This window comes from Abramis brama (genome assembly GCF_963993115.1).
Source record: "Abramis brama genome assembly, chromosome: 3".
In the NCBI taxonomy this organism is placed as follows: domain Eukaryota; kingdom Metazoa; phylum Chordata; class Actinopteri; order Cypriniformes; family Leuciscidae; genus Abramis; species Abramis brama.
The window spans coordinates 5,817,221-5,961,399 of NC_139965.1; the positions used below are offsets into that span (position 1 = coordinate 5,817,221).

At 40.4% G+C, this 144,179-nt stretch overlaps 6 protein-coding genes across 8 annotated transcripts in view; 1 reads left to right on the forward strand and 5 right to left on the reverse strand.

The window, feature by feature from the left end:
- Positions 1–15,825: 15,825 nt before the first annotated feature.
- On the reverse strand, positions 15,826–55,404 carry LOC311079154 (uncharacterized protein). Of its 2 annotated transcripts, XM_084108357.1 has the most exons (5): positions 55,299–55,404; positions 44,268–44,355; positions 42,377–43,992; positions 22,297–22,355; positions 19,151–21,761 (listed from the first exon to the last, which is right to left on the reverse strand). In XM_084108357.1, the coding sequence occupies exons 1-5, from the start codon at positions 55,387–55,389 to the stop codon at positions 21,618–21,620; spliced, it is 1,998 nt and encodes a 665-aa protein (XP_083964483.1). In that variant the 5' UTR covers positions 55,390–55,404; the 3' UTR covers positions 19,151–21,617. The 2 variants fall into 2 exon arrangements, with proteins under 2 accessions (XP_083964482.1, XP_083964483.1); XM_084108356.1 differs by lacking the exons at positions 19,151–21,761; positions 22,297–22,355 and adding an exon at positions 15,826–17,091.
- An 8,906-nt stretch (positions 55,405–64,310) lies between these two features.
- Positions 64,311–72,561, reverse strand: LOC311079196 (uncharacterized protein). The gene is made up of 4 exons (XM_084108410.1): positions 72,333–72,561; positions 67,537–67,564; positions 65,195–65,663; positions 64,311–65,124 (listed from the first exon to the last, which is right to left on the reverse strand). The coding sequence occupies exons 1-3, from the start codon at positions 72,346–72,348 to the stop codon at positions 65,306–65,308; spliced, it is 402 nt and encodes a 133-aa protein (XP_083964536.1). The 5' UTR covers positions 72,349–72,561; the 3' UTR covers positions 64,311–65,124; positions 65,195–65,305.
- A 14,955-nt stretch (positions 72,562–87,516) lies between these two features.
- On the reverse strand, positions 87,517–101,978 carry LOC311079168 (serine/threonine-protein kinase Nek1-like). 2 transcript variants are annotated; one of them, XM_084108378.1, is made up of 7 exons: positions 101,793–101,978; positions 100,038–100,121; positions 99,887–99,954; positions 99,716–99,802; positions 91,655–91,709; positions 90,872–91,089; positions 87,517–87,891 (listed from the first exon to the last, which is right to left on the reverse strand). In XM_084108378.1, exons 1-7 carry the CDS (start codon positions 101,826–101,828, stop codon positions 87,807–87,809), a joined length of 633 nt encoding a protein of 210 aa, XP_083964504.1. In that variant the 5' UTR covers positions 101,829–101,978; the 3' UTR covers positions 87,517–87,806. The 2 variants fall into 2 exon arrangements, with proteins under 2 accessions (XP_083964504.1, XP_083964503.1); XM_084108377.1 differs by lacking the exon at positions 87,517–87,891 and having other exon boundaries at positions 89,329–91,089; positions 101,793–101,977.
- LOC311079188 (zinc finger and SCAN domain-containing protein 20-like) lies at positions 91,731–96,224 on the forward strand (the record flags this gene model as incomplete). Its single annotated transcript, XM_084108401.1, has 2 exons — positions 91,731–95,643; positions 96,022–96,224. The coding sequence occupies exons 1-2, from the start codon at positions 95,235–95,237 to the stop codon at positions 96,222–96,224; spliced, it is 612 nt and encodes a 203-aa protein (XP_083964527.1). The 5' UTR covers positions 91,731–95,234.
- On the reverse strand, positions 96,280–99,685 carry LOC311079169 (uncharacterized protein). The gene is made up of 2 exons (XM_084108379.1): positions 98,231–99,685; positions 96,280–98,059 (listed from the first exon to the last, which is right to left on the reverse strand). Exons 1-2 carry the CDS (start codon positions 98,366–98,368, stop codon positions 96,959–96,961), a joined length of 1,239 nt encoding a protein of 412 aa, XP_083964505.1. The 5' UTR covers positions 98,369–99,685; the 3' UTR covers positions 96,280–96,958.
- A 28,713-nt stretch (positions 101,979–130,691) lies between the features above and the next one.
- LOC311079181 (uncharacterized protein) overlaps positions 130,692–144,179 on the reverse strand; it is a 15,960-nt gene continuing 2,472 nt past the window's right edge. The window contains exons 2-3 of the mRNA XM_084108394.1: positions 138,922–139,018; positions 130,692–131,670 (exon numbers count right to left, since the gene is read on the reverse strand). Coding sequence (XP_083964520.1) covers positions 130,799–131,670; positions 138,922–139,018 — 969 coding nt within the window. The 3' untranslated portion in view covers positions 130,692–130,798. The remainder of the gene's footprint in view (positions 131,671–138,921; positions 139,019–144,179) is intronic.

Genomic DNA, 144,179 nt, shown 5'->3' on the forward strand with positions numbered 1-144,179 from the left:
TTGGACGCCATGATAGATATATATTAAGCTGTATTGTTTCCGTGACAGACAACAATAAATATGACAGACAGTTTGACATAGAGCACTTGCTGAGGCACAGAAGCTAGCACGGTGCTTAACCAGATGTGCTTTTATCCTTTCCTGGTCATGACGTCACCCGCCCGTGACATTCACTCTCACCATGAGACTAGTTGACAGATGTGCTTCAGACACAAACACGCAGGGGCGTTCCCAAAGCGTCATTGACGCATCGCGTGTTCCCTCGAAAGGGAACTCTTTAACCCTGTAATGAGGGAAATTCTTTGTTTTCTGTTTCAGAATGGGAGGTATTTCAAGCCTGAGAAAGCAGGGTAAGTCAAGCCTGTTTTTGAAAGACAGGTAACTTATACTCAAAGTTTTTACAGCATTTTACAGTAACATACTGTAAAGTAGATCACAGTAAAGAACTAGCAACAATGTTGTCAGTATTTTAACATTCATTTGCAGGTCAAAGTTTTACAGTGTGGGCAGTGATTAATGTAAACACAGATATCGGATACTAGTCATGCTTAAATCTAAGTTAAAGACGCATCTCTTTAGCCAAGTATTTATATAATGCATCTCGTAACCTTGTACTCCATTACATTAGATCAAATGCACATGCATATTCTTGCTTAATGTTATGAACAGTAGTTACGCTAATTATTTTCTCTGTTTTATCTCGGGATGCCCATCCTGAGGTAACTAGACAGTATGTCAGCTCCAATTTGGATCCAGCCTCTTATGAAGACTTCAGATGACTAACTCCTGTGGAGAGACGGCGCCACCTCCTGTGAAGACTTCAGATGATGCAAACTCTGAATCAACATGCACCAATGCTACAATTTTCTATATATCCTATGTTAACATATGTTAACATGTACACTCACCTAAAGGATTATTAGGAACACCATACTAATACTGTGTTTGACCCCCTTTCGCCTTCAGAACTGCCTTAATTCTACGTGGCATTGATTCAACAAGTTGCTGAAAGCATTCTTTAGAAATGTTGGCCCATATTGATAGGATAGCATCTTGCAGTTGATGGAGATTTGTGGGATGCACATCCAGGGCACGAAGCTCCCGTTCCACCACATCCCAAAGATGCTTTATTGGGTTGAGATCTGGTGACTGTGGGGGCCATTTTAGTACAGTGAACTCATTGTCATGTTCAAGAAACCAATTTGAAATGATTCGAGCTTTGTGACATGGTGCATTATCCTGCTGGAAGTAGCCATCAGAGGATGGGTACATGGTGGTCATAAAGGGATAGACATGGTCAGAAACAATGCTCAGGTAGGCTGTGGCATTTAAACGATGCCCAATTGGCACTAAGGGGCCTAAAGTGTGCCAAGAAAACATCCCCCACACCATTACACCACCACCACCACCAGCCTGCACAGTGGTAACAAGGCATGATGGATCCATGTTCTCATTCTGTTTACGCCAAATTCTGACTCTACCATCGGAATGTCTCAACAGAAATCGAGACTCATCAGACCAGGCAACATTTTTCCAGTCTTCAACTGTCCAATTTTGGTGAGCTTGTGCAAATTGTAGCCTCTTTTTCCTATTTGTAGTGGAGATGAGTGGTACCCAGTGGGGTCTTCTGCTGTTGTAGCCCATCCGCCTCAAGGTTGTGCGTGTTGTGGCTTTACAAATGCTTTGCTGCATACCTCGGCTGTAACGAGTGGTTATTTCAGTCAAAGTTGCTCTTCTATCAGCTTGAATCAGTCGGCCCATTCTCCTCTGACCTCTAGCATCAACAAGGCATTTTCGCCCACAGGACTGCTGCATACTGGATGTTTTTCCCTTTTCACACCATTCTTTGTAAACCCTAGAAATGGTTGTGTGTGAAAATCCCAGTAACTGAGCAGATTGTGAAATACTCAGACCGGCCCGTCTGGCACCAACAACCATGCCACGCTCAAAATTGCTTAAATCACCTTTCTTTCCCATTCTGACATTCAGTTTGGAGTTCAGGAGATTGTCTTGACCAGGACCACACCGCTAAATGCATTGAAGCAACTGCCATGTGATTGGTTGATTAGATAATTTCATTAATGAGAAATTCCTAATTTCCTAATAATCCTTTAGGTGAGTGTATATATATATATATATATATATATATATATATATATATATATATATAACAGTAGAAAACAAAACTCTAAATTAAACTGTTCCTGAAACTTCAAAGTGCTTATAGCTTGCGCTATGCACTCCAATAATCATCAGCTCACTCCTGAACGATCACAGAGCCCAGCGTCCCGTTCACCTTCTACTCTTTTGATCGTTTTGTCTCCCTTTAAATTATTTCTTTCACCTGGTCTAATTTGTATGCCAATTATTAATCCTTGCACACTTACCGATCATGCCTCACACAATTCTTCCCCAGGTCTTATTGTCCCCTTACCACATTTACACATTATGGATGGCAAAAATCGCAAGAAAAGCTTGACATGTACTGACTAGTACATAATTTAAGCGTATTCTCTTTGTTAGGATGTTGATATAGCAACTGTTCAAGTGTCAAGTAAGTTTCATTCATAATGTTTATCCTTAAATCTGATATACAATTTCATAGTTTTGTCCCTCATAACCAGTAGTATGAGAAGCCTAAGCAAGCTTAATTGCTATTTGCTAGTTTGACATGACAGAAGAAAACGGAAAGGTTTTGTGTAGGTTGTCAATATTTGTATCATTCATCAGCTTGAAAGAAAAAAAAAATAGTTCCAAAAGTGATTCCAATGATTGTTCTTCTGTTTTAGCTGTGATGTAAGGTATGTTGGACATCGGCTGCGGCTGGATATAACCGATCGGAGAGTTTGCCACGTTCATGAGCTGAGATGTGAAGCCGGACACTTTCTGCTTCTTGTAGTGACGCTCGCGCTGTGTTTTGTTGTGAACTTAGAATCGAAAGACCAGGAGACTTTCTTCAGCAGGTTTCTTTATTGAGAACACGAGCCGTCGGCAGCTGCAGTCACCAAGCCTGACGTGAATGTTCTCTCACAGTTTATATACATTTAGGGGCAGGAACCGAAAAAGACAGGTTTAGGAACCGGTTTTAGACTGAGAGCATTGCCCACCCTAATCCACTCAGCATATCTATTCAAACACTGAGACCCGAGTACAGGACTGGCTGGACTTTCTTGCTAAAACACAAACTCCAAGAGTTTCAGTCAAACAGGACTGACCAGAGTCTTTTGCTAGAAAACTCGGATAATCATAATTTATACCTAACCTTAACATGCTAAATTCAATGTAAACCTAAATTAAACATTTTAATAAATCTGGATTCCCACATTTGCCCCTTTGAGAGTCTTAAAAAAAACTCTCACAAAATACAAATTTATACACTTAAAAGTTAATTCTTGTAACTTGTGTAAGTTACAGGCACATAGCAAGTTCAATCTTGTAACTTGTGTAAGTTACAGGCACAAAGCAAGTTCAATCTTGTAACTTGTGTAAGTTACAGGCACAAAGCATGATCTGTGTTGTTCATCTGTAATTGCATGTTGACACAGAAACAAACATGCAATTAGGGACCGTGAAGTTCTTACGGGTAATATTCTTTTATGGTTGGACCAGTCATTTTCTCGTGCGAGGCGTGAGTCATTTGTTGAATGAAACACTTGATACTGTGGAAGCATACGTAGAACGCCAGTAGGAGAAATAACAGCAGCATTGCTATTTCTTTAATCCACAGCCAGGGTTTACCTATCAAGTTTCCGAACCATGAAGAATTGTCTTCAGTCATCTGGTGTAATTTTGTTGAAAGATCAAGAATGTCTTGTTGGATTTTGTTCAAATTCTCTGTTGGATCCATTAACTTGGTGCAGCACTCAGGTACACCATACGATGGGATTAATGCTCCAAGAGTTCTTGACCACCACGTTTGAACACAAGTGAGTCCTGGAATGCAGCCATCTTTGTTGATAGAAGGAGCTGAATTTTGTAGCTGTGGAGAGCTTGGGGTGGAGTATGTATTTTCTCTGATAGCTGGTAGAACATAAACCAGGGTGCACCTGCCGTTGAATTGGCTGGGTAGGATGCTGTAGACAGAGATAGGGTGTGCAACCCATGGGATTCCGGCTCCTACTGAAGGTGCATGTGGCATGCAAACGTTCTTTCCAGCAAACAAGGACATATTCATCAGCTCTAAGAAGATGTTGTTTCTGGGGTCCACACTTTGTGCGATGTCCATGATGGTTAGTAGTAGTACGACAATCTTGATCATGATGAGGGATGACTGAAGTTCCCGTAGGTGAGTCTGCGTTGTGTATTTTTTTTCCTTCTGTGTTGGTTGTAGTCTCTGCAGTTGTAGGTCAGTGCATATGGTTAAAAACAAACAAACAAAGAACAACTGCAACAGACCAGTATTCATTGTAAAAACTACAAACATTAGGGTTGTATCCTCTGTTCAATCTGTATCTGCTAATTGTGGTTCCTTCTTTCCCTATTTCTTAATTCATGAGACACCTAAAAGGAACAGTGAGGTGAGGATGGACTATGGTTGGGAAGGGCCTATAAGGGAATCTTCACCACAGGGTTGGCCCCCGAAAGCCTGTTGCTTCCAGTTCTTCCTGGGCTCCTCACTGGTCCATATGTCCTATCCTATCCCTGTAGGGGGAGGAACCACTTTGCAATGTGACACATGAGTCCAGGTTTTCCTTCCCTGGCACAACACTGCAGCTGCTGTAATCAACATAACTTGATGTGGTCCTTGCCACTTAGGCTCTAATGGTTTGTTTTTGAATGACTTTATCATGACCCATTGACCTGGGACGATTGTGTGTCCACCTTCTGGTGGAGTCTGCCAACAAGACTCAACTCTCTCTTTGGCACTCTGTACTGCCTTTGTGAGGTTTTCACAGTAAGCGATCAGGGCATCTGAGGCAATGTGTACATCAGCATTTCTAAGATCAATCACACCTGGCATCTGCATTGGGCGTCCTGTAATAATCTCATGAGGGCTCAGTCCTACTGATCTGTTAGGTGACGCTCTCATACTACACAGTACAGCTGGCAATGCTTCAACCCATGATACTCCTTCCTGATGCATTTTGCTTAGCCTGGTTTTGATTGTTCTGTTTGCCCTTTCAACCTGTCCTGATGCTTGTGGCCTGTAAGGGCAGTGCAGATTCCACTTAATCTTCAACATTTTAGACACTTCTTTAACTACCTGTCCTGTGAAGTGCGTAACCTGATCTGAGTCAATGCAATCTGGTAATCCCCATCTGGGAATGAAATCAGTGACAAGACATTTAGCAGTATGTGCAGCTGTAGCACGCCCTGTTGGATAAGTTCCTATCCATCTTGAGAACTTGTCTATTACTACCAAAACGTCAGTTTTTCCCTTACAACGAGGCAACGATATGTAATCAACTTGCAAATGACGAAATGGTCCTGGTGGAGCTGGGGTATGTGCTGCTGGTGTAATGGCTGCTGGTACATCATTATTTTTCTGACATGTAACACACCTTTTGGCTGTTTCTGTGGCTACATTTCTGAATTTTGGATTCCACCATTGATTTGAGAACCTGTGATTCATCGTTGCTGGACCACTGTGACCCAAATTGTGTATTTGTTGAGCCAAATATGGCAGCAGTGATTCGGGAGCAACATACTTCCCCCCTTTGGTCCAGCAGCCAGATGAATCAACGGTGGCTCCTTTGTCTAACCATGTCCATGCTTCATATAGAGGAACATCTTTGTACAAATCAATGATAGATTCAGGAGGCAGAATTGTCTTCTGTGCTGTACTACCTGAACACACTTGTACAGTTACATAGAAACAAGCCTGTTTAGCTGCTACATCTGCAAGAGCATTACCTTTAGCTTCTGTAGTGTTAGTTGTGAGATGTGCTTTCACTTTGATCACCGCTAATTTCTTTGGAAGTTTCATGGCAAACATAAGATCTTTCACTAATTCAGCATGCTTAATGGGGGATCCAGCAGAAGTTAGAAACTGTCTGCTTTGCCAAATGACGCCAAAATCATGAATAACCCCAAAAGCATATCTGGAATCTGTGTAGATATTTGCAACTGATCCTGAAGCTAGTGTGCATGCTCTAGTTAAAGCTACCAGTTCTGCAGCCTGAGCTGAAAAATTATCTGGAAGACGACCTGAAGCTACCACCTCAGTGGTGGACGTTACTGCATAACCTGCTCGTCTGTTCCCTTCAATTACTTGAGCTGAACCATCAACAAAACAACTCAAATTCTGAATTTTCTATGGGAGTTTCTGCTATTTCACTTGTCGCTGCGTATGTAAGCGTAACACAATCATGAGTCATTTCGCCTTCATCCTCTAACACAACTTCAGTCATTGCAGACATCATACATGATGAGGGGTTCGTGACTGGTGCACGCTGTAAAACAATGTTCGGGGCTGTGAGAGTAGTTAACCAATTTCCCCAACGAGAGGAAGTGACAGAAGTGACTTTTGCTTGATTCATTAGTGCGGATACTGCGTGAGGGCATTTTACATTTACCGTCTGACCTAACACCATTACTGATGAAGCCTGAAGCGCTAGATGAACTGCCTGTACTGCTCTGAGGCATGGTCCCATACCTTGAGCTACTATGTCAAGTTTACCAGAATAGTAATGAATTGGACGTAAACTGCCCCCATGATCTTGCATTAGACATGCAGTCATAAAGCCCAAGTGTTCATGGACATAAAGCACAAAGGGTCTATTAGATTGGGCAATTCCTAATGCTGGTGCTTGACATAGTGCTCTCTTCAAATCATTGAATGCTTTGAGGTGAAGCTCTTCCATACAAACAATATCTGAATCTTTACCATGGCCTTTCAACAAGTCATAGAGAGGCTGAGCAATCGAGGCATATTCTTCAATCCACGGTCTACAGTAACCTGCTGTTCCTAAAAATGAGCGTAGTGTTTTAATGGTAGTAGGCGGAGGTATGGCTTTGACTGAAGCCGCTCGATCCTGTGTAATGGATCTATTTCCTGCACCAATTGTTTGACCCAGAAATGTGACTTGCTTTTTAGCAATTTGAGCTTTGTGAAAGCTGCATTTGTGTCCTTTTTTATGCAAATAGTCCAACAATGCTGCCAATTCAGTTTGATGTACCTCGTGATCTGGTGAGGCAATCAAAATATCATCGACATATTGGATCATAGTGGACTGTTTTACTGGACATTCTGGGTCACACAAATCACGTCTGACAGCCTGATGGTATATGGTCGGGGAGTTTTGAAATCCCTGGGCCAATCGGGTCCACTGATATTGTTCATGGTCAACTGTGAAAGCTAACCATGGCTGGCTGTCAGAGTGCAATGGTACAGAAAAGAATCCATTAGACATATCAATTACTGAAAAAATCTTACACTCTAATGGTAAGCCATTACAAATTGTAGATGGATCTGCCACTAGCGGGGTGATTTTATCAATGTTTTTATTGGCTACTCTGTAGTCTATGGTGAGTCTCCATGTCCCATTGGATTTCTTGATGGACCATATGGGTGAGTTACAGGGCCTGTTGGTTTTAACTAGCACTCCTTGCGTCAGCAGCTTTTCTACAACAGGTTTGATTCCCTGTATGGCTTCCTTACTGATCGGATACTGTTTGGTAACCGGGGGTGGAGTTCCTGTCAATTTGACTGGTTCTACACCTGTCAATAAACCACAATCATCCTTGTCATTAGCCCAAATTGGATGATTCAGTAAGAAAGCATACTCTGGAGGGATTGCATTATTGGTAGAAATGTGTGCTGAGGAAATTTTAATGCTAGCAGATTCTGAGGACATGTCTAAAGTTAGATGTACTTGTCTCAGAAGATCCATGCCTAAAATTGCACCTGTATTCAATGGAGCACATAACAAATTTGTTGTCAGAGTTTTTGGGCCAAATTGTACCTCTATGGGCGGGGTTTCATACAAAACAGAATCTTCACCTATTACGCCAGTTAAAGAAAGTTTGGTTTTCTTGTACGGGATGTCTAAACCTTTAGCCAATTTTGTAGGAATTATCGTAATCTCTGCACCTGTATCAAGGAAAAAGTCAATCTCTTTTTCTTTTATGCTACCTTTCACAAAAATTATTTTGTCATTATGATGGATTACAGGGGAAAGGTAGCTACTCACAGCCCCAACAATTAGTTTTTTTCCTGTTCTTTTTGTGCTCTTAGAAGAGCCTGCGCGAGCTGTCCTAAAGTTTCAGTGGACATTGGCTGAACTACATCAGGGTTGTAGGCAGGTTGAGAAGGAGCAGAATTATGCATTCTATTTCTTTTATTATCTTGCAACTTCTTCCTACAATGTTTCTCCCAATGTCCTAATTTTCCACAGTAGTGGCATTTGTCTTCTTTTTTAGACCACTGGTTTTCTTGTTTTGCTGTGCTAAATGTAGCTGCTGCTATTCTCACTTGGGTTTTAACCTCAGCATCTCTTTCCCATGTAGCTAACCTGTCTAGGTTACTTCTGAGAGTTCCGTTAGCCCACGTAACATGTAGGAATGGCAAGGCTGATCTGTACTCAGCTATAAGACCATCTGCCCAAATTCGGATTAGAGCTCCTCTATCATCTAGTACACTTTCAGAATCCTCCACTATTCCACTGTACGTGGCAGCTGCTGACTGTTCGCTTAGACTGTTCTGTAGATTTTGCTAAAACAAATTCTCTATGACAACAAATAATGCCCTTCATATGGTTTTTGCGGATGCTTGCTCCAAGCACCTTTTTACACTCATCTACTGACCAAGTTTTGTCTGGGTGAATTTCATATTTCTGAGTTAGTTCCTGTCTTTTTCAACTTTTTCAGTGACTATTAGGTCCATTTGTTCTCTTAACATATTTTTGAATTCATTTTCTGACCACGATGGAGTCGCAAAGCCACATTTTTCCGTTGTGGGGATCAGTCTGGCATTTTTTCTAAACATTTCTATGAGTTTTCTTTGTTACCACACAATAAAAATAAAAAAAAACTAAAACTTCTCTAGGGTACACTTGTTAACACATCAGCTATTGTTAACTTTCCAAATGACCAACACTTCACACTTAACCTCCCTGCCTACAAAAAAACAGAGGATAAACCAAAATATTAGCAATTTACGCTAAAATCTTCAAATCTTCAGGTTCAACCGAAATAACTAGCACGTAAAGCTAATTCTTCTCTGCCTATTGCAAAGGGTACACAATATTAACCTGTAATGTTAATCTTCCCTGACGGGCAGAGGGTATCTTTCATCTCTAAAAAAAACTTTTTTTAGAGGATAACTTAGTTAACAAAACGCCTCGGTTACGACTGTAACCTCGGTTCCCTGAAGAGGGAACGAGCGTTGCGTCGAGTTTGACGCTATGGGAACGCTTTGCGTGATGACGTCTTGAAGCACATGTAAAATCAGTCCAATGGTGTGGCGGAACGTCAGAGGCGGGTGACGTCACGTACCAGGAAGCTATAAAAGCCGGCCCGAAACAGAAAACGAAAGCTTCGTAAAGTCTGAAGTCGTGTTGACAGACATGAAGGAGATATGGCAAGGTGACGCAACGCTCGTTCCCTCTTCAGGGAACCGAGGTTACAGTCGTAACCGAGGCGTTCCCTTTCAAGGGAACTCGCGTTGCGTCGAGTTTGACGCTATGGGAACGTCTATACCAACGCCTCCATAGCTACAAATGTCTGTCCTGTGTGAAATCTGGTGAGCAGCACTAGGAAGACAAAACATGAGACCCTGGAGCAGAGTCTAGATCCAGAGAGTAGAACCTGACGAAAGTGTGCGGTGAGGACCAGCCTGCCGCATCACAAACGTCCTGTAACGAAACTCCTGATATAAGGGCCTTAGAGGCCGCCATACTCCTCGTAGAGTGCGACCGGACAGCCAAAGGAGAAGGCTGTCCAGCCGCCTCATAAGCAAGTGAGATAGTCTCAACCACCCACTGCTCATCCTTTGCTTAGACACTGGACCTCCCTTGTTAGGGGAGCAAATGTCACTTTTACGCCACAGGGCAGCTCTGTGGACATACGCGTCTAACGCCCGAACAGGGCAAAGCAAATTATTCGCCTCCTGGTCCGATTTCGAAAGGGAGGAGGACCTCCAAGTGCCACGAGGGAAACGAGATACCAAAGGGGTCTTTCCCCACAGACATTCCACCCAAAGGACTGTGGTAAGCACCTACGGCCGCCACATAAACCTTTAAAGTGGACGGGGTCAGACCTGCAGTGAACCGCTCTTGCAGGAACTCCAGAACTGTACCAATTGGGCAGTTGACTGGATCCAACCGACGGTCACTACACAAAGAGGTGAATACTCTCCAGTTCAGGGCATAAAGTTTCCTCGTGGAGGGAGCTCTGGACTGTAGAATGGTCTCAACAACCTCAGTTGAGAGACCTGACTCTATGAGCTGGGCCCCCTCAGAGGCCAAGCCCACAGGTTCCACAGTTCTGGTCGGGGGTGAAAAATCGAGCCCCCTGCTTGGGACAGAAGGTCCCTCCTGACGGGTAGCTCCAGAGGAGGCCCGTCGAGGAGGGACACAAGATCGGGAAACCATACTCTGCCCGGCCAGCGCGGGGCTATAAGAAGCAGGCAAACCCGGTCCCTGCGAACTCTTTCCAGAACTCCCGGGAGCAGAGCAACTGGGGGAAAGGCGTACAGACGTAGCCTCGGCCACGTCTGTACCATAGCATCCAGTCCCAGAGGAGCTGGATGCGTGAGGGAGAACCAAAGTGGACAGTGAGACGTCTCTCGAGACGCAAACAGATCCACTTAAAATTTCCATATCAGCTCCACCACCTCGGGGGTGGAGCCACCATTCCCCGGGCCTCGGCCCCTGTCTCGTCAGAGTGTCTGCTCCTATATTCTGGACCCCGGGGATGTAGGCTGCCTTGAGTGACAGCAACTTCCCCTGGGACCACAAGAGGATATGGCGTGCCAGCGCAGACCCCCTTGATATAGGCGACTACCGACGTGTTGTCCGTATGTACTACACATGGTGTCCCCTGAGACCTGTGATAAAGCTCCTCAGAGCCCGGAAGACAGCTAACATCTCTAGGCTATAGAATGCCAGGAACGATGATGGTCTTCCCACAGACCTTGAGATGAGCGACCCTCAGGATCGCTCCCCAACCCGTGAGGGAAGCATCCGTCGTTAGCAGTTTGCGACGACAAGGAGCTCCCAGCACTGGGCCCTGGGACAGGAACCAAGGTTTCTTCCACATAACCAAGGCACGTAGGCATCACCGCGTGACCTTGATTGTGCGAAATGGGTTGCCCCTCGGGGAAAAACCCTCTGGTCCTGAGCCACCACTGCAGGGGCCTCATGTGCAGCAGTCCAAAAGGTATCCCGTTGGAAGCTGCTGCCATGAGACCCAACAGTCTCTGGAACTGTTTGACAGTGAGTAGCTGGCCTAGCTTTACACTTCTCACAGCTGCCAGGATTGAAGCGTGGCGATGACAGGCGCGCCTGCATCGACACTGAATCCCAAACCACGCCTAAAAAAGTGGTCCTCTAAAATAGAGAAGCACACTCTTCTTGGCGTTCAGCCGTAACCCCAACTCTTTCATATGGGCGAGAACAACATCTCGATGTTGAACCGCCATCTAATGCGACTGAGCTAAAATCAACCAATCGTCGATGTAGTTCGTGATGCGAATACCCCGGAGGCGCAGAGGCGCCAGAGCTGCATCCACGCATTTGGTGAAAGTGCGGGGTGATAAAGCCAGGCCGAATGGAAGAACTCGATATTGGTATGCTTTGCCCCCGAAAGCAAACCTCAGGAACTTCCAATGACACGGACGGATGGAAATATGCGTCCTTGAGGTCTATCGTGACAAACCAGTCCTCGGACTAATCTGTGGCACGATTGTCTCAATGTTAACATTTTGAACTTGAGCTGCATGACAACTCGAAGACCTAAAATGGGACGCAATCCCCCGTCCTACTTTGGAACTATGAAGTACCGGCTGTAAAACCCGGTTTCCCTGTTGGAGGGAGGTACATATTCTATGGCCCCTTTCTCTAACAGAGTGTTTACTTCCTGTTCCATAACCAGAACCTGCTCGGGGCCCACCATTGTGGGCAGGACCCCCATAAACCGCGGTGGGCGTTACTAGAATTGTATCTAATACCCTTTTTCCACGGTCTGCAGGACCCAACGAGAAACATTTGACAGTAGCTTCCACGCTGTCAAAGATTCTACTAGAGGTACCAGTCTCTCGAGACTGGTTTCTGGATTTTGTTGCTGTTGAGTAGGGAACGACCAAACAGACTGCTGGCAGGGAACGACCAAACAGACTGCTCTAGCACCCTCCTCAGAGGGGGCGGGCATCCCGAGGCCACTACGTTTCCGGGTGGACCTTGAGATATGTGCTCGCCGGAGACCGCTGCGCCCTGTAACACCGGAGGCGGCAGGGTTGGCAGAACGGTCCCCTGAGGGCACCGAAGAGAGACGGCACCGTATTTTTCTCCTGCTGTTGAGCAGTCGGTTCGTCGCCCTGTAATGGCGCACCGGCAGGGAACGACCAAACAGACTGCTCTAGCACCCTCCTCAGAGGGGGCGGGCATCCCGAGGCCACTACGTTTCCGGGTGGACCTTGAGATATGTGCTCGCCGGAGACCGCTGCGCCCTGTAACGCCGGAGGCGGCAGGGTTGGCAGAACGGTCCCCTGAGGGCACCGAAGAGAGACGGGCACCGTGAAAAGAGGTGTTAACCGCTCTGCTTCGGGGGGACTACCCTCATTTGTCCTGAGCCCTCAGACATCAGGACTTTTTCCCAGCAGCCTTCTTGGCGGTAATAACGGTCCGCAGATCCGTTTTACCCCTCGAAGACTGCTGGGTTTGAGAGCGCCCTCCGTGTCCCCGAGATTTTTGTGGGGGAGCACGGGAGGAAACGCTCTGTTTCTGAGTGGCGCGGTGCTCAGCGCTCTTTTTAGAGGAGTGAGGCTGCTCCCGCTCAGCAGCCTCATAGAAAGAACGGCGGGGGAGAAGTTTCTGAAGTGCAGCTGCCTGTTTTGAAGCTTCTTGTGACTTCGCTACAGCACTATTAACTGCGTCTCCAAATAACCCTTGCGTGGATACTGGTGCATCTAAAAGAACATGTTTTTCTTTGTCCTTTATGTCACTTAAGTTGAGCCACAGATGCCTCTCAGTGGCCACCAGGGCTGCCATAGAGCGGCCGATGGATTTAGCCGTCTCCTTGGTGGCCCTGAGAGACAAATCCGTGGCTCTACGCAGTTCAGACACCGTATCAGCACTAATACCCCCGCCCTCCTAAAAATCACCCAATAACTCAGCCTGGTAAGCCTGCATTATGGACATTGTATGTAAACACGCTGCAGCTTGACCGGCGGCGGCATAAGCTTTATGAACCAGGGAAGAAGTAACTTTTACTGGCTTGGATGGAAGTGCAGGAGCCTTCAGAGAAGATGTCGTTGCTGGAGAGAGATAGCTCGCGAGCGTCTCTTCCACCTTCGGCATCTCCCCATAACCATGCTCTTTATAATTGTGAATGGATGAATAGTGTGATGTTTGTGCAGTATACACTCGATATGACACTGGTTTCGCCCACGATCTCGACACCTCGGTGTGGAGATCGGGGAAAAACGGCAGGCTCCTGCGCTGGGGCTGCGCACGAGATGGCAGGAAGCGTTCGTCGAGCTTACTTTTCGAACGAACGTCCTGCCTATCTTCTGGCCACTCAATAGACAGTCTGTCAACAGCTCTAGTAATGACATCGAGCAGTTCCTCAAACGCATGAGACTGAGGTGGCGAATCCTCAGACTCAGCTACAATACTCACAACATCCAACTCCTCAGAGCTGGATAGTTGCAGTACTGGTACCTCTATCGGGGGGGAAGAAACCGCAGCGCGTGCTTCCACACCCTGATAAGAGGCACTGGATCTATCAGACGGATGCTGAGATAAGGCAGAGCCCGTCTCAACATCCACTGATAAATCCATCTGTGAACCCCAGGTCTGAGATCGACGCCGTGCCTCGGCAGCGGCGGGACCCGAGCCCTGGGGAGCGTGGTCGGGATTGAACCGAGCCAAGCGGGATCGGAGCGTACGCAATGGAAGCGCACAGCAATGCACACAGTCACCACCCTCGAGTGCTGACTGGGCATGCTCCTCTCCCAAACAAACAACACAAAGAGTGTGTGTGTCACCTCCCGTTAAATAACGCGGGCAGGGATGGACACACACTCTAAACTGCTGCTCGCTCGCCATACTGAATATATATATATATGATATAGACAGACAACACCAAATATACAGACAGATTTCACACAGAGCGCAACTGAAGACTCAGAAAGCTTTCGTTTTCTGTTTCGGGCCGGCTTTTATAGCTTCCTGGTACGTGACGTCACCCGCCTCTGACGTTCCGCCACACCATTGGACTGATTTTACATGTGCTTCAAGACGTCATCACGCAAAGCGTTCCCATAGCGTCAAACTAGACGCAACTCGAGTTCCCTTGAAAGGGAACCCTGCAGCTGTCTGTTAACTCTTCTCTGAACGGCGCAGAGGAAAAACACATATACTGGTCTGTAGCAGTTCTTTGAATGGAGTGAAACTCACCAACCCTTGGTTGTAAAGGAAGATTCTGGAACTCAGTCAGGCTTTGAGATCTTTGAGCTTGAAGTTTCAATCTGGAGGAAGCTGGAAAGATTCAGTCTGGTAATCTTTGTTTAGCTGGAAGTTTCGCTCTGGATTCCAAAAGATGCAGTCTGGAAAGCAGATATTTTGTTGAGCTTGCTGTTTCAATCTGGATTCAGGTCTTTGAGCTTGAAGTTCTTTGAGTTTCCTTTTTCTCCATCCGGGTTCACGGCACCAAGTTGTTGTGAACTTAGAATCGAAAGACCAGGAGACTTGGTTGTTTCTTCAGCAGGTTTCTTTATTGAGAACACGAGCCGTCGGCAGCTGCAGTCACCAAGCCTGACGTGAATGTTCTCTCACAGTTTATATACATTTAGGGGCAGGAACCGAAAAAGACAGGTTTAGGAACCGGTTTTAGACTGAGAGCATTGCCCACCCTAATCCACTCAGCATATCTATTCAAACACTGAGACCCGAGTACAGGACTGGCTGGACTTTCTTGCTAAAACACAAACTCCAAGAGTTTCAGTCAAACAGGACTGACCAGAGTCTTTTGCTAGAAAACTCGGATAATCATAATTTATACCTAACCTTAACATGCTAAATTCAATGTAAACCTAAATTAAACATTTTAATAAATCTGGATTCCCACAGTTTGCATATTTTACCACAGCTGAATTGAAATAAATTGAATAATGCTATATTTGTCAAATACACAGACACTTCAGATACTTTTCTATTTAATAAGTAATGCAGCCTACACTGTAGTACTGCTTAAAGGGACGGTTCGGAGTCAAATCAACCTATAGGGTCCTTTGCACCATGACCTCGACCCATGTAGTTCCCCTGAACACCCAAGAAAATTACAATTAAATATAGAAGAATTAATATTTGATCACTGACACTGATCAGAAGATCATAAATGTCAGTGTAACTGCTTTAATTATTTTTTTCATATTACTATATTTAATTAATATGAAGGATTGAACTGTTCTGCGTGGGATTTAATAAATAAAATACAGGACTGTAAACAACTGGAGAACATGAATTACTTGTTTTCAAAAATGTGGTTTAATATAACTAAGTTACTTTAAGGGTCAAATCAAATAGAAATAGCACATTAAAGTTACAAGTTACAACTATATGATTTAACCACTTTTTGTCCCTTTTCAGGTCTGGTATAAAGACCGTTTCTCATGTGGCCGAAATTTTCACCCAATAGAGAAAAGTAATGAAAATAGAAAATAAGAAGAGGGAACAATGCTTGCTTTATGAAATATAATTTTGAACACATTATTACAGAATCAGTTTCTAGAGATAATTTTAAAGTGATTACACAAAGTATGAATCTACTGTATATGAATATTTGTGTATTGGTATTATAAGGTTATTTGAAAACAACATATATTGAATATATATATTTCCCCTGAACACCCAAACACCAGCCCACAAAATACAATGAGGCCTGAATGTAAAGCAACTGATACATGATCGACACATTTAGAAGTAATCAAAGGAGTTGTGCATTACATGTGCAATCTGTCTTGACATTACAGAGGAGATTCCTTGGTCTCCACTTTGATATCAGTGTAAGTGACGCCTTTGTATGTGCCCTTGGTTCCATACGTAAACACACTGCCGTTCTTGCAGGTCATCTTCACTGTGCCAGTGTAAGGCAGGTCAAAAGTGGCTCTGCCAATAGTGACTGAAACATCCATCTTCTTCCCTGGTGGCACATCTACATCTGTAGACAGAGTTTCGGTTCTCTCATCTGTGTTCTCCTGACCGTAAGTGCTTTCAAGTCCAATGGTGACACTGTATCCTGCAGTAACTTCAGCAACCCCTGGAATCCCAGCCTTCACTTCCATACTAAATGTTGCAGATAAACTTGCACTCACAGACCATGAAGATGTGTTAGTTATTTTCTTTGAGCTTTCAACTTTTTGTTTTTGAGTGGCGGAGGAGTTGTTCCTGAAACTGAGGGATTTGATTTCTTCTACTGTCACCTTTGGTATCAGTTGGTGGAGAGTGGGATAGTGGACATCGGTGAGAACTGTTGATTCAACTGCTTTGAGAAACATGAATCCCATGCAGTCAATGTTAGAACCACCTCTTCCTACAACTCCCAAACAATATCCAGACCCGACATCAATGGGATACTCTGTTTTTAAACTCCGGCTTGTCACCTTTGCGAAGAATTCTCTCCCCAGACTGGTATTGAATTTGATGGCTCCAAGACGTGTTCCTGCTCTGTTCTCCCACAGGGACAGTGAGGTGAAACACTCACCAGGTGTGAATTTGTACTCTTGATACGGTCCAGAACCTACTCCAAATGTTTCAACTCTCCCGTCTGAAAGCCAGACTCTGACAGCCTTCACCTGTGATCCTCCCACCCAGACTCCAATCTTCTCTAAACTGGCACCGTTGTTCTGACCAGTAAATGAGAATTCATTACCTCCTCGTCCACCAATTAGCTCAAGATTCATTGTGTCAGACATCTTGGAATTAAATTGATCTGAAAATAATTTCAGATCAGAATTAACATCAGCTTTACACTGTTTCACAACCCTGTTTCTGAAGACACAACAACAGTACAAGCTGGATTTCTTTCTTAATTGACCCATTCATTTCGGGTCTTGGAGTATCTACTAATAAGCTGAATTGAATCAGGTGTGTCTGAATAGGCAAACATGCTAAATGTGCAGTTCTGGCAATCCTCTGGGAATAGGGTTGGAAAACATTAGCCGCTTTTCCACTGTCAGACCAAACGGATCTAAGAGTGGTAAGGAATGGTTAATGTTATATTTCCACTACAGCTTGGTTCGGCACGGCACGATTAATAACCATTCTCGGCTCGGAAGTCTCAGCACCGTTGGCTAACCATGCATGTTGTGGCATCAGCACTCAGGATTGGTCACTTGTCTGTTGTCTGGCTCTCTGTAGCTGGTCAAGTGCGCTATTTGAGTTAAGTAAACACAAGTTACTAACAGAAATATCCAATCATCCTCTGTAACGCAGTGACTTAATTTGTATCTCATACGTCTGTTAACTCATGTCTTATAAAGGCAATGACTGACACATTTAAATACATTCCAAAGAGTGCTGGTATCAATCCCACATGGAAATGAAACCATATCCATACCGGCTGGGCCGGATTGGCACGGAATGGAACAATTAAGCACAAGAACAGTTTGGCCGATGGTGGAAAAGCGGCTATTGTTGTGTATTCCTGTGGTAGTTGCATGCTACACAATCTCCTTGCACAGAATATCTATAACACGAGTCCATGCTTTCATTTGGTGTGCTCTTTATAGGGAGAAATCACCTTTTACATACATCTGATACACAATATCCAGTTCAATTTCATTTTCTTGATTTTTTTTTATCAATAGTAAGTGGCATTATTAGGCTAATAGTATTCTTCTTATTATTATGCTTTTGCTTGCTAAACTTTAGTTTGAGAATTGTCTTGTCTTTGTGTGTGCGCACGGTTTCGAGCACTGGTCGAGCCATGCGCTCTTCTGTCTATGTGAGTTTTCTTGTGTGCGAGACGTGGTGTTCAGATCCCAGCACTTCGGTCTATTTTGGTTTATGTTTTGTGTCGGAATTCGTGAGCGTCTTTACATCGGCCACATGCTTTCATGTTATGTTTTGCCTTGTGCTCTGTTGCACACAGCTTGTTTTTCATCGGCTGCGTGCTTTCTTATCATATGTTACGTGAACATGCAGCTTATGAGTGTTCTCGTTAGCCTCGTGTCGCAAACCTCTGTCTTGTTTTCCCCCTTGTGGTAGTTTTTGTTTGTGTTTAGTTTTATTTCTATTGTTATTAAAAAAGCCCATCTACTTCATATTGCTTCATCGCCTCTTCCCTTCATTCAAACTCTGACGCCGGTTTCACACTGCAAGCGTTAGCAGAGCGTAAGCAGCACATATTTTTTTTTCGGTGCCCATGTTAACAGATTAGAGCAGGAGCAGAGCAGGAGCACAGGGATTAAAGTGAAAACAATTATTCTGACTGAATTTTTTTTTTAGGCCAAGTCATATTCCTTTAGCTTTTTAAATGGTCGAGACCAATAGTGTTTTAAGGGGAGACGTTTTAAACCGCTTTAATATTGCCAGTTTGCGTATTTTAAAAGCTATTTTAATCTATGAAAACCAGGCAGGGAGCATGTATACTGTAGAGCACGAACGGCAGCATTGTGACTAGATTCTGGTTGATGGCGAGCTAGCACTTTTTTGCCATTATTGCCATATTGAAGTCTGTGGCTGCACTGTTAGACATTTTATCGTATTTTTGCGGTAACTTACTGGCAGCACTATTGCCAGTAAGTTACCGTAAGTTCCCCTTTACAGTAGCTTGCTGTAAATGTGTTTTACGGTATGATGCCCTTACTGCAATTTAACTTTACAGTAAGATGCCCTTACCACAATTTCATTTTACAGTAAGATGCCCTTACCGCAATTTCATTTTACAGTATTATGCCCATTTTACACTATTTTATTATTTATATTTTACATGAATGCTATTGAATTTAATAAATTCCAAAAAAGCGACTTGAGTCCATGTACATCAGCATATTCTTTATTCACTCTCACAATCAATTACATCCATTTTATTTATTTATTGTGATGCAACATTAGGCAAGGCAGTTTTATTTATATAGCACGTGATACACTTTGGCAATTAAAAGTGCTTTACACAGTAAGGAATTAAAATAATCACAAAATAAAAGCAAGGAAAATTAAAGTGCCCCTATTATGGATTTTTGAAAATGACCTTTCACGTAGAGTGTAACAGCTCTAAGGCCTCATTTACAAGTGAAATGTAACCCAATTCTGATTTTTTGCTCATGTGACACAAATCGGATGTGTTCTATGACAGTGTAAACAGGAAAAAAAACACACACATGCATTCAGATATTTCGAGATCGGTTTCAGGCCTCATTCATATGTGGAAATAAATAAGATATAAATCGGATATGTGCCAATGCGACTGTCATGTAAACAGGCTGATCGGATTTTCTGAGGCATTAGGTTACTTCTCCTAATTCTCCGACAAGAGCAACCCCGATGCGCATCCGCAAAGGGACGGATGGCCTGTCGAAACGTTGTGTCGTCGTAGGAGAGGAATGTGGACAAACATTGACACAACATGTTGGCTTGCTCATCCTAAAATTTCGGACCCACTGCTTCTCGTTAAAGCTCACCACAATATGCTCCCACCAGTCCTGAGATCTCTCTCACACACAATAACTGAAGCATATGCACAGGCTGCAATGATGGCACTTTTCATCCTCCTCCGCCTCATAATCATGGTGATGTTTGGCGAACTTTGCATACATCGCAGAGCTAGCATCAAGCATATTTCATGTTTGTCCATCTGTGTAAGATAATTTAACCCTTTGAGCATGCGCAATGTTTCAGATAGTATGGCAATTGTAAACACATGAATCGGATATGAGTCACAATTGAAAGAACGTGTAAACGGACGGTCAAAAAAAAATCGAATATAGCCAACAAATCAGAATTGGGCATCAAGGTCTGCAGTGTAAACAAGGCCTCTGAGGCCTAATCATTTTTAAAACGAGTCATAAGCCATTTAGTTGTGACGTCAAGACGAAACATTAGCATATCGCCGACACCAGGGAAAACTTGAAACCCTTCAAACACTACAGCTGATCCCTGTGGATGCTGGATAGCATCATGTTGAGAAGATGGTGTGCTCTACAATGTGAAGGTAAAGCCAGTTTTATTTTCACTGCCCAAGGATGAGCATGTGAAGAATCAGTGGTTAAAGTTCATCTTTACCATGATATCATAGCAGTAGAATCCTAAACTTTTGCTGTGTTCCCTTTATTTCACTGACGACAGCTTCTCAAATCTCGGAGTTCAATGCAGGATTCGCAAACTGCTTGCTCTTGGAAGATGGAGTTCAAAATACTTAGTTTTGAGTTTTATATTGCATAGGTCTCCTGCTAACTGGCTAACTCACATTATCACTGTCTTACCTATGCTAATCAGTTTGTGGGCCACGATTATCTATAACTGTGTCCATTAATGCAGTGTATCACTGAGAAACGTCCTGCTTGAGTCGTCCTTGTGATGGAGGTTCGGGTTGAATAACTAGTTCTTCCAGTGTTTCATTATTGGACTCGCGTTCGGATTGATATGGTAAAATCGACGTCATTGTTCATTACTGTGTTTAGTTTACGGTGTAGGAAGCCTCAGGACAGCTGATGCTGTTATGGCAATGGGTGTTTTTGTTTAAGACGTGCGCTGTACGCAGTAAACCAATCACAACAGACTGAGCTGTCTGGCCAGTAGCATGTGGAAAGAAGTGATTTAGAGAGATTGATTCATCTGACGAGCCGTTTAAGAATCTTTGAAAAAATGTGGTGATGTGCAAATGTATATTATGAGAAAATTCAACAGTTTTTTTTTTGTTTGTTTTTTTACCTTTGATGCACGTAAACCTGTTGTAGGTAAGTGTTGTAGTAAATAGCATAATAGGGGCACTTTAAAACAGTTATAAAAACTATTTAAAAAGATGTACAGTACAGTTGTAAAATGAATTAAAAGAGTAAAAAGATAATACATAGATAAACTTCTCATCTGGCAATACACCGGTGTATCATAGTTTTCACAAGTCCCAGTTTTACTCTGAGATTTTCCCATGGTGATTACACTGTGTCTGTGGTGTTCTTGCGGCACGCCTAAGAAATCAACGTATCCAAAAAAAAAAACAAAAAAAAAAAAAACGATTCTCTAAAATCGTCCATGAGAAGCTCTAGGACTGACTCACGGGGTAACCTTGGGTTCACTGCCCCATCAGTCCGCACCCCAAAGATTTGTCCGGAAGCTCTAGGAATGGAATCGATTCAGTCCGCACCCCACAGAACCTCGAGTTTAATTACACGTCAAAATCACTACTTCACCACAGACAGAGGTCATCAGCATGGTTTCATCTCTCAATTTCCCCAATTAAGTAATTTATGTTTGTCTCTTACCCAATTCGCAGTGGCATTTGAGTTCAGTTTAGAATCAAAAGGAGGGTGCAAAAAGAGAACTGAATTCATAACAAATCAAAGCAGGGATCATGAAAATACGCAAAAAAAGCATGAAGCATGAAAAAGCATCCCAGTTGGTCTTGACTGGCCTCCATACGGTAAACCACTGATGGCTGATCTGAAAAAAAAAAAAACAGAGAAAATGTGTGAGAAATGGTCATGAGTTTATTTAATCTAAATTTCTTCATAGACAGACGAGGAATCAACTTGTGCAACAGCAGTTATTACCAGTCGAGTTAGTTTAAATAGTATAGCTTTATTGGCCTTGTTAGGGATATGCAATATTAATTGCCTGAATGTACAATTACGTTAAAGGTACACTGAGTAACTTTATGACCCTTCAAACTTAAATCTGAAATAGAAAGCTTTTGTAACATTAGGTCAATTTAATGCATCCTTGCCGAATTAAAGTATTAATTTCATTCAACAACCAAAAAAAATACTAACTGAACAGTAGTGCTTTCTATTTCAGATAAATGCTGTTCTTTTGAACTTTCTATTCAAAGAATCCTGAAAAAGAAGTGTACAACTGAAAATAATCAGAAATGTTTCTTGATTCACACAAGTGCTCCTAAAAAAAGTTATGCTGCAAGTTCTGCATTACAATATGTTAATCACATAATGCATCTGATAGTTAGTCAAAACATACTTACAAAGCCAAAGATGCTCAGTGCTGAGGCTCTTAAAAGAGCCTTTGGGCTGTAGTTAGCTCCTGTTGACACAGGGAAAAGAGAGAAATAGAAGAAACATTATTTTTCAGCAATGATTATTGGCAAATGACTAGCCTATATGTTATGAACATGATAAATGACAGATCTAGGATGACTGCTAGATTGATCAATTACACAATCAGATGACAGTTTTACCAATAATTGGCATATAATTAAAAACATATATATTTTGCAATGAATATTTTTCAGTTAGTCTGCCTTTACATTGTTTAAATGCCTTACTATTTTAACATGTCATATTCGGTCCTGTGCAGAGTGAATCCAGCATTTATACGTAGCCGTCACATCTCTTACATCGTGTCTACTAACTTACACTTTGTTAATGAGAGTTTTCGCGAGCCTGCATAATTCGGCACTGAAATAAAAACGCCTCGGTTACGACTGTAACCTCGGTTCCCTGAAGAGGGAACGAGCGTTGCGTCGAGAATGACGCTATGGGGAACGCTTTGCGTGATGACGTCTTGAAGCACATGTAAAATCAGTCCAATGGTGTAGCGGGACGTCAGAGGCGGGTGACGTCACGTACCAGGAAGCTATAAAAGCCGGCCCGAAACAGAAAACGAAAGCTTCGTAAAAGTCTGAAGTCGAGCTGACAGGCATGAAGGAGATATGGCAAGGCGACGCAACGCTCGTTCCCTCTTCAGGGAACCGAGGTTACAGTCGTAACCGAGGCGTTCCCTTTCAAGGGAACTCCCGTTGCGTCGAGAATGACGCTATGGGGAACGTCTATACCAACGCCTCCATAGCTACAAATGTCTGTCCTGTGTGTAATCTAATAGAGCAGCACTAGGATGACAAAACATGAGACCCTGGAGCAGAGTCTAGATCCAAAGAGTAAAACCTGACGAAAGTGTGCGGTGAGGACCAGCCTGCCGCATCACAGACATCCTGTAGAGAAACTCCTGAAATAAGGGCCTTAGAGGCCGCCATACTCCTTGTAGAGTGCGACCGGACAGCCAAAGGAGAAGGCTGCCCAGCCGCCTCATAAGCAAGTGAGATAGCCTCGACCACCCACTTGCTCATCCTCTGCTTAGATACTGGACCTCCTTTGTTAGGGGACCCAAAGCACACAAATAATTGATCACTTTTTCGCCACAGGGCAGCTCTGTGGACATATGCGTCTAACGCCCGCACAGGGCAAAGCAAATTATTAGCCTCCTGGTCCGCATTTTGAAAGGGAGGAGGACAGAAGGCCTGCAGAACAATAGGTCTGACCACATTAGTGGGGACCTTGGGGATATAGCCCGGTCTCGGATGAAGAAATGCTTTGATCATACCCGGAGCAAACTCCAAGCATGACGGAGCAACCGACAACGCTTGGAGATCCCCAATTCTCTTGAGAGAGGAAATAGCAAGAAGGAAAAGAGCTTTCAGCGTTAAAAACTTCTCAGGAACCTCCTCAATAGGCTCAAAGGGGGCCAGGGACAAGCCTTGTAATGCAATGGACAAGTCCCATGGTGGCACCCTAGAGCGAACTGCAGGCCTCAGCCTCCAAGTGCCACGAAGGAAACGAGATATCAAAGGGTCTTTCCCCACAGACATTCCACCCAAAGGAATGTGGTAAGCACCTAAGGCCGCCACATAAACCTTTAAAGTGGACGGGGTCAGACCTGCAGTGAACCGGTCCTGCAGGAACTCCAGCACTGTACCAATTGGGCAGTTAACTGGGTCCAACCGACGGTCACTACACCAAGAAGTGAAGACTCTCCACTTCAGGGCATAAAGTTTCCTCGTGGAGGGAGCTCTGGACTGTAGAATGGTCTCAACAACCTCAGTTGAGAGACCTGACTCTATGAGCTGGGCCCCCTCAGAGGCCAAGCCCACAGGTTCCACAGTTCTGGGCGGGGGTGAAATATTGAGCCCCCTGCCTGGGACAGAAGGTCTCTCCTGACGGGTAACTCCAGAGGATGCCCGTCGAGGAGGGAGACCAGATCGGGAAACCATACTCTGCCCGGCCAGCGCGGGGCTATAAGAAGCAGGCAAACCCGGTCCCTGCGAACTCTCTCCAGAACTCCCGGGAGCAGAGCAACTGGGGGAAAGGCGTACAGACGTAGCCTCGGCCACGTCTGAACCATAGCATCCAGTCCCAGAGGAGCTGGATGCGTGAGGGAGAACCAAAGTGGACAGTGAGACGTCTCTCGAGACGCAAACAGATCCACTTGTGCTTGGCCGAACTCCCTCCATATCAGCTCCACCACCTCGGGGTGGAGCCTCCATTCCCCGGGCCTCGGCCCCTGCCTCGACAGAGTGTCTGCTCCTATATTCTGGACCCCGGGGATGTAAGCTGCCCTGAGTGACAGTAACTTCCCCTGGGACCACAAGAGGATATGGCGTGCCAAGTTGGATAACGGGCGCGAGCGCAAACCCCCTTGGTGGTTGATATAGGCGACTACCGACGTGTTGTCCGTGTGTACTAACACATGGTGTCCCCTGAGATCTGTGATAAAGCTCCTCAGAGCCCGGAAGACAGCTAACATCTCTAGGCGATTGATATGCCAGGAACGATGATGGTCTTCCCACAGACCTTGAGATGAGCGACCCTCCAGGATCGCTCCCCAACCCGTGAGGGAAGCATCCGTCGTTAGCAGTTTGCGACGACAAGGAGCTCCCAACACTGGGCCCTGGGACAGGAACCAAGGTTTCTTCCACATAACCAGGGCACGTAAGCATCGCCGCGTGACCCTGATTGTGCGAAATGGGTTGCCCCTCGGGGAAAACCCCCTGGTCCTGAGCCACCACTGCAGGGGCCTCATGTGCAGTAGTCCAAAAGGTATCACGTTGGAAGCTGCTGCCATGAGACCCAACAGTCTCTGGAACTGTTTGACAGTGAGTAGCTGGCCTAGCTTTACACCTTTCACAGCTGCAAGGATGGACTCTATACGTGGCGGTGACAGGCGCGCCTGCATCGACACTGAGTCCCAAACCACGCCTAAAAAAGTGGTCCTCTGGAGTGGAGAAAGCACACTCTTCTTGGCGTTCAGCCGTAACCCCAACTCTTTCATGTGGGCGAGAACAACATCTCGATGTTGAACCGCCAACTGATGCGAATGAGCTAAAATCAACCAATCGTCGATGTAGTTCATGATGCGAATACCCTGGAGGCGCAGCGGCGCCAGAGCTGCATCCATGCATTTGGTGAAAGTGCGGGGTGATAAAGCTAGGCCGAATGGAAGAACCCGATATTGGTATGCTTTGCCCCCGAAAGCAAACCTCAGGAACTTCCAATGACACGGACGGATGGAAATATGGAAATATGCGTCCTTGAGGTCTATCGTGACAAACCAGTCCTCGGACCTGATCTGTGGCACGATCTGTCTCAATGTTAACATTTTGAACTTGAGCTGCATGACTGACTCGTTCAGAACTCGAAGATCTAAAATGGGACGCAATCCCCCGTCCTTCTTTGGAACTATGAAGTACCGGCTGTAAAACCCGGCTTCCCTGTCGGAGGGAGGTACATATTCTATGGCCCCTTTCTCTAACAGAGTGTTTACTTCCTGTTCCATAACCAGAACCTGCTCGGGGCCCACCACTGTGGGCAGGACCCCCATAAACCGAGGTGGGCGTTTCTTGAATTGTATCTGATACCCTTTTTCTACGGTCTGCAGGACCCAACGAGAAACATTTGACAGTAGCTTCCACGCTGTCAAAGATTCTACTAGAGGTACCAGCCTCTCGAGACTGGTTTCTGGATTTTGTTGTTGTCGAGTAGTCAATTCGTCGCCCTGTAACGGCGCACCGGCAGGGAACGACCGAACAGACTGCTCTAACACCCTCCTCGGAGGGGGCGGGCATCCCGAGGCCACTACGTTTCCGGGTGGTCCTTGAGATATGTGCTCGCCGGAGACCGCTGCGCCCTGTAACACCTGAGGCGGCAGGGTTGGCAGAACGGTCCCCTGAGGGTACCGAAGAGAGACGGGCACCGTAAAAAGAGGTGTTAACCGCTCTGCTTCGGGGGGGACTACCCTCATTAGTCCTGAGCCCTCGGACGTCAGGATTTCTTCCCAGCAGCCTTCTTGGCAGTAATAACGGTCCGCAGATCCGCTCTACCCCTCGAAGACTGCTGGGTTTGAGCGCGCCCTCCGTGTCCCCGAGATTTTTGTGGGGGAGCACGGGAGGACACACTCTGCTTTTGAGTGGCACGATGATCAGCGCTCTTTTTAGAGGAGTGAGGCTGCTCCCGCTCAGCAGCCTCAATGAAAGAACGGCGGGGGAGAAGTTTCTGGAGTGCAGCAGCCTGTTTTGAAGCTTCTTGCGATTTAGCTACCGCACTGTTCACTGCATCTCCAAATAGCCCAACAGTAGAAACCGGCGCATCTAAAAGAACATGTTTTTCTCTATCTTTGATGTCACTCAGATTGAGCCACAGATGCCTCTCAGTGGCCACCAGGGCTGCCATAGACCGCCCGACTGATTTAGCGGTCTCCTTGGTGGCCCTGAGAGACAAATCTGTGGCTCTACGCAGTTCAGCTACTGTGTCAGGACCAATACCCCCGCCCTCCTCTAAATCACCCAGTAATTCTGCCTGATAAGCCTGCATAAGGGACATCGTATGCAGACACGCTGCAGCTTGACCAGCGGCTGCATATGATTTATGAATCAGGGAAGATGTAAACTTTACTGGTTTAGTGGGGAGTGTAGGAGTCTTCAAGGAAGATGCCGTTGCTGGAGAGAGATAGTTCGCCAACGTCTCCTCCACCTTCGGCATCTCCCCATAACCATGCTCTTTATATTTATAGATGGAAGAGTAATGGGATGTTTGTGGTGTGTATACTCTGTATGACATTGGTTTTCCCCACGATCTCGACACCTCGGTGTGGAGATCGGGGAAAAACGGAAGACTCCTGCGCTGAGGCTGTGCACGAGATGGCAGGAAGCGTTCGTCGAGTTTGCTTTTCGAACGAACGTCCTGCCTATCCTCTGGCCACTCAATAGAAAGTCTGTCAACTGCTCTAGTAACTACATCAAGCAGCTCTTCAAATGCATGAGACTGAGGTGGCGAATCCTCAGACTCAGCTTCAATACTTACAACATCCAACTCCTCAGAGCTGGATAGTTGTAGTATTGGTGCCTCTATCGGGGGGGAAGAAACCGCAGCGCGTGCTTCCACACCCTGATGAGAGGCACTGGATCTGTCAGTAAGAGGCTGAGATAAGGCAGAGCCCGTCTCAACATCCACTGACAGATCCATTTGCGAACCCCAGGTCTGAGATCGCCGCCGAGCCTCAGCCGCGGCGGGACCCGAGCCCTGGGGAACGTGGTCGGGATTGAACCGAGCCAACCGGGATCGGAGCGTCCGCAATGGAAGCGCACAGCAATGCACACAGTCACCACCCTCGAGTGCTGACTGGGCATGCTCCTCTCCCAAACAAACAACACAAAGAGTGTGTGTGTCACCTCCCGTTAAATAACGCGGGCAGGGATGGACACACACTCGATACTGCTGCTTGCTCGCCATATCTGAATAAATATATATATATATAGACAGACAACACCAAATAACAAGGACAGATTTCAACACAGAGCGCGACTGAAGACTCAGAAAGCTTTCGTTTTCTGTTTCGGGCCGGCTTTTATAGCTTCCTGGTACGTGACGTCACCCGCCTCTGACGTCCCGCTACACCATTGGACTGATTTTACATGTGCTTCAAGACGTCATCACGCAAAGCGTTCCCCATAGCGTCATTCTCGACGCAACGGGAGTTCCCTTGAAAGGGAACTCATGCGTTCTCCAGAGCTCGAAAACAAATAAGCACAAATAATGCACTGGAGCGTTTGGTTTGGCAAATCTGTTTCGCCAATATATTATAACAGTATCAATCGAGGCTTGCGTTTGAGGGTGCAACTGAGAATCATGAGCCAAAGATCACTGTGGCTGAGCTCCAGAGATGCAGTCGGGAGATGGGAGAAAGTTGTAGTAAGTCAACCATCACTGCAGCAATCCACCAGTCGGGCCTTTATGGCAGAGTGGCCCGACGGAAGCCTCTCCTCAGTGCAAGACACATGAAAGCCCGCATGAAGAACTCCAAGATGGTAATAAATAAGATTCTCTGGTCTGATGAGACCAAGATAGAACTTTTTGGCCTTAATTCTAAGCGGTATGTGTGGAGAAAACCAGGCACTGCTCATAACCTGTCCAATACAGTCTCAGCAGTGAAGCATGGTGGTGGCAGCATCATGCTGTGGGGGTGTTTTTCAGCTGCAGGGACAGGACGACTGGTTGCAATCGAGGGAAAGATGAATGCGGCCAAGTACAGGGATATCCTGGACGAAAACCTTCTCCAGAGTGCTCTGGACCTCAGACAGGGCCGAAGGTTCACCTTCCAACAAGACAATGACCCTAAGCACACAGCTAAAATAACGAAGGAGTGACTTCACAACAACTCCGTGACTGTTCTTGAATGGCCCAGCCAGAGCCCTGACTTAAACCCAATTGAGCATCTCTGGACAGACCTGAAAATGGCTGTCCACCAACCTTTACCATCCAACCTGACAGAACTGGAGAGGCTCTGCAAGGAGGAATGACAGAGGATACCCAAATCCAGGTGTGAAAAACTTGTTGCATCTTTCCCAAAAAGACCCATGGCTGTATTAGATCAAAAGGGTGCTTCTACTAAATACTGAGCAAAGGGTCTGAATACTTAGGACCATGTGATATTTCAGTTTTTCTTTTTTAATAAATGTGCAAAAATGTCAACAATTCTGTGTTTTTCTGTCAATATGGGGTGCTGTGTGTACAATAATGAGGAAAAAAATGAACTTAAATGATTTTAGCAAATGGCTGCAATATAACAAAGAGTATATATATATATATATATATATATATATATATATATATATATATATACAGTATATCCAAAATAAAAGTTTGTGTCTACATGATATGTGTGTGTGCTGTGTATAATTATTTTGTATATATAAATACACACACATATGCATGTATATATTTAAGAAATATTTGCATATATTATACTGTATATATTTATATATAATTTATATTATATATAAATTTAAATATTTTAAATCTAAATAATTTTTTTTAAAATAAATACATGCAAGTGTGTGTATTTATATATACAAAATAATTATACACAGCACACACACATATATCATGTAGACACAAACTTTTATTTTGGATGCGATTAATCGTGATTAATCTTTTCCCAGCCCTAATATACATATATATATATATATATATATATATATATATATATATATATATATATATATATATATATATATATATATATTGGCATAAGAATTTCGTGCTGATACCATGCTGACAATCATAAACAAAAGCACGTGGTGTCACAGACGGCGTGGTCGAGTACACCTGAAAATATAATTATGGACGACACTCATCTCATTGTGGAGGTTGAGAAACGTTTAGTTATTTATGAACCACGAAATATGCTTTATAAAGACTCACAGTCAAAGGAAAAGGCTTGGGATGAAGTGCCAATGGTGAGTAATTTAAAAGTGTTTTTTTAAGTGTATTATAGCACACATTTAGTAGGCACAGCTATGGTCTGTATGATTTTGTTGAATTTTCGAGAAACTGTGCTGTTTGTTATTACACACATTAATGAATTATCTTTTAGATAGTTCAACAATGTAAATGAAAAATCTTTCTCCAAGAAACAACAAATTGATTAAATGTAAGCATTTATTTACAATTTGCACACAGTAAGCACACATAAATAAGAGAAGAGCAAGTCGCTGCTTGGGTTCAATGGACTGCCTGTAGTTTGTTGTTTGCCTTGTTAGTTGGCCTCCAATCAGGGAAAGAATGTGATCCATTTGCTCTGAATTCATCCTGAAGTAGTTTAGGTGCCGGTCAGTTATAGTGCACGGACACATACACAATTATATCTCACAATTATCCTTCTAGTTAATTTATAGCATCAAATAAACATTAGAAGAATTGTTGTTTCAACAACGGAAATTCAACCTTTTTTAAGTTTACTTAATATTAAGTTTATGAAAATTATTATTATTCGTATGCTATTCGTTTTATATAATTTGTTCTGCAGAAAAAAAACTAAAAAAAAACTATCCTGTTAATTCAGAATAGCAGAGATAGCCCATCCAATTTAATAATAATAATAATAATAATATAATCAAGTAGCCTAGCCTAGGCCCATTATATTTTGGTTTGCAGGCTAATAAAAGTTAATCAGAAAAACAAAAGGTAGTTTTTACATTTTTTTTAAAAAAATTACAAAAAGTAATTTTACCCGTTTCTGAATATTAATTAAAATATTGCACATAATAAATAGGCCTAATAAAAAAGCACAAACATGACCAATGTAATTAAAATTAAAATTTCATTATATCACAAACGTATGAAGAAATTGCATTGCTTTGAATAGGCTATCTCATGCACGGGTTCGGAGTTTACAATGTTGGAAGCTCAGGTACAGTAGGCTATATCAGCTCTGTTACAGTAGGCTATATCAGCTCCGTTACAGTAGGCTATATCCGCTCCGTTACAGTAGGCTATATCAGCTCCGTTTACACAGTAGGCTATATCAGCTCCGTTACAGTAGGCTATATCAGCTCCGTCACAGTAGGCTATATCAGCTCCGTTATAGTAGGCTATATTAGCTCTGTTACAGTAGGCTATATCAGCTCTGTTACAGTAGGCTATATCATCTCCGTTACAGTAGGCTATATCATCTCCGTTATAGTAGGCTATATCAGCTCTGTTACAGTAGGCTATATCATCTCCGTTACAGTAGGCCATATTAGCTCCGTTACAGTAGGCTATATCATCTCCGTTACAGTAGGCTATATCAGATCCGTTATAGTAGGCTATATTAGCTCCATTACAGTAGGCTATATCAGCTCTGTTACAGTAGGCTATATCATCTCCGTTACAGTAGGCTATATCATCTCCATTATAGTAGGCTATATTAGCTCCGTTACAGTAGGCTATATCAGCCCCGTTACAGTAGGCTATATTAGCTCCGTTACAGTAGGCTATATTAGCTCCGTTACAGTAGGCTATATCATCTCCGTTACAGTAGGCTATATCATCTCCATTATAGTAGGCTATATTAGCTCCGATACAGTAGGCTATATCAGCTCCGTTACAGTAGGCTATATCATCTCCGTTACAGTAGGCCATATTAGCTCCATTACAGTAGGCTATATCATCTCCGTTATAGTAGGCTATATTAGCTCCGTTACAGTAGGCTATATCATCTCCGTTATAGTAGGCTATATTAGCTCCGTTACAGTAGGCTATATTAGCTCCGTTACAGTAGGCTATATCAGCTCTGTTACAGTAGGCTATATCATTTCCGTTACAGTAGGCTATATCATCTCCGTTATAGTAGGCTATATTAGCTCTGTTACAGTAGGCTATATCATCTCTGTTACAGTTGGCTATATCAGCTCCGTTACAGTAGGCTATATCCGCTCCATTACACAGTAGGCTATATCAGCTCCGTTACAGTAGGCTATATCCGCTCCCTTACAGTAGGCTATATCAGCTCCGTTACAGTAGGCTATATCAGCTCCGTTACAGTAGGTTATATCAGCTCTGTTACAGTAGGCTATATCTGCTCCGTTACACAGTAGGCTATATCAGCTCCGTTACAGTAGGCTATATTAGCTCCGTTACAGTAGGCTATATCAGCTCCGTTACACAGTAGGCTATATCAGCTCCGTTACAGTAGGCTATATCATCTCCGTTACAGTAGGCTATATCAGCTCTGTTACAGTAGGCTATATCCGCTCCGTTACAGTAGGCTATATCATCTCCGTTATAGTAGGCTATATTAGCTCCGTTACAGTAGGCTATATCAGCTCCGTTACAATAGGCTATATTAGCTCCGTTACATTAGGATATATCCGCTCTGTTACACAGTAGGCTATATATATCATCTCCGTTACAGTAGGCTATATTAGCTCCATTACAGTAGGCTATATCAGCTCCGTTACAGTAGACTATATCAGCTCCGTTACAGTAGGCTATATCCGCTCCGTTAAAGTAGGCTATATCATCTCCGTTACAGTAGGCTATATTAGCTCCGTTACAGTAGGCTATATCCGCTCCATTACAGTAGGCTATATTAGCTCCGTTACAGTAGGCTATATCAGCTCCGTTACAGTAGGCTATATCAGCTCCATTACAGTAGGCTATATTAGCTCCGTTACAGTAGGCTATATCTGCTCCGTTACAGTAGGCTATATCAGCTCCGTTACAGTAGGCTATATCATCTCCGTTATAGTAGGCTATATTAGCTCCGTTACAGTAGGCTATATCTGCTCCGTTACAGTAGGCTATATCAGCTCCGTTACAGTAGGCTATATTAGCTCCGTTACAGTAGGCTATATTAGCTCCGTTACAGTAGGCTATGTTACAGTAGGCTATATCAGCTCCGTTACAGTAGGCTATATCAGCTCCGTTACAGTAGGCTATATCTGCTCCGTTACAGTAGGCTATATCATCTCCGTTATAGTAGGCCATATTAGCTCCGTTATAGTAGGCTATATATAGGGGGGTGGGGGATCAGGGGAAATCTGTTGATTGTCGATGTCGAGTGCCAAATAAGAGATGGACAAGAAAGGTCAAAGCCATCAGGTGCCCAATTTAGAAATGAGCGAAAGATAAAGGTATGCAACTATGTTTTCTCTGTATGATTACGGTATCCATGTCATGAATGAAGCGGCAATATGTGGGTATAACTCTTATTTGTTAGCCTTTTTGCTATGATTCTTGCTTTGCTTAACAATAATTCGGTTTTAACTCAAATACGAGATCTAATTTCACCATAATATTGTGCTTTGCAACAAAACTGTTACAAGTTCAGTTATTACACTGCAAAAAATGCTTTTCTTACTTAGTATTTTTGTCTTGTTTCCAGTCCAAATATCAAACATTTCTTAAATAGAGATTACTAAAGTAGAGATTACTAAAGTAGTGGGACGAAGGGGGTCTCGCCCATGGTGTAATTCAATGTAGAACCGCCACTGATTGTACAGCATATGATATTGGTGGAGGGTGGTGGGGGCCCACATCAATATTTTTTCAGGGGGCCTCGAATACTCTAGCTACGGCCCTGCTCAAAATTCTTAATTATTTAGTTGTCTCAATTCCTATAGTCTGTGGGCCAGTAAACATATACTAATCTCTGACTGAAACACCATGCTTACCTCATCTTGAATATATCATATAAGATTTTAACATTAAAATATCATAATCATCATCATCATAATTCAAATAATTCAACAATATATTCAAAACAATGTTAAAACATAACAATATATATATAACAAAAATATATACATTTTATAACATTTTCATGAATTTCTCAATGATATTCTCATGCAGGGTTTCTAAATAAGTGCTTATATTTTTGGCTCAAGGGACTTAACTTCAGTAGGTAGGCTAAGTAGCGCAATTTCATAAATATGAAATAACAAATAACTGATTTTGAATTTATAGTCAGTGCAGGTTTTTAAACCTGTCAAAAGCCTTTCCTTTCAGACACACTTGCTCTCTGCAGGGGTTTTCACACTGCATTGTCTAGAATGCACAGAAGAGGCAGCACGGTGGCTCTTCAGCCAGGTCCTTGTATACTTTCTTTCTTTTTGCAGGGTTTGATGGCCATTTACTCTAATCAAGGATGCTGAGGTCCTTGATGATCTCATTTTCGAAACACAAGCATTGCTCAAGATTGTTCACAAGGCTTTGTAAGAACTGTCCTGGATTGATAGACTTGAGCTTTGTATTTCTTTTCAAGGCTATAGATCGATACACCCCACTCTCTTTTGCTTTTAAAGCCTCACAATATTTCTCACCTGGACTCTCTTTAAATGAATGTATCACTCTGATTGTGCATTTCAGCAGATGCTCTGCTCTGAGGAGAGTTATAGAACGAGCCTGAAACTCCTGTGACAGGACACTTAGTTCATGGAGTTTGTCATACATGAGCCCAAGGTCACAAATAAATTCAGGACTTTGAACACGGTCCAATAAACCTCTGTACATTTGCTTCTCTGAGTTGGACCTCCTCTCAAGTGCTGTACAAGGGCTCCCAGTGATGTCCAAACAGCATGAACAGTCCGAAAGCTACTGGCCACCCAGCGTACATCCAAGACTCTGCCAATGCGAAGAAGTTGTGAGCCTACTTCAGCTGCTGCATCTTTGAGTTCACGCTCATTTTTGTTTGACATACTATACTGAGAATATAGCTTGTGCATAAAAGCTTTAAAGTGATTGACCGAGTTTACCTCATCAGTTGCATCTGACACAGCTAGTTCAAGTCTATGGTTCATACAGTGCCATGCAAAAAGCTTTGGGAATCTCAAGGTCAACCTGGTTGCTTCTCATGATTTTTTTCCTAACATGATGCTGGCGCCATCAGTCACAAATGCTACCCAGTTTTCAAGAAGCCATTATTCTGTAAAGCCAGCATTAGTTAAACAAGTGAGTAAACCCTCTACTATGCCATCTGCTCTCTGATTGTCCAGTTCATCAAGCTCAAGGAATATGAATTCAGGGTTTTCTTCTTCTTGGACTGATGCTTTAACTGAAACTGTCATGACAGCTTTGTGACTTAAAGAAGAGGCCTCGTCAATTAGGACAGCTAACTTACTCGATGATGCTATTATGCTACTGATGATTTTGCTCTGCATCTCATTGGCAACATGTTTAATTATTTGTGTTGCACTGTAACGTGAACGAAGTATTGAGCCCATCTTTATACCATTCAATTCCTGCAGCTCAATGAGGCTCTCGTGGTCAGAAAAGGGTCTGTTCTTTTTGGCCAAATGGTAGGCTGTTCGAAACACAGCTTCGGATTCCTTCATGTAGGACTCAAGTCATAGCCTCCACTGCATTCTCAATGACTGCTTCTTTCTGTTGTTCTCTCATCTTCACAACTTGATTGTGCGCCTTAAACAAAGCATGTTTCCTCACCTTATTTCTCAAGACTGACAGACTTGTCTCTCTACTTCCCTGGCCAGATGCTTGAATTTCAAAGTTCATCCATTCTTTAGAGAGAGATACACCTTGCTCCTTGAAAATCCCAATGGAGTTCACACTGCTACAGACCAGGCACCCTGTGAAGCATACACAATGTAACTACTGTATTCATATTTGTATGTGTGTAGTGTCCATTTCTCCCACATACATGCTGTCACATTCACCGTCTGTCATCGTCCTGTCTGCACTACAGTTCCCAGAATCCTCCTTGTTTCCACACCTGAACTCACTCCCTTCATTACCCGCCTGTTCGTCATCATCATCATCTGCATCACCTGTCTTGTGTTCATCTGTCTGTGTATTTAAGTTCCTTCTGTTCACTCATCACTTGTCGGTCAATGTTGAATGTTAGGTTTTCATTGTTCTGAGCACACGCTCCCTTTTGTTTGTATTTGCTTAATATTGAGAATTAAAACCTTGGAATTCATAATCTTCGTGTTCGTCTCCTACTTCATCCACCCAGAAGCCTGACAGATTGACCGACCAAAAAGATGAGCTGGGAGCTCGCTGGACAGATCGCGGCTTTGGCTCGGGATAGCCGCGATCTGTTCCAATTCACCTGGGGGTTTGTTCCTCTTGCTGCCTCCTGCTCGCTGGATGACGAGACGATCAAGGCGTGTTACCGGCTTGGGGCCAAGGAGGTCGACCCGAGGGAGCTTCCAGATCTCTCCGGTCAGGACTGGAGAGAGGCACTCTCCTGTTGTCTGGAGAGCTTCCTCCCGTGGCACGCCATGTCACCGTCTGCACTTCACGCCAGTCCAGCCGAGCCCGCACTTCACGCCAGTCCAGCCGAGCCTGCACTTCACGCCAGATCTGCCGAGACCAAGGCAGTAAGCGTCGTGCCCGCCGCGCCTGTGACTGACAGCGATCTTCCTCCTCTCATCGGCCTGCCAGAGCCCTCTTCGCCGCTGGTCCCGTCCAGCACAGAGCCCTCTTCACCGCTGGTCCCGTCCAGCCCAGAGCCTTCGCCGCTGGTCCCGTCCAGCCCAGAGCCCTCTTCACCGCTGGTCCCGTCCAGCCCAGAGCCTTCACCGCTGGTCCCGTCCAGCCCAGAGCCCTCTTCACCGCTGGTCCCGTCCAGCCCAGAGCCCTCTTCACCGCTGGTCCCGTCCAGCCCAGAGCCCTCTTCACAGCTGGTCCCGTCCAGCTCAGAGCCCTCTTCACTGCTGGTCCCGTCCAGCACAGAGCCCTCTTCGCCGCTGGTCCAGTCCAGCACAGAGCCCTCTTCGCCGCTGGTTTCGCCCAGCTCAGAGCCCTCTTCGCCGCTGGTTTCGCCCAGCTCAGAGCCCTCTTCGCCGCTGGTCCTGCCCAGCTCAGAGCCCTCTTCGCCGCTGGTCCTGCCCAGCTCAGAGCCCTCTTCGCCGCTGGTCCCGCCCAGCTCAGAGCCCTCTTCGCCGCTGGTTCCGCCCAGCTCAGAGCCCTCTTCGCCGCTGGTCCTGCCCAGCTCAGAGACTTCTTCGCCGCTGGTCCTGCCCAGCTCAGAGCCCTCTTCGCCGCTGGTCCTGCCCAGCTCAGAGCCTTCTTCGCCGCTGGTCCTGCCCAGCTCAGAGCCTTCTTCGCCGCTGGTCCTGCCCAGCTCAGAGCCTTCTTCGCCGCTGGTCCTGTCCAGCTCAGAGCCTTCTTCGCCGCTGGTCCTGTCCAGCTCAGAGCCCTCCTCATCGCTGGATCTGCCCAGCACAAAGCCCTCATCGCTGGATCTGCCCAGCACAAAGTCCTCATCGCTGGATCTGCCCAGCACAAAGCCCTCATCGCTGGATCTGCCCAGCACAAAGCCCTCATCGCTGGATCTGCCCAGCACAAAGCCCTCATCGTTGGATCTGCCCAGTACCGAGCCCTCGTCGCTGGATCTGCCCAGCACCGAGCCCTCTTCGCTGGATCTGCCCAGCACCGGGCCCTCTTCGCTGGATCTGCCCAGCACCGAGCCCTCGTCGCTGGATCTGCCCAGCACCGAGCCCTCGTCGCTGCCCAGCACCGAACCCTCTCTGGTACCCGGGACTTTTCCCAAGTATTTTTTGGGGGGGGGCCATAGGGCTCCGTCCTGGCCACTCGAGGGGCCATGGCCACCTGAGGGGTCCTCACCACCATGGCCACCGGAAGGGTCTTCACCGCCGTGGCCACCTGAAGGGTCTTCTCCGCCATGGCCACCTGAAGGGTCTTCTCCGCCATGGCCACCTGAAGGGTCTTCTCCGCCATGGCCACCTGAAGGGTCTTCTCCGTCATGGCCACCTGAAGGGTCTTCACCGCCGTGGCCACCTGAAGGGTCTTCTCCGCCATGGCCACCTGAAGGGTCTTCTCCGCCATGGCCACCTGAAGGGTCTTCACCGCCGTGGCCACCTGAAGGGTCTTCTCCGCCTTGGCCACCCGAAGGGTCCGGACCGCCATGGCCACCTGAAGGGTCCTCACTGCCGTGGTCGCCTGAGGGGACATCACCGCCCTGGCCACCCGAAGGGTCCTCTCCGCCGTGGCCACCCGAAGGGTCCTCACCGCCGTGGCCGCCCGAGGGGTCGTCTCCGTCCTGACCACACCCACAGTCTGCTCCGCCCTGGAGGCTTCCTGCCTTGTCTCCCTTGCCTTGTCTTCCCCGTCAGCCTCCAGGGCGCCCACCCTCCCACCCCTTTGGTCTTTCTACGGCGCGAGGACGCGCCTACCGGGAGGGGGGAGTAATGTCACATTCACCGTCTGTCATCGTCCTGTCTGCACTACAGTTCCCAGAATCCTCCTTGTTTCCACACCTGAACTCACTCCCTTCATTACCCGCCTGTTCGTCATCATCATCATCTGCATCACCTGTCTTGTGTTCATCTGTCTGTGTATTTAAGTTCCTTCTGTTCACTCATCACTTGTCGGTCAATGTTGAATGTTAGGTTTTCATTGTTCTGAGCACACGCTCCCTTTTGTTTGTATTTGCTTAATATTGAGAATTAAAACCTTGGAATTCATAATCTTCGTGTTCGTCTCCTACTTCATCCACCCAGAAGCCTGACACATGCAAGCACACAATTGTATATTTCTCTGTGTTCACTGTATTAGAAGCTGTCAAAACTAACAATCTACCTAAACTTAAATCTTACCCAATTTTTTGTTTTTGTATCCTAACCAAGGGCAGTCATTATTGGTATCTACATACAATTACTATAACATGATCATTACTAAATCGAGCTCATTGCCATGATAATTTCAAACAGCAGAGGTAGCTGTAAAAATGATGAAAGCATTCAAGTAATGCATATTATACTGAAAGCAGGTGCTCTTGTGGTGTGGGATGCATTTTCTTGGGCCAGACACACATTTAAAAAAAATAACATCTTAAGTGTTCAACTTCATCTTTCACTCTTAATGAAAATCCCCCTTCCACCAACAAGTGGTCACAAAATGGTTTAATTGTGTCACAAACTGTGACAATAGCATGCTTTTACATTCAGCAGTGGCATAACTGGGGTCCCTAAACATTTAACAGTCAGTTGCACGCAATGTGAAGAATTCTGAATTGGCATATTTTTGAGTCAACCAGAGTTTACAAACAACGCGAAATCAAAATTTATTTGACACTGAATTATCAATTCAAGAGATTTGTTCAAAAACACTGAATCATTTAGTAATCAAACAAGTGACGTTTTTTATGATTGAGTCATTGAATCATTCATTAAAATGTAAAATGTTCAAATTGAATTTAAAGGATAATTCCGGTATTTAGCACTTTGAGTCTCTTTTCTGGTTTGTTTTGGATGAACTAGAGTGGTGGACACAGAAATGTTGACAATGGGTCCTGTCTCGACTTTTTGACTCGTTTATAATCGCCTTTGACCGCTTCAAAGTGGCTGTCTACGGGCATGCACAAACATGTCCTTAAAACAACCCTTAACGTTCGTTTTCAAAACGGTGCAACTCACCGAGTGGTTAGTGGTGTTCGTTGATGTTCCAAAACAAGTAGCGTAGCGAAATACAGTTTATGTCGTGTTTTATTTGGCGTTTTGTAAAATCCCATTGATTTCTGTTGGAGGACTCATTGCTCGTTGATATTACTGCGCTTCAGACTCAAATATCGAGCGGAAGTTTATACGCGGTTGTGAGGTATCTGAAAAAATATTTCAGCAAATAACACGGATTGAAATCCTACATTGCGCCGATATATTTGTTTTTGATCATCAATGAACACCACTAACCACTCGGTCGTGATTATCAACTTATGCAGAATTGTGCAGCTACTCCAACTGACTGTGTCTCCTATGACACGCACTGTTTTACACAGTGGTGGGCAAATGGTCATTTCGAGCCCTGACTAATGTTAGGCTATTAACAAAATGTACAAGGTCCTACTATTAAAAAATGCTCACCTTGGTTGACGTCTTCATTCGAAGTTGAAGTTGTAGTTGAAAAGGCAGCATCTCTGTCACTGTCGGAATCATCTCTGACTGGGGTGGGGAACGGAGCGGGCGCGGGCGTGGGCGCTGTCGCTTGGCTATCGTTAGCTGAGCTGCTGGCTAACAGCACCGATGTAGCATTGTTGCGAGGTCGTTTGTTCTGAAAACAAATTTTTGTTTGTGTAGTTCGCTTCATCTTTCTAATTAATTCTTTAATTAAATATTCTAAAGGCCATATTTAAAAATTGCATTGAGCATTGCCAAAATTCCAGGCAGCGAATCAGGCAGTGATTGACAGTGCTCTGATCTAATCTGGTGTTGGGCATTGTCAGATTGACGGTACCGCCTAGCCCAATAGCGCGCGTGGGGGTGGGGGAATCAAGGGATCACTGCATCACTGTGACTCTTTACTGGGTGTTTTTTATTCACATGAGATTGGATTAGCTAACGTTACTAAATGATGCGTATCAGAGGGGATTTAGAAGTAGGCCTACGCAATGCCTACTGAAAAAGAAGTGTGTATACGCCGTATACCTGCGTATACCCTGCACTACACCACTGGGCAATAGGCAGGTTTTTTGTGTTAATTAGTGTTGCTTTCGTCAACGAAAATTATGACTAAATATCGTCGTCAACGAACCTTTATCACGTGACGAAAACGAGACGAGACGCAACGTAAATGCTGGTCATGTGACGATAACTATAATTATATACATAATGCAATATTGTTGACGAATAAAAACGAGACTAAATGTGTTTCACAAAATAAAAACTACGCTAAAATGTCTCTTCATTTTCATTGACCAAAACGAGACGAGACGAAATTTTATGACGTTATTTCGTCTCGTTTAGTGGCATTATTATTATTTTGCAGTATTTCTGTTTCCCGTGGCTCACTTCAGGGGCTGCATCAGGTTGCACTGTGCAGACGTGAACGACAGTTAGCATGAACGACAACAAACAAAGTTAAGTCTGACGCCTGTTTCACACACACTCCGTGTGCTGTGTGTATGCGGTGCAGGAGCAGCACGCGCTATAGTGCTTTCACATGTGCTGCGTTTGCAGTGCGTAACTGAGCCACGGCTTTACCACAAACACATTCTCACTATTTTTATTTCAAATCCAGAAGTTATCAGCTACTTTTATTTAAAAAAAAAAAAAAAAAAGAAGTTTTGTCAGCATTGCTGTTGCTCTTTGTACACATATTCTCTTTAATAGATGTAATTCACTTTTAAGCACAATTTAAACAACGTATTATTCAATGCACTACTTCTATATAGATTCATAAGCAAGTGGTAAAATATTTAGCCATGTAGTTATATTAAAATCACAAACATTTTAAATTAAAACTTAAAATTTACAAAAACGGCCAACTCTCATGCCTTTTCTTTTGCATTTAAATTTTAATCCAATAAATCTTGGATGTCACAAAGAACTTGTTTTTCAACCTCCACGAATGAGACGAGTGTTACTTTTCTGTTCACTATTTTTGCTATTTTTCCATAGTGGTACACTATATTGACTGGGTTAAATAGAATTGCATTACTTAAAAGACACTAAAATACAATTTTCATTGACTAAAACTAGACTAAATGTCATCAAGTTTTCGTCGACTAAAACTCGACGAAAATAGTCATGGATAATTCTGACTAAAATAAGACTAAAATGCTCAGACTTTTAGTCGACTGAAACTTGACTAGACTAAAAAGAATATGAACGTGACTAAAACTAATAAAAAATAAAATGACAGCTTGACACAAAGACTAGACTAAAACTAAAATTAAAACAGGCCGCCAAAAACAACACTAGTGTTCATTTCTATTGCATTACGATTGAAAGCAGTATCAATAATGTCAAAAATATGAATGTATTCATTCTGCCATCACATCTGAGTGGAAACGCTTTTTTGTTTCAAAAAATTAATAATACAATAATAATTGTGTTTATTCTTGTTAGAAGATTTTTTTTTTTACTGATTATGAACACAAATTAATCAAGACAAACCAAATTAATTGTAGGCTAATTGTATTAATTATACCATTGATGAAAACAAGCTGATTCCAAGGTATTTTAGGTCTACAATTCTAACATAATTTTTGATGAAAAATCGAAAGTAAGGTTAATGTAAGCAGCTTCTTGCAATAATCTCCTAAATGCGTAATAAAACCTAAGTGCAAACATTACCGCTTTAATGACTGTCCTTTATTTTTCAGTGCATTTGTTTGACAATATATGACTATTACTGTTCAGGGGTGTTCAGGGATCTGAATATTGGATATGGGGCGCTGGCCCAAAAAAGGTTGAGAACCACTGTCTTAGATGCTGATTCCAGATGCGTTCTGAAACTGTAGACTACTGACAGCAAACAAAGCCAAGTATTTGAATGTTTGAGCAGAAAGCTGATGCAATAGCAACCAGTCAGCTGTGCTAAATGGATAACGGTAAAGAAAGACTAAACATAACAGTGCCAACTTAAATTGTTATAATATATATATAAAAGTAATTTTCAATATATTCATTATTTTCATATATTCAATCATTTCATCATCAAACTCAACAGACCCTCTTTTTATTTTCTGTAATGAAACAACATCTGTTCTGCTTTTTCATCTTGTATTTTCATATTTGTTGTATTATTTTTTACCTGTGAAACGATCCATTAAACCCCACACATGATCTAAAGCCCGCTTGTTTTTCCTTTCTTCTCCAGCTTTCTTCAGATCCTCCAGCTTCTTCATCCATTCATCTTTTTCCTCCTCCTTCAGTCTGGGAATCAGGAAATCCAGATGTCGAAGAGTGAAAGCGCTGTCTGCTTTTAATGCGATCTTACACAGACTCATGATGGCCATATAAGCTTCATACAACAGTTTGGACTTTTCTTCTTTATTCTTCTCCAGATCGATCTTCAGTTGTTCTTCTATTTTATTCTTAGACTCTTCAATTTCTTTCTTACAAATTTCATATTTTTCTTTATCAAAGTCAGCTTCATTCTGGTCACCAGTGTGTTCATACTCCTGTTTGAGCTCAGCAAATGTCATAATGACTTCTTTTGTCTTCGTCACATATTTTTTGTCCTCTTTGACATGTTTGCTGTGATGACACTTTCCTGAACACACAGTGCAGTGATTGTTTCTCATGACTGAACACTCTGAGAGATTACTGGAAGAGACCCACCAGCACTTCTCATGACAGTTTTCCTCACAGTCGGAGCAGCAGGTTGCCTTACTGTTCCACAACCATTCATTTACAATGGGGACTTTTTCTTTGAAAACTCTCTTGACTGTAAACTCTAAGTTTTCACATTTCTCAATCTTGTCTCTGTTCTGTCTGAGGGCTTCCTGAATCTGAGTCAATTCATTAATTTTTGACTTCTCATCTATTCGGTCCTTCAGATTAGAGACACAGGCCTCAAGTCGTCCTCGCTCTTTCAGAACATGTAAAGTCATCTCAACACTTTTTCTGTTCTTTTCTTCCAGGAGTTTGAAGAACCGATTTATGCTTCTCTTTCCCATTCCCCAGGCTGATCTGTAGGTATGATCATACTGCTTGTCTCTTTTCTGTTTCTGTCGGTTGTTGAATAAGAAGTGAACAGGTTTATTGTCTTCGTCTCTTCTGCAGGGTATTTCTGCTGTGTTAATGGCATTGAGAGCATCTTTTGGAGGTCCTCCAGCTGAATGTGTGAGTAGAAACACTATGTTGTTCTCCATATCTCTACCAAACAGAGACAGAACTGAGTGAAATATGTAAAGCTCTTTTCCAGAGAGACGATTCTGAGACGCCTTCATCACAAAACACACTGCATCAATATAATGAATCCCATCATCCTCATCTGAAAATAATCTGGTCAGATACTCAGCAATCTCTCTGTCTTTCTCGTCTCCTTCAGTGTCTCCGTATCCTGGAGTGTTAATGATGGTCAGAGATGTTGGGTTTTCTTCAGCAAACGCCTCATAAACAGTGATCTCAGACGTCTGGGATTGTGACTGATCTTGATGTTCATCTTCTTCTGTGATTTGATAAAACTCTTGATCCTCAAACTTCACTCCCAGTAAGTAGTTGATCATGGTGTTGATCATGGTGGTTTTCCCAGAGCCGGTTTCTCCCACCATCAGTATGACTTTGTTCTGCTTGTTTCTGTCTCTTCTTCCATATGTCCACTGTCTGACCTTTCTGTCAGTCCCATCAAAACATTTTCTTTCTGTGTTCAGACGATAAAGTGCTGGAGGACCTGGATTCAATAGTGTGGCATCATGACGTGATCTACAAAAGAGAGAATTGATTTAGCATCAACATATTATTTAAATCAGCTATTTATCAGTATAATGCCTGGTTTGCAGTGACAGGATGACAGATGTTTATAACTAATATGGGGGTGTTTTTTTCTTCTTCTTCGAGTCTGAGCGATTCTTGAAGCCACACTACTTCAGTATACTTTTCTCTTTTACTTTTTAAGTTTGGACCAATCTTTTTTCAAATGTATGAAATTAACATGGTAAGAATGAAAACTGTTATGCTACATGTATTATGACACTTACCTGTTGAAATGTACATGTTGCTCTTTGGTCTGGTCAGACTCTGTGCTTCTCTTCTTTTGGTATTTGTTCGGCATAGTAGCAGATGAATCTGTAAGATATACTCCATTTTTTAATGCGTGCTTCAAAATAAAGGAAATATGACTTAAACAAACTGGTAACCCTCAGTATTAATCTTCAGTCTGTAAATTGTGTTGTGCTCCAGACATGAATGAATCCTCAGATCATGTGGTTGTTGAGATTCTGCGTGTTTTCTAAGGTCTTCTCCACATTCTTTCCACCAATCCAGTTCATCGCAAACTCGATTCTACAGTGCTGATTTCCTGCACAATGCGAGGCTACAACAAATGCTAACCCCTAAACCTACCCTACTCCTGACCCTACCCTTAACCAGTGAAATAGACTGCATGGATGTTAATAAGACGTTGTGCGATATATATATATATATATATATATATATATATATATATATATATTATTATTATTATTATTATTATTATTATTATTATTTATATATATATATATATATATATATATATATATATATTTCTTTTTTCTTTTTTTTTTGATCAAGGACAATGCACAAAAAACTTTAGTCTAAAAAAGAAGAGATGTTATGTGCCAGGTTATAGCAGAATATGCTAATTTCCACCCGCAGTCCCTGGACAGGTTGATGTTATACTTACAAAACTTCATAAAATATACACAGAATAATACATAATACAAGCATTCAGAAGCAACTTCACTCACATCATAAAAACACTCTCCACTTCAGGAATCTATCACTCATTCACTCACAGTTTACATTGTTCATGTCACAGTCATTCAGTGCGTACAGGTTTGCTTTGATAATAACCACTGTTTGGTCAGGCGTGTAAAAGTACTATAGTTTGTGCATGAAATAATTTCATTTGGAAGAGTATTCCAAAGGCTCGCTGCTTCCTAAGAGAACGATTGTTGACCATATGTGGTTCTGTGTCTTGGAACGCTGCACTCTCCTCTGACTGTCGACCGTGTGACTCAAGAAATTCTCTCCGAATTTAGTGTGACAAATTTTCTCAAAGGGGGAGCAGCGATGTTATGGATAATTTCAAATAGAGCAGACATTTGATTATATTTAATGAGGTTTTCAAAACTCAAAATGTTATATTTACTTTATACTTTACAGTGATGGTACTGGCGAGGCTTTTTATCATGAATTTTTATGGCCCTTTTATATAATGATTCAAGTAATTTTAACGATGTTTTACACGCCTGAGACTAACTAGACATGCAATACAGAAGATGTGGAACAATCATAGTATTGAGGTATGTATTTGAGGCTTCCGTAGTTAATGAATTTCTAACATTTTTATAGTTCATCAAATTAAATTTCAATTTATTACCAAGTTTTTTTTTTATGTGACTTTTAAAACCAAGGTTCGAATCAAGTATTAGACCTAAATATTTTGCTTCATTTACATTTTTTATTATTTGTCCATTTACTTGAATTTCTTGAGTTTGTTGTAATTTACGTTTATTTGAAAAAACAACAACACTGAGACAGTTTTAGCAACGTTTAAGGTCAGGCAGGATGTCTGCAACCATTCTGCAACTTTTTGCATCTCTTTTGATAATTTGTCAGCAACCTCCAGCTCGTTTTCCCCAAAAGTGAAGATCACCGTATCATCAGCGTACATGATTACGTCAATGTCAGAACACACTCTAGGGAGGTAGAAGACAACATAACATAACATAAGATCATGACAGCCCTGTTCACAAGATTTTTTCTCCAGGATGTCTGCCCACTTTGTTTGTTTTAAATCTTTTTCAACCAGTTGTAAATCTTTATTTGGAATGAATGTGATAGACATTTTAATATTCATTGGATTTTCGTTCTTACACCTAGTTTTTTTTAATCAATTTTCTAGCTACTAAGGTTAAATTGTGATCAGACATACCCATGATTAAATTGTAAGTTTTAATTATTCTCTCGGGTTTATTTGTCAATATTAAATCTATTAAAGTTTGAGAAGATCTTGTTATACGAGTTGGTTTACTTAATAGTTGTGTCATTTGGAAAGGTTTTATTTCTTTAAGTTTGTTTCTACATGATTTCTCAAACCAATTTAAATTAAAGTCACCTAAAATAATGACTTCTTTTCCATCAAATTAGTAAATAATAAGTAAATTACCAAGAGAAATAAAGAAATCATTAGTAGCTTTAGGAGGTTGATAAATTGCTAATACACAGAAAGTCATTTGAGGAGATAAAGTGATAGTAGTCCCCACACACTACAAGTTACAATCACTGATGTCCAGTTGTTTACTTTGGATGTGATCATTTACGTAAATCAGCACACCTCCGCCTTTATCCTTGTTTCTGTCGCGTCTATAGGCTACAAGGTGTATCCCGACACTTTCACTATATAGGAGGGGGTAGTAGGAGTTAACCAAGTTTCCATTAAGCAAAGATAATCAAGATTTGAGTCCGTCAATAAATGTTCGATCTGCTCAGTCTTTGAAACAATGCTGCGGATGTTTAAGTGTCCTCCGAAAATGCCCTTCGGCTTTATTTTCGGGTTCCAAAGCATGCTCGCGTGATTCACAGTCTGAAACAGTTTCATTTGCTGCTGTTTAAGTGAGGCGGCAGAATTTGCAGTTGCTGCTGGCTTAGCGTGGATCACTGATGTGAATATTTTCTCAGTAATGAACTTAGGACCAGAGTTTGTCAGGGGGTTACCTTGTTTTCCCACGCTAGAACCTTGGATATGGGTCAGCAGCGCTTCCACCCCATGAATGGGAACAGCTGATTGTAGAGCGTCCACACGATCTTGATAATCCACAGGCCCGGGGTTTAGATGAATATCCTCACATACGTAGAAACAGAACCGTGCAGAGAAGGACAGAATATCCTCGAGTCCGTCTTTCTGGCACCATCCCTCTGGAGCAGTTCCGCTCGCGCAGCGCGCTGCGAGTACATGCTTGCCCGTCATTTAAAACGTTTGAGTATACAGTATGGTGTATTGGCACCATGAAGCAAGTGGCATTGGCACAACTATGTCTGCGAACGCCGTGACCTGCAACAGGGTATGGCGTTCGGGTTCACTAGTTCCCCACAGTTGTGTCAGTAGGTGAAACAACACATACAGAGTTATAATGAGTTTTATAAGATGTATAAGATTTATAAGATTCACCAGAGATGTAATGAGTTCTCTGTTTTAGTGTGTTTGATGCGTGAGTTCCAAGATGCAGAAATTCCATTTGCAAAGAAATCATCTGGCAGTCTCCCAATTTGTTTTAGGAAAGGTGCAGCAGCACCTGTCGAGCGACTGCCTTCCTGCGCCATTTTGTCCTTCTTCCTAAGATGAGATCGCAAAGCTGAGTTTGGTCACTAGGAACGTACTACAACCATGGCTGTAGCTATGAGGTCACAGAGGTCTGGACCTCAGTACTTTTCCAAGGTATAAAATAAAGGTTGTGAAATAATTGCCTAATATAGTATTAACTCGAATTTAGTGCTGCAAGGATACTGCACAGCATCAAGATAATTTGTTAAAGGGGTGGTATAATGCCCCTTTTTACAATATGTAAAATAAGTCTCTGTTGTCCCCAGTGTGTGTATGTGTGTGAAGTTTTAGCTCAAAATACCCCACAGATAATTTTTTACAGAATGTTATAATTGTCCTTTTTTTGAGGGTCAGTAAAAATGTGTCGTTTTGTGTGTCCCTTTAAATGCAAATGAGCTGCTGCTCCCAGCACAGAGGGCAGAGCTACAAGAGCTTGTGTGTGTGTGTGTGTGTGTGTGTGTGTGTGTGTGTGTGTGTGTGTGTTATCAGCGCCAGTTACCTCACACAGACACGCACTAAAATGTCAGAAACTGTTCTGCCTTTTATGTTTAAACAGTCAGACAAAGATGGAGAGACTTAAGAAGTGACAACGTGTAGAAGCCACAGAACTTTCTGAATGGTTAGTTGAAGAAATTATAATGTGGAGTTAACTATCTTCAAGTCATTGATTAGCATATTCTTCATGATAATCTATCTATAATCTATAATCTTCATGAAATCGCTTGTGTGGGAACTGTTGTAAGATGCCTACAGAGTGGCATGCTATTGCGTTTGTTTTACGTAGGCTACTGTATTGCATGTGAAAAGACAGATGGACAGCTTGAGCAGACTCACAAATGTGCTCGACTACAACAGCTCTTCCTATTCTCAACATGGACTGCGTCTTCCTGGGGGCGATAAATGATACATTTATGCAGCTGATGTGTAGTTATCTTCTAGTCATTGATTAGCATATCCTGTCTTGATAATCTATAAATCGTGTTCCGGGGGCGGGGTTTATGTAAATTTTAGGGTTGGTGATGTCACTAACCCAGGAGGAATGTCGTGTAGTCCCATCAGCCGTTTGTTTTAGTCCTTAAAAAACAAGTTCTTTAAAATCAAATATCTCCCTTTGCTTTGAAGTTTGAGTGTTGTAACTTTGCAGATGTTGTTTATGTTCAAACAGCAACATTACACACGATATCATAGTCAACCACCCCTTTAATGGTCATAAAGTGTGAGATAAGATGCAAGTAGCTAAACTAAACATTTTATAATTGATCTTTTTTTTTTTAATAATTGATTTCATAGTTGATTTCATAATTTATATGTTTTAAGATAGAAATGTTAAACGACCAACAAAAATAATTAGGCAAACAAATAAACTTTTGATTAATTTCACCATTTTGAATTGAAAATAGGCCTATATAATTTGCGTTACATCCATCTATGTAATAATTTTAGTGACTGTCAATGTGAGAGAGCAAGAAATCTAAACCAAGTCATTGTTACAAAAGTCATAGTGGGTATAGGATTAATAATGTATACATATTGTGGTGGATAAATTTAATAAACTTAGTTAGCTTTCCTGGTAGCCTTCAGTAAATTGACTTGATTCATAAAACACATAAATATAAGTTGATCCTATATGTTTACTTTCTACTCTGACAATGCTCAGCTTTAGGAGGGGAAGAGAGGGCAAGATAAAGAGACTGAGAGAAAAAGAAAGACTGATGGAGATGAGGAGAGAGCAGGTGTTGACTAATAATCCTAATAAAAAAAAACTTTTGGTGAGTTAGCCTACAGGTTTTTTTTTAGTTTTTTTTATGTTTTCAAACATGTTGTACTGTACAAGTGAGATATTGGCAGAAGCTCATCTAGTAAGTCAGTCTGCCTACTAGGCATTTACTATAACCTTGTAAATATCGTTCACTGTAATTAATTATTGGACTTTATATTTTTAGCACTGTAGTTTGCATGCAGTCCCTTTAGCACCCTAGGCGAATATGCAGCGAATATCAAACCTAAAACTAACTTTACTGCACTCTCGGAGTGGTTGCTTTCACTACAAATGCAAAGTCAAATGCTGTTGGCCCTCCATAGAAATATAATCTGTGGTGAAATATGGGACTGGAGCCCCGCTTATTTTCACGTTACAGGTGGCTGGGAACATTCTCAAATCAGTCATTAGGCCCGTTACAAGCGCGCGCCAGTCATGCCACACACTATCCCTGCAGTCACTGCGAAGCGTGCGCCGCCACAGATAGTCACTGCTCAAAATCCAATAACACAAAATCACAGCTCCCTGTCTAACTCAGGCTGCTGGAGATTTTATTATTGTCAACAGGCCCACTGCACTGCGCGCGCCTCTACAAACAAACGCCGTTCTCACGGCGACCCACATAAAGCACAAAAAGAGTATGTTTCACAATCACAACAGACAGGTTCATGGTCCCCCTTCACTAGGCGGCCCCCTCCCAGTTGTTACACTGACTTTCCCCCAGGCAAAAGCCTGTACAGTCAGTCCAACACTCAGTATGTGTACAAATCACAATGTAAGGGTATCAGGTCCCCCTGTGTTAGGCGGCCCATCCCAAACTGTGTGTCAAACCCTAGCCACACGGGCGCTGGCCTGGCAAGCCACCCCCGATGTGTCGAGTTGGGTCATAAACACAATAAAGCGAGGCTACTCGCTCCAATTCGCTCGCAGACCCCCAAGTTTCTGGCGGTTGTCGAGACTTTGGTAAGAAGCAATGTGGGTCACGTGCTTCACGCCGAAATACAGAATCTGTTAGCAAAAGGGGCGACAGAGCTAGTCCCCCCTGAGCTAAAAAACTCAGGTTTCTACAGCCGCTATTTTCTAGTCTCAAAAAAAGACGGCAGTCTCAGACCCATACTAGATTTGAGACATTTGAACAAGGCTCTCATGAAACGGTCTTGCAAAATGTTAACTACCAATCATATCCTCGCGCAAGTTCGCCCAGGGATTGTTTTTTTTACGGTGGATCTGAAAGATGAATACTTTCACATTCACACGATAGCGTGCTCTCTGCGCGAACGCTAGCAGCCTCATTCAAGGCGGGCGAGAGCACAGCTCTAAAGAAATTTGAGAAACTTCTGGGTCTCATGGCAGCAGCATCATCAGTACTCCATATGGGATTACTGCGCATGCGCCCGCTGCAGCACTGGCTCAAATGCCACGTGCCAACCCATGCATGGCAGTCAGGCAGCCTGCGCATCATGGTGAATCACGGTTGTTTACGGACCCTGATTCCCTGGCAGGCTCAGGACTGGCACCACGAGGTTGTGACCATGGGAGTAGTTTCCAGAAGGAAAGTGTTTTTACAGACGCATCCAACCTAGGTTGGGGAGCGCTGCACAAGGGCAAAACTGCCTCCGGCCTCTGGTCGAGCACGGAACACATCAACTGTCTGGAAATGAAAGCAGTTTGTTTGGCCCTCAAAGCATTTCTGACAAACCTCAAAGGTCACCACGTCTTGGTCCGCACGGACAACACGTCAGTGGTGGCCTACATAAATCGCCAGGGCGGCATCAGGTCGGGCAACCTGTACGCCATAGCCAGAGACCTCCTCTTGTGGGCACAGACCAATCTGAGTTCTCTGAAGGAGAATGCTCTCACGGGGCAACACTCCCCTAGGCAAGTGGTCCCTGAACTCACAGACGGTCAGTCCGATATGGAGTGTGTTCGGTGAGGCCGAAGTCGACCTTTTCGCCTCGAGAACCAACACCCACTGCACAGTGTTCTTCTCGAAGAACACTGGCTCATCTCTGGCCCAGCCGCCCCCTCTATGCGTTTCCTCCGTTTCAATGATCCCCCAGGACATCAAACGGGTCAGGGAGAGCGGATGCCCAGTCCTCCTAGTGGCCCCCCTCTGGGAATCAAGGCCGTGGTTTCCAGAGCTGGTTCAGTTATCGGACAGTGTCCCCTGGCCTGTTCCGCTGAGGAAAGACCTCCTCACACAGGCCAACAGGACGATACGGCATCCGCAACCCGACTTATGGGCCCTCCACGTCTGGTCCCTAAACGGGTACCCAGAGACCTTCCTGGGAAGGTCTTAAACATTATCACTGAGGCTAGGGCCCCATCTACCAGGCGCCTTTATGCTCTGAAGTGGTCAGGGTTTTCCAGCTGGTGCTCAAAAAAAAAAAAAAACTCTTTGATCCAGGGTCATGTGAGGTATCTGTGCTACTCTCCTTCCTACAGGAGCTGTTGGACACGGGCCGTTCCCTGTCCACGCTCAAAGTGTATGTGGCAGCCATTGCAGCTCATCATGCTCCGATGGCTGGCCAATCACTAGGAAGAAACGACCTAGTGGTGCGGTTTCTAAAAGGAGCTAGGAGGATGAACCCCTCCAGACCTCCATCTGTGCCGTCTTGGGACCTCTCCACGGTCCTTGGGGCCCTGAAAAGTCCACCTTTTGAACCACTCCAGTTGGTTGATCTTAAACCTTTCTCGCTACAGACTGCTCTCCTGCTGGCACTGGCATCTATCAAGCGAGTGGGAGATATGTAGGCTCTCCATGAGCCCTTCATGTTTGGAATTTGGATTGGATGACTCCAGGGTCATCCCCAAACCCAGACATGGCTATTATGGCTATTCCGTTTAGAGCACAGGTTATCACATTTTTAGCCCCTGTCAGAGCACTGAGAATCTATCTGAAGCGTTCTGCATCTTTTAGGCAATCAGAACAGCTCTTTGTCTGCTTTGGTGGCCGATCTAAGGGTTATCCAGTCAGTAAGCAAAGACTGTCTAGATGGATAGTGGATGCCATATCTATGGCATATACCTCAGTGGGTCAGGTTTGCCCTATAGGTATCAAGGCTCATTCAACTAGAGGCATGGCCTCGTCTTGGGCTTGGTCCTCTGGTTTTCCCATTCAGGATATTTGTGATGCGGCCGGCTGGCCCTCGCCTTCCACATTTATGAAGTTTTATAATATGGATGTACCTTCCCTGTAGGCGAAGGTATTTTTGGTATGATTAAGGCCCGACGGTGTCTGGCCTTGTCTACAAATTATGTCACAGTGCACAATCACACATATATTTTATTATAAAACCCGCCTTTGGCAGGTTATATTTTCCCTATACTGATAGACCCGACAGTGCTCGATCTGTTCATTATATATACTTGGGTTCTGGCTTGTTTCTGTGAGCTCAGGGATCCTGAGCTGCAGTAGGCAACCAGTTACTTATGGTGCGGCATTTTGCATGGCGTCTAAGACAGCGTTCTATGCGTGTGTTGTGCATAATTAAAGCATGTCAATCAATATTGGAGTTCCACCCCAGTGAAAAAAAAAAGAGATTTGAAATATATTACTTTTTTTTTTAATAATACATTGCAAATATACTACTATCTTTAAATACACTGCTCAAAAAAATTAAAGGAACACTTTGAAAACACATCAGATCTCAATGGGGAAAAATATCATGCTGGATATCTATACTAATATGGACTGGGTAATGTGTTATGAACGAAAGGATGCCACATCGTTTGATGGAAATGAAAATAATCAACCTACAGAGGATTGAATTCAAAGACACCCCGGAAATCTAAGTGAAAAAATGATGCAGCAGGCTTGTCAATTTTGCTGAAATTTCATTGCAGCAACTCAAAATGGTTCTCAGTAGTTTGTATGGCCCCCACGTGCTTGTATGCATGCCTGACAACGTCGGGACATGCTCCTACTGAGACGACGGATGGTGTCCTGGGGTATTTCCTCCCAGATCTGGACCAGCGCATCACTGAGCTCCTGGACAGTCTGAGGTGCAACCAGGTGATGTCAGATGGACCGAAACACAATGTCCCAGAGGTGTTCTATTGGATGTAGGTCAGGTGAGCGTGGTGGCCCTTCAATGGTATCATTCCTTCATCCTCGAGGAACTGCCTGCATGCTCTCGCCACATGAGGCCGGGCATTGTTGTGCACCAGGATGAACCCAGGACCCACTGCACCAGCATAGGGTCTGACAATGGATCCAAGGATTTCATCCCAATACCTAATGGCAGTCAGGGTGCCATTGTCTAGCCTGCAGAGGTCTGTGCGTCCCTCCATGGATATGCCTCCCCAGACCCTCACTGACCCACCACCAAACCGGTCATGCTGAACGATGTTACAGGCAGCATAACATTCTCCACGGCTTCTCCAGACCCTTTCCTGTCTGTCACGTGCTCAGGGTGAACCTGCTCTCATTTGTGAAAACCACAGGGCACCAGTGGCGGACCTGCCAATTCTGGTGTTCAATGGGAAATGCCAATCGAGCTCCCTGGTGCTGGGCAGTGAGCACAGGGCCCACTAGAAGACGTCGGGCCCTCAGGCCACCCTCATGAAGTCTGTTTCTGATTGTTTGGTCAGAGACATTCACACCAGTGGCCTGCTGGAGGTCATTTTGTAGGGTTCTGGCAGTGCTCATCATGTTCCTCCTCGCACAAAGGAGCAGATACCGGTCCTGCTGATGGGTTAAGGACCTTCTACGGCCCTGTCCAGCTCTCCTAGAGTAGCTGTCTGTCTTCCTGGAATCTCCTCCATGCTCTTGAGACTGTGCTGGGAGACACAGCAAACCTTCTGGCAATGGCATGTATTGATGAGCCATCCTGAAGGAGCTGGACTGCCTGCGCAACCTCTGTAGGGTCCAGGTATCGCCTCATGCTACCAGTAGTGACACTGACCCTAGCCAAATGCAAAACTGGTGAAAAACAGTCTGAAAAGATGAGTAGGGAAAAAATGTCAGTGGCCTCCACCTGTAAAACCATTCCTGTTTTGGGGGTTGTCTCACTGTTGCCCATCTAGTGCACCTGCTGTTAATTTCATTAACACTAAAGCAGTTGAAACTGATTACCAACCCCCTCTGTTACTTAACTGACCAGATCAATATCCCAGGAGTTTAACTGACTTGATGCTATTCTCTGATTAAAAAGTGTTCCCTTTATTTTTTTGAGCAGTGTATATTAAAAGAATATTAGCATCATGCTTTTACCTATTTTCACAATACAACTTTTAACACACTTTAAAATAATTGTACTTTAGTATTTTTTCTAAAAATATATTGTTACAAAAAACATACTTCCAATTTAATTCAAATTGTTCCAATTTACCACACAAATGTACACAAAATACACTTAAAGTTATGCTTTGTATAATTTAATTACAACTTAAATATACTTAGTACAAAATTGGTTGTTTCAAAATAGCACATTTTAAGTCAACTAATCATTAACACACTTGAAGTATAAAAAATTAGTCTGGCTGCAAGTACTTAGCATTTCTTATTATTATTATTTATTTATTTTTATTCACCAGGGTTTTCTCTCCGGCTGAATAACACAACCTCTGCCGAAAGTAGGTGTTCAGCGTTTAGAATATAAAGCTTACAAAATGTATATCATAAATAAAAAAATAAAATAAAAAAAGATAAACTAGCACTAAGACCCAGAATCTGCCCTACCTAAATTTACAGTGAAGAGCCGCTATTAAATCGAGGCAATTTACAGAGCACTGCTGAGACCGTTTGTTTTTTATCAAAAGTTCAAGTGGTTAGCTTTCTGTTGTTTTCTCAGAAATATATATTTAGGACCATAGCCTAATTAACAAATAGTACCACCAGAATCGTTCTGAAATCAGTTCAAAAATTAAAAATTAAAGTTGCATCAAATCAATTTAATTATTTATCCCCATCTAAATAGTTATTTTCAGTTAGATTTTCCTTACCTGAACAATGTAAATGACCTGGAGCGAAAACCTGGGTGTTCCTGTCTTCAGATATGGTGAATCTCTCCAAAATCCTCCTAAGACATGCCATTAAATACAGCAGTTTAGTTTCACTTTGACAGATATGGAAGTGGCAAAGATAGTGGGTTTTTGGTTTTAAAAAAAATCACGTGTGTTATACTAAAGCAGGGCTATTCAACTGGCACTGAGTGGGGGCCCCAGGCTAAATTAATTAATTAGGCCCTTTATTTAAAAAAACATCCCGTAAAAAAACAGTAAATCTCTGGTAGCAATGTTTCCAGACGGAGTCCGTTAAATTACAGCAAATAACCATTTCACAAAATTACATTGAAAAAACGTAAAAATACAGAATTGACTTTACAGTCAAAATTAATTAAATTATAGTATATTACTGTTGACAATGGCTCATTAAACCATTAAAAGCTCAAAAAACTTATAAATGATGTCAAATTACATTAAAAAACATTTAACTTTCAGGTTAAACTGTAAATGTAGGGTTTTAAAAAGTTATTTTATAATAATGCTGTCTATAAAGTAATTATTTTTTAATATATAGTTTTTCTGTGTAAAATAACTATGAAGTTAAGTAATGCAATAAGTACATACATTCAAATACAAAGTTTGTATATTTACCATTTTTAATTAATAATAATTTTTTACAGATCCAATTTCACAACTTTGACCAATCTCCAATTAAGTACTTAATAATAGCAAATTTACAGTCAATTTCTGTTAAATTAACATGTAATAAGTTAAATGTACAAGTACACAACACCTGCACATTTACATTACTCATTAAACAAACACTGAAAATCAAGATACTTGAATGATAGGAAATACAAGCTTAGTATATAATTTAGAACATAAATAGTCTAGATGGAAATAGGGGTCCGGGCGCACGCGCTTTTTTTATGCCACGTGATTTTTTTTAAATCTTTAAAGTGTCTATTTTCATAATCTGCCAGGTACCAAGCTGAAATAATGTCCCAAAGGCTTCATTTTTAACCCTTTGCTGCACTCGACCGAAACCCGAAAAATCTAAAAATGATATAGAAAGTGGCATAACATTTGAAGTAAACAATATACAGAGACAAATGAACACATTTTCCCATACAATTCTGACTCCAGGAATTTAATGGATTGGTTATTTTTGACATTTGACAACATATTGACCCTATTTCTGGACAAAAATAGCGACAAGTGGCCAAATATGTGTAGAGGATCAAATATATTTTCGTTTTCTCAAGTGCATAGGGTGTTTTTTTTTTTTCACAAACTGTTATTTATTTATCCTTCAAGTGTCTATTTTAAGATTAAATTGGGTACCAAGCTGAAATAATGTCCAAAATGCTTTATTTTTAACCCTTTGCACCAAACCCGAAAAATCTAATGTGATATAAAGTGCCATACCATCTATAGTCAAAAACAGCAAAAAAAAAAAGCAAAAAAAAAAAAGGCTAATTTGTCAACATTTTTATTATACTAATAGCAGCCTGAAATGGGGTTTATTTTAACCTTTTACTGCTGAAGGGGGTGGACTGGAATCCACTGCTGCTTCAATGTATATGTAATGAGTGCTTATAATCAAGGTATTAATCAATATTTTTCCTTCTAAATATCACAAGTTGAATTACTTCTCTGGAGATTTTACTTTGTTATTGAAGTTACAAGTGTGATTACTGAAATGTTCTTTTCATGTATTCTTTTTAATGTCTGTATTTGATATCAGAATGCAGTAACAGTGCTTGCCTATTTATCCCAGCTTCCAGAAATTAAATAGGGAAATGTTTTGTGTTTGAGAAAGGTCTTCAACGTGTTAAAACAAATAGGGGTCATTGAAGTCTATAGTTTAAGGGACCATTTCTCAGTTAAAGCCTTATTTTACATTTAGACTAAAGTGTCCTATATCCTTGAGGAAAATAACTTGTTATCTAGATGTTTTGAGGCGAGTCTCCTGTTTATGGTTAGAGCCTGGCCAAATCCAACCTTGGAAAAGCTGTGTGTCGGTGTGTGTGTGTTAGTCTTCTTGGTTACAGGTTGAGGAACTACTGTAGTTGTTGTTCGGGACATGCTGGCACCCAGCAACCCAAATCTGCGACCTGGAAGGTCACGACATGCCTGACTTCAGGGTCCGAGTGTCAGATGCATAATCTATGGAGATATGCTTCAGTCTATCTGTGTGTGTGTGGAAAATTACTATGTTTATCTATTTCTTAGCCAATGAGAATCATTCAACCTGTAAGCAATGACGTAGCTTAGACCTTGGAAATGGTATAACTGCTGTGATCTTTGTAACTGTAAGCGGGGCGGCCTACGAACTCCTGTGTGAGTCTTGAAGCTGACTTCTGCTGATGAAACTGCAAACTATCTTCAGTAAAACTTTTCTTCAATTTTTTATAATTCTGACTCCGGGTCTTCTTTCAAACATCTGGTCCTTGGGTCCTAAACTGTTAACCCCTAACACTGCACTTATCCTGAACCTGAAGAAATTGAAAATAAAAATAGCTTTACTTTTGAAGTAAACAAAACAAAGCAAATTACCTTTGCTAAAGGTCCAAAAAGTTGACTAACTGCCAGTTTGGGAATGTTGGGGCTTTGCAGTTGGCAGTTGTGGCTGTCGGTTGGTACCTGCTGATCACCATCTCCCACTGTCCTCTCTTTTGGAACAATTTCAGTAAGTATTTGAAACTATAATTAAGATATACTTTTGTAGTCATAACTAAGTCATAAGTCATTTTTCAACAGTTTTTACTATATTCGCAGGTTTTTGGAAAGCGAGAAGCTATCACATCTACACAGTATCCGAGATATGTGACTCTGTTAAGGATGTAGCACTGTCTGATCATTTCTGTATTTTCTTTGATATATTGATCTCTCCTGCCACTGAAGCTAGATCTGTGTCTGTCAAGAAGAGATGCTTAAATGAGAACACTAGTGTACTATTTATGAAGGCTATATCCTTAACACCAAGCATATCTGCAGACTCTGTTGATTTTCTCCTTGATTCTTTTAACTCAAAAGTTAAAAGTGTAATTGATGATATTGCTCCAGTGAAAGTCAGGAAGAAGAGTGGCAGACAAAAAGCACCTTGGAGAAACTCAACAGCAGTGCAAAATATGAAAAGACAATGCAGAAAAGCAGAGCGCATGTGGCGGAAGACAAAACTTGTAGTCCATTATAACGTCTACAAAGACAGCCTTCATGCTTTCAATATGGAACTAGGCAAAGCTAGACAGACTTTCTTCTCAAATATTATAAACAGCAATTTAAACAACACACGCACTCTTTTTGCTACTGTAGAGAGACTGACAAACCCCCCAAGCCAGATTCCCAGTGAAATGCTCTCAGACAACAAGTGCAGTGAGTTTGCTTCTTTCTTGTCTGAGAAAATCAATAATATCAGAAAGGTGATCAGCACATCCTTGAGTTGCCCTGGGGTCAGACAGATCAAACCACCTGAGAAAGTAGTTACTATGTCTGATTTCAAAGAAATTGATGGCAAAATTTTGGAAGAAACCGTACAGCACCTTAAAACATCAACCTGTGCTCTTAAAACACTTCCCACATCATTTTTCAAAAGTGTGTTAAACAGTTTAGAAGCAGATCTTCTAGAAGTGGTAAATGCCTCACTTCTCTCTGGGAGTTTTCCAAACTCCCTGAAAACTGCAGTTGTCAAGCCCCTCCTGAAAAAGAACAATCTGGATAAGACCATATTAAGCAACTATAGGCCGATCTCAAATCTTCCTTTCATAGGCAAGATCATTGAAAAAGTTGTCTTCAATCAGCTGAACAAATTCTTGAGCCTGAATGGATCTTTTGACAATTTCCAATCTGGTTTCTGACCGCACCACAGCACAGAGACAGCGCTCATAAAGATAATAAACGATATTCGCTTGATACAGGCAAATTATCAGTGCTGGTGCTACTCGACCTCAGTGCTGCATTTGACTCTGTCGATCACAACATACTTCTTGACAGGCTGGAAAACTGGGTGGGGCTTTCTGGGATAGTCCTAAAATGGTTCAGGTCATACTTAGATGGGAGAGGTTATTATGTGAGTATAGGAGACCATAAGTCTGAGTGGACATCCATGACATGCGGAGTCCCTCAAGGCTCAATTCTTGCGCCACTCCTGTTCAACCTGTATATGCTCCCAATGAGCCAAATAATGAGAAAAAAACAAATTGCTTACCACAGCTATGCAGACGACACACAGATCTACTTAGCCCTATCGCCTAACGATTACAGCCCCATTGATTGTGCCAATGCATTGACGAAGTCAACAGTTGGATGTGTCAAAACTTTCTTCAGTTAAACAAAGACAAAACTGAAGTCATTGCGTTTGGAAACAAAGATGAAGTTCTCAAGGTGAACGCATACCTTCACTCTAGGGGTCAAACGACTAAACATCAAGTCAGGAATCTTGGTGTGACACTAGAGTCAGACCTTAGTTTCAGTAGTCATGTCAAAGCAACTAAATCAGCATACTATCATCTGAAAAATATTGCACGAATTAGATTCTTTGTTTCCAGACAAGACTTAGAGAAACTTGTGCATGCTTTCATCACCAGCAGGGTGGATTATTGTAATGGACTCCTCACTGGCCTTCCCAAAAAGACCATAAGACAGTTGCAGCTCATACAGAACGCTGCCGCCAGGATTCAGAGCAGAACCAGAAAATATGAACATATCACACCAGTCCTCAGGTCTTTACACTGGCTCCCAGTTAGATTTAGGATTGATTTTAAAGTATTATTACTGGTATATAAATCATTCAATGGCCTAGGACCTAAATACATTGCAGATATGCTCACTGAATATAAACCCAGCAGATCACTTAGATCACTAGGATCATATCAGCTAGAAATACCAAGGGTTCACTCTAAGCATGGCGAGTCCGCTTTCAGCTATTATGCCAGCCGCAGCTGGAACCAGCTTCCAGAGGAGATCAGATGTGCTCCTACAATAGTCACTTTCAAATCCAGACTCAAAACACTTCTGTTTAGCTGTGCATTTACTGAATGAGCACTGTGCCAATGTTTGTCCAACTGTTTGTACTGTACTGTATTTTATTTTATGTTATTTTTCTAAACTGTTTTAATTATTCGTATTTCTTTTTATTATTTTAATTTCTTCTATATAAAGCACTTTGAATTGCCATTGTGTATGAAATGTGCTATATAAATAAACTTGCCTTGCCTTGCCTTCAGTTTCTACTAGAAATTAACAGGCAGTGAGTTTGATCAAAGTTGGACTTCAAGGGCCAGAGTCGAAAATATATGGCTTATACTGTAAGATTCTACTTGAAGGAGGGTTATACTTAAGTATAATTTCTTCTAAAATAAAGTTACTTTATTCACAAGGATTTAAAATATATTTTCCACAATTCTTTTACAATTTTGCAGATTCTTTTCATTAAACAAGCTATGTATTTCTTTAAAAAAAAATAAAAAAACAAAAAAAACAAAAAAAACAAGTTTTATGTAAATGTGGTATTTGAAAAAAAAACTCCACACAAATGATAATTGTCATGCATAGCAGGAAAATGGCATCTGGGAACTGCTTATACGGAACTTATGGGTAATTTCAGTTCCACAGTGGAGTTTGGAGTTGATGTCCTCATTTTAGTTTCAGTGTTTTTGGAGGCACATGACAACAACAATAGGGGATTTGGGTAGAAAGTGGTGAGGATATAATGGCCTGTAGTCTATTATTATAGACTGGCATTAATGTACCTAAAATTATTGTGAATTTAAATGAATTAATTTTGCACAAAGCAGTTTTCCCCTAAGATTGGCTCCTGACAATCAGAAACTGATTTGTCACGTGTTTTACAGGGACTGGGAATGTGGAAGAGGTTTCTGGTTAAAGTGTGGAGCTGAGTAAGCTCATTTTAGGAGCAAAGCTATAGGCTCACGTGGAAGGATTGAGGGATTGACAGGAAAACTGTGACTACGAAATACTCAACATTGCAAAATATAGGTAAAAACAAGAGGTAAAATCCCAAACAGGTGAAGGCAGAAGCATTTCTAAACGATCATGCCCCATTATCACGCCACCCCTCACCCCCTTAAAAATTGATAATAATAATAAGCCACCAAATGTTTAGATCGGCCTAAAGTTCAAACATTATTAAAGAAAAGTAAACAGTAACAAAATAAGAACAAATAAACATATTACAAGCAATAGCAAGTATACAATATAACAAGATGAAACAAATTAAATAGGGCTGAAAATATTCTCAGGTATCTAACAATACAGGTACAGATCTTGAATAATCAAATGTCAAACAACACTGCATAATCTTCACTGTATAAATTAAATATACATTTGTGGCAAAGCGGGCGTGAACTGACTCAAATTGATGTGATTTCCGACTACGCCACCTGGGGAATTTCACCCCAAGAATTAAACAACCTCTAAAGGCACGCACAGGTCCCAATCACCGTTGGAGTCAGAGACATAAGTAAGAATATCTCAGTCTCAGAATATCACCCTTAATGAAAGATCACTCAAATCACAGTGCACACACACTAGCACACACACAGCGACTAAGGTCAAGGAAGACCACGACACACAGTGAAGGATGCCACCACCAGAAGGTCACTCGTCTGCCCCCGGGTACCCAGGTCCTGCCAACAACCAGAAAGAGAAAGGCATTAAGAGAGCAGAGATATGCATAAACAAAATAATAATAGTATAAAAAGTAACTTGATGCAGTTCCGGGAAGACACCAACTACTCGGTTCCGCCCGAGTCGTCACAAATCAAGATAAAAAAAAATAACAAAAGAAAGCATAAACTCAAATTAAATATAAACAAATGGTTAAATAAATTGGCGATATAGCTCACTATAGGAATGGTTAGATGAAAACGATATATTAAATAATCACAAATAAATGAATTGACATCAAAATACAAATTCAAAAATACTCAACCATTGACATCAATTAAAGAAATAAACCAAAAAAGGAAAACAAAAGAAACTCAAAACATATCACTGAGACACAGCTTAGAAAGCACAAAAAAGTTCACTTCGAACACGGAAAAACTCATTGAGAGCGTCCCAGTCTCGTAGAAACGGAACAATCCGATGGAAACAGAACAGCAACTCTATGATGAAGCATGGAACATTGGAGCGAACAGCAACTCTATGATGAGGCACAGAGCATATAACAATTGACCAGAACGCCGCCATTGCCCTTGTCATGCGCCTATAAACAAAACAGAAAGTGTTACACTGCCATTCATTCTCCCCCTGGCTTCCGGCTCGAGCAAACATACTCACAATAACAGATGCTGCACTGGGATTAATATCCCGAATTCCTAGCGATGCATGGAGCCAGATATCTCATCTGCAGAGAGCGCGGATGAACTTTAGACTACATAAAGCATACAGATTAGTACCCGCTCGATTAAAGCAACCCACAGGAATCTCATTACACAAACGTCGTCGTACATGTTTTCCTTACCGTATCAAATGTCTACATTTGATTCTCCAGCACAAGCAGCAGGGCGCGTAGGTGACGTCACGGCCCTGGAAAGTGACGCACGCCTATGACTGGCAGCCCGTGGTCTTATACACCCATGGTCCCAGCCCATTGGCCGAACCTCAAATAAAAAAATTAGGAGGGGTAATAACCCATCCTGCCACACATTAATCACCTATAATTTCCATTTCATTTTAGTGATAACTTGTGTGACCGTGTACATATGAGCATCGGACACTCCAGACACAGACACAAACACTGGCTCTGACAGATAAACTGTTCACTGATGATGTCGAGCCGCATTCAGATCGCCACTTTCGACACATCAGAATTCGTAAATTTTTGTAACGGGTTGTAGTGAATACAATACAAATATATGTATTGTTTGCTTTTTCACTAAAATCCTTTATTACTAATTTATTTCTGTTTTTATTTGTGCAATATATGTTGATTCCGCTATTCTGTGTTTAGAGACTTTAATTTAGAATTTTGTTTTTGGCGCTGTTCTGACGCCATTTTGATGTGAGTGTGCGCCTCTCGCCAGTTCATTTTCATTCTGAAAAAAAAAAAAAAAACAGTTCAGTTCATACTGGGGAGAAGTAAGCGTTTTTTAGAGCTCCTCGTCTTAGCTGCCAGAACCCAAGCTAGAAAACTGGTTGCTATGAACCCCGATTCTGGGTGTCAGACCCAGGGTGGCCTGCTAAGTCCTGGGGCTCAGTCTCGGAGCGGACTGTTAAGGCCGACCACCTGAAAGTTTTCTTAGGTAAGAAACTGACTGCCATGGACCAGTAAGTTTGGGAACTGAGCTTCATGGTGGCCTGATAAGGCCAACCGCCTGACAGTGGTCTTACTAGCTGGCAAAAATGACCCACGCTGTTGGGGGTTTGCCTTCTGGGAGGCCTAAACGGCCAACAATACAGTGGCAATACTTTCGTCAGCTGCTTTCAAAGTGAATGACACCATTTTGTTATTTTTATTAAGTTTTTGCCATAATTGACACAAAAACACAAAATGCTCTCGTGTCATGGTGACATCATGTTGTTAACGTGAAGATGATGTGTGATTGACTGGAATTGGGAACATTTTTTGTCGTCTTAAGATCTGTTTTATATGTTTGTATTGTTTGTATGGTGATTGCCTTATGCTTTTATCCTGCAACCAAATTGGCCTTGGGAAATTAATAAAGATGAAATGAACTGATATCAGTTATAGCATATTCCCACATCTAACCTAAAAAGAGTGGCATGGCCAGTTGTAACTAGAATGTGTGAGGCTTCTGGTTTCATTCGCTTCCAGTTATTTTACCTGTTAAAAAAGTCACGAGCAGACTGTCTAAAGTGTGGAAAAACAACATGAAGGAATTTCAATAAAAATGTGTTACAAATTTTAAAACAATTGTTAACATTTCCTGTAAAGCTATAATTAACATCTTATATAATCATTCATAATTGTTCAACTTTGCAATGACTTTGTCAGAAACATTACACATCAGCACACTGGAAAACTATTTTTCATCTATTGGCTTGTCTACTGATACATAATATTGGATAATTATATATAAAAAAAAAAATCTACACTAAATTCTGAAGAATTAAACATTTGTTTCAGTTTGTGAATAGTTTATAAAATAAAATGCACCTCAACATGGTTTTCATAATAAATAAAGGTTTGATTACTCAAAAAGTAATTGATTCACTATAATAGTTTTGGTGAATTTGTTGTTAAGTCGTGCTTTTGCATTTTAAAGTCTTATGTTTTATTGCCACTACTCAATGTTCTTCTTTCTGTAAGCATTTCACAGTTAGATGATCAGTAATAACTGTCATGTTCAGAGTTATTGGGTGAGTCGCATAAAGCCAGAAGTCCTTCCATATTCTCCCTCAGAGCATTAATGAGGTCTGGTACATCTTCACTACAGACGAGCCGATCCTCTGCCATGAGTCCTGCTGCCTTCAGCACATGTTTGATCATATTAATCACAGGTTTCCAGAGGATGAAGCTTCGGGTTTGTCTCTCCAGTACAGAGACTCTTCCTCTAAGGACGCTCAGTAGGTGTGTGGCTCTCCTGACCTTCTCCTGAACATCACCTGAGATCTCCAGCTGCTGCTTCACCTCTTTAATGTCCTTCTGAATGTTATCCAGCACATTATTGGTCTTATAAATGTCCTTCTGAACATTAGAGATCCTGGATTGATAATCAGACACCTTCCTGCTGTTCTCCTTCACTTGGGAGTTGGTTCGTTTGAGTTCTTCTTCAGCTTCCCTGAATTAAAGCCTTGTCGATTACACAAACTCCTTCATACATCATTATCGGACCTAGAGGACAGCAAGAAATCCTATCAGCCACTGTACTCTTTAATATGATGAAAGTAGGATTTCTTCTTACCAGCAATCCATCCAGCAATTGGTATCACGAGAACAGCGACTCCTGCTCCTGTTACCAATGCACCCGTGCCCATCCTCTCTTTCTCTCTATTTAATCCATATTTTGTTAATTCTACTTTTTTTTCTCCAAAGCCGCTCTGGAATAATTCAGGGATTCTTCCATAGAGGTCTTCTCGATGCGCAACTTATCCATGTTCATGCATTTTTCTTTGTGCTGCTGCTCAACCTTTTCTTTTTCTTTGATAAGTTGCTCCATGTGTTCATCCAAATGTTTCAGTTTTTGTACTATCATCATCTCTGATAGTTTCAGGCTCTGCTCGGCGTGTTCAATGTGTTCCCTGATTTCTTTGTAATTGGAGCACATGTCAGTATTGGGATCTACATCTGCATCCATAAGGCACTTGCTGATCTTCCAGGTGGAGGCAATGCCCTCATTCAGAGGCCCAGCGACCGCCTCCATATCCATAACTCTGAGAGTATGAAGGTATGGCGAGGGGGAAAGATGCTGAGAATAAGATGGCATTTATCATGGATATACACTAGGGCTGCACAAAACTATGCAAATAAACCGAAACGGTGATTTGGCTTAGTGAGATTATGAAATCGAAAAGGCTGCAATATTTTTTTTTCTTTTAAATTAAATAAATATATGCACAGTGTGTTAATGAGGATGATCAGTAATAAACACGGCTCTATCTGCGAGTTTGAGTCTATCGTGCATTTGAAAAAGCAACACGTGTCAAACATCTTCCCAAACATGAGAAGCATTTATGAACCTCTTGTCCAACAAAATACAGCATTTAGTAATTTAGTATTAAGTTTTCTCCCCAAACTCACTTCATAATGTCAGTTGAGTGTTTGCAATAACTTACTTTTGTGAGATAATGTGGCTTCTTATAGTATGAGGCACACAACATATTATTTCATAGTATTCTATAAGTGATAAAGGCTATGTTGATTAGCAATGTATTATATATATACACACTTTATTATTATGAAAATACCTAAGAAGGCTTGGGGAACTCAGATAAACCATTTGTGTGTTTATTAGTCGTGTTTAAAGGTGCTGTAAGCGATCTCGGTTGGCGTAACCTCTTGTTGATGTTTGAATTATTATCAAACAAAACGGAGGCTAGCTAGACCCTCCCTCCTCCTCATCCGCGCACTAACCCCCCGAACCCCACCCCCACATCATTCTTGTCGGTTATTGGCTGGAACAGTTTGTTATGTTTCGTGCTGAGGGTCACTCTGTTTGTTGCTCAGTTTGTTTTTGTTGCTGTTTGTGGAGCCTGGGCTGTCTGCAGAGACCGTGTTTTTTTACAGTGTGTTCAGGGGACAGGCAGCTAGCGGATAGTGAGGAGATGTTTGCGGTATGTGAAAAAAAATGTTTTGCCCTAAAAAATGTGTGACATGATTTAATAGAGCACCTTTAATGAATCTAAGTGTTTCTATCTTATTTTATTCAGCTACAGTGATATGCCCATAGGGGTTTCCTGGAATGATGTGTTATATTACTTCTGCACGGTATAAATAAATAAAAACCTTGTGAGGTATATGTGCAGTTTGTGTGTGATGGCGCCCTCTGGATTCAGTGTGAATGAAACAGAAGTGTGTTTAACACACGGTAATGCTCACTACATCCTATTTTGTATAAACATAGAAAATATAATAATTATCTCTAAATAAATTTGAGGTAAACATATGATAACATAAAGTGTTTCTTTAGTGTGCAGAAGTGTATAGTTTTTTTTCACAATAGATGCAGAAGAGGCTCATATTTCATATTAAATACACTTTGATTTTGCATACCTTCTCATGAAAATTGATAAATTATCATAATTATCCATTTTATCATAATAATATAATATTTTGTTATAAACACTTAAGACCTTTCTAATGATTTATAGTCATGCTGCCTGCATGTTAACAGGTAACCCTGCAGTTTTTCATTAAATACATGGACTTGTTATTATCATTATTTTCTAATTATTAGAAAATGTATATATAATTGTCATGTTTATTCGTAAATATTTTTAATAGTGAAAATGTTATTACAATAGTAATGTTTCTTATTTTGTTTAATATTTTTATTTAGCAATGATAATAATAATATTCAAGCACAACATTTTGGGCCAAATTGTGCAGTCCGCACAATAAACCTGTTGTATCATTTTGTTTTGTTTATTTGTTTTAAAAATCACAATAAAATCGCAATTTTAACCAGAAAAATCCCGATTAGATTTTCGTGCAGCCCTATATGCATATCTTTTTAATTTACAAATCACAAAATCAATAACTGATTTTTTTTCACTTTACTTAGTGTATGGAGTTAAAAACACTTACCTGGATAAGTGGAACGGTCTCATTTCATCTGTCATAGAGAAACACAATAGAAAAGTATTACTAACCCAGCAAGCAATTTTGCGTCTATTAGACATCTAATAGCCGTCAAAACACAGCCCAGACGTCTAGGCTAAAACGAGGCTAATTTTGGGCTGTCAGTGAAAATCTAATAGACGTCTAACCATAGCCCAAGAATAGACCAGTCATCAATTAGACAGCTATTAAACGACTACATATATACGTCTAATAGACAGGCAATATGGGTATAGGCTAAAACAGGGCTGATTTTGGGCTGTCAGTGAAAATCTAATAGACGTCTAACCATAGCCCAAAAATAGACCAGTCATCAATTAGACAGCTATTAAACGACTACATATATACGTCTAATAGACAGGCAATATGGGTATAGGCTAAAACAGGGCTGATTTTGGGCTGTCAGTGAAAATCTAATAGACGTCTAACCATAGCCCAAGAATAGACCTGTCATCAATTACACTACATATACATGTAATAGACAACAAAATGAGGCATAAGGATTCTTTTCACTCAAATATAACAGGTTCTCATAAATGAAAATCCATCCAAACTAATTGATTATAAAGGGATTTATTTAGAACAATTATATTAACAACTTAGACAACATTCAAACATAAAAATGAACAAATAAAATATTGGAAAATATGTAAAACAACTTAAGATACTAACATTTTTAAGAATTAACTGTTAGCTTTATATCCATAACCACCACCCCCTGCTCTCCCTGGTGCTTGTTTAAAATGACCAGAAATTGCATTTTTTATTTCCCATTCAGTCGCCGAAGGAAAGTTGGTCATCACTGCGTCTGCCAAATGAGAAAAAGAAAAAAATTATTGCTCAAGAAAAGCATTGTTGACAATCATTTTTAACTAATTACAGTCATTCACTTTTGCTAGGATGCACACTAGAGCTGGCCAATATAGAGTTAACGGAATATAGATTGAGACTATATAATTTATATTAATATAGACAATTTATATCAATATTATTAATAAATTAATATCAATAATTGAAAGTTTTTGCCTGCATAATGGTGATGCACTATATATATATATATATATATATATATATATATATATATATATATATATATATATATATATATATATATATATACACACACACACACACACACACCTAACCCTACAGTTTGACTTAAAAATATCAAAATTGAAACTACTGCAGAAACAATCTTGGATGCCCTTGAGGTAAGCTAAAACATGCCAAAATTTTATTTCAAAGTGAACTATCCCTATAAATCATTCTTTATCACGTACTCATATAACTCTAATGAACATAAAAAGACACTTATAGGGGTAGTTCACTTAAAAAAAAAAAAATCATGTAAGCATTTACTCACTTTCACTTGGTTCCAAACCTGTACGGCTTTCTTCTGTTGAACACGCACAAAAAATATATATTTTGAAGAATGTTGGTAACAAGACATTTAATGGTAGTCATTGACAAGTGTTCTGTATATTCAATTGCTGTACTTTGTTGACTGATTGCTGGATAATTTGCAATAAACAGTGTCTTTAAATCAAATAAAGTGGATTACATCACTCCAGTTCTGAGGTTTTTACACTGGCTATCTGTCTGTCAAAGAATTCATATCAAAATACTATAGCTGGGGTTATTAAATTAATTAACATTTTAAGGCCAAAGTAAATTTCTAATCTTCTGATGCACTATGAACCATCCAGAGCAGACCTCTCAGGTCATCTGGGACAGTAGCCAGCTACTTTTATATCAAATTTATAAGTCAAAATTATAAGTCAAAACAAAACATGGAGAAGCAGCATTCAGTTTTTATGCACCATATATCTTTAACAAATTCACTGAAAACTGAATGTATGCTGCATATTTTAATTCTTTTAAATCAAGTTTAAAGACTTTACTGTTTGCCACTACCTTTTATTAATTGGAAAGGAAAAAAATATTTTTTTATAATTTCTTTTCATGTTGCACTATGTTGCTGTTAAGTTTTATGTAAAGTACTTTGAAAATTTGCATTAAATCAAAAACTATTATTTCGTACTCTAATCTAAAAACAAAAATATATTGGTATCTTTAATAATAATAAAAAATAGTAATGATAATATTCATAGTTTCATGCTTACCACCTTGAATTTAGATACATTTTAGATTAAGGGCACACAGTTGCAATAACACGTGCAGGTAACGTTAACTTGTTGGAGAAAAATAGTACTCTGCAATGGTAATGTTAATGTCACGGTTTCTACACATTATAACAACTAACTAATTTAAACAATGAACATAACAAAAATAACACGCATACTTACAAGATCGAAGTAGAAATTTGAAGGTTTTCAGAGTGTTGCTCGCCCGTTGCTCTCCGACAGCAGCCTCGTGTAAAATAAAATTGAAAATGGAGGAAATGTGTATCGCGAGATCTGGCTAAAGTGATCTAGTCGCGCAATGCCAGTAGTCCCAGTAGTCATGTCTCAGTAGTGTTTCGATTGTGCCATCTAGCGGTTGAGAAATGCCATTGCATTTGATTTAATTTGAAATGATAGACAGTCATATCGTAGATTGTGTATGAATGTTATGTCTATGTGTGACAGCAAACATTAAGCTCTGTGAGCGAAAACATTTTTAAGACTAATATTATTATACTAGCTCGCTGGTCTGAATCAGGGCTATAGCCAAGCCGTACGTAGACCAGATTGCTGTGATTTCGCCAGGTGGGCTAAAGCAGACCGCATATAGCCCGTCTTATTCGGAGCTAAATCGTGACTACAGATCGACCATGTCGTGAAATGACACACGGTCATTCATCAGCAATGTTTACTTTCATTAAAACAAAGTGTTGGAGTTAGTGTAAATATTACTATTTTAAGGCCGTGTTGCAGGGTTAATTTTTCAACGAATTTGTGCAATTTACTTGTTGGTAATAAACATAAACTGTTAGGCTATCCATTGTATTTTATGTTGTTGGGTATCACAAAACGGAATATAATCCGAAAAAGTAGGTACTATCTTACAGCGGCTTGCAATTCTCCTTTCCACCACAATGCATTGCATTACGTCACGTTGGGGAGAGAATTTAATAAAGCCCGCCTTGAGAGCATTGAGAGCGACTAGAGAGACGAGTAACTTAGTAGACGAGACGAGAGTATTCAGATAGCGCAGATTATAGATAAATACATAGACATAGATAGATAGATAGATAGATAGATAGATAGATAGATAGATAGATAGATAGATAGATAGATAGATAGATAGATAGATAGGCTAGTATAGAGAGAGATAGGCAGACATGCCAGATAGCATAACGTTAGCATAGATAGCTAGCAGCTAGATAGATAAATATATAGAAATATATAGTAGGTAGATTGACAATGGTGAACTACTGTGTTTGTGCTGAGTGTAAAAACTATGGATGCTGAGTGAGGCACGTCACATCGTCACACCAAAACGCACTCACTTCCCTACACAGCACAAGCTTTCTAACGCAGTTTCCATGGGACGGCACTGCTCACACAAGCACCTGCCAAACACAGCGACAGACACGCGGCGGCTACGTTTGCAACAACATTTTCACCGGAGGAAGAGATAAACGCTTAGAAACGCCCATATAGCTAGCATGATGCCTTCTATTTCTAGATGACAAAGACAAAGTTTACCAGTACTACTACAACACTATGACAAAGGTTAGCGGTACTTATCTGAACTAACGTCATGATCACTTCTACTAGATATAAAGAAAACGTTGATTTTTCACTTGGTGCTATTCAATGACAGTAAAAAAAAAAAAAAGTGCCGTTAGTGCACGGCTGCTCGTAGACCATTTTTTACAGTCTATGGTAGACTAGCTCCAGTGCTCATTTCTGCGTTGCTAAATGAACTCACCAGGACACTTCACCAACTCTCCACTGATTCTCCTCGGACCATGCATTTAATTATTAAGTATTTACGACATTGTGGTGGCGTTCAAGTGCGTTTAACTCGTAAATACGATATATACGAGATGACTTGAACGCACCATAATACTAGGCTGAGGCTACCTTTCCTCCACTTCTCCCCAACGTGACGTCATCACCGAATTGCATAAAAAAAACGTTAATACCAAAAACGTAAAAAAACTGGTCTTTAAGACCATTTTTATGACATTTTAAAAATGATATACATATCTTGAGTGATTTATGTACCCATTAATCGACAGTGGTGGTTAACCTGCAACATGGACTTTAACTTAAATTCCCAATAACTCAAAGAAAAAATGTATGTGGTAACAATAGTAAAAAGCTATTATTATTATTATTATTATTACTTATTATTAAGGAACATCACAATATAATATTGCATAATGATGATATTCAGTACAGCATGGCATAAGCCTGATGTTGCTTTAACACATGCAGTTCAATCAACAATCAAGTCAAGTCACCTTTATTTATATAGCGCTTTTTTACAACCGATTGTTTCAAAGCAGATTTACATTGATAACAGGAAAATAATGCAACAAATTTTGTTTTGTTATTAACGCTGATTTATGGATCTCTAGGAAAAGAGTTTTACTGCCTTGTATTAAGTTATTCATTACGTGAATAATAATATGAAAATAATAAAACGAAAGTGTGTTTTTTCAGTCGATATTCTCAACTAACAAGAACTATTTCCTAGACAGAGAGAACAACACTTTGAGAGCTTAATAAACGGTACAGTTGAATCCAATAAACCTTGTTTCATCACAAGCATTAAAATATTTGATTAAAAAAATAAAATAAAAATCTTACCAGAAAAACGCCACATGTCAGTTCAGTCTGCGACCAGCTCGTTAGTTCAGTTCTGTGTCTTTCTTTAAAACAGTACACACAAAACAGACCGCTAATCCGTTATAGAGAAAGTGAAACCACGTTATGGGACGCGATGAGGGACAAAACTCTCAAAACGAAACGCGTTGCTGCATCGACTTTCATGATGCGTCTGCAGCGTCTCAATTCGCCTACTTGTACTACACCCAAAAAAAATGTATGTACTCTTTTTGTGAAGAAAAAGTAGATAATTTTGAGTGTGTAGCAGAAGAGTAGACAAGCTTTGGGACATACTTTCAGTTTCACGTCATAATCGCTCTTTGGTTGCTTTCGGTCGCTTAGTTACACGCATGTCACACAAACTGGCCTGTCAATCATTTTGTCAAAGATAAAATCCTCCTCATTTCATTTAATTTCCTACTGTATCAGAGAGAAATGATGATCTGCAGTCGCAGGTCTTACATGCAGAAACTCAGCATAATGGTCAAACGGATCTTTATAAAAGTCCACATTGTTTTTGCAGATTAAATATAACACGGAAAACATGAAATATTATATATATATATATATATATATATATATATATATATATATATATATATATATATATATATTATTATTATTATTTATTTTATTTTTTTCAGGTTAAACTTTGATTAGTCACAAACTAATCAAACGTCCCCAGGGACGCGTGACGCAAACTAGCTTTATGCTATATGCCCTATGTACTGTACACGGCATCGGTTGTCTGTGTGTAACAATGCCTATTGTATTGTCCCTGTTAAATAAACAAACAACTATTTTTAAAAAAAAAAAAAAACCTTAAAATTAAAACAAACCTCACTGTCGGTCGCACATGTATCCGGCCATGTTTTGTAGTTCTTCCTTCAAACGCAATGGGTTGTGGGCAATATTAGCGGTTCGGAGATCCACCGGGAATAGTAGATCATAGTCTTCTGGCATACTTACTCTCTTCAACTTCCTATCCTTTGGGGACACACTTATTATAATCTCACACACTGTTTATGGTGGATAGTATGAACATTGAGACGCAGGTTTCACTCCAGCGATCTTCATTCAACAATGAACAGGGACAAGGCAACACCGAATGAAAAAAGAATTACAATTAATACGAGAAGGTCTACAAAACAGTTACATCACCCGAAAAACGGGAAATCCCCCTGCGTTGCAATGAGCTTTGTTGCCAACTTTATCAGTATTTATGGACAATTTTCTGGGTAGATCTGTGCCACATCAAACAAATTTAGCAATCATCATTCTCAGTATGGTTAAATGCTAAACAGTAAAATAAAAAAAAATAACAGAAGGAAAACATATACGACTTAAAAAATTTTTTTATTATATTTTAAAGGCTTGAAACATTTTAAATAAAGATAGTTTTACCAAGTTATGAGGCTGATTCTCACAAAGCTGTACTTTAGGCAAGTAAAAGTAAGTAAAAGGTAAGTAAAAGGCAAGTATTTTATAAAATACTTTTTTTCTTTTTCATAATTCAGGGATAATTCATAATTTCATAAGCAAAGCTGTGAGGGAAAAACAGGACCACATGAACACCAGCCGTTTAACCTTAGCCTACTGCATTTACACATCCGTGAGACTTTTTGGGACTGTTTAGCATTTAGCTTAGCCTTGATGTGTGCTATGGTTTCCTTGCGATATTTACACTTTTCAGTCAGGGCTGTTCAGCTAGTAATATCTGTGTTTGAAGATCTTGAATCTTTGCTTCACACTTTTGTGCCTCTGCATTTTTAGATTGCACTTCTTTACATTTAGCATCTATATTGAAGATAGACACGTTGTTAACTCAAGTAGCCGTCTACAACTTATGAAGTTTAAAGCCTCAATTATTTCACCATGTTTTGATTTCTTTTGATGTTTGCCAATTATGTCCCACCATTGGAGCATCTCCTCATCTGGACATTTAATCACAATGTACTCTTTCTTGAGTTTACACAAGCTAGGCTCAACTTTTTTTGCTCCATAAAGCAAACGATACGTCACTGTCATATGGGACAGGTTTAGTATCAAAATGATTAAGTATCAATGAACTTGATAAATGTTGCATGTATGTTTTACTATCCACAACCAAATGCCTTTCAACTTGCATGTGTAAAATTCAAAATTGAATAAATGTGTTGCAATTTGTAGAAATAAAGACATTTTTGTGAATACAAATGTTTTCTTTTGTATTAGTGTATCATGATTTGCACATGCAACAAAGAAGATGTGCATGTGTGGATCACGTGACACATTATCCGCGTTTCCACTGTCGGGCCAGAGCCGGGCCGTGCTAGTGCGCGTTTCCACTGTCACTTCCGGGGCTTGATTGGGCCACGCCGGGGCTTCCTCGGAGCCAACGGCCAGGTTTTCTGGCCCAACGAATACCTTGGTCCAAAGCGGGCCAGCTCGGGTTAGAGGAGTGGTTATGAACAGAGGCGGAGTTTAGCCTACCTGAGACGGCAGCGCCGGATGATTCTGTCAGCATTAAAGACTTAAATCATTTATCTCAAAACTCACTTTCATGTTTGAATGCCTTCTGTTTGTGATCCGATGTGGATTCTGACCACCGTATTAAGGTAGACATATTTATAGGTTACGCGATGCAAAAGACTATGCACGCTAGTTACCATAGTAAACATGGTAAATATGAACGGTTGAAGAAATCAGACAAATCATAAAGGCTATCACAAACATGGTTTCATTTTATCTGTCAGTATAAGCCTGTCTCGTCTCTTACCAGACTATCATAAAATAAAGCAATTTTTTTTCGGCTCTGATTCTCTGACTGAAAATAGGCATAACTGTAATAAACAGAAACAGACACGACTGAATAAGTAAGTGTGTCCTCTTTCTTTTGTGAAATAGACCTAACGGTATAAACCAATTTATTTCTGTGTGACTGATGTGACCGGATGAAGATCTAGTTTTTGTTAAGATCTAGACACCTATGTAGGCTTTCTATACTTACTCCCTTCCTACAGAGGGAGTCTGTTGCAGGCTAACCTCCTTTGCTTAGTTTCCCACTCGGGTACTATAGGGTGTGGTTGGAATTAGGAAGTAGATAAAAGCAGCGTGCAGAGTTGAGGAATTGTTTTGGTTGGCCCGAGCGAGCATGCGAGCTGGTAAAAGTTATTCACACTGGAATCAGAACTCTCAACTGCCACGTCAAGCACAACTTGTTAAAAGTTGGACGGGAGTATTTAATTTATACTGGTCGGCGCATCGCCTTTGTTCTCAGCTGAAAGCAGGGACGGTAAGCGCCTATTATTGGCAGCATTTAATACACAAAGCATGATGCCTGGAACCGATGTAGTTAAGTCACATGTTAACGTCTCTCTCCTTGTTCTCAGCTGTGAGCTGGAGCAACGAGAGCTTTTCATTCACACTGGCGACGTATTGCTGTTTGTAGCTGTAAACAGGAACGGTAAGCATCTGTTATTGACTGTTGCGTAAAATTTAGGAAGCTCGGTAACCGAGGACGCACTTTAACAGAACTATACTCCTCATTCTCAGCCTTCTTGGTCTCAAACGGGAAGCCTAGTAGCCGAGCAGGGCACCAGTAGTTAAAGGAGAACTTGGTAACTTTTTTAACTTAATAAAACTGTCTAGAAATCATTTGAATGGTTAAACAACCTGTTCTGGTGATATTGGTGACTTTCCCCGCTCCCCCCAGCGTTCCCAGGCGGAAAACCAACCTTGCAACTTGGGGACTACCGTCCCGGCAAGATAGAAATTGGAAGTCTCGTGAGAAGCGAGAACTAGAACGAGAACGAGCGCGAAACACAAATTGCTTTACAGCAATTCGACATAAACACCCACGCATGTATGATGTATTACCAGATTACCCACCTCGATAGACATAGCTCCACACGATACAGTTGGCTTGCTCCGATCATAACAAACGCACATGAGCAGCGGTAGAGAGGGGGAGGAGGCCGCCGCAAGTGAGTTTTGTACGACCGTGTTGTGAAATATACACCCTCCCACAGCTGTAGGGGGAGCTCGTGGGGAAAACATGAGACAACAAAAGGGAAAATCAGCGAAGAAGTGACTAGAGTTCACTAGAGTTGCAGAGTTCTGCTTTAATGCAACTAAGAGCAGGCAATCCTTAGTGCAAGGTAGCTATTTATTAATGTAATTATGTAATGATTTAATTCATAAATGTGGGACATACTGTGCAATTGGGTTGTGGTTTCCCTGCTTAAACGTGTTGAATTATTGCTGTGGGTAAAAATAGATTTTATATATTTATTCTGTGTGGTATGTTGTAAGTGTGATATTATTCAGTGTGAAACACTATTTTGTAACCCAGGGAAGGACAATACAAATATAAAGAAACTTGTGCAGTTGGTTTTATGCTATGTGTGCTTATGGTATGTTTGTGATTTGTTGCAGAAACTGAGTGCTTCTGGGTGTAATTGCCGCTTTTCCCCCCATTGTAATTTTATCAATTATACTGTACCTCCAAGGTTTATTGTATATTTTGTTTATTTGTTTCGTTTGTTTTGTTCTTTCCTTTTTTTTTTTTTTTTTTTTTCTTTGAATGGTCTGACAAACATTATTATAACATTGTGCAGCACTTGCCCAAAGCTAGCCTCTAGCTTAGATTTGGTGTGGTTTCACACGTGTTTTGAGCTTGCTGTGTACAGAGTTTTCCTATTGGGGGTGCTGTGCTAACGGAGATTGAGGTATTTAATTCACTGTGTTTCTGTGTGATAGTGAGGCCTTGCTGTTGGCCATTTGTGTGCCTCTGGACAGTATTATTTGTCAACCTTCAATATTTTAACTATACCAGTGGTGATAATAAACTGAGATTAATTTTTGTATACCAGTCTCTTTCTCCCTCTTTTTGAATCCTCTAAGATACCTGTTGAAGGGAACTAATAATAATAATAATAATACATTTTATTTGTAATGCACTTTACATTACAGCAATCTCAAAGTGCTACAGAGCATACAGTTAAATAAAAACAAGGTTAATAAATAGTTAAAAGAAAACTATAAAATATATTCAGCAAAAGGCTTTTTAAAAAAGATATGTTTTTAGGTTTCGTTTAAAAACATCAGTAGGCTGTGGGGCTCTCAGGAAGTCAGGAAGGGCATTCCACAGCTTCGGAGCAGCCGATGAGAAGGCCCTATCCAGTGTTGGGAAAGTTCACTTTCTACATGAACTAGTTCAAAGTTCAGTTCACAAATTTTAAAATGAACTAGTTCAGTTCAAAGTTCATATATTCAAAATTTTGAACTAAGTTCACAGTTCCAAAAATGAACTAGTTCATAGTTCTTTTTTTCCATGTTGCTGCGAGATATTATTTTTCAAAATGATTACCACAGCCCATATAGAACCACAGACAATTATTTTATCAGTTTTAACACTTCCCATCCTCACCGACCTTGTCATAAAACTCTTTAAATGATCATTCGACGCCTCCTTGCTGCTTTTTGTTTTGATTTGTAACGTAAGTGATGAGTCGTTCATGAACAATTCATTCAATAGGGGAGAGCGGGGCACAAAGTAACGCTTTTTGACTTTCTCAGTTTGTGTAAATCTACTTATGGTTCAGAGTATTTATTTTTTCCCACATTAATTTCCCACATGTCTACTACAATTTTGTGTTTTTGTTTTATTAATACAGTATATACTTTATTCTTGATATACCCCGAAAGAATGGAAGTGAAATGTGAAACATGCCCCATAGGTGGGGTACATTGTAACATGTGTGGGGCACATTGTAACATAACATATGACAGCTTAAAATGTTATCTGATCTAATAAAAAAAAAATATACAAAACAAACTAAAATATTTTCTAAATAAAATACGATTAAAAAACTTTCATATAAAATAATGGCAATTTTTAATAATTAAATATAAACTCATTTTTGAGTTTTGACTACGAACACATGAAAACACAGCTATACAACATAGTTCAAAACAAATAAATAATTAGTAATTTCTGAACATTGACTCTCAGTCTTTATTCACCTTTTTCTCACGTTTTCTCAATAAAATTAATAAAAGTATAGAATATAATAGCATATTTCTAATAGGGGCACATTGTAACGCAGTGTTACAACATGCCCCCGCCTGCACAACTGGGATTTAAATCCTGCTAGTGTCTTCTGCTAGTTAGCGAACCATTAAATAACTATCTCAACTGTTAAATAACATCTTGGAGATTAAAATAATATCAGATTTGTCTTATTTTAAATAAACACAAAAAATAGAGATGAAAAATTAACTAAAGTAAGAAATTTACTTTTGCTATGGTTTAATAAATGTCTATGGATATCTTAAAAAAAAAAAAAACAGATTTTTTTTTTCTATATAGTGTTGATATGGCAACTAGTAAATACACAAAGTTTCGCCATCCAAGCATGTGCGTAAGTATTTAAAACAAGCGTGTTACAACTAACCCCGTCTGTCACGTGACAAATAAACGAAAGACTCGAGGTAAAGTAATTATTTATGTTCCCTTTAAACGATTTTTGACTGCATTATAAAGATTTCTTAATTCACAATATGATCAAGATTGCGTAGGTGGATGTGTTCGGGGAATTTGCCAGTTAATAGTATAACATTTAAAGCCCCTTAAATGAACGAAATGACTCGAAAAAAGATTTGTTCATTTTGATGAACGAGATCAAACAAGAGAGTCAGTGGACACTAGTGGCTGGTGTTGCCAGATTGGGTGTTTTTTCCGCTACATATTAAGGCCGGTTTACGGTGTGTTTTAGGTGGGTTTTCGCCTGAAGGCTTTATAGAAATCTGGCATCCTATTGAACGAAGTTAAACTGAGAGAGCGTGGCGTTCACAGACACCAGAATGAACGAGTTCACAGTAACGTTCATCAAGCAGTAATACAGTACGTTCAGTTCACGTTCGCCCAAAATATGAACGAGTTCAATGAACGCGTTCAGGCACAACACTGGCCCTATCACCCATGCTGCAAAGCTTGGTTCTGGGGACTTGGAGAGTGTTTGTATTTGCAGACCGGAGGGTGCGTAAGGAGGTCTGGCGAGTGAGGAGTTCCTGTAGGTAAAGGGGGGGATGTCCGTGGATGCACTGGTGGGTGAGGAGAGATACCTTATATTCGATTCTGAATGGGACAGGGAGCCAGTGCAGAGATTTCAGAATGGGGGTGATGTGATCATACTTGCGCACCCTCATCAGGATCCTGGCAGCGCTGTTCTGGATGTACTGTAGTCTCTGGATGTTTTTGCCAGAGATCCCAATGAGGAGTGCATTACAGTAATCCAGCCTGGAGGAGACAAAGGCGTGTACTAGCTTCTCTGCATCCGCCAGGTTGAGCATTGGACGTAGTTTGGTGATGTTCTTGAGGTGATAGAATGATTTTTACAGAGGTATTTGATGTGGGTGTCAAAAGTGAGTTGAGAGTCCATTTTCACACCCAAATTGGTGACAGATGTAGAAAGGAAGTTCCCTTTCAAGGGAACTCGCGCTGCGTCGAGAATCGACACAATGGGGAACGCCTCCAGCGTGACGTGTCTGAAGCCTGTAATCTCTGATTGGTGTTGCGTCATGACATCACTCGTGGCGTCGCATGTGACGGAGAAGCGGAAGCTATATAAGGACGCCGGAACACAACAATGTCAGCTTTCTGTTCTTCAGCAAGCGTTCTGTGTGACAATATATCTCAATATATATATGGCGAATATAGAGAAACGACTCAGGCGGTGTGTGTCCCCTTGCCCATGCTATTTGAGCGAGGATGACACGCACTCATTCTGTGTCGTTTGTCTGGGAGTGGAGCATGCACGGGCAGTGCTCGAGGGTGCTGTCTGTGCAAACTGTTTTCAGTTACCTATGAAAAAGTTCCGCTCCCATTTGAGCCTGTTCGATCATTTAGATCAGGCTCGCGTTTCCAATGCATCAGGTCCCGCGTCTGTTGACGCAGCGCGCCGCTTGTATGCAGAGGATTCGCACGCGGGGCTGGCATTTAATACTGAGACGGTTGCGCTTGCGACCCTTTCTCAGTGTTGTTTGATCAGCCCCACTGGTCTCGCGCACGGTTCGGAAGCCCGCGCTGCGGCTTCTTCCGACCGTGTTAAAGACCCGCCGTTTGTTTTATCTGGCTCCGAGGAGTTAGATATTATCAACACCGAATCACGTGGATATGAGGATTCGCCACCCTATATTCCCGTTATTGAGGAGTTGCTGGAGGTTGTAACCAGGGCAGTGGCTAGATTAAATGTTGAATGACCATTTAATAAGCAGGAAGCGACTAATAAAAATAAAATGGATGAGCGCTTCCTGCAGACCCAGTCACAATCTTCGTGTCAGAGCCTTCCCTTTCTCCCTGATCTCCATACTGAGGTATCAAGATCGTGGGAAAATCCATGTTCATCTCAATTATTTTTCCCCCTTGTATATATTTACTCATCCATTAGGGACTCTAATGAGAATGGTTATGAGGTGATGCCTCGGGTTGAGGAATATTCCTTGTTTCCAAAACAAGTTGGGCCTTGTTTTGGATCTTGAGGTACTGGATCAACCTCCGAGGGGGTTCAGATTCAAGATACCGACTGTCAGTCAGACTAGCTCCGAGGACTAGTCTGTCGTGATAGATCCACAAGCTCCTTAACTCCTCGTTCCCTTCTAACCCCATCACAGGAAGTTTCCGGGATCCGCTTTTGGGGGAAAAGCGCATCAATTACGGATTCTTCCATTCGGCCAAGTATTGTATCCTCGCACCTCCTCGGAATGCATGGTCACGGTCCTAGCTCCACGGAGTCTTCAGGGCATCCTCATTCCCGTCCATTGACTATTAGAGCAGGCGGTTCAACACCGAGGTGTTGTTCTGAGTCTCGTGAGGTGCTTGGGAATATGGCTCAGAGTCTAGGAAAAATCACTAGTTCCTCTTCAGAGAAACCGATTCCTGGGGGCGGTGTAGGTTATAGTCACGATGCAGGCACAACTGTCTCCAGGTCGGACATTCACCTTCCTGACCATAGTCATGAATATCAAGCTAGGCCAGGCCACCACTATATGACCTTATTAACCCAGTGGGGTCGGCGGTATCGCCGGCGATACCAGCTCGCTTTTTTTTTTATCAGTTCAAAAGATTAATTTTGCTCTGTTGACTTTGATATTACAAACACGTTTCATACATCAATCGATTCTGTTAAATGTGTATTATTTTTGTGTATACTCACAATAAAAACAAAGTGTTTTGCTTTTTGCCAAATAAAGAAAAATAAACACAAAGCGAGTTCTGCCTTCTCTCTGTCAGTGAAGTCCATTCTGAAACGCGTCCGAAAATGAACAATAACTCAGCGAATACTCAGTCAAACAGGCATACAGACACACAGGCATGAAGCTTGAATTCTCTTCTTTTAAATGAAGCAATTTCTATAAAAAACAAATATTCTCAGTTCATGTAATCTGTAAGAAAAGAGCGAGATGTCAGTCGTTCTCATCTCATCTAATCTAATTATTTTTAATGTGACTCCGCCCTCAGAGAGCGCGCACTATTCAAACGCAAATGACTGAGGCAATCGATGCAAACTGTGAACGCTCCCATATCAGCTCGAGAAGTTTAATCAGATCATTGTAGCCTACTTGTTTACACCGTCTCGCAGCGCTGTGAGGAATAATAATAATGGAAAATGTACCTCAGAAGTGCGGGTATTTCGAGGAGCAAGGATCCGACTGAGCTGAGGAATATTGTAGTAAGTTTTTTTTTTTTCCTTCTCAAGTGAATCGCGTTTCTGTGTGAATGAACGGCAGAGATGCGCGCTGTTTACCACAGCTCGCAATCTGTGTGTGAATGAATGATGATGTTTAGCAAACTGTATTGCTATACCGAGATGAGTAAAAATCGACTGAAATATGTTGAAATAAAATGTAGGCTATTTGTATAAGCAACGTATTAAACTGCAAATTAACATTTATATGCCCTAATATTTCATAAAAACAACGTTACAGTCAGGCAAAATATGAAAGACAACATTTTGTTGACTAGATTTGGGTAGTTTTTACTGTAGAATATACTGCCACATCAAATAAGCTTTTGTATGTATATATATATATATATATATATATATATATATATATATATATATATACACATATACATATATATAAAAATACTATTTTTGTCAAAAATAAAGTCATCAACTAAGATGTTAGCTGTTCCAATGTTGGCTATATTCAAACTAATGAATACATAATAAAATGTAGGCCTATAATCATTTTTTTTTTACAAAGAAAGAGTACACTTGAAATATTGTTGAAATTGTAATTATTGTTGTAATTGTAACCTTTTATAATAAAATAGCAAAATATATTTACAAGATAGATGTAAGCAAAATCTTAAATGGTCAATATAAGTCTTCTTCTAAATATATATTTTGTCCTTGCATTGTGGCTCAGTCAGTGTCACCCCTGAATGAATGGCTCATTATGCAGAGTGGGTGGGACATTGTATTCTCAGGTGTAAACTACTCCTCGTTCACGCCCCCATCACATATTGGCTTTCCAAGCAAAACCTGTCTTACCCAATTTAAATCAATGTATTGTTTTATGTGAACGATAAAGCAAGACTATTTTCACATAATTTTGAAGCCAGAACTCGAAGCGACAACATCCATTAGTCAAAAGTCTTGTGGACACATATTTAGTATGAGTTTTGTGATCTTATTTCAGCAACTTTCATTTTTATTTTTTTCAATAACCACACATAAACATTATTCTCTTAAAAATACAAACATCTACATACATGTGGCTTACATATTATGGTAGCCCTGTTTGTGCTATATAGAGTGAATTTACACCTTTGCCATTATCATGTTTATAAATAACTGAAAAAAGCACAAATGTCAGGGCATGTCAGAACATCCCAAGGGCCCCAAAAACACCCTAGACCCCAGAGGGTTAAAGAGTGGGCTCGCTGGCAGCGGTGTTCAACATACTATTCTTTGGCCTGCTGTACGTGGGGGCCCTGTAGTAGTGGCTCAGGACCAATGGGTTTTTTCCGAGAGGGAACCCACTCCGCATGACCAGAGTTACGCGCCTATGCCCTCGTTTTCTGTTCATGGGGAGGAAGTTATGGTCTCTGCTCTTAGAACCTGTGTTGGAAACACAGGGTCTGAAGAGATCTCTGATCAAAGAGGGGGCAGTCATCCTGTCGAGGCAGGGGCTGCGGCCCGGGGATTTCAAACTCCATCCCAAGTTGGCTTTAGCCGGGATGGAGGTCGGTTTGTCGGAGGTGGTCCTATTTCGCCTTCAGGCGGTCGGCCACCTTCCGCGCCACCTCTCCTGTGCTCCTCCAGCTCCAGCTCTGCGGTAAATCCGCATCAGAATGGGCCTCTCTCCTCAGTCCGAAGTCGTGATAATTCACCCTTGGCTGAAGCCCAAGAAGCTGCTGGCAGGGGTTCTAGAGAAGGTCCGGCAGTACGGGATCAGCTTGCTCCTAGTAGCCCTGTACTGGCCGGCCCGAGTATAGTTTTCAGACATCATTGCGCTTCTATCAGGCCCTCCGTGGCAAATCCCGATCAGGTGGGACCTTCTTTCTCAGGCCGAGGGCACAATATTTCACCCTCAGCCGGAGTTGTGGAAGCTGTGGGTCTGGCCCCTGAGGGGGACCAACTCGTAAGTGCTGGTCTCTCAACCGAGGTTGTTGAGACCATCTTAAACTCTAGAGCCCTCTCCACGAGGAAACTGTATGCATTGAAATGGAATGTATTCAATTTATGGTGTAGAGAACTTCAGTTGGACCCAGTTAACTGCCCAGTGGCTTCAGTGCTGGAGTTCCTCCAGAGTCGCTTCTCTGATGGGCTCTCCCCGTCCACGCTTAAGGTCTATGTGGCGGCCATAGCTGCCTTCCACATCCTTTAGGGGTGGGCATGTTGGGGAGACACCCACTTATAATACGTTTCCTTCGTGGAGCTAGGAGGATGAGGCCTGTCGTCCAGTCCAGGGTCCCCACGTGGGACCTGGCAGTGGTTCTTGAGGGGTTATCCCTGGCACCCTTCAAACCCTTGGATAAGGTGTCTGAGAAATTTGTGTCTTTAAAGGTAGCCTTCCTGCTCGCCATTACTTCCCTTAAACGAGTGGGCGATCTGCAGGCGCTATCTGTTGCTCCCTCTTGCCTCGAGTTCGCTCCTGGCAGAGTGAGAGCTATTCTCCACCCTAGACCTGGCTATGTGCCTAAGGTGCCTACACATGTGGCACGGTCTCTAAATCTACAGGCGTTTCATCCTCCCCCGCATGTGTCGGATGAGCAAGCTAAGCTTCACTTACTTTGCCCGGTTCGAGCCCTGGAGGCTTATGTTCTAAGGACCTCGGGCTGGAGGAAGTCGGACCAGCTACTTGTGTGCTTTGGGCCACCTAAAAAGGGTTCTCCTGCTTCAAAACAAACCATCAGCAGGTGGATAGTAGAGGCTATTTCTTCAGCTTACGAGGCGCGCAACTTGCCTTCGCCTCTGCTGATATAAGCCCACTCAACCAGAGGAGTGGCTTCCTCTAAGGCCCTGCTAGCAGGAGTTTCCCTTCAAGAGGTCTGTGATGCCGCCGGCTGGGCCTCCCCGCACACCTTTATAAAACATTACAGTCTGGATCTGCCCTCTACACCGGGTTCACACGTTCTCTCGTCTTGAGTGTGCCAGATTGCTTCACACCAGGGCGTATGTCTCTCAGTGTGGCGCAGTGGGCATTTCGTTCCCCATTGTGTCGATTCTCGACGCAGCGCGAGTTCCCTTGAAAGGGAACGTCTCGGGTTACGACTGTAATCCCTCTCATCCCTGAGAGGGAACGAGACGCTGCGTCCCTCGGCCACACTTTTCGCGCTCCTGAGAATGACTTGCTTTCGAACATTCAGAAGCTGACATTGTTGTGTTCCGGCGTCCTTATATAGCTTCTGCTTCTCCGTCACATGCGACGTCACGAGTGACGTCATGACGCAACACCAATCAGAGATTGGACTAGTTCCATACAGGCTTCAGACGCGTCATGCTGGAGGCGTTCCCCATTGTGTCGATTCTCGACGCAGCGTCTCATTCCCTCTCAGGGAACGAGGGTTACAGTCGTAACCCAAGACAATATTTTGACCAGAAAAGGTGATACTTGTGATGGTGGAAGAGCGGAGCTGATGTGATATGCCAACTAAGATGGCTTCTGTTTTGGAACTATTCAGCTGAAGGAAGTTGAGCTTCATCCACGCCTCTATCTCCTCCAGGCAGGTGGTCAGTGTGGATGTTGGCATGGGGGCAGAAGAAGTGGGGGTTGTCCTGAGATAAAGCTGTGTATCATCAGCATAACAATGAAATGATATATCATGTCTGCTAATGATTTTGCCAAGAGGGAGCATATAAATGGTGAAGAGTATGGGGCCCAGCACAGAGCCCTGGGGGACACCGCAGGTGACGTTGGGGGTGTGTGATTTGGCCTTTCTCAGGGTGACGTGCTCGGTTCTGCTGGTCAGATACGAGATAAACCAGTTGTGCACATTTCCAGAGAGTCCAGTGGTGTGTTGCAGGCGGTGGAGGAGAATGTTATGGTCTACTGTATCAAAAGCAGCTGTTAGGTCTAGGAGGATGAGTAGAGATGGGCAACCAGTATCTGCTGACATCAGAAGGTCGTTAGTAATCCTGATCAAAGCTGTTTCTGTGCTATGGCCAGGGCGGAAACCCGACTGAAACTTTTCAAACAGATTATTGTGCTTGAGGTGCAACTGTTTTTTCCAGAACGTTTGATAAGAATGTAAGATTGGAAATAGGCCTGTAGTTGGAGAGATCTTCTGGATCTAGAGTGGTTTTTTTCAGAAGAGGTCTGATGACAGCAGTTTTTAGCATAGGTGGGATATGACCAACCAAGAGGGAGTGGTTTATGATCTTGGTGATGAATGGAGAAACGGCAAAGATGTTGGCCTTCAGCAGAGCTGAAGGGAAAGGGTCCAGGGCACAGGTGGACGGCTTAATATTTTTGATGATATCCTCCACTTCTTCCTGTGTGGCATCAGAGAAAGAGCAGAGGGGCTGGACAATCTCAAACGGTGGGTTGGCCGTTGGGAGGGGCAGGACAGCAGTGGCAGAGAGGTCTGCACGGATGTTATTAACCTTATGTTTGAAAAAAGTGATGTGCATGTTGCACCTCTCCTCAATGGTTTCAGAGTGAGAAAATAAGGGGGGTTTGAGAAGGTGGTTTATTGTTGACAAAAGTTGTTTGGAGTTACCAGGGCTATTATTGATGATAGTGGAATAATACCTGGACCGTGCGTCCCTCAGAGCTTCTGCTAGGTAATGCTTCTGCTAGGAACTAGGTAATGCTAATAAAGAATAATTTTCATAATGTTACACTAATGTGCAATTTTGACACAAATTAATTAATAATGATCAATGCCACTTTTTATTGTAAACCTAGTGGTAATACATATAGATGCTTGGGATTTAAATATTTAAGTAGGCTAAAAATACCAGCAAACGGTCGCATTTATCATGTTTGTTTAGCGATCACGCTTTTTCTAGTGATTTCTTTCTGATTCGTTTTCTGATAAAAGTAACTTTCATTTGTTGGTGAAATGATGTGTTTGTGTGATGTTGCTCCAGAGAGGCATGTTATGGGCATGTTTTAGTGAAGAGCTGTGGAGCTTCTGGCCCGACAGTGGAAACGCAACAGATTTTGAGCCCGGTGCTCCTGGCCCGAGGCCATTAGCCCGGCTCGGCCCATTTAAAGCCCTGGCTCGCACTGGCCCGACAGTGGAAACACGGCTAGTGATGAGTCAATCTCATTTGATTCATTTGGATTTTTAGACTTTCTTATCATGGTTTTTAAGCATTTCACAACCCACACACAAACAACTACAAATTAATAGGCCTGGTGCTAATTATTAATGTGTGCACAACTACCCATCTATTTGACAACAAATGTCTTTGTTCCTTTCAAATATCTTGTATTATTTTCAATTCTACACCATTGTTTTCTTGTAGGGGACCATTTTTCCCATCATGCCTCGTCACACGGCTGAAGATCTTTTTCGGCTACACTTGGTCCATTAAAACTAACTCTACTATTCTGTTCTATAAATACTATTTATTGTTCTCCTCATTTGTAAGTCGCTTTTTTTAAAAGTGTCTGCTAAATTATTAAATGTTGAATGTAAATGTATAAACAACACTCCTTTTTAAGTTGCTTCATGTTTATTAAAGACACATTTTACATTACAATTCTGATCCAGTGAGGTGTAAGAAACAAAATGTGGCAAATTACTAATTTTGCCATGATGATTAATTTAAGAACAATTAAGAATACAGTCAAGTAATACAGACACATTATTTTTTTAAAGTGTATTAGACATACATTAATCTGAATCAAGAGGAATATTGTCATCTGCAGTTTATATCGGAAACATATTCTATTGACAATATTTTTCTATTATTCCTATACAGTGAGGATAATAAGTATTTGAACACCCTGCTATTTTGCAAGTTCTCCCACTTGGAAATCATGGAGGGGTCTGAAAGTGTCATCGTAGGTGCATGTCCACTGTGAGAGACATAATCTAAATAAAAAAATCCAGAAATCACAATATATGATTTTTTAAATATTTATTTGTATGATACAGCTGCAAATAAGTATTTGAACACCTGTCTATCAGCTAGAATTCTGACCCTCAAAGACCTGTTAGTCTGCCTTTAAAATGTCCACCTCCACTCAATTTATTATCCTAAATTAGATGCACCTGTTTGAGGTCGTTAGCTGCATAAAGACACCTGTCCACCCCATACAATCAGTAAGAATCCAACTACTAACATGGCCAAGACCAAAGAGCTGTCCAAAGACACTAGAGACAAAATTGTACACCTCCACAAGGCTGGAAAGGGCTACGGGGAAATTGCCAAGCAGCTTGGTGAAAAAAGGTCCACTGTTGGAGCAATCATTAGAAAATGGAAGAAGCTAAACATGACGGTCAATCTCCCTCGGACTGGGGCTCCATGCAAGATCTCACCTCGTGGGGTCTCAATGATCCTAAGAAAGGTGAGAAATCAGCCCAGAACTACACGGAAGGAGCTGGTCAATGACCTGAAAAGAGCTGGGACCACTGTTTCCAAGGTTACTGTTGGTAATACACTAAGACGTCATGGTTTGAAATCATGCATGGCACGGAAGGTTCCCCTGCTTAAACCAGCACATGTCAAGGCCCGTCTTAAGTTTGCCAATGACCATTTGGATGATCCAGAGGAGTCATGGGAGAAAGTCATGTGGTCAGATGAGACCAAAATAGAACTTTTTGGTCATAATTCCACTAAACGTGTTTGGATGAAGAAGAATGATGAGTACCATCCCAAGAACACCATCCCTACTGTGAAGCATGGGGGTGGTAGCATCATGCTTTGGGGGTGTTTTTCTGCACATGGGACAGGGCGACTGCACTGTATTAAGGAGAGGATGACCGGGGCCATGTATTGCGAGATTTTGGGGAACAACCTCCTTCCCTCAGTTAGAGCATTGAAGATGGGTCGAGGCTGGGTTCTTCCAACATGACAATGACCCGAAGCACACAGCCAGGATAACCAAGGAGTGGCTCTGTAAGAAGCATATCAAGGTTCTGGCGTGGCCTAGCCAGTCTCCAGACCTAAACCCAATAGAGAATCTTTGGAAGGAGCTCAAACTCCGTGTTTCTCAGCGACAGCCCAGAAACCTGACTGATCTAGAGAAGATCTGTGTGGAGGAGTGGGCCAAAATCCCTCCTGCAGTGTGTGCAAACCTGGTAAAAAACTACAGGAAACGTTTGACCTCTGTAATTGCAAACAAAGGCTACTGTACCAAATATTAACATTGATTTTCTCAGGTGTTCAAATACTTATTTGCAGCTGTATCATACAAATAAATAGTTAAAAAATCATACATTGTGATTTCTGGATTTATTTTTTTAGATTATGTCTCTCACAGTGGACATGAACCTACGATGACAATTTCAGACCCCTCCATGATTTCTAAGTGGGAGAACTTGCAAAATAGCAGGGTGTTCAAATACTTATTTTCCTCACTGTATTTCTATTGTAATTTGACTTTTAAACATTTATACACAAATTACTAAAAAAGAAGTTTAAAACAACAAAAATAAATGTATATAACAGTAATCCATAAAAAACATTAAAAACTGTTATACAAAACATTGAGTCTCAAACACTAATTTTGTACATACATTTTTATCTGAAAGCTGTACGAATGGCTTTAAATGATCAACACACACACACACACACACACAACATGTCTTAGTCTGTATTTAAAGGTGTTTATTGTACCTTATACTTTATACTTATTGCAGTATTTCAAAGTTCAGGGTGAACTCTACTGCATGTTTGCTGAGAGTGATGAAAACCTTTATATGGAGATTATTTGGGCATGTTTATGCAAATTACTAATCCCAGATGTGCTGTTCACAGAAATATTCAGAAATACAAAATTAATTAACTTTAGAACAAAATCATTTCAGATAAGTTTTCCTGTACATATAAATACAAATAATCCAAGCAATTATTAGTAAAGTTGATAGTTACAAAATAGAATGATTGCAATAGTCTGACTTCACACGTTGCATATCTCTTCTATTGTGTGGCTCGGTGCAACATACTGTACATTTAAATCGTTTTCTGCAAAAACCAATTCACTTAAGCTTACATATAAATCAGTAGACTGTTGCTTGAATCTCGTATCATATTTAAACAAAATTTCTGCCACCATTGGCAAAGTCATTTCTTGTTTCTTGAATTACTCTCAAGGCCTCGCAAAGCTCTGTATGTGTTTTCCTCATCTGCGTGATGCCTTTGAGTACAGTGGATTTGACCATTTCTGGATCTACTCTTCCCTGACTCATCTGGTGAATCTCTCTGGCATCTTTCACGATGAAGGCGACGTCAGCTATGACTAAGATTCCACTCAACACTCCTGAAGTTGCTGCTACTGCTCGCCCGACACCGGCAGACTGAACAGCAATTCTGCTTGCCAATATTCCAAGAGCCACGAACTCTGTGACACCTGCTACTGCGATTCTGCCTATTCTCCATGACATTTGCACTTTATCAAGAGTTGAGCTAGGGACAAAATCACGGAACTCACGGAACTTTGCAAGTTTTCTCATTACCTTTCTCAGTTTTTTGAGTGAATTGAGAATCGGTTCACTTGCTTCTTGGTAATCCTGCTGAATTTTTTTAAAGCTCTCACTGATTTTTTTTTGTTTGACTGTATTGGTAATGTTGGATGCAGCACCTGTTAGACCACCTGCAACTCCAACACCAATCCCAACACCAGCTACAATCAGAGATGTTCCGAATGTGAACGGTGCCAAACATGCCCCAGCCAATGCAGTGATTCCTCCAGCTGCTCCGATCACTGCACCTGTCAGACTGCCTACAGTGCAGTTATGGTGGATCTCCTCTAGTGAATCTGTTGTTGTTTTCCACTCGCTAACTACAATCTCAAAGTCGTTATAGTGCTTGTCGTAGGCCTCATTAAAGTTATTGATGGAAGTCAAGTACCTTTGCTGCAGTGCATCTGGAATCCTCCTATGTCTCTGTACTGCAACCCTCAGGAATGGTTTTGCCAGAATCTCATCAGCTGAAGGTCTCGTATGAGGGTCACGGATGAGCATTTGACAGATTAATCCCCTTAGATCATTCGAGTACCTATCTGAGATTGTGGGTATGTTTCCTCTCAAGCTATTGGCATGTAGAAAGCGACGCTCTATGATGTCTGACTGTCAGATAAAGGAAAAATAAAAGTCTGATTAACCTCTAGATTATTAAAAATATATAAAAAAACTAAGACCTTTATTTATGTGACTGAATTTATAATTCAGACACTTTTCTCCAAAGTAACTTGCCATATAATGACACGGCAATTTGTTAAACAAAGCCAACAGTAGAACACAATTCCAGTTTTTTTATACAGATTAAGAAGAGAAGAGGATAAATACAAAAAGAACATTTATGTGTGTGCAAATTTAAACTAATATTTCCTTTTGGTACAAATGTCAAAATTTTCCTCCATAGCAGTTACAAGATCTTAAAATAGGTTAGGACTGTTCTCTTTGTTTGCACACTTTGAAGTTATTTGATTGAGCCATATGATTATTGTAATTAGCATTGACATGATTTAATGCACTGATGGACTGGCCATGTGTGCAGGATGTGTTTGTATATATGGCCCTGTGACCCTACATTAGAAAATAGAGACCCAACATTGGAGACCCACTTAAAAGAATAGATGGATTTTATTTTATTTTTTTAATTTTTTTTTTGAGAAAATAAATGTATACTCACCCACACATTCAGCATGCAGAGATCATGAAGCAACCATCCCAATGACCATATGTCACTAAACAAAGTCAGTATAATTTAGTTAGTTACTTCAATTGATATAGTGTCACATCTATGTTCTGTTTATCATTGCGATTTGAGCCCCGTTTACACGAAGGGAAGACGCAGATATTTCCCTGCGGTTTGGCCTCTCATTTACACGAAAACCCAGTTTTTATCACAGAAAATGATTATTTCTAAAAACTCCACCAAACATTCATCAGGAGATTTCTGATAATGCTGGTTATGTGTTGCCATTTAGGTTCTCAAACATCACATTATGCGCCAGAAAATGCTTAACGTTTGGCTACTGATCATGTACTGTTAATGTGGTGCTCATTTTTACTTTTGTCCAAACACTTTTGGCCTGTTTGCATTTGCAAATACAGCTGCTCTATTATCTGATTGGCTAACGTGGGCTTGAGCTTCTCGTTACACTGCCACCTACAGGTTTGGCATGCTCTTGACGGCATATACACGGGTTTGTGTAAACGAACACTTTTCTGAAAACTGAAGGTGTGCACAATGTTATTTTTGAAAACGGAGAGGGTGAAATGTCTGTTTATGAAAATAGCCGGCCACGTGTAAACGTAGCCTTGGTTTCCCATGTTTGCCTGCTAGATTGTGTTCTAGTTAATCTCCTTGATTGTTAATTAGTTTACACCTGTCCCCATTATGTTAGTTATTGTCATCCTCTGTGTATTTAAGCCTTGTGTTCTTTGATGGTGTTGGTGTTGTTTCAGTTTACTGGTCTTGTTTCCCTGTGATTCTCCTGTGGTTCTCCTGTCTACTCTCAATCTTTAGCCATTTTCAAGAAATGACTCGAGGTGCATGATTTTCATCAAATCCTGACTCATTAAAGGATTAGTTCACTTTCAAATAAAAATTTCCTGATAATTTACTCATGTGTGTTGGCAGTGCCTGTACACAACCATCATATAATGATAAAAATCAATCCAGTGTTTTTTTTTAATCTACTTATATGTTTTCCCGTCTCAAATCGAGCCGTCTGACCGGAAGTTGCAATCGACTTTATTTCAGTGTTGTGACGTATATTTCCAAGAGAAACGAATACTGAATGAGAAAAATAGTGGGCGTGGCTTTTTTCCCAACTGACACCAGATTGAATCTAGAAAAGTAGGTGTTTCATTTAGAAATGGAGGCAGATCTGGAGGGCCGTGGTTACGGATGTTAAGCCGAAACCCAAGCAGTCAAACCGACGTCATCAGAGAAGAGCCTCCATTGTAGAGGGGAGGTGCATTTTCAGATTTTGATTAAAGATTACGAAGCCCAAAAATGTTTTTGTGTGGATTAACTTGCATGGATGAATTGTTAACCACAAAACTATAATTTTGCGCAAACAAGGTAGGTATGGTCAATTTTGATTGCATGTGGACTTTAACGAACACCCAACTCCACTTGTCACAGCACTTACACATTGTTTCCCTATTGTTAGTTTGATTGGTTCTATTGCTCTCCTCATTTGTAAGTCACTTTGGATAAAAGTGTCTGCTAAATGATTTAATGTAAATGGATTATTGGATTAAAGACTAATAATAATAATAATAATACATTTTATTTATAGGTGCCGTTAATGGCACTCAAGGACAACTTACAAAATCCATAAAAGCAAAGACATTAAATAAAAAAAACAGTACAGCAACAAACATTAAATCACATAAAATCACATAAAAGCCTGCCTAAACAGATACGTTTTTAGACGAGATTTAAAGACCGAAAGACTAGAACTGTTGCGAACTTCAACAGGAAGTGAGTTCCATAAATGGGGAGCCGCATAACCAAAAGCTTGTGACCCCATAGAAGTTGTTCGAGTGCGTGAAAGAACAAGTGTAAGTGCAGAAGCCGATCTTAAAGTGCGGGAAGGAGTATGTATATGAACAAGATCTAGAAGATATGAAGGAGCCAATTTGTTAAGTGCTTTGTAAGTTAAAAGAAGAATTTTTAAATGTACACGGAATTTAACTGGGAGCCAATGCAAATATGTTCAGAAATGGAATTTTTGGTAATGACTCGAGATGCGGCATTTTGTACTAACTGTAATTTATGAAAAGATTTGGAAGGAAGCCCATAAAACAAAGCATTACAATAAATAAATGTTATTGAACCAGTTTGTTATTGTTGCAAATACATCTATTTGTCTACACTCAAGAGTATTGTTTTAATAGATCAATAAATTAACATACTGTGCTATGTAGAATAAAAAATGTAGTTGAGTACTAATAGGAAATATACTACAATCTAAACTAAACTGAATTTCTTGTGTGAAATCTGACTCTTCCAGCAACTGTTACAACTCGCCCACGGGGTAAATTGTAACATTTGACTCTTGGCGCTTTTGGCGATACTGCCTAGGAATGGTAGGTCCGACGAACATACAAACAGTGCTCATTTGTAGGAGAGGCTTTCATGTTGTTTGTTTAAAAATATGGTTTGTCTAACCCCATTACTTTGTTAATTATTTGGCCAAATTCAAAAAGTGTTACTTTGTGCCCCGCGCTCCCCTACTAATCTGTATGTTTCACATAGTCTAAAGTCCATCCGCATTCTCCGCCAACGAGTTTTATCGGGATATCTGGCTCCATGTGTGGCTGGATATCGGGATATTAACCCTGGTGCAGCACGTTCTATCGTGAGTCTGCTTGAGCCTGAAGTCAAGGGAGAGTGAATGATAGTGTAACATTTTCTGTTTTGTTTTTAGGCGCGTGATGAGGGCAATGGCTGCGTTCTAGTCAAGTGCTTGTATGCTCTGATGCTCTGTGCCTCATTATAAAGTTGCTGTTCTGTTTCCAGCACGGGACCCAATGAGCTTTCCATGTTTTTAATTGAGATTTGGTCTTGCTTTTTAAGCTCTGGTTGCAGACATGTGTCTCAGTGCTATGCTTTAAGTTTCCTTTTTTTCCTTTTCTGGTTTATTTCTTTAATCGGTTTCAACGGTTTGGTATTTCTTAATTTGTATTTTGATTTCAATTTATTTATTGATTATTGAATATACTGTATATTGATTTCATTTAACAATTACTACGGTTGAGCTATATGGCCAAATTTGTTTAGTTATTTGTTTATAGTGGTTCTTTAATTTGAGTTTGTTTATGCTTTGTTTTTTTTTTGTTATTTGTGCTTTTGACTTGTGCAGACCCAGGTAGAACCGAGTAGTTGGTTCCTTCCTGGAACTGCATTTGAGCCATATTCTACATTGTCAAATGATTGTTTTGCTCATGCATATCTCTACTCCACTTTAACCTCTCTGTCTCTATCTCTTTTACCCCTTTTCCACCAAGGCAGTGCTGGTGCCGGTTCGGAGCCGGTGCCGACTCGCGAACCAGTTCTTTCTGTTTCGACAGCAAAGAACCGGTTCTCGGCCAGGAAAATTGGTTCCAAAGCGGCACCAACTCTTTGCTGGACTAGAACCGTTCTTTTACCACGTCATGCTGGGGGCGGGGTTATTGTGAGCAACAACTCGACGGTGACCGCCATTGCTAAAAACACCGCGCCAGCTAACGTTAGTAGAAATTATTGCTGAAAGATGGAAACTAAAGCGAAACAGTGGTCGGTGGAGGAGACTAATTGTTTGTTGGCGGTATGGTCCTCGGCAGAGGTACAGGAAAAAATCGAAGGTGCTTCAAGAACAAAACCTGTGTTCGAGCAGATCCAGAGGGAGATGGCTGCAGCGGGGTTTAACAGAACCATAGAGCAGATCAATAACAAGTTAAAAAAACTAAAAAAGGATTACAGGGACCAAAAGAAGGAGTTGGGTCGTAGTGGTAATGGACGGCCACGTTGTAGAAATCCTAATTTTGAGGTTCTGGACTCGGTCCTCGGCGACAGACCAGCGTGCCAGATCACCGGGGCATTAAATTCTGCCACTGCCATGCTTGAGTCCATGATGGATGAGACGCCGCTGCAGGGTATTACCAACAACTTTACTGATTCCGGTAAGATTAACTTTTCTAATGTTTCACCTTTGTTACAAACCAACTATACATTTCTTAGCTGTTTTGTTTACAATGCTATTTAGTAGCTGTGCTTGCTTGACCAGTTAGCTAGCTAGCATGCTATTGCTAAGTAAGTATTACATCAGGGAATAAATAGACATAATCTTTGACATAACCTACCAAATAGACATAACCTACCAAATAAATCAATAATTTAACACAAAATATTCATTTAAAAAAGAGTTTATTGATTTAACAGAACAGAACTGAACAGAACAGAACTGCGTCCATAGCAACGCACTGTTTTTCATGGCAACGGTCTGTTATCCGTTATTAACGTTTGTGATTAAAACACGGTCTTATTTTTGTTGTTTTTAGAGTTGTTGGGCATTGATGATAGTGAATCTGACCGGGAGCTACCGCTACCACTCCACTGCAGCTCACCAGTACCGTCTTGCAGCTCAGCAGCTGAAAGCTCCTCATCTGCTTCTTCCACCAGTCAGCAGACCAGAAAGGGTAAGGATTCTTATCAAGAAACTGAAATATATCACTCTTTATTAAATTTGATTACATTTGCATGAAGTGCCCAATGAACTAGTGGTAGTTTAGGGATATGATAGTAGACATATGATATAAGGTGTATCAGTGTAGTAATATAGTATAATATAATATTATTTTGTTAATATGTTGCATTGACTCTTGTGTTTGATTCTTTACAATTGCAAAATACACAAGGAAGATCTGTGTTAATTGTAGTGTTTTTTTTGTGCACAGGCAAAAGGAAAAGAGACATGAACGGGGAGCTGCTGGAATATTTCGAGAGGTCTGATGAAAGGTTCCTGCTGCACTGCAAGAACATGAATGATACCTTGATGAAGAAAATGGATGCAGACTCAACTGCAATGCTTGGACTCATGGAGCGTATGGTCATGGTGATGGAGAGACAATCCCACTGATGACTGCTACTGAATCAAAGAAACAATGTTGCACACTGTACTGTTCACACTTTAATATTTAAAATATTTAAAAGTTTTTAAAGTTTTTGCAGTGTATTTTTTTTATAAAATAAACATTTTCTACAGAAACTTGTCTGCTGTAGTATGCTTAATCAACACAAAAAACAAATGCAAGGAATCAAGGTTTAAAAAATTGTTTTTATTTACATTTGTGCAGATTTAACACTGCTGAATTTCAGGAAACCAGAAAGAGAGAACTATTAACTCAGCAACTATGTTACATCTGGTGTTATGGCAGTTTAAATATTTAACAAAAATACAGCACAGGTAGAAGTAAAATGAATTCAGGAAAAAATAAATCAGTCATCCCCTCTACAAAAGTACTGTATTAACGCAGCTCTGATGTCAGCCCCTTCTTGATTACCATGTTCAGGTACTGCCTGGACAGGAGGCTGAATGTTTATAGGCCTGTCTTGATGCTCCTCTGTAAAGTTGTCCCCATGTTCCTCACAAATATTGTGAAGCACACAGCAGGCGAGTGTCATTTGCTTGCTCAGCTCCAGCCTGCAGTCGTTTCTTTTTAGGAGGCACCTCCATCGACCTTTAAGTCTCCCAAAACACATCTCCACAACTGAACGTGCACTGCTCAGCCGGTAATTGTAGGTCTGTTGTTCATGTGTCAGTCTGCCAGTGTCTGAGAAGGGCTTCATGAGCCAGTTCTGCATGGGGTAAGCTGGGTCACCAATTAAATAATGTCCAACATCACACCCAGAGATGTTCATTTTGTTTTGGCCCAATAACTCCCCGTCATTTAGGACTTCCCACAACTGTGATTGTCTCAGTACTCTTGCATCGTGAACACTACCTGGATAGCCAACGCATACATCCCAGAAAAGACCTTTACCATCAACCACTGCTTGGAGAACAATCGAATGCCATCCTTTCCGGTTGTAATAGTCTCTAGGGTACTCCTCTGGTGCTATTATAGGGATGTGACTTCCATCTATTGCTCCAACACACTGTGGTACTCTCCAACGATTTTGAAAGAATGTGGCCAGTTCTACAAACTTGTCAGCGTCAGGAAATGTAATGTGCACAGGAAGCAGCACCCTGTTGACTGCATAGCAAAAGTCCTGAACACAGTTAAAGACGGTGCTGAGGCCTACCCCAAAAAGATGGCTTATGGTCCTGTATTCGCTGCCGGTGGCCAGTTTCCAGATGGCAATTGCCACTCGCTTTCGGATTGTGACACACATACGGTAATTTGTGTTCCTTCTCCCCATGACAGGCCTGACTCGAACACAGATGTACTCAAATGACTCCCGGGACACTCGGAAATTCTGCACAAACTGCTGAGCGGTGAAATCCGGAACAATTGTGTCCCACCAGTGGCGAGATCGCGGGTGTGCCCAGACAACAGGCGGTCTCCGTCTTGCGATGTGCCGCAATACTAACGTTGCCTGTAAAGATAAAAATCTTTTTAGTTGATTTCCAGTGTAATCGATAACGTTAGATAGCGCCACCGGTACATACGGTAGCTAACGTAAGGGACATTAGAGCTAACGGCCTTGCTTTTGCTTCCAACAAGAGCTAACATCAATAATAAGAATCAAAACATGTTATATAATTACCCTTTTTCTCGAACGTAACCTCCGTCTGTAGTATTCCAGTCGAGCTGCACAAATTTGTTCAATGCGTCGTCTTCTAATCCCAAGAAAGGATCGCATAGCCAGGAGAAACATTTGCAAAAAAAACATGTAGTCCGCCATTGTAAATGTTTATGCTTGAAGTTGGCGCAGCCGCGCAAGCGTTTCTGGGAAAGCTATGACGTATGGCAACGTAAACAGTGACGTAACGACGTCGTTCGCTGGGCTCTCTAGTTCAGTGGAAAAACAAACAGGTTCGGAGAAGGTTCGCAAGTTGAACCAACTTTGAACCAGCACTAGTTCCGAACCAGTTCTTTTTTGGTGGAAAAGGGATATTTGTTGGCAGGATCTGGGCACCGGGGCCAGACGAGTGACCTTCTTTGGGTGGTGGCATCCTTCACTGTGTGTCGTGCTCTTCACTGACATTAGTGTCGGTGTGTGTGTGTGTGTGTGCTAGTGTGTATGCACTGTGATTTGAGTGATTTTCATTATTTAAGGGTGATTATTCTATATGAGACTGCCTCTATCGGTAAGCCCCAGTTCCTTTGCCAGTGATAATTGAACCTTCAAAGCGAGATGAGTGTGGCTGCTTGTTAATGTCCCCTCTTTCTAACTGTCAATAAAATATATTTTTGTACGATTACCTATGTCTCTTGCTCTAATGGTGATTCGAACCTGTGCATGCCTTTAGAGAGCGCAGTTAATTCCTTGGGTGCAACTCCCAAGGTGGCGTAGTTGGAAAGTGATATCAACTTGAGTTTGTCGAGCACGTGTATAATTAGTGCTCCGCCCCACCCTATAACTCTTGCTTTGCCACATTAAGAATAGGTGTTATAACAGCAGTTTTAAGTGCAGTAGAAACAGTACCAGAAAGAAGTGAAGTATGCATGATATCAGTGATCAGAGGAAATGGTAAACCAGCTTTAACCAAGTGAGTCGGAAATGGGTCCAGTTGACACGTGACAGATTTAGATTTTTGTACAATGAAACAAATTTCCTCAACTGTTAGAATTTTAAAAGTAGGAAATGTAAATAACGAAGATGGCACAAAGCTAGAATGAATTATGTTACAATCAGGGTTTGGTGAAACCAATTGCTGGTAAATAGGTTCAATTTTCTTATAAAAAAAAAAAAAGAGCATGAAAGCTTCACACAATTCTCTCGAGCTATTCTTCATTTTGTGCTTTATTATAACAGCCTAACAGTGCTCATTACATAGTTAATTGTTTTGTTTTGGATGACCTTCATCTGAATATTTAACTTTCATGTTCTTTAAACCCCGGCTTTGCAGACAATGCTCAAGTCTCAGACTAAAATGCATTATTGAGCTGTTTCTTTTTTCTTAGACATGTTTATAAAAGCTACTTAAATGTCCTAATTGAACTAAGGCCAAATCCTGGATTAATTTAAAATTGTCTGTGAAACCAGGCCTCAATGTATGTATTACCATATCTTTTACAAAAAGCATACCTTTTTGAATTGTGTCTGTGTCCTGTATAGATTTCTGGGCTGACATAGAGCGCTGCACCCACACTTGATGTTGCATATTCATCAGCTCTTAAAAATAAAAATCAAACATGTAAATTCAAATGGATGGAACTGACAAAATCCCTTCAAAATCCTATTACTATTTAATTTCACCTTTGCAGCACTTTTGAGCATCCAAAATCTCCTAGGTTGATGTAACCATCCTCAGTAAGAAAAACATTCTAGAGGAACACCATAAATCATCACATGAACACATTTGGCTTTAATGTTAATAAATGATTAAATGACCTTGGTCAATGTCTACCTGTGGTTTTATATCTCTGTGGAGAACATTGTTCTCATGGAGATACTGCAGAGCCAGACAAATCTGAACAAACCAGTCAAGGATCTACACACAGAAGAAACAAGAAAACAGTCATTTATTCCATGCATTGTATTTGTTTTATTTGGTATCTTTGAGTTCTAAAAGGTTGCATATTTGCTATTAGTCTACCATAGTGAAAGAAAGTGTTTTACCCCCAATGTATCATTCAGTGTTGAGTATTAACAGGGCTGAGTGATATTAGCTCTTCTCTGGAGTACTTTATAGCTAACTAACAATCTGTAATCATTGGATAACTTTTCTGAAGTAAATGTGACATTAAGGTCGCTTGTCCAACAAAGTGTTTTAGCGTATTTTTTCAATTCTTTCAAAAGAAGCGCAGCATGTTTTAAAGCATCTCTCTGGTTGCTATGAGATGTAAAATTGGGTAAAACCCTGTCACTTTTTACAAACCATCTAATCACAGCGGAGGACAAAGACCCAGCCGTCAGATTCTGTTACAACGATAACAGATGACAATACAAGCACATTCATCCAAAATGTACTTTATATTGTTTTGAGATTTTTATATTTAAAAAACAAACTATTTGTGAAATCAGATGCTAGTAACAGTTCAGCAGATATTCTGTATCATAGCAACAAAAGTGTCTTAATGTGCTTTCCCACCGAACGCGAAACAATTGTTCCCCTTCGTCAGTCACTATTACACAAGTCAAGACTGACGAATGGGGATTGCTTGCGAGAGCGAACTTAAAGTGAAACTAAATGAGCCAATGCACATTAGCATACGATAATTGCACCAGCTGCTGTGCATCGCGGCGCGAGCAGATAATTAGCAGCCGCTTCGGAGCCATGACGGTAAAATGCTGTTCCTGCTCTGCAATCTCATCTGAGAGTATTTAAACTTCAAAAGAGGAGTCTGCTTCTTCAGGAGAACACCTCTTCAAGCTGGTGTTGGTGTTACACAGACAGCACTGGCCGAGATCTCACAGAGAGCAAAACAGCTGTTTTCACAGCTCAGGCTGTTGTGCCTTCAATGAGAATGTGAGTGCTCACATCCGGCTTGCATTATCGTCACTGCATTTGGTAGATATCCCTATTCCCCAGTGACTGACGAAGGGGAACGTCTCGATTATGTATGGTAACCTTCGGTCCCCGCGGAGGGAACGGAGACGTGAGTCTCCTCGCCACAGTTGCTGAGCTTCCGCTGTACGGCCGAGTCACAGGTTCGGCTCCTCAGCGGAAAGACAAGGATGCGACGCACCTCCTGCTCATTATATCCTTGTGCCGCGATGCACAGCAGCTGGAGCAATTATCGCATGCCAATGTGCATTGGCTCGTTTAGTTTCTCGCGAAGTGCTCTCACAAGCGATCCCCATTCGTCAGTCTTGACTTATGTCTTAGTTCCCTCCTCGGGGAACAAGGGTTACCATACGTAACCGCGACGATTGCCTTCGGCTAATTCACGCCTGACCGATAAATTGTGCTGACCAATAATGTATTTCCCTTGTGTTTGTATCTCAAAGGTTTGTCCATTTGGCTTTAACCTCTTTCCCTGCACAACATACAACAGTAAATTAAGATAAAGTTTGGTACTACACCAGAAACAAACTATAATGCGTACAATGCTTTTGACAAAATACATCATAAATTATAATTAGAGCAACAATTAGCATCACTAACTATAATTAACAGCTCTAGAGCGAATGAGCTCTCTCTGACTCATATAACACTCACCTGTTCTTCTTCAAAACTTCCTTCTTGTGTTTGCATTTTCTTGAATAGATCTCCTCCTGCACAGTACTCCAACACAATGTAGAAGTACCCAGATTCTTCATCATAAAAAACATCCAACAAATAAAACCAATTATGTATTTTTATGGAATATCTTCATTTACAAATATAGGAAACTACAAATGTATAAACTAAATTCTCTCATTTCCAAAACATTTTCAGCATCATTACTCCAGTCTGCAGTGTCACAGTAATCAGGCTTGTGCAAAAACATTATGTCAAAAACAGGATCTTGAATTACAATTTGAATTTGAATTAAAGGAAGCAGAATTGCAATTCAATAAAAATTCAAAGAAATTAATATACATATTGTAAGTGAAGTATTTAACAATGAAGCTTTACAGTATATGTAAGATATGATTGAATTAAATATTATATAAGTGATATTAGTTTGAAATTGTGTGTTATTTGATTACTTTGAAATGAAAATAACATTGGAACAAAACTAATTAAACAACATTGAGGGGGTAATTCATTTCAAGAATTTGATCATCTATATTTTAGAACAAAATGTATGCAGGGTTGAGGAGTGACTAATTACGTGTAATGAAATTATGTTATTGAATTACAAAATGAATGTAATTGTATTACTGAGGTAAATGTGTAATTCAATTAGTTACTAATCAAACTAAAATGAAATTGCTTTGCATTGATAAAGTAATCCAAACCACATTTATAATGGGTAACTTATAACCGTATAAGCAATTACATTTCCAAAGTAACCTTCCTAACACTGAATGTATGTGAGATTCAACACATTCTTTCTGTTGTGTGACTGTGTGGAATTTCTTGGAATTGCCATGAATTTAATTCCACTTCCTGTCATTCCAATTCAAATTCCTGTGGGTTGGAGTCAATTCAATTCAAATTCTAATTTATGAATTGAATGGAGGGAAATTCTGAAATTCTGAATTTTGCACAAGCCTGACAGTGATACTATATTATTACTCAGTAATAGAGTAATGATACTGATAATTCAGCTTTGATCACTGGAATAAATTACATGTTACAATATATTCACATATAAAACACTTTTTTGACACACTAAAAAATATTTCACAAATATCACTGTATTTTTGATCAAATAAATGAAGCCTTGGTGACACAAAAATTTAATTTATTCCAAACTTCTGACCGGAAGTGTATTCATATGCCTGTGTATAAGTCATGTAACAAAGTAATATATTTACCTTTCAGAATAATCTCTTATACTAAGATTCTTATTTTTCTGTCATTGTTTATTTACTTATTAAATTAATTTGTCAAAACACAGTTTTAAATACAGTAAATGCATTATATGTCATTAAAGGTGGGGTATGTGATTTTCTTTTTTGTCCATTTTTTCAAAATCACTTGAAATTAGGGATGCACCTATTGGGAAATTCTGGGCCGATACCGATGCCGATGTTTAACATAACAACTTGGCCGATGCCGATGTTTTTTCTTTTTGTTATTTATTCCTTCTTTTGTGCCACGGAAACATACAAGTCTTTCGGCTCTTGATCACACTATCCTAGAATGAGCACAAATTCAATCAGACCAATTTATGAAACAAAAAAAAACTTTAATGTCACTTTCTGGTTGACAGTTATAACCTTATTTATGACAAGTTATTTTTCAGTTGTTATGAGGAGCAATATGAGAGAGAAATTTGGTAATCATTGTCTGACCCAACAAAAAAAACATTATAATATTCATTTTATTTTTCGTGTTCGCATTTATGAGGGAAAAAACACGGGTGAATGTTCATACCAAAATATGAAATTTTAAGCGCGCACGCGCTCTTCTGCCTCTAAGAACGAGCAGAGAGAGAGAGAGAGAGAGAGAGAGAGAGAGAGAGAGAGGGAGAGAGAGAGAGAGAGAGGGAGAGAGAGAGAGAGAGAGAGAGAGCCCCGGCCGCGCGCGCGCTCTCACTCACTATTCAGAGCGGTCAAGCTTCCCCGTACTTTTTGACAAGCGTCCTTGACAGGGCGGCCAGAGCTTCTTTGCAGCTCAAGTCGGCGGCGGTTTTTTTCATCTACCAGTCCCCGTGGCAGGTGAGCCAAAAAGTTAATTTCGGACCCTGCGTGCGGTCGTGTGCTATATAACGTAAACGCTCATTATCCTGTAGGCTATAGGCTATAATTAAATTAATAGCCTATAAAGGGGCGATTTGTCCACGAATGACTTAAATGAACAACTAGCCTAGCCTACTAGTCGACTAGAAAAAAACTTTTAGTCGGAAGCAGCCCTTATTCCACATATTTTGCGGAATGAACGAGCGGAGCGGAATATTCAGAAATGCGCTCTCCACTCACGAGCTCTGATACCCGAACCTCACTGTCTGCTGAACTTGCTCAGAAACATCAAAATATAACCAGTTTTTTAAAATGGTTTTTAAAACTACATTTTTTTAGCACCAATTATGAGCTTATTGGCGATTATTATGATTTTTTTTTAGTTTTGGGTGGGCCTGTTGAAAAGTGGGGCCGTGCCTGAGCTACAAGGACATCGTCTTTCAAAACATAACCTGCGCGAAAGAGAGAGAAAAAAAAAAAAAAAATCATTGTACCCAGCACTTCTGAAAATGTACTTCCGAATGCGTCTCTGTCCCCAGCATATCAAACCAAACTGACGCCCATGTGACATCGGCGAATGTCATTTTTATTTCCCGATGGCCGATGGCAGTTAACGAGGCAAATATCGGCCGTTACCGATGTTCAGCCGATGCATCGGTGCATCCCTACTTGAAATCCTATTCCTAACCCACTTACAGCCACTGAGTTAGAAGCACTGAAATGAAAATTAAGCAATTTAATCATATGTGGAATGGGCAGGACTCGAAAAACTCCAGCCAATCATTTCCAAGACCACCTAGAATCATTGGACAGTAAGTGCGTCAATCAAACGGTCGTACTATACCCCCCTCCCCCCATCCCCCTCGCGCGTGCGTGAACCCTTCTTTGAATGAGTGGAGTCAGGGCCAGTGTAGGAGGAAAGAAGGTAGGACCATTTGAGTTGTGTATTTTCAAAATCTGCCGGCCGTTTTGCAATCACATAGGCTACCCCACCTTTAATATACAATATTCTTTAAAAGTTTAAGGGCTTCCTGCCAATGGGAAAATGACCTCTTTAATTCATCTTTCCCTCGTTTGTCAGGGTTCTGTCACTTCGGTCTAGTTTGTTCTTGGTATTTTGTGACAGAGCCCTGACACTCCTGACACTGTTGTATTTTATTGTCTTTGTCTGAGCGCCTGGTTTCATGTTCGGAGCATGGTGTTCATATTCCAGCACTCATGTCATGTTCAGTATCGGTTCTGTGTCGGGATTTGGGCATTCTTGCTCCGAGTGTTTGTCTTCTGTCATGAGCGCATGGAATGAGTATTCGCTCATTCTCGTGTGTTGTTCTTCTGTCTGTGTGTTTTGTGCTGTCATGTCGTGTTTGGTTTTGTGCTGTTGCATGCAGCTTATGTTTTAATCTGACTGTGTGCTTTCATGTTGTCATGTTTGTTGTGAGCATATGGCTTGTCGTGTGTTTCCTAAGGCCGGGGACACACTGGCTGCGTGGCGTGTCCGTTTTTATTTCGGCTCCCATGTTAACAGGTTAGAGCTTGCACACTGCCTGTGTGTCACGCGCTGCTCAAGCCGCGCCGAAAACGCGTGCACGAATAGAACCAACACCGAAGCGTTTCCAGGCAATAAAGAATAGGAAAACATGTGTAATTTTGACACGAATACATATTGTTAAATGACATTTTGATGTTTCAAAGGCTCTAGGTTTTGACATAAATGCAGATATAGATGTAATTAAAAAAAATAAGACATAATACAGAACAAACTATTATGTAGCCTATTTTGCCGTCACGTTGTCTTTGCTGTATTAGAAGGCTATATATTTATGTTTAACATGAAGTATAGGCCTTCCACAACTCTCTCCCCATATGTCGAACAAGGGTGATCCAAATCACGTGACTTTTTTCTAGTAGCAGCAGCGCCGCGTCAGACACGTTTCTGGTGTGCAAAGACACAGAAAACGCGATGCAGCCGCCACGCAGCTGACAAGCAACAGAAACGCCACGCTCACGCCACGCAGCCAGTGTGTCGCCGGCCTAACCCCGCCAATCTTGTTACCTGATTATTGGTTCATTAGCCCCACCTGTCCTCCCTCATTACCTGCCTTGTTTGCTCCATATTTATTCTCCTTGTGTTTGCAGTCCTGTGCTGTGTCATCATCATGTTGACTTCTACCCATAGACTGTAAAAAAATATGGACGTAGTGTCCGTGACGTCACCCATAGGTTTCTGAAGAGCGTTTTTGAAGCCTAAAGTGGGCGGAGCCGGCCGTCGCCATCTTGGCCTCGCGTCATCACGCGTCACTCCCGGATAACTCAATATGGGCAAAGAGGCGGGGCGGAGGAGCCATCTGAAACCACGCCCACATAGCGCGACGTGATCAAGTTAGCTCAGGCATGGGAGCTAATGCTATGCTACTGACAGTACCAAATCTGCGACTGCAGGGCCTTGCGCTAAAGTGACAGTTGATGATGTAAAGCCAATTAAAAGTTCCTGTTTTTGCCCTTCGAAACATTATAATAGTTAAAAGACATAGCAACAAGTGAGACTGTGTATCGAGATTCTGTAAAATTCTGCTAGTTGAAAATGTATTATGCAGTAACTTACAATATTACTCTGAGAGTGTGTGTGTGACAGTGATTTATGTGCATACATGTCAGTTACTCTTGGTCTGGTCCGTGAGCTCGGCATCGCTCGTCAAGTCCATAGAGAGCTTTATTATTATTAAGTCCATTAAATTCTGATTGTGGCCGCCTCTCAAATGGGTCAGCATAGGTATATTACCTTTCAAGTTCAAGTAAATGCGCTAGAAATCCGCGTTTATTCCATGGACGGAGAAAGCACCGACACCTGCAGGATCATCTGACGGTACAAGCATATAGCAGCTAGTCTATCTGTTCCGTGAGAGCTACGGTCCCGCAGAGCGAGTGTAGCCTCTATATAGACGTTTTTAAATCTGAAAACTCCAAAAAGCAACGGAATTGTTACCATTAGTGCATGTTCACAGAGGAATCAAACTGAAATACAGCGCTGGTTGTTCTCTCGAACGATACTCGACGACAACGACGGAATCCAAAGTCACGTGCGAAGTAATGGGTGTATTAAATTGTATGAAATAATCCCGAAAAAAAGCATAACATGGCAAAGATCAGATGGCAAGTTCAGCAACAGGAATTTGCTGAGGTGAAGTGACGGCTAGAAAAAATGTAGTCCAGGCTTCTTCTGGGACATACTGTATACAATTAACCCCACAGCAAGTCATTATGACAGTGAAATAATCCCGACATGGCAAACACGGCAGAAATGCTAAGATTAGTGGCTGGAATTTATTTATTTTTACGATAAATTAGCTGAGCATGGTTTGAATTACGTGGGAGCCAGTGGGAGCTGAGCTCCCATAGAGAGAGGATGAGCTCCCATGAAAGCAGTAAAATCATACACCTGTGGGGGTCTCTAAAAATCATCAGCACTATTATCAAAGAGTATAGAAGTACCAAGAGGCGAAACTCAATAGAACGTTCCATTGCAACAAACTCCCCCATGCGCAGAGCTGCAGCTCCGCCATCTTGGATTGAACGCAACACAGCTGTCAGAATTGAACGAAACCGGTTCAAATTCAAAAGCGGTTAAATGAACTAAAAAGTAGTTTCTAGTTTTTAATATCTCTAGAGCAGACATCCCATGTCTGCCGGAAGATCCGGGAGTCTCCCGCATATTGATAGCGGCTCCCAAATTAGCTAAAATCACCCGGAATCTAGAGCGAGCGAGCAAGAGCGTGCAGCTCCAAACCGTGTAACGTTAGAGCACACGGCAGAAAGGGTGAGGGAGCGAGATATCAACATATCAACCTAAAATGTGGAACACAACTTGTTCAGATTTTTTTGCTTTCATTTTCTTGCAGTTCTAGAGTAAAATATATTTTGTAATATATACATATATTTTATATAAAATATAAATAATTATATTTTTAAATTTGTACATTTTAATAAACTCAAACTTATATAACTTTTTTCTGTTTCACTTTCATAATTTATTTCACTTAAACAATAATCTGACAAATTAAAACCAGACCAACCATAGGTCTAAATTCCAAAGCATTCTTGAATTACAACCATTTAAGTTTGGATAGTGATTTTCATGTTTATGCGAAAAAAAGGTGACAGTTAAAGGGTTAATTTAGTGATAACAATGAATTAATAAAGCGGTCATTTGCCAGGTTAGGTGTTCATATATCTCTGAAAGTATGCGATTTAAAAAGCCCATTTCGAGTCTTGACAATTTCGACCAAATACATAACATTAGCAAACTGTTACTGCGGTTATGGGATAGCTTACGTTACAGCACCTGTTATCGTTGACGTTAGCTCACTTTAAAGTGAATAAAACCTTTTCTACTTTACCTCTCTGTATCTTTAGGGAATCTATGAAATGCTAGTTGATTGGTTGTACACTGGTAGTTGTTGCAGTTGATGGCAGAACACTGTTTTCTTTGTTTCCAATTATTTCCAGACATAATGTTAATGCTGTACAGTAGTTGTGCTAACGGTAAAGCCGTTGATTCAGTCCAAAATGGCGGCCGCGCTACCGAAGCGCCACCTAGTGGCTGTTGTCAAAACTGCAACGGAGTTTCGCCTCTTGTTACTTCTATACTCTTTGCTATTATTTTAAATTACAAATAAAGCACTTTTTCCTTCAGACTACTGTAGCATGACTTGAAGATAGGACAAGATGCCAAACACATGGATCTCACGGGATCTCGGATCGTCATCACACTACATCCTTATGCTTAAATCAAGTGATCAAATTGCTCGTTGCCGCTGCGATCAGTGGCGCGGATAAGTTACTGTGTTTGTTTGTGGCTCGCGCACAGTCTTCACTCGGACGCGCGCTTCAATCCATTGTGGAGACTCTCTATTCGTTCCAGTGAAATTACAAAACAAAATGCTCACAAACGTGTCTCTGCCTGATTAACCACTGATAAACATAATCGGATTTGATAAAAAAAAAAAAAAAAACCTATATGAGTACGGATTCGAACCCACAACCTCTGACACGCTTGGCAAAAGTTCCAATAGTATCTTAAGTACACGCTTAAAGCTGCACTATGCAAGAATTGTACCTTAATATAACAGCTTCAAAGTCATTTCGGTGGTAAACAAACTCCTAGTAGGGCGAATAATCCTGGTAGTAAAGCTCGGGGGGGACGCCTCTGGAAAAACCAGCAATGCAAGTTTGAGAGAGGCGCCCCCGACAAATCTCGCGAGAACACGACTTGCTTTACGGCAACGATGTCACACACATCAACAATAGTGATGGCCAGATCGAGGCCTCGTGAAGCAAATGAAACAGTTGAACCAAATGTGCCATATTGTTTCGAGGCTTCGAATCAATCCGACACCCGTCTCAACGGTGACACCTAGTGGTCACTTGCAGGTGTTGATCTGAAACAACCTTGACGAAAGGTACTGCATTGGCTCCCTATTAAACATCACATCAATTTTAAAATATTGCTGATTACTTACAAAGCACTGAATGGTTTAGCTCCGCAGTACTTGAGCGAGCTCTTAACGCATTATAGTTCTTCACGTCTATTACGATCTCAAAATTCCGGCCAGTTGATAATACCTAGAATATCAAAATCGACTGCTGGCGGTAGATCCTTTTCCTATTTAGCACCAAAACTCTGGAACAGTCTTCCTACCATTGTCCGGGAAGCAGACACACTCTGTCAGTTCAAAGCCAGATTAAAGACACATCTCTTTGACCTAGCATTCACATAATACAATATAGACTTCGATAATTTAATGTTAAGCTGCATATAGTAGGTCAGCCGGAACCGGGAACACTTCCCAAAAATCCTGATGTACTTGTTACATCATGAGAAGAATGGCATCTACGCTAATTTTAGTGTCTGTGTTTATCTCAAGGTTTTCCTGCAGCCTGCCAGATCCAGGCCGTATCCAGATCTGACGAAGGACCTTCGCCTGGACCGATGACAACGCAGTGCTGAAGTGCCAACTAGTCTCTCCCTATGGAGGATCCCTCTACCACTCTACAGATAAGGCGTTGTCGGGAAAATTCGTCTCGCGGTCCTACCCCAAAGCAACAAATAAAATATAATTCCTTATCAAAATTTATAGGGAAAGACAAGTATTTTGTTTAGGCTTGGCTTGTAGGGAATTCCAAACCTGCGTATATTCAAACGCACATAACTATAGAACCCATTCTAAATGGACATGTGAACGCCATCAGCGTTTCTCACAGGTTCGCGTTTAAAGTCTGTGTAGAGAGAATGGTGTCGTCTTAGCGGCCCCTAATTTAATAACAAATGATCATTGCGACAGAAGCAAATCAATTAAAACTAACTTTAGATGGAAATAACTTAACTCTGCTATAAAGCCAAAACAATCTCTGTTACCTTAAATTATACGCTTATCTCTGTAAAGCTGCTTTGAAACAATCTACATTGTTAAAAGCGCTATATAAATGAAGATGACTTGACTTGACTTGACGAGCCATTAAAAAAATGTGTTTTTTTTATTATTATAATTTTCTAATATGTGAAGCTTGTAACCTATAGGCTCCTCACTGTGCATAATGTTATTTTGGTCATGAAAAATGAATATTAATAAAATAAATCAAGCCACAATGTCTCACTTTTTTATAGATTTTTATTCAAAAAATATTAATTTCTCTGCTGTGGAAGGACTTAGCCTACTTCTTTTTTTACAGATAATTTCTCCAGCCTTTGAAAAAATCCTCTCACAAGGGACACTTGTTGCTGGCATACAAAGATATTTTTTAGCAAGGACATACAAATGAGGAAAGATTACTGCTCTCACTTTCCAGTAAGTTAGTGGATCATGAGTTCTGGGCAAATATGCATCGTTGATGTATTTTTTCACTTCCACTGTGGCATCAGCTGCAGTATATTGGGTACTCATATGTAGACCTATAAAATGTATATTCACACAATATTATATTATATTATATTCACATTGAAGCTATTTTTAACATGATTGGCAGTTGTGATTGGGACATTAGGTTGTAGGGCATTGGGCTATGGACTTTATAAACAGTGTCCCAAAAGGTTGTAATTATATTTCAATTATAATTATATTTCAAACAATGCATACATTGCATAGATGGCCTAACAGTGTCAGTAGCAGGCCTAGGTAGCCTACAGGGGGAATGCCATCCTCTGCACCCGCAAAATGGCAGGATGAGTGCTCCTCAAATGGCGCATCATGGATGATGTATTGTTGCAGTAGGCTAGATACCGATCACAATACACACATCTCACTTTATTTGGGGTTTCTAAATGGAAATGCTCCCAGTCCCACACCACAGATGTACGGCATCTCTTCTGGGGAGCCTCCATTTTATCTATCTATCCAAATCAATCTATCTATCTATATGAATCTATCTATGTATCTAGATATGTATCTATAATCTATGTATCTATATATGTATCTATCTATAACATATGTATTTATATATGTATCTATAATCTATCTATATATGTATCTATCTATAATAGCCTATATGTATTTATATGTATCTGTAATCTATCTATATGTATCTATCTATTAATCTGTCTATATGTATATCTATGTATCTATTAATGTGTCACTATATACTCTGTCTGTCTCTAGCATCAGTCAATGTGTTGTGTAAATTTAAATGTAAGCCTAAATTGCCTATAACTAATCAAATCGCACTATGTCACTATATCACCAAAAATCCGCTACCTCAAAGTCAAACTCCTCTCACAAAAACCCACGAGGTCAAAATGCGTTTATTTCACTTAAATACAGATGTGCGATTGTGTGGTTTGTTCCCGACCGTGTCAATCAAACGCTGATTCGGCGGACCACACCTGATGAAACACTTATGGCGCGTTTCCACCGAGCGGTACGGTACGGTACGGGTCGGTACCCTTTTATTTGCGTTTCCACTGCCAAAAGTTGAGAATGGTACCAAAAAGCCGAACCGTACCGTACCACTTTTTGGGTACCCTTCCGTTGGGGTACCTAGCACAGTGGTACGGTACTAAAAGGTGGAGCTAGACTCACTGCAGGACGTTGATTGGTTGACAGAGAATCGTCACTTGCGCGTGCTACGAGGGGAATGACAACATAAGAAGCGCCATTTTTTTATATACAGTTTAATATAATATACTGTTACTGTGTCACGAAATGTAATTTTAAGAGTTTTTCAGGCGAGAATGTAGTTGTTTAAAGCTCTAATCTGTGGTTTATTTATAAAGATGATTTGTTTTTCCCCGGTTGTGAGATCCATGCGATCAGCGGGCGCTCGGCGCTCATGTTTCCCGGCTGGATGAGCCTTTCCTCGGCTAAGTTAGTTCTTCTGACGTTCGCCGATGACTCCGACGGTAGTGGTTAAACATGAGATATAATTCATCTTGTGCAGACCTAACGGGCGATCTTTGGTCTCGTGAATATATAATTCGTTCCCTGTCAATCGTTTTGACTGAGGGCTAAGTTTAGTTTCATATTATAGGCTATTTGTATTTAACTTTACTGTTGTAATGTTAGACTAGCGCAGCATTTGGACATTTGACTGAATTGTTTGCTTTATTTCTTATTGTATAGCTTCTTGTACCTTTTACTTAAACTTTTATATTGGCTATTATTGATAAAACTGAAATTTTACAAAAAGAAATATGGTTTCTTGTCATTTTCTTATTACAAGATTATCACTGATGTTTATTGCAACATTTGTACAAATGCATATATTGCCTGTAATGTGTAATTTTTTTTATTATTTAAACGAAAAGAGGTAACGTTAGGGTTGTGTTTTAAATCGTTTTGTTATAAATAGAATAACGTATAACGTGCAGTGAATAATCAATATGCGTTGCGCATGAACCACATTTGTGTCCCTATAATGTTTAATTTATTTAAATGAAAACGAAAAGAGGCAGAGTAGTGTTTTATAACATATTTCGTTTTATTGTTGCTTAAATTTGTACATACAGAGTAACAGAGATAACCGGAGTAGCAGAGCGAGCTGAGTGACGCTTTTAAGAACGCGCTGTACCATGTGCATGTAGGAGTGAGTCGCACATGGCAAGTACAAACTTTGCGTACTTAATATTGAGAAAAGCCTAATGTCGGCGCTTGTCTTCTTGTGACAAACATGTCGAGGAGCAAGAACAAGATCTGCTGTATGTCATCCATTGTAGTTTACTATGTTCTTCTTCGCGCGAAAATTACGTCGATCGAAACACCACGCCTATCAAGTAAGGGTACTGTTGGCAGTGGAAACGCTAGCCAGATCATGGTTAACAGACCCGAACCGTACCGTACTGTACCGTACCGTACTGTACTGCTCAGTGGAAACGAGCCATTAGTGAAACACTTCGAGGCTTCGTTTGGTCATAGTCACGTGACATGGGTGTTTCGAATCACGCTTCGGATCAGTGTTTCGACACATCTGCGCTTCGGGATCTCGCAAAGCTTCGGAACGACTGTTTCGCGTCAGCCATCCTTAATCAACAACAACATGAAGCACGAAGACACTTGCGCGCATTTCAGACGTGATTCTTGGAAGACTCGACGATGGAAAAAAACAAAGAAAGCGCAGTCGGAAGAGTGTAGGAAAAGGAAGAGAGAATCTGACTGTGTGAGGAACCGGACAAGAGTCCCATAGTCCCACTCGGTCAGGCTTTCACTCGTTGGCGCGAGCTAAAAAGCAGCACTGGATGCAACAGCGATGCTGACCTGGCGATCTTGTTGATGGACTAGTAGCCTAAGTAAATCTCTTTTTTGGAAACGACGCTGTTGAAGTTGATTCCTGCGATTATCATGAGAACAGTTGTCAATATCTCACACAATTATCAGGACATAAATAAGCCTAGAGGTTGTAAATAGTGTAAACGAGCACAATTTACAAACTATCACAAACAGGACAAGCGGTCAGTGGACGCGGCGAGAGCGCGCAAGTGATTTTTCTAAATACACCAGTTCTGCTGTTATTCAGTGTTTCATTTGACTCAAGGTAAGCCTATCTTCGATTCTCTGCTTATTTTTAATTTTTACCTTCTCACAAATCCGTATTTTATCTAGACGCGTTATAACTTAAATAACAGCCGCGAGTGAAAATTATTATTGCAGTTTAATTGCACTGAAATATTGCCTGCTAGCAGCTAGTTTCGATTTGGGCCATTTTCGCTGTATTTGCTTAATTGCTCGCCGAGACAGCAACTGTAGAAAGATATAAATACTAGGAGATTACAAACAGGACAAGCGGTCAGTTAGTGGACGCGGCGAGAGCGCGCAAGTGGTTTTTCTAAATACACCAGTTCTGCTGTTATTCAGTGTTATTTTTGACTCAAGGTAATTAGCCTATCTTGGATTCTATGCTTATTTTTCATTTTCTTTCAGTCTTCAACTCTCTAGTCTACCCCCAGCTGAAAACCCATCTCTTCCGTGAGCACTTGAAACGCAAGTGAAAGCGCCCTGAAAGCGCATAAGACTTTCAAACTTTCACAGAGACCTCAAAACAGAAAGCACAAAGCCTTTCTTTAAAACGAATTTCGTTTTGTATTAATTGTATCTTAATTTTAATAAATTAACCAATTTCCTGGATTTACATAAAAAGTATAGGCTAGCAATCACTGAACTGGAGATCATCATGAACCGAACCGTAGCCTCGCCTCACACAGGCCTAAAAAATGTGAAATATATTTACAGAAAGCTGATTCTAAACAAAACCATCCAAAACAAAATAAAACTATGTAGCCTAATAAATGTGCATTTCTCCGGTGCGTTCACTAGCCTACTGCGAAGATCACGAGTCAATCGTCAACTTCATCTTTGCAGCCGACACAGAAATTAATAAACAACTAAAATGTCTTATTTCAATATTTTACATATTCATAATTATTACTTTTGCTGGTTCTCTGAGGCAGCTTTTTATGTTTATTGCGTTTTGGAAAAGACCTCTTCACATACAAACACGTTTCACCAAGGCACAGCGGCCCTTCAGCACATAAGAAAAAAAGCACGGACTTACTAATTACGAAACTTTGATGTGGTTGAACAGGTGAAACAGTCACAAATTCCACTGCAACTCAAACCTTCTCAGTATGAGTTATGAAGGTAGAGAACAGCATTACATTTTTCAGCGCGTCTTCCTCTGATTGCTGTGTTGTGACTGAATTTACGACAGTGCAAGTATTCCACAGCGACTCTAGGGGTCGTTGTTTGACAAAAACACAATTCCTGCATAGTGCAGCTTTAAATCGCTTAAAATTCTCACAACTTACAACATATTAGACTTCATTAAATGACAAATTAAACCAAATGTACTATTTAAATTGAATTGAGTTACCAACGCTTTTTAAAAATTAAATTTGTATTATATGTACAAATTTTTATATTTTTATATTACATTATTAAGCTACGCCGCGCCTGCTCATAGGCTACTTTTTTTTTCTTTTTTTTTTTTTAAGAGACCACCACAAAGATGAAATCATAATTCGAACCCTGTAGCTGAGGTAACGTGACCAAGGGCGGAGCGGGGGGGTGGCTAATTGGGCTTAAGCCCCGAATGTTTTGTCAAAAGCCCCGAATCTTTTAGGTTTTTTAAAATAACTTAAACTTTGTTTCATTTCCTCTCAGTCTTTCTGACTGGAGCGGCAAAAAATGAAACACAAGCTCTATTACCGTGCGTGGTGGCGGACGGCAATCCATCGCGCATCACTCAGCTTGTTAAAACTAACGAACGTCGTTGTCATCAGGGGCTGGCGGGCTGTTGTATGTTTCACCGGCGTCGTAGCGAGCTTACTGGCTAACCGGCTGAAGTTAATATGGACATATCAAATTTTTTTATACGGAACACTAACTGTAAACCTCACCGGCCGGAGAGAGATTCAGAAGCAGCGTAAGAACCGCGGACAATGTAATGATATGATGTAGCCTAATGATGTTTACACCAAATTCCAATTTTACCTATGTAGGCTAACTTAAAAATAGTCAGATAATGGTTGCCTCTTTTTAGTTGCCAGGGGTGAAAATGAGTCATCCTTTACATTTTTGGAGTTTTGGATTCACTACAGCTGGAGAACAATTAAATACAAAATACGTTGTAGGCTCTACTGGGTGATTTTTTTTTTTTTTTTTCCCAGATAGTGTATAGATTTTTAGGCATTCTATTATCTAAAACAGCCTGAAAAATAGTGCATTTAGCTGACGTAAATGGGGAAAAAAATCTCCCCGGGGGAGTATGCCCCCGGACCCCCCTAGGTTTGGGCTAAGCCCCGAATGTTTACATCGTCTGGCTCCGCCCCTGCGTGACATTAGCCTAATCCAAAATATTTCCATATGTGGCTCTTTCCTCCTTACTTATCAACAAGTGGATTTACAGCCACCACATCAGCAGCACCGCCGGTCGCCATGTCTCATGAGGAAACGCAGCTTTTTGATATAAAGGTTTTCTTGTTCCCGAATACAAATATTTTTTTAAGTATTCGTAAAAAACACATTATTTGTGCCTTTCCGAATACCGTATTCGGGTTCGGCTCCACCCCTAATATATATATATATATATATATATAAAACATGCTTTTTTCAGCATGTGGTTGAACATCAGAATAAGTTTTCATCTTTGCTGTTGCTCAAAAATAGCAATATCCCAATAAAGTAACACTAATGTTCACTCCCTTAATAAAATGTTACATTGGATTAATCAGTTACTAAAATTCTGTAATGTCACACACTTCACTCTTTGCCCAGCAGATGGCAATAGTATTTACCGTTTTATTTGTATTACGTACTTATCTGGCACAAAAACAGTGAGTCTCAATTTAAACAAAACAAATTCACACTAAATACAACTAATAAAACAGAAAACCCTAGCAATGCACCAGCCATTCAGCCATGAGTTATCTTATAAAAGATCATGTTTAGGAAGAAGGCAGTCAGTTGTACTGTAACAAAATCAAACATTCACTACCAGATAAAACTGTGTACATAAGTCCATTTCTAATTTATTAAATCTTTTTTGTGCATCGTTTCCTTTCCTCTTGTCTCCGCTCTGCTCTCTTAGGATGCGAGGAAAGAAACACCTGTGGACACTCGCTCATCTGGAAGCTTCCTCACTCCTCGTTCCTCACGGTTGTCCTTCACGATGGCGGAGTTCAGTTGGTTCTCGGGTCACAGGCAGGAGGACGGAGGAGCGAGGAGACGAGGAAACATCGATTCGAGTATTGAGAAGAATGACCAGTTGCTGTGTCCCACTACAGAGGCTGAATCCTTCGAACGCCGAATGTATCACAGCGGCACGACAAAGACTGTCCCAAATCAAAGGGTGCTTCTCAATATCCCTCCTCTTCTCCTCGCTCCTCCGTCCTCCATCCTATGACCCGGAAACCTTTCGAGCACAGCCATCTTGAAGGACATCTCAATTCTCTAATTGCACCGCGAGGAGTCGAGGATCGAGGAGTTAGGAGGCTTCCTGAGGAGTCATGAGCGAGGATACACAGGTGTCTCCTATGCGTAAGTTTTTTATCGACTTAAACGTGACGCACGTCTAAATTCTCCTCCCCTTTCACATCGGTCACAATCATTTTGATTTATACTTTACCTTTGCAGTTTATATAAATCACACGTCTCACATATTTCAACAGGGTATCTTGCTTTATTATTATTTATTATGAATTTCTTAAATAAACAAACTTCAACAACATAAGGGCAGATCCTTTGAGCGCTGCTGATGACGCGGTGAAGTGACCCTTGAGTGATCAAGTATTCCAATGTATAAAAAAAAGTTACATTCGATTCCTCCGTTCTCATTTTCTTTCCTTGCAGTCTTCCTTCGCATCCTACAGGGGGTGGAGCTGAGACGCGAGGAAAGGAAACGAGGATGCACAAATAAGAAATGAGAAGCACCCAATGACTCCTTCAAATGCCCCAGAATTCATTGCACACCAGTGGCCTTCGGAGGATGCAGTCTCTGAATTAGGACACGGCTAATGTCTTCTTTACATGAGCAGAAACAAGTTCAGAACGTCTGATCTGCTCTTGAGCGTCATCTGGTGGAACATCCTCAAGATACTGTAGATACTGAAGACATTGGCAGGACTGATATCAACGGTCGGACTTTGAAAACAATATGCTATATTTTATTTAACATATATTAAGTGTCCTGAAATAAAAATAAACTACATGCACTATATTGATATATTTTTATGAAAATACAGCATTAGCTGCTAACTTGTTACTTTTCCTCCTACAGAGGAGCAGCTTTGTTCAACTCACTATGCATTTATATGACACAAAAACAATGAGGATCTTGAGTCTTGGTCTTTCACTGGTGGTTGCAGCACAGTAAAATCTCCAGTGTTAAAATCCTGGTGTTAAGCACTCTTAGAGTAAAGAGTTAATTTTCTGGTGCTGAATTTCAAGAGATTAAAACTGCTAGTGTAAACCGCACCCTCTGGCAGGTGAAAATTCGTAGTGTTTAATCTAAATAACACAGAGAGAGTGTAATTAGTTACATCCGGGATATTTACGCACTGGGTACGACCAGGGGGGCAGGGTTTCACATTATTTTGAAGCTTCCCAGGGCGCCGCCATTGGCTATCAGACCATCACCTGCTGTTAGCATCCCATTGACTCCCATTCATTTTGGCGTCACTTTGACAGCAAATAACTTTACATCTGAGGCGTTTAAAGACTAAATTTGTCCATTATTTATTTCTAAAGAAACACGAAAATGTATAAAAGGCTCCTTTACCTTGTATCTTACGTTATGGCCCCGTAGAATAATTTTTTGTAAAAATAGGCTAACGATTGCGTCATAACCACGCGACTCTCTGTCGCACAGTAGAGAGATTACCGTATGGACAGGAGGAGAAGCTCGTGGGCAATCGGGGGGACGTGGAGGCAAAATGACAAAATAATTAATCAGAATACTTAGCAAAAGTTTCTCCTGCTCCAAGCTCATGGACAGCTCCTACTCACACTCTCCGTCTCTGCAAGTTTCAGAAGGGAATGATTCAGATTTCTCTTGGCACAGCTACTAGAAGACAGACGGGTTGCTCACGTCACATCTACGTCGTCAAGCTCAGTGTGAGTCTGCGCAGTACGCTCGACCATCAGGAAGAAGAGCTTCTAATTGACTTCACTTTTCTCCGTTGAATCCAATGGGGTCACTGTGTCCATTTTATACTGTCTATGGGCGCGACGAAACGACCTGAAACTTTTTTCACAGACGGCATTTTCTTTGACTCGCGATGCAAGGCATACGAGGGAAAACGCAAATATTAAGCATTTTATCGCATTTATATATGCATTTTATAACATTATATTGTTTTATAACAATATTTATGTGCTGTGCACGGCTAAACTGCTCTAGAGAGGCATTTCAAATGACGCGCGATGTGGAGCAGACCAGGATGGAGTTGCTTTTTTAACAGGGAAACGACAAAAGTAAGTGTTTTATCTAATTTACAATATGTATTTTATAACATATTGATTTATAGCAATATTTAAATGCTCTGCGCGCTTAAACGAGCTGAAATTAGTCAATTCAAGTCTTAATCTAACAAAAACAGTTTCTTGTTTGAGTCACGAAAGTCTTAAGATGATTGAACTTTTTCCACCATAAACTTGCTGTATTTATAAAACACAAATTGTTTTAATTGTAATTGGTCTGGTTTTGTGTTGTCTAGGGAACCAGCACTCCAGGATTTTTTGAGAAAGTTGGATTTGCACAGCCATTTCTGCTCTGTGAAACAACACCTGTGTACTGAACTTTACTGTTAACTGGACACAACTGATCCACTGTTTTTCATCTGCTGAATGTTGTTGACTCAAGCAATGCTGTACTGTTGCAAAGTCGAAGGTACTGAATCAACTTCACTGACACAGAGCTTACATTCACTGACATGTACAGGACTTCAAGTATGACCATTTGATAAGCAGCTTTCATATACTGTAATTCTGATGACAAATGCCTATATTGTGCCTTCATCATTTATTTTAAAAGTTACCCTATGATGTAAAGGGGCTTGTTCGTTAATAAAAAAAAAAAAAAAAGTTTGTTAAAACGACTGTTTGCATTTTGCCTTTATTTTAAACTTTACAATGAACAGAATTCTACTATGATCCCAGACTGAGGTTACAATTTAACTTTCTGGATTGGTTTGAAATAAAGTTTTGAAAGTAATATAGAGTGATGTTTATTTCAAAGTGAATTTATTCTTTTCAGATTAAATGATTTGTCAGTTTATTTATAGGTCTTTAAAGTGGGTAATGCAGAACCCTAATAAGAAAAACTGGTAACTCCCTTAGTGTTGTTTTTATTTGTAAAAAGGTTGGTAAAAAGTTAAATATTTGACTCCAATAAGGTTGAGAACATTTTTTTTTAAGTGTTAGGTCAACACCAGAACAGTGTAGAATAACTCTGCTAGTGTTTGCTACAAAGCTGCACCCAGCTCTGTAACAGTGTTGTTGTTCTCTGCATTGGTGTTAATGTTTTACTCTCTTAGTGTTCATTATTGTAACACTGTGTCACTGTTGCGAGAGGCAACACTTTTGAAAGTGTTAAACTAACACTTTGTGGGTGGTTCCCATATATACACTTTTAAAGTGTTGAAATTAACTCTATTGGTGTTGATTTCCGGATTTCAAATTTACTGTGAGGTAGTAATGTTACGTATGACACTGAAGCTTCAATGTGCATATCACACATGTGACACGATTTCTAGTGAACCCCCGTATCGGGCTGTGTATTGGTTTACTAGAGTCACGTGATCGACGACAAATGAAGCCTCACTTTCTGACCAATCACGTGCGCGTTTCGCTTTGGGTGTCAGAAGCATAGATATCATAAAGGCTAGATGTCTCGTGCGCGCTGCTGGCCAATGGAGGTCGACGTCCGCGCCTGGCGGCCATCTTGCCACAGGGAGCTCGCTCACTCGTAACATTGTGTTTTAATGGTGCATGTACCTTTTAATAACCATAACTTGCTCAATTTTCAACCGATTTTCAAACGGTTTGGTTTGTTATAAACATCAGAGATGTAGTTATGACACTAAATACATATGAATAATTAAGAAAATCTGCAATTTCAACATGTTCCAGCATTCAGAATTATAGCCACGTTAATAACGTTTGTAAGAAACCAAACCTTTTGTAAATCCGTCAAGATTTCAGCGAGGTAAGAGGATTTGTGTTCGTGCTGATCACTCATCTTACTTCAGATACCACAGAGCTCGCCAGAAAGCTTCCCTGTGGCAAGATGGTGATGCCGGAAGAGACTCCGCCTTAAGACATCTAGCCTTATATGGATATCTATGGTCAGAAGGCTAGAACCCCAGATCTTATTTAACGAGTCATTGTTGGCTCAGTCTGGTTGATGTGTTTGTGAGGAGAGAAAATGAATTTATTTAATGAACAAATAAAACACAAACATGTAAGGCTTTTATTTGTACACATAGCATTGAAACTATGGAGTGTGTTGTGGTTGCTTCATCTGCCAGAGCTTCTAACACAGGCTTATGACTGCTTTATTTTAAATAAGCACCAGATGGCGCTGTTCTCAACACTCGAAGCTTTGAATCTTTTTCCAGAACAGTCAGGGGAAAGCCTCAGTGCAAGACACTACCATAAATCTCAGAAGAATGTGACAGGGAAAAGGGTTACTTTACTGAATCTAAACAGAAGGGAAGAAGTGGTCTATACCAGACTTAGACTAGGACATACAGGATTAAACTCCACTTTACATATAGTAGGAAAGGGTAATGGTTTATGCATAGTGTGCCAAGACAGAGAAGATGTTAATCATGTACTTTTTACTTGTGAGAAGTATAATGATAATAGAATAATCTGGCAGCAAATGGAAGGGGAGAACTCTATTCATGAAATTCTGGAAGAAAATAGCATGACAAGGGGGAGACTTAAAGCTTTATTTATTTATCTTAATAATACTGGTTTAATGAAAAGGGTATAATTGGCCTATATAATTTTGGTATAATTTTTTTTTTTTTTTAATTAATAGAAACCTAGATTCTATGACGTTCAAGGTATTACACACTCCTGTACAGTTGGTGGCGGTATACTACAAAATAGTCATCTGCCAAGAATCAGAAGAAGAAGAAGAAAGCCTCAGTGATTCATGAGGCTTCATTTCCCCATCCCTAGTTGCAGGAAGTCAGACGAAGATGAAGAATAAAGCTTCCATTAGGGATGGCTGACACGAAACTGACGTTCCGAAGCTTTTCGAGATCCCGAAGCGCAGATGTTTCGAAACACTGATCCGAAGCGTGATTCAAAACATAGATATCATATAATAAAGGCTAGATGTCTTAAGGCGGAGTCTTGAACGGCATCACCAGCGGCCATCTTGCCACAGGGAAGCTTTCTGGCGAGCTCTGTGGTATCTAAAGTAAGGTGAGTGATCAGCATGCACACAAATCCTCTTATCTCGCTGAAATCTTGATGGATTTACAAATGGTTTGGTTTCTTACAAACGTTATTAACGTGGCTATAATTCTTTCATATGGAAGTCCATTGTTATAATTATTCATATGTATGCAGTGTCATAACTACATATCTGACGTTTATAACAAACCAAACCGTTTGAAAATCAGTAGAAAATTGAGCAAGTTATGGTTATTTAAAAGTACATGCACCATTAAAACACAATGTTACGAGTGAGCGAGCTGACGGGCAGTCAGAATGGCTGAGTTGGGAGGAATGAGGTGTGATCCGGGAGGTGCAGGAAGTGACGTGGATGAAGGAAATGAGATTGAGGTAGACACGGGTAACGAGGGAAATTCAAACAACGAAGAATGGAGGATAGTGAATCGGAAAAAAATGAAAAGAAAGTAGAGAGAATCTGATGGAGATAAGGGAGAGGAACAACAAAGTTCAGAAATTAAAGTTATTCTGCGATTTCAATCTCCTTGTACATCAAATCCCTTGAAGGTTAGTGATGCTATTCACAAGCTGGTAGGTGACGTGCGGTTTGTTAAAACCTTACGAGATGGGAATCTACTGGTTATATGTAGAGATATAGTACAGCAGCATGGATTAATGAAATGTAAATCATTGCTTGGGAAAGAGGTTAAGCCACAAGTATGGGAAGATAGAGGGAAGGTTATGGGTGTAATATCTGGAGTGTCAACTGAGATAACTGAAGAAGAAATCAGGGTTAATGTCAGAGGAGTGCGAGTAACGAGAGTTAAACGTTTACCTTTTACAAGAGATGGTGTTAAGGGGCCTAGCCTATCTGTATTGTTGACTCTAGAGGAAGACAAAATCCCTGAAAGAATCAGAATTGGGTATGTCAGCTATATAGTAAGACCATATATCCCTCCCCCAATGAGATGCTTTAAATGCCAGCGTTTTGGGCACATTGCAGCAGCCTGTAAGAGTAAACTCCGTTGTGCCAAATGCGGAGGGGAACATGAATACAGGAAATGTGAGAGGGGAGTTAAAATCAAGTGTTGTAATTGTGGAGGAGAGCATAGTGCTGCCTACAAAGGATGTGATGCACATAAAAAAGCGGTTCAGATTCAGAATGTGAAGGTAAAAGAAAAGCTTACATACGTTGAGGCAATTAGAAAGGTAAAATCTAATGACAACAATAGTAGATCAGCACCTGTGACTCAACCCCCAGTTCAAAGCATACATAAATGCTGCAATGTTACCAAGGATACACTTATAGTGGAAAAGAGAAAGTTTGTAGCGTTTATGGTAGAAATCATTAACTGTTCTGCCCAAGCATGTAGCCGAACAGAGAGAACTAAGATAATTGCAAAAGCAGCAGAAAAGTACTTGGAAATGGAAGAGATGTCAGTAGAGATTATTAATGCAACACTTATAACGGGGATATCAGATACACAATCAACATGTGGTGGTGGAGATTAATGATGCTAACTATTCTACAGTGGAATGCGAGGAGTCTAATTGCAAACGGACAAGAACTAAAACAGCATATTCAGGAGCAATCAGTTAAACCTAACTTTATTTGCATTCAGGAATCCTGGCTAAAACCCTCACTTGAATTTACATTGTATGGCTATACAGCAGTGCGTAAGGATAGAACTCTTGCTATGGGTGGTGGAGTTGTCACCTTCATCCAACATGGTGTTAACTATTGAGCTATCAACAGTAGTGAAGAGCTTGAGATAATTATAATTGAAGCATGGATCAACAGAACAAAAATTAGAATAATAAACTTTTATAATCCTTGTCAAAAAATAACTAGGGACATGTTGGAGAGTGTATGTGATGTGGAAAATTATAAGTTTATAAAGTTATAGTTTGTGGAGATTTTAATGCATATAATACCCTGTGGGGATGTGCTACAACAGATAGAGATGGGTATATCATTGATGAGTTTATGGATGATAATCAGTTAGTGTGTCTAAATGATGGAAGAGGCACTAGGTATGATGTAGCTCATGGTGTAGAATCTGCAATTGATCTTACTTTTGTGTTGCAACAACTAGCAGGTACTTGCACATGGGATGTGAGCAGTGACAATGCAATGGGCAGTGATCATTATCCTATCTGGGTTAAAATAAGGAGTCAAAACATTAGTTTTGAAGAAAATTGGATTTCAAGATGGAGAATGAAAAGGGTCAATTGGGGGCTGTATAATTTTAAAACAAGCAGCAAATTAATTGAAGTCATGCCAAATTTGAGTGACGACATTGGGGAGTTGAATAATATGATTATTAACATAATATATGAGTCAGCAGAGGAAACAATAGGTAAAACATCTGGAGCAAAGAAGAAGAAAATGGTACCATGGTGGTCTGATGAGTGTAGAGAGGCTGTTAAAAACAGGAATAAAGCCTTTAAAATTGTTAAATCTAATCATTCATTTGATAATTTATTGGAGTATAAAAGAGCACAGGCTAAAGCCAAAAGAATTATAAGAGAAGTTAAAAGGAAATATTGGAGAGATTTTTGTAGTAATATTGGGACAGGAATAAAAATCAATGACATATGGGGAATGATCAGAAAGATGGGTGGCATAAGAAGGGACTTTTCACTACCAGTATTAAAGGAGAACTCCGGTCAATTTTAACATTGAGCTCATTTTTTTGTACATTTGGAGTGCTGTCAATACAGAGAACAACGACAAAAATCGGTGTTGCCTACACCGAGTTATTCTATTTTTAAAATTTGCACCCTGTTGACTTCAATGGGGCAATGTTTAAACCTGCTTTTAGCCTCTTAACATCCTTGATGTGTCATTACAAGTGCACAGAAAATGTGAGTGATTCCTTCTGAGTGAACACGAGTGGATCTGACTGCAGTAGATTTAAAAGATATGTATAAAAATTATGTTATTTAAGCCAGCGCAAATACCTGTTTACATCCTGTTTTTCGGTTGAAGTCCAAAGTAGTCGATTGCCGAGTTCACGCGCATAGGTTTAGTTACCAATGATCACGCGCGTGAACTCGGCAATTGACTACTTTGGACTTCAACCGAAAAACAGGATGTAAACAGGTATTTGCGCTGGCTTAAATAACATAATTTTTATACATATCTTTTAAATCTACCGCAGTCAGATCCACTCGTGTTCACTCAGAAGGAATCACTCACATTTTCTGTGCACTTGTAATGACACATCAAGGATGTTAAGAGGCTAAAAGCAGGTTTAAACATTGCCCCATTGAAGTCAACAGGGTGCAAATTTTAAAAATAGAATAACTCGGTGTAGGCAACACCGATTTTTGTCGTTGTTCTCTGTATTGACAGCACTCCAAATGTACAATAAAATGAGTTCAATGTTAAAATTGACCGGAGTTCTCCTTTAAGAGATAATGGCACTGAGGCAGTAACCAGTAGAGAAAAAGCTGAGATGCTTGCAAAATCCTTTGTAAGGATACATAGCTCACAGAACCTCTCCAGTGAAGAGCTAGCTATAAGAATGAGGATCATTGAAGAAAATAAAGATATGCTGGGGATGAAAAAGGTGGGGGAGAGTTCACTAGATGCAGTTCACTAGATTCACTAGATTCACTAGATCCCCCCCCCCTTGTGCATATACTGTGCATATACTGTGCATATACTGTGCATAACATTTTGAACATTTTCAACAATTGAACATTTGCAGTAACCTTGAAGTAACTGTTCAAGATCCATTGATAACTTAAAAATAATGTCATATTTGCATAAACTGTCACTACAGAAGCCTATATCCCGACACTAGCACATTAAGATAAGCTATGAAACAAGTAATAAAAACTCAGTGAGTGTTTTAGCGCAATTTTCTGACGTCATGGGATCACAACACTAAGAGATAGTAAATCTTTTCCTGGATTTTTTTTGTGCGTTCCCGAGATTAGACCTTCCTTAACATAATGCCGAAAACCCGAAGTCTCTAGGTGGTCTGGTTGAGGAGTAGATAGAAGTGCAAAATTGGTGCGCACAGACAGAACAGAAATCATTTTTTACCAACGCAATTTTGTCCGGTGGAAAATTGCGCTAAAAAGTTGCACTAACTGTTCGTTACAAGCAGCATAAACATATTTTTGCTAGCCTACCTGCTGCAAAAGTACACCATTTGTACAAGACAAGTAGAGCTATTTTATCCAGTGTAATTTATCACTTATCACTATATTTTTTTACCTTTAATACCTTTCTGTCTTCCTGAAGCATAATTCGCTTCATGATAACTGCCGAGGAGGTTTTGTATTTTGCCGGCAGCAGCGATCACGTGGTTGGCTGGCTGCTGTCAGCGACTACTGAGGGGGGCCCCCTTGAGGGGGATCCCGATAACAGTGTCATTGCACTTTACTGCATTGACTATCAAAGGGGCGCTCACACAGTTTGTCGTTGCATTTTATTCTTAACCAGTCGTTGTCTTGGGGCCCCAGGCCAGCTCGGGGCCCCAAGCAATTGCTTGGTTTGCCTGCCTTGTCGCGACGGGCCTGCATTAACGTCTAACCTATGTAAACTCATGGAGAGGATGATTACTAAAAGGTTAGTGTACAAATTAGAAAGCAGAGGACTGATCACACCATATCAGAGTGGTTTCCATAATGGAAGAACAACTATGGATCCGGTAGTCTGCCTGGAGAATGAGATACGTAAAGCACAAGTTAACAAAGAATCTGTTTTGGCAACCTTTTTTGATATAGAGAAGGCTTATGACATGCTGTGGAAAGAAGGACTTTTAATTAAGTTGAATAAAATGGAAATAGGAGGTAAAATGTTCAACTGGATCAAAGATTTTTTAAAGGGTAGAACCATAGAGGTCAGGATAGGGTCAGAGTCATCAAGCACATACCCAATAGAAAATGGCACCCCACAAGGTAGTGTATGCAGTCCAATTCTGTTTAATATAATGATTAATGATGTGTTTGATGGAGTGAACCAAAGGATAGACAGGGCATTATATGCAGATGATGGAGCATTATGGGTAAAGGGCCGTAATATTGACAATTTACAGCAAAGGATGCAAACAGCAATTAGTCAGGTTGGAAAATGGTCATTTGACTGGGGGTTCCACCTTTCAGTGGAAAAAACGCAATTCATCTGTTTTTCTAAGAAAAGGGTAAAACCCACAATAGATCTTAAGATATATGGACAATCTCTCAAACAGGTTAATGACTTAAGATATCTTGGTGTGTGGTTTGATAGTAAACTTACTTTTAAAAATCATGTTCAGAAAATGGTAGACAAATGTAAGAATGCAATCAATCTTTTAAAGTGTCTTTCAGGGTATAACTGGGGGGCGTCAGGCTCTTCTTTGAAAAGAATATATATTGCATTAATCCGATCAGTGTTTGACTATGGATGTACAGTATACAAAACAGCAGCAAAAACTACATTAGCTGAACTGGACAGGGTGCAGGCCAAAGCTCTCCGGCTGTGTAGTGGAGCCTTCCGAACATCACCTATCCCATGCAGCGCTGCAAGTAGAAGTAGGGGAGATGCCTTTAAATCTTAGGAGGTTAAAACTTTCTCTAGCATATTGGGTAAACTTACAAGGGCATGAAATTACACATCCTACAAAACTGGTGTTAGAAGAATGCTGGGAATATGGTCGCAATGTGAACAGTAGTTTTGGATGGAGCAGCAATAAAGAGGCAGATGACATGGGAATCAGTACTATACCTTGCAGCAAAAATGTCAACTTGAGCACAATTCCACCTTGGTTTTTCTGCTATCCTGTAGTTAATCTAGAAGCTAAAAATATAATCAAGACAGGTTTGTATCAAAGTGTACAGCAGTACCTAGAAGTAATGTATGATGACACAGTACAAATATTTACAGATGCATCCAAAGAATCAGCAGGTAAAACGGGGGTGGCTGTATACATTCCTAAATATAAAGTTATAATACAAAAAAGAACCTCAAACCACCTCTCAATCTTCTCTGCAGAGATGATAGCCATCATAATGGCACTACAGTGGGTAGAAGAAGTGAAACCATATAAATCTGTTATTTGTCCAGACTCTATGTCCTCCCTAATTAGCATCCAGACTGGGAAATCTGCATGCAGACAGGATCTTTTAGATGAAGTTCATCAGATGATTTTCAGGATAACTCAACAGAAGCTAATATTACAGTTCACTTGGGTTCCAGCGCACACAGGTATTGAGGGCAATGAGAAGGCAGACGAGTTGGCAAAAGAAGCACTTAAAGCAGAACAAGTAGAAGTACAGGTTCCACTCAGCAAATCAGAAGTGAAAATAATAATTAAAGATGGTATTCATAAACTCTGGCAAGATAAATGGGATAAGGGGGAAAAAGGTAGGCATTTATATAGCATTCAACAGAATGTAATAGTTAAAATGATCAGCTCACTTTCACGACAGGAGGAAACCTGGTTCACCAGGCTAAGGTTAGGACATACAGGACTGAACAGCGGCTTACACACAATAGGGAAACATGAGACAGGAATGTGCCCATATTGTACGGAAACAGAAACCATGAAGCATGTACTTCTGACATGTAGGCAGTACTCTGAAGAGAGAGAAATATTTAAGAGGGTAACAAATAACTCTGTTACTTTGAGCAACTTGTTGAGTCTACCTGGAACACAGTCTACAACCAAAGCAGTGATAGAGTTTTTAAAAGAAACACAACTAGCAAGAAGACTTTAGTTTATTTGTTTATTTATTTATTTATTTATTTAATTGTATTTATTTATTTTTTTATGGAGGTTTGAGCTGAGGTTGAAGCTGGAGGAGCTGAACACGCAGTGCTAGCTGAAGCTTGGGCTCTGATCTCCTTTTCTTTTTTTTCTTTTTTTTTTTTTTAATATATATACATTTATTTATGACTTCCCAATGTGATCACACCTCAATCCTGTAGATGGCGGTAATGCACAAAGATTGCAAGCTGCCAATAAAATTCACTGAAGAAGAAGAAGAAGAAGAGCGAGCTGACTGTGACAAGATGGCCGCCAGGCGCGGACGTCGACCTCCATTGGCCAGCAGCGCGCACGATACATCTAGCCTTTATTATATGATATCTATGATTAAAAACACCCATGTCACGTGATACGGCTAAATGAAGCTTCGGAGTGTTTCACAAGTGTTTCGACAGGTGGCATGGTCCGCCGAATCAGCGTTTGATTGACAGGGTCGGGAACAGACTACACAATCGCACATCTGTATAAAAGTGAAGTCAACGCATCTTGACCTCGTGGGTTTTTGTGAGAGGAGTTTGTCAAAAGCTGGAGAAATTATCTGTAAAAAAAGTAGGCGGCTAAGTCCTTCCACAGCAGAGAAATTAATATGTTTTAATAAAAATCTATAAAAAAGTGAGACATTGTGGCTTGATTTCTTTTATTATTCATTTTTCATGATCAAAATAACATTATGCACAGTGAGGAGCCATACAGGTTACAAGCTTCACATATTAGAAAAATACAATAATAAAAAAGCAACACATTTTATAATGGCTCGTTGTCAAGATTGTTTCAGATCAACACCTGCAAGTGACCACTAGGTGTCACCGTTGAGACGGGTGTCGGGTTGTTTCAAAGCCTCGTCAACTCAATATGGCACATTTGCTTCAACTGTTTCATTGTTTCACAAAGTTTTTTCTCTGCCCACCACTAGCTCCCATACAAAGTTTGATGATGATATAAAATAATAATCAGACAGGAAGTGCAACAGAAAATAAATGTGAGGGATGAACTTATATAGCAAACACAAAATTAACAGAACAGCTGAAACGAATGAACTAATAATGACGGTTACTATGGAGACAGACGAGTGGCGGGAGTCTGAACAAGGAAACACGTGACAAATGAAAACAAACTGAAAGTCCATGAACAAAACTAACAGAATGGTGACAGGTCTAAATGACACAATATAAAGTAAATAATTACAAATTTAAAAGAAACACAAATTACAAATTAATTACAAATAAAACAGAAAAAAACAAACAAACAAGGAAAACACTTATCAATTATCAGTGAATAATCCAATTAAATAATAGGTTAAAGAATATGGAATATTAAGAACCAATCAGTAATATCTGTCTGGAATCTGTTTTTTTTATATATATTTTCTTTATTATTATTATTATTAATATTATTATCATTGTTATTAATAACATATAAACATATAGACTTCAACGACAGACAAAATAAAAACCCATACTAACTGTTAACTCAAATTATATATATATATATATGTCAATCAAAATAAAATAATTATATGTGTGTGTGTGTGTGTGTGTGTGTATACACATATAATTATTTTATTTTGATTGACATTTTTTTCTAATCAAAATTCCACATGGAAAACAATCAGAAACACAAGAACAAGACTGATCACATAATGTTAAAATAATAAGCATGGTTTCCATCTTTATTTACATTTTTGTTCATCTTCTCTGTGTCTTTGCCAGGCTTGAGAGGAAGTGTTGTTTCACAGCATTGTGTTAAATAAAAATGTTTATCTTAATTATATCATCTTTAATTGTTTTCACAATCTTCTTAAACTGTTCAACTACTTCTTTTATCTGAAGAATAAATTTCAGCGTTTCTGATGAGATTTCTTCTTCTTTTCTCTTGTCTGCTGGTTGATTCATTTCAGAGATCTCTTTTGAATCTTTAACAATACAGTAAACATCAAAAGCAAGAAACACAGCGGAGAATGCGCCAGCGAACGCTGATGCCACACGGACTTCTTTGACAGCCTCTGCAGACGCACGCACAGCTCTGGCAGCCGCTGCAGACCCACGCGCAGCATAGACAGCCTTCACAAACACACGGATTTCTTTGGCAGACTCTGCACACGTTTTTCCAAGTATAGCCAAATCAGCTACTCCTGCAATCATTAATACGTCCTGAGCACCTCTTGCTCCTCTCTGAATGGCAAGCTTATTTAATGGCTCTGTGATTTTATTAATTTTATTTAGAAGCTTTCCCATTGGCTTGATTGTGGTCTGTAACTCACTGATGATCTTCTTAATCTTCTCACGCAGGGTTTTCTGCCTGACCATGTTAGTGATGTTTGATGCTCCACTTGTTACTCCTCCAGCTACTCCAGCAACAACACCACCAACAGTAAGAGCTAAAGAAGCACCGAATGTGAACGGGGCCAAACACACTCCTGCTATAGACGCGATTCCTCCAGCGGCTCCAACTGATGATCCGACCAAACTGCCCACTGTAGTGTTCCTGTGCATGGACTCAAGATCATCAGCGGCCTCATCCAGCTCCTTTATTTTATCATCGAGAGTTTGATGATTTCTGTCAAATTCTGACTTTAGTTCTTCAGTGTTTCTTTTCAGTTCAAGGTTCAAGTTTCCTGAAAATATATCAGACGTTTAATCAGGATTAGAGTATTAGAAATGTGTTTTGAGTGATTTATAGTTTTATTGGCCTCAAAAACAGAACACATTCTGCTAACATACATTATATGACAAATTACTATAACTTTTAAAAATGTTTAACCACTAAATGTTTTCCATGATGTAACTTAGAAATATTGCTGTACTTCTAATAACATCAATAAACTGATTCAATCAAATCTTAGAGCGAGACAAGCTCACTGTGGAAACATGTCTTCTTCTGGTTGATTTCCATCACCAGCATTACCAAAGATTATGATAATAACTAATGGGCAATATAAGTCATTCTTAAATTTGTCTATATTTTCAATTGCAATTAATTACTATTTTATATCATGTTATGATTTAAAAAAAATATGTACTATTTTGTGTGCTTTGTCTGTGATGAGTGGCCTGTGTTTAACATAGGCAGTGGCTTATGTTACAATACTCAATTAAAATAATTAAAATATTCTAATTGTTCTAAAAAAAAATTGTCCTCATAACATCGGTATGAAATTAATGTAGATGTAAACATCATTTTATTATTAAACATCATTTCATATTGTGTATATCTTGAAATGCAATGTAAGTCACTTTGGATAAAAGCGTCTGCCAAATGTATAAATGTAAACATCATCATAGCTGCATTTCCATTACCCTTTAAATTGCGCCAACTAAAATTGAAATTGAAAATAAGCCCAATGAAAAAAAAAAAAAAAAAAAATCCTATATATATATATATATATATATATATAGCAAAAAAAGTTTTAACGCTCGCATAAGGTGGTTTTTCAAGGAATTAAAAAAATTAGTAGCCTATTTTGCTAAATTTTGCTTTGATTTATTTTTATTTTTTTGGCATTTACAGGTCACCTGGTGTACGTAACAGTCGATCATTCTTTAAAGATGACGCGGTAGGTTTGGACAGAAGATGAGACAGTTCTTATTCAACTATTCATTAACTATTCTTTATTAACGATATATGTAAACCTACCAACTTTCATCACCATGATTTTTGGAATGACTTATCGCGAGGGAAAAAATTACGTTTTAGTCACATAATATCGGTTAATAGAAACGCTGTCATTTCGCAATAGTTTTTTATCGACATTTAGAAAATATCTCAAAAGTTTTGCGTAAATCAGTAATGGAAACGCAGCTTATGCCTAAAGCATGCTTTTCTGAGTCGTGCCTTAACATATATCCTATGAAATCCTATCCTAAAAGCGTGTTTAGTTTGTTCCTGAACAGAGGACAATGAATATGGCAACGTTTTATTACGATGGAGTTTGTACGTATCACAGCAGTTCTGAATTGAAGTTCCTTATTTTACAGAAAATAACTGTGATTTTTTGAAGTTCATTTTCTTTCATTTTAAATTGTACTCAAAACTCTGTAAAATGACAAAATAATATATGTAAATTAAAAATTCCGCTGTTATTTTAGGTATTGTGACATTACCATATGACATGTTACCATATTAATAATAAATATTAATATACATTTTTAAGACCATAAATCACTATTCTGTCTCATTAATGTTAATCAAACAATTGTGATATCATGGAAAAAAGTTGAATATATATTTTTCTAATAGATATGCACTGTTAAACATTTAGTGTGAAATTACAGTATATTCCAGGTTAATAATTGCATTACTTTCACAGTATGACTTCTCTTGAATCTAACTGCACTAAAGAGGTGGTTTTACTGTGAGTTTACATTATTGGGAAAAACTATTTACAGTAAACAAACATCATGCTGTATTTCTACAGTGCATATGTATTATGAAGATACCCAGCATGCAGTGCAGCATGAATAGATTACGCTGTGGATTGTTGGTTTTATCTGTGCTACTGAACTTATGTTTGGTTCACTTTTAGCAGACTGTGTTGTTGGTTTATTTTGTAATGTTGATTTATGTTGTATAAGTGTTTTTATTATTTGTTGAGTGTCATTTAATATTCAACAATATTATTGATCAGCCTGCATTGACACTATTATATGAGAACTGAACTGAGCTGGACGATGATATTATGGTTTTCTCCAGAGTGGCTGTATATATACATGAACTAAATTAATAACTTTTTTTACAGAACTTACTTAAGCTGGACTGTGACACTATTTTCTTCTGGAAACAAACTTTGTTGCATTATTTTCCTGTTATCTCAGTAAAGCTGCTTTGAAACAATCTGTAGCCTATTATAAAAAGTGCTATACTGTATAAATAAAGGTGACTTGACTTGATTTACTGTGTGGGTTTTGACTTGGTGTGTGCCAAATTTGGTGGTATTACTAGGGCTGGGTATCGAGTTTGATACTTTTATATGTATATCTATGGAAGTAAAATAATGTCAAATGTTTTTGAAATAAAAAGCCTGTTGAATTGTACTACTTGAAAAAAAAATAGGCATTGCATTAACCATGCTTGCATTTTAATGCATTGTATTTTTAGGGCTTGCATTTTTATGGGCTGAAATTCAACAGGTTGAATATTTAAGCTGTGAATATTTCAATTAAAAACATTTCAAACACCTTTTCATTATTAAAAATTCAATAATCCATATTCACCTTTCATATTTCACTTCCAAAACATTCAAACTGTTTAAAAATACAACCAATAATATTCAACAGGCAATTTTCGGGCCGTTTTATTTCGCTTTGCAAAATTCGCTTCCACAAATTCAGTGGTTCAAATTCGACAGTAAATTCAACATCGACGTCCAGGAACTGCAGGAAAAGCAATAGATTACCGAGCATACTCTCCATCTGCTGTTAGTCGACCTCACCATCAGATGGTGCAAAAGCGCGTGTTGTTGAAGAAGACATTCATTCATAAAATGGAAATGATTATCTGTGTCAGTATGTGTGGAAAAGATGATAAACACACAAAAGCTGTGTTTATGTTTCATTCAATAACTTCATTGTTACTTTCCCTGTGTATTCTACATGTCATCAGCTTTCTCTACCATGAACAGGATTATAATCGGTTTCCCTCAATACCTCATACTCAAGGATTCCCCTTCAGTCGGGACAAAACGCTTAACGTAGCTTAATGTACTAATACAGTGATATGAAAGATCAATCTTGCACCTTATTGGGGAAGTAGGCTGTAGGCTACTATATAGGCTACAGGCAAGCATGGACTCAGAATGAACTTGACGCGCAAAGTTTCATGCTGAGCGTTTCGTGATATACTGGCGATATAGCCTACAAGCCTACTTGTGATATACATATACTGATATAATATATATAGGCCTAGTATGCCTACGTGTATTGCATTAGCTTAAACTGTCATAGCACTTGCATATTGTTGTCCTATTGTTAATTTAACTGTAAATCACTTTGGATAAAAGCGTCTGCTAAATGACTAAATGTAAAATTGGCTTGACATTGGACATTCGCACATTTAGGGACCGTCTCTAAAGTTGCATACAACATTGGCATACACATTTCTAACTCATACCTGTCAAGTTTTGGATTTGAAAATAAGGGAAATCCCCCCCCCCCCCATATGAAGAGCATTTAGATCACCAGTCGGACTCTTAGATCATCTTCATCCATCAGCCTCACTGTCCCCCCTGCCCGTATGACCACCATGGGTTCCAGAGCCTTCAGCCGTTCCGCCCCCCGCCTCTGGAATTCCCTCCCACCCAACATCCGAAACATTGATACATTGACAATTTTCAAATCACATCTCAAAACCCACCTTTTTCTGCAATGTTACCCTCCCTGACTGTCACGCTCTCCAGATTTTTTATTTTATTTTATTTTTTATTTTTACTAAACCAAATTTTTTATCCTTTTTGAGTATCTTTTTGTATCTTTTAGTATGTTAAATGCATTTGCTATCTGATATGTATTTTAAACCCTGTTTTATTTGTACGGTGACCTTGGGTGTTTTGAAAGGCGCCTTTAAATAAAATGTATTATTATTATTATTATTATTATTTATTTAAAGGCTTATTTGCATATTTTCTGTTCATTTATCATTGCTTGTCTTTACATTTACATTTTATTTTCATTCCACACATTCTTTTCATTTCATATTGCTTTTCTTTTACAGATTTTCTTTTCATTTCACAAAACTTTTCTTTACTTTTAGTGAGTTATTGTACAAATTTGTTGCAGACTTTGCATTCGCGGTATTTACATGAGGGTTAATCCGTCTCTGTAGCGTCCATCATCTGTCTCTGTTTTTTTTTTTTTTTTTTTTCAGTTTTTTCCCGCATTGTCACCATAGACTGTAAGGGTTTGTCACTCATCATCTGACCTCACACACTAACCTCGCGACAACTGCCACCTACAGTACCTGTAGTAGGCTACTGCAGGTGGCAGTTATCGCGAAGCTACTGACAGACTCAGATTAAGATATTTTTTTTTTACTCTGCCCGTGCCCGGGTTAGCCTATTATTATTTTTTAATAACGCATGTTAAAAACCGGGAGATTTACGGGAAAATACTAATACCGGAGGACGGCGGGAAAGAAGGGTAAAATACGGGACTTTCCCGGCCAAAACGGGATACTTGACAGGTATGTTCTAACTTAAATAGCAAACTTAAATTTATTTGAATAAATATCAAAAATCCACCACTTCCTCAAATTCGGCCGTGACAGGCCAACCAGCGCGTTTGTTTTCGTGCGTCTGTTTTCGTCATGGCTGAAGCAGCAGCGAAACGTAAGAAGTCCAAGGTTTTGTCAGAGTAGAGTCGGAAGAGGAAAAGGGAGAGTGATAAACTGAAAGGCAGGACGAGGATCAATATTGGTCGAGCGTTTGCTCGCTGGCGTGAGCTTATGGAGGAGGAGTGTTACCAGACCGATGCTGACTTGGCCGTCATGCTGTTGAACTAGTAAGTAAATTGCTTGCATACTATCTTTAGTTTTTCTAATCTGTTGTCTGCCTGGCTACGTTACGGAAACTATCTAGTCCTCCATTTATATTCATGAATCAGCTAGTAGATGAGCGAATTATCAATCTGGTAGCTAGTAAACACTAACATGCTATAAGATGGTTAGGATGCTATCACTATCATTCTCGTTCAGATTTGAGCATTGCAATCGACATGCAAATCGCAAATGTTTGATTTAAAATGTTTAGTCTACTAAACATGTATAAATTATGAAAGGAGGAAGATTAATAATATTATCATTGCCCATATGAAAAAAACCTGCATGCTTCATATACAGTACAGTAACGGTAAATCATTTTACGACAGCGGTAATGGACAATTCCGCTTCCAACCTGTAGGGCGACCGCAGAGGAAAAGTTCCATGTTGTTGCTTTAAGGCAACTAAACAACCAAGAGAAATATATGTCAACCTCAAAAATGTAACATTGGATCTGTACATCCGCATCGGGGAATAACATAATCTCGTTCACGGTAGAGAAAGATGCATAGGCTACACAGGAAAAGTAACCGTGAAGGCACGTGAATTTAACATAAAACAACCATCATAATAATCACAAATACACTTACATTGCTGTAAATGAGTTTTATGAATGAATGACTTGCTCTAATTTTGCTGGTCTTCGTCAACAACAAGCGCTTTTGCACCATCTGATGGTGAGGTCGACTAACAGCAGATGGAGAGTATGCTCGGTAATCTATTGCTTTTCCTGCAGTTCCTGGACGTCAATGTTGAATTTACTGTCGAATTTGAACCACTGAATTTGTGGAAGCGAATTTGCAAAGCGAAATAAAATGGCCCGAAAATTGCCTGTTGAATATTATTGGTTGTATTTTTAAACAGTTTGAATATTTTGGAAGTGAAATATGAAATGTGAATATGGATTATTGAATTTTTAATAATGAAAAGGTGTTTGAAATGTTTTTAATTGAAATATTCAAAGCTTAAATATTCAACCATGCTGAATTTCAGCCCATAAAAATGCAAGCCCTAAAAATACAATTCATTAAAATGCAAGCATGGTTAATGCAATGCCTATTTTTTTCAAGTAGTGCAATTCAACAGGCTTTTTGTTTCAAAAACATTTGACATTATTTTACTTCCATATATATCAAAAAATCTCTTGTCGTTCTGTATCAAATTTCGATACCTAAGGGGTTAATCTCATCAACGTCAGTGAGCCGATAAGCATGCAGCAATGATTGGCTGTGGCATCAAGGAGAAACACTAGTTTACACCGGTTACGCTCAGAGACGCGGCTCATGTGAGGCTGTAGTGTGCCCACGTCCCAAGTTACCCCCACAGATGCCAACAGCACAAGATGCAATATTTGCGATAAGATAATTGCTGTCAAGACCGGCAACACAACAAATCTGATGAAGGAATAGCGGAATAACTTAAACTTAAGAGCAGAAAGTTGCTCCATCTTCGCCTGCAAGCAGAACTGGAGAGCGTCAAATGAGCCGAAACTCAGCGTATATACTCGCAAAAAATGATAAATAGGAATATGAAAAGCTTGAAATATCTATCTACTTTTAAACAAACCAATTCGAATTGAAAACAAATTCTCTCTGATTATGGAATCCAAATAAAATGTGCATTTCTCTCTGTAGGCGTTCACTATACTGTGGAGATGAAGAGTCAACAACGTCAACGTCATCTTCGCAGCCGACACTGACTCAGAAAACACTAGTTTATTAAAAGACAATTAAAATGTCTCCTTGCTATTTTTTCCCGACACATTAATAATCATTAGGCTACTTTTGCCAGTGCTTTGAGGCAAGCTTTATGTGGCTTATATTCTGCCTCCCAGTGGCCTATATGAGTCTTTGAGTCTGTAAAATAAAGTCAATAAACTGAAAGAAATATTTTTTAGGTAATATGTAATGTAAACTTGTTAAAACGGATTGCATAAAATTGATATCAACATTTTTTTTTTAACGATATACAGCCCTAATTACCAGGGATTTTAAGGTATGTTGTTTTCTCAAAATTGACTTTGCTGACCCTATGAACTTCATATATGTGTAGCGCTGTCATTTTTTGACAGATTCCAACATATCATAAATCATTTTGAAGAAAAAACTTAAGCTCAGAAGAGAGAATCGCGATGCATTAAGGAATTTTAGCACTGAATTTTATGGATCAATCGATATACACATACACAGGACTAAATTTAATATTAATTTCCCTTTAAACATGTTTGTTTTCAAATATATTTAGTAAACACAAATTGTCATTTTCTGAGGAGGATTTGATGTGTAAAGCTGCTAACACAAAACTGATGTTGATCAAATTCATCATGAAATGCACTTACTGAATGAAGGAGGGTTTCCGATGCTATTATTTGAGGAATCACTGTCATCACTGTCATCACCGGCATCACCGGCATCTTCGGGTTTTTTGCCATGCATCTTTAGGGTGGAAAAAATATGTACTCTTAATATGCATCCATGAAATTCACATATAAATATTGTTATTTGAGCCCCTTTAGTGTTCAGCATATGATAAAACTAAATAGTCTTTATGAATCTTAATTCTGTGGTTACTTGTTATTGAATTTCTGAGCATGACACATTACTGTTTATTAAAGTAACACTAAGTAACTTTTGCTCTCGGGCTCCCCCTACAGTTGGGAAACAGTATTGTCTTCTACTACTGTCGTAAAATCTGTCATGGTTACATGGTTAACACGTGCATTTGTTGACAAGCCGTTACGCGAACTCTGCAAAAGGAGTTCTCACGTCTTGGGTAGACTGCCTGCGTTGAGTGTGAAATGTCTTCAACCCAGGTACAGTATTTCAGCATGTCAAATGAATATAATTTCATGGGTTTTATTTTTTTCAAGCGCCAAAAGATCGCGTAGCTCACGTTTACAAGCCAGCGTCATTATAGTAGCCTATTAGCTAAGGTTTTACAGAATTCTAATTCAATTCAATGTTTGTGTGGGAGGTAATAGCCATATATCGTCAACATTATAATATCAAGCTACCATAGATGAATCTGCAAAGTTGAAAAATCGATTTGCATTATAACCTGAGGCAAGACACTTTCACCAGAAAAATAAATAAACAAACATGACTATCAGCCTGCAGTCATTAGGCTAGTTAGCCTAAAATATGATTTTGTCCGTCTAATCATGCATTATTTACTTGCAAGAATGTAGCCCCTACCAAACTTGGACACGCCGTTTAGACATAGGCTTACTTCTGACCTTTTTTTTTTTGTCCGTTGCTGCTTTGGCCATGGGGCTGTTTACACCTGGCCACTTCATGCGTTTTCTCAGATCAGATAGCTATCTGATTTATCAAAACGATTCCATTTACACCTGGTCACATAAATGTGTTTTTGCGAAACGGATTTAAACCCGATCTTCAATTCCCGCGCTATATGCATATTTATTGGAGTGCACGTCACCGAAAGCAACAGATACGAGCTGCATTTTATTGATCATCAGCTACATTTTCAAAATCAAAGACCGCAATAAGAGAGAGCGGCAACAGTGTAACATGCACTGTATGGAGGGCAGTTTTTGTTTATGAAAAAAAAAAAAATTTAAATGGTATCCCATACAAAGCTCTAAAAAAATAATAATAATAATAATAATTATAATAAATTATATATATATATATATATATATATATATATATATATTATTTTTATATATATATATATATATTATATATATATATATATATATATATATATAATTTTTGAATATATATATACATTTTTAAAACCTTAAAGATTAAAGGGTGTTTTTTGGCAGTCAATCACTTCATCATGCCTCTTGTCTTTTTCAAATGCTGCATTCACGACTGTATTTCTGTCAGACATGTACAGAAGCTCTTATTGATTTCAAACAAACTCTTTATTAAACGTCACTGGACTAGCCTACATAAAAACAAATTAACAAAACGTTCTGTGTTCATCCAAACACCACCTCAGCTGTGAAAACACAGGAAGTAACTCTGGCAAATATACACTTGGTGAGTTCAAGTCATCTCGTATAGATTATGTTGTCGAGTTGAACACACATGAAAGCCACCACAATGTCGTACATACTAGTAGGAGGCTCGGGATTTTCTTTTTTTTTTTCTTTAAGCCCAGATCTTCACGAGTTGTTGGCGTGCCAGTGAGAAACATGGCGGAATACCACAATACATTTAGCAGTGATATTGTCAGGCTTTTCTATTTACAGCGAAGTAAGCTAATTACATGCACAGAATATGATGGCATTATAATATAACAATGTAACGATAAAGTTTGCAGTGGCGTCATAAATTAATTAAAAACATAAGAAACCAAAGCACACCTGATGCACATTTATTTGTTCTTCATTTTCTAGAACTAGAGTTTAAGAACATTGCTGTATTTGTGTGTGATTAATTAAGAGAAAGTACACCGCCATCTTACTCTGACGAAAGTAACTTGAACGCAGTGCCGTCGTAAACACGACTTCCCACCTCGTAAATACAAACTTCCCAGGAGGACTGAACGCACCACTACTACAGACACATCACACATGTGACACGAAACGTGTGACGTGAATTTTGCCTGCGGTTTATTTTTTTCCGGGTTCAATAAGACCTTTTATTCAGTGTCCATTTATATTTTCATTTGTTTATTGAAAAGTTATGTTATTAAAAAGGAAGAACAGATCAAACAGCTGGCAGAACAAAATACACATGAAAATGATGTTTCAAGATGTATATTCCTTTTCCGCACACGAAAAAAGTGCACAGCGCACAGTTCATGTCTAAAACCAGGCTCAAAATGAGTGAACAGACTTACTGACTTTATTAACTTTTCATCATCATGCAGGTTCACTGAAGGACACTGATTTTACTGATTACAATAAAACATCAATACAAACCCATAGTCTGAGATAAACTAGATTATAAAATAATAATAATAATAATAAAAACTATTTTTAAATAAAAACAATTACAAAAACAAGAGTAAATGGTCTCTAAAACAGTAAACTTGAAACATTTGCAAAAAGGCCTAAACTATTGAGTATAGGGATGGAGAATTGAAGCCTCTTGAATCTTTGAAGCTTTTCTCTGATTGTTTCGGGAAAAGATTTGTAGCCTCAGATGATTGTGAGAGTGAAAACACTGCCATCTTGATGAAGGTAACACTGACTGCAGTCATACACCAGAATGCACTGCTCTGTTTCTGGACACTGATGTGGTTATTCCCAGAGACATCTTTATAATGTCTGTCCAACAAACTCTACTTTTGTTGATCTTTATAACATATGTGTATTTTGTAAAGTTGAGGTAGAAACTTTGCTTCATTTATTCTACTATTAAAATCAGGTTAAATCTCTTTGGGAGAACTTGAGTTGTTATATTTCTCCGTTTATCAGATAGATCAACATTCTAATGAATAAATACATTTATATTCATATAGCATCAGAATCAGAAACTTTATTGATCCCAGAGGGGAAATTCTTTGTCACAATTGCCCACCTGTCAAAGCATAAGCAAAAGAAATAGTAATAAAAAGTAGATAAATAAAGAGTATCCTAGGCTATATAATATAAAAGTATAAATATAAAATATAAGGAAAAAAATAAAGAAAAATATAAGGAATGTGGGTATGTTCAATATTTACATTATAAGAAAATTGTTATGGTGAACATTTACATTATTTAGAATTATAATTATAATGGTGAAACAAAAAGTACTAGAGGAATAAATAGCTGCAAAGAATATTGGACATTAATTATTAAAAAGATAATGTTGCACAGAAACAGAGATATTGTCAGTTTAAAAACTAAGTAAGTGTCCGTGTATCAGGCACTTAGAGGGAGGAGTTATAAAGCTTGTTGGCCACAGGCAGAAATGACTTCCTGTGACGCTCTGTGGTGCATTTCAGAAGAATAAGTCTTGCACAGAAAGAGCTCCTGTGTTTGAGCAGCACATCATGGAGTGGGTGGAAGACATTAAGATGACATGTAGTTTGGACAACATCCTCCTCTCTGACACCACCGACAGAGTCGAGCTCAACCACCACAACGTTGCTAGCCATACGGATCAGTTTGTTGAGTCTGTTAGCGTCTGCTACCCTCAGCCGGCTGCCCCAGCATGCAACAGCAAACAGGATAGCACTGGCCACCACAGACTCACAAAACATCCTCAGCATCGCCCTGCAAATGTTGAAGGACCTCAGCCTACTCAGAAAATAGAGACTCTTCCTGTAGAGGGCTTGAGTGTTCTTAGCCCAGTCCAGTTTATTGTCAATAGAGCATTGATTATAGAGTATTGATTGCTCTACAAATAATTATTATAAGTTGATAACAAACTATAGGCTATAGCTTATTAATAAGCCTACTACATTGCATGAACAATAGCGCTATGCCGTTATCCAGAGAGGCAATCTCTATCTAGGCAGACTTTTTCCTTCTAAATATCTTATTAAGATTGAGTGTAATTGAGTGTATAGCCCACAGTTAAACGTATGATCTCCGGTGTTGTTTTGAGTGTTTTAGACTAAATGAAACGCAACTATAATGAATAAACATTTATTTGACTTAACTGAAGCGTGCCGCGTTATTAGTCATGTGAACGGTATGGATGGGAAAGTCAATGGGAAATTACACGGAAAAAAACAGACAAAAAGAGATAAGTTTTAAAACTCAACTAACTCCATCAGAGTGACGGCGCTGATCCACTTGTCCGACACGACTGTCGCGTGGTGTCGCGACGCCTCCCCACATTGGTACGTTGATGGGCGTTAACCGCTATGGGCGTGGTTTTGACCGAGCGGGAAATGTAGCGTATTAGAACAGAGGACCTGCAAGAGACTTCCCTCCGTCTCCATATGCTCTACTTCTATTGGATAGACGCGTCGCGTTTAACGGACTTCATTTGCATAAAGATGGGCATCGGCCAGCTTTTTGACACGCAGCATTTTTTCAAATGAAGCGCCGCCTTCCCGGAATGCTTTGCAGGTGCGACAAAGTCGCTTGACGTCACCCATAGGAATATAGTGGAGCGCGGCGCGACAGAAGTGTCGCACGGACAAGTGGATATCCTAATAGTTAGGCTATTGCAACTTCTGCATATCTATCATGTTACAGTACGTGTAATCTTATGGATTACATTAATACTAGAATGGATGATAATAGCACTAATTTGGGCAGGGTCACTGGAGATAAATTAGGCTACAAAATTAATTTCCAGTATTGCAAATCTTTGAAGCTGCCAGGAGAAAAACATGTTATGGGCCATAATGTAAAAGCGTTAATGTTTAAATTAATCCACTATTATTATGTAATATGTCATACAGATTTTATCAAATAATATAATTTGTGGATAATGTAATAGGTAATCGCGCCCGTGCGTGTTTAAACTTTCACGACGTAATCAATTCCTAGGCCTACTACAGCGCATGCGTGTTGTTAAAACGTCAACTACGTGTTTAATATCAATGACGTCATCGCGCTACACACTTTAGCCTCAACAGAGCAATCAAATATCTCTGTGGAAACGGGTCAGTAATATCTGGGCCACTAACAGATTGTAATGTTAACACCGAAAACAAACACGTTTCAAACAAAGTCAA

What these genes read in the sequence shown, in the direction of transcription:
- LOC311079154 (XM_084108356.1), bottom strand. Translation starts at nt 55,389, where the DNA reads ATGGCATGTCTTAGGAGGATTTTGGAGAGATTCACCATATCTGAAGAC. An exon ending in AGGTCATTTACATTGTTCAG is followed by an intron (nt 44,356 to 55,298) that starts GTAAGGAAAATC and finishes TATATCTTACAG; the next exon opens with ATTCATCTGCTACTATGCCG. An exon ending in TTTAATGGATCGTTTCACAG is followed by an intron (nt 17,092 to 42,376) that starts GTAAAAAATAAT and finishes AATTATTTTCAG; the next exon opens with ATCAATTTAATTCCAAGATG.
- LOC311079196 (XM_084108410.1), bottom strand. An exon ending in AGACCGTTCCACTTATCCAG is followed by an intron (nt 65,664 to 67,536) that starts GTAAGTGTTTTT and finishes TCATACTCTCAG; the next exon opens with AGTTATGGATATGGAGGCGG.
- LOC311079169 (XM_084108379.1), bottom strand. Translation starts at nt 98,368, where the DNA reads ATGGCGGACTACATGTTTTTTTTGCAAATGTTTCTCCTGGCTATGCGA. An exon ending in GGTTACGTTCGAGAAAAAGG is followed by an intron (nt 98,060 to 98,230) that starts GTAATTATATAA and finishes TTATCTTTACAG; the next exon opens with GCAACGTTAGTATTGCGGCA.
- LOC311079168 (XM_084108377.1), bottom strand. Translation starts at nt 101,828, where the DNA reads ATGCAAACACAAGAAGGAAGTTTTGAAGAAGAACAG. An exon ending in ACAGAGATATAAAACCACAG is followed by an intron (nt 99,955 to 100,037) that starts GTAGACATTGAC and finishes GTGTTCCTCTAG; the next exon opens with AATGTTTTTCTTACTGAGGA. An exon ending in CACAGACACAATTCAAAAAG is followed by an intron (nt 91,710 to 99,715) that starts GTATGCTTTTTG and finishes GACTTTGTTTAG; the next exon opens with TGACATATGGTCATTGGGAT.